Below are 144,179 nucleotides of genomic sequence, written 5' to 3'. Positions count from 1 at the left end.
AGTTACTGCTATGTGTGTCCCGGTGCAAATTTTTACACTCCAGTATAACACATGGCACCTGTTTGTAGTGTGAGAATTTAGTACTAATAAAGATATCGATGGATTTTAAACTAGACTTACGAGCTTTCTCTCCTTCTAGAAAACATTCGAAGATTTCGCCCTGAACAGAGGTCTAGAATTTTCCAAATTGACTTTCGCGAGTCGTAATGCTATATTTCTAAACAATCTACCAGTTGAGTTGTTCAACAACTCTGTTACTCTTTTCGAGGAGGCAAACAACCCTATTAACACTTTCTGTGCCACTCTTTGCGTCCACTCGACTTCTCCTGTTAGTCTGACCTGATACTAAACGTACACGCTTGAATTGAATTCCACTGTGAGTTATGCAAGTGATTTGTAAGCAGCCTGTTTCGCAATCAGCCGAAGTTTCCAGTGACAAAGACTCAAAGCTTGAGATCTGCTTTTCTACACATGAAGTTACATGGTAATTCTTTGTCACATCTCAACTCAGTCTTTATACGACATGATTGACTTCGATGTATACCGTCGTACATTTTCTACATCAGCATCCAGAAGCCAATAATTTTGATCACTCAAAAACATTTTACCTGTTACAGTACGTACGGTAAGTAACAGTTCCACCCACAAATATAAAAAGTAACAACTAATACCACACAGTAAGTAATTAAAGCAAGACATGAACCGTAATGCCCCTTCATACTTCAGAAAGACTTGCACACAGCTGTTCATAAGCATCTGTGGGGTTTCAGAAGACGACTGCGCGAAAACTGCCAGACATTCACAAAAACGACACACATCAGGGGATCGAGCATCTCTTCTGTTTCGAATTGTAATACACACCATGGCGTAGTTGCAATACGGGGAAAGGGCCGGCCAGAGTGGCCATTCCGGCTTTCGCAGTCGCCGCGTAGTCCAGTGAAACTGTCGGGAAAAAAGCCTGTAACTTGCAAAAGGTGGGGTAGTAGATTTTATTTTTTTAACTCGTTCATATTGTTGGAACGGTTAGAAAAAGAAGTTTTTCCAAAAAGAAAATTATCTTGGGAAAACTTTCTGCAGTCAAAAAACGTCGGAAATTTCAGACTTGTTTCAGTTTTTTTCAAAATATCTCAGTTTCATTTGCTCCTATCGCTTTGACGTCTATTTTCTTTTTTAAAGAGAACAAAATTCTCTACAAATTTGATTCTTACCATTTTTTCTACTCCCAGTATCTAAGGCGCTACAGCACGTCAAAAAATACCATTTTTTTTCAAATTTCGAGCAAAGCGGCAAATTACCTAATTTTTGAACACTGTTATTTCAGTTTCTATTTGTGTAGTATAAACATATTACTCATCATGTTATTCATTGGAATTTACCATCTCACTCTGCTGTAGGGCCAGGACAAACAGCATCATATTCAGTAACTACGAACACATTCACGTCGGATTGCGTGATGTTTATTTGTGTTACAATATGTAATACTATTGCATGCAGGTGCCGTTCATGTTCTACAGTTGATTGACGTTAATGATCAGTTATAAGAAAAAGTATGTAGGAATTGTTCTTTAGCGGACAAAAGCGTATTTATTCTTTGGCCTTCGTTCCAGTGGAAGATGTGAAGTCAGGTGGACCGAGTAAATTTTTTGTCATTGATGGAGGGTACCTTATCAACAAAGTGACTTGGACTCGAAATGTTTGCTTCAAGTCAATAGCCCAAAGCTATGTTTCTTACCTGCAACGTCATTTTGGACCTCAGTTTGCTATTGTATTTGCTGGGTATTCATGTGAGGGAGACAAATGTAGCACAAAGAGTGCTGAGAGGATTCATAGGTCCAAAACACATTCTTCGGTTGACGTTGTGGTTGAATCAAAGATGGTGAACTAAGTTCCTCAGGACAAGTTCTTGTACAACGAACGAAACAAGATGCGTTTGATCGCACTTCTTAAAATTGAATTTCTGGAGTGTAGCATTGAATTGCTCCAGGCACAAGAACATGCTGACGTTATGATTGTTAACATCTGCCATTTCAAGAACCAAAGATTTTGGAAGTGTTGTCATTGTAGGAGAAGATGTTGACCTGCTTGTACTCATGTCCGGTTTGGGGCAAGGCATTGGAAACTTATTTTACTTAAAGCCAGGAAGAAGAAATGCAGAAGACAAGTGGTTTTGCACTGCAGCTTACAAGTTTGACAGTGAATATTTTCTGTTCACTTACGCCTTTAGCGGATGTGATACAGAATTCGCTTTTTTTGGTCAAGGAAAAATTAAGTGCTGCCATATTGTTGCGAAAAATGAATACCTAAACTCAGCCCTTTGCACGTTCAATAAACCACATGCTACCCGTGTAGAAATAATAACAGCAGGAGAACAGGTTACTATCGCATTGTATAGTGGAGGTGTCAGAAGTTCCCACACACTAGACCATTTGCGGTACCAGCTATTCGCCAAGTCTTCCACAAAAAGCAAACTGAATCTTGCACGGTTGCCACCTACACTAGATGCTGCACATCATTCGTTGCGGACTAAATAAAAAGCCCAAAGTTGGATGGAAAAATGGAAACCTCCTGAGAAATGGGGCTGGAATCACAGTGACCACGGTCCAATACCCGTAATAATGAGTCAAGATCCAGCACCTGAAGCATTTCTTCACATTGTTTCATGCTCATGCAAGCTGACCTGTGGCGGAGCATGCTCCTGCAGAAAAGCTGGTTTGAAATGTTCTTCAATTTGTAAGAAATGTATTGGGGTCAACTGTGAAAACGTGCCAAAATTTTTATATGAAGACAGTGAAAAAGATGTGATGGAGGATGTTGAGGAAACCGCTGACGAAATCAACGACCCTGAATGCGTAACTCAAGGTATTTCTGGTGACACTGAGGAACTGGCCCATCAAAACGTTGGAAGTGACGCTCATATCTGTCTCAAGTGCGCTAAAGTGCGATATTACAAGTATTGCACACCCAGAACTGTCAACATTTTTTAGTAACTGGCAATGCATTTTAATTGTAATAAAGCTACTTATTTTTAATGTCAACTGCGTGGCTTTTATACACAAGAATAATTACCTACCTAATTAGGTTGCCTATTGCAGCTAATAATAGTTCAGTTTCCTGAGACAAATTATTTTGTGTGCGTGTGTATGTGTATGTGTATGTGTGTGTGTGTCTTAATGATGTATTTTTATATTTATAGTTTTACAAATACCAGGGCAGAGGTGCCCCATAGTGAACTTGAGGAAGTGATGTAAGAACCACAAAGGTTGGGTGCCCAGTAATCCTCATATTGCATACAGAGGATTTGAATACCTGAAAGTGAGGTGGTAAATTCAAACATATAACATTATGTATAATGTATTTATACCACACAAACAGAAACAGAAAAAATAGTGTTCAAAAATAAGGTATCTTGCCACTATGCTCAAAATTTGAAAAATTGGTATTAATTTAGGCGCTGTAGCGCCTTAGATATTGGGAGTAGAAAAAATGGCAGTAATCAAATTTGTAGAGAATTTTGTGCTCTTTAAAAAAGTAACTAGACGTTAAAGCGATAGGAGCAAATTAAACTGAGATATTTTGCAAAAACTGAAAAAAGGCAGAAAATTTTCAAGTTTTTTGACTGCAGACTGCAGAAAGTTTTGTTGGCAAAACTCTGTTTTCTAATCTTTCCAACCATATGAACGAGTTGAAAAAATAAACTCTTCTACCCTACCTTTGCAAGGTATATCTGCAGTTTGACTGGACTAGCGATAGGACATGCTAGCTTGTTGCTCCGCATCGTCGGTGTCCTTGCCAGTGTATACTGTTTGCCGTTGTGTGTTTCTGTGTTCCGAGTGATTCACATGTATTGTACTTTTTTGTGGTCGTCCTTTTCGTCAGCAACTTGCCGATTTTGTACGGGATTCGGGCTTGACCGGATTCCCTACAGCTGCAGCGCCATGTCTACCACCATCCGGAAAAACACCCTGGTTTTTGGCTTTGACAAGGATACCCGCCGAGTTCAACCGACCGCCCTCGAGATTCATGACTGGCTCACCGAGGTAATAGGTATCACTTCTGATTCTGTGCACACCACCCAGCTAGATTATGGTCGTTATTGCGTGTTCGTCAAGTTTCTCAGTCCACTAGCAGTTGATCGACTTCTTGAAAAAATCGGCAAACAAGTCCCATTTGTTCATCGCGACGGCACCACTAGTATGGTTAATGTAACACGTGCCGATACCTCGATTCAGACAGTTCGAGTACTTAACTTGCCCATAGAGACTGAGAATGCTAAAATTAAAGATACACTTTCTAAGTTTGGTGAGGTTAAAGAAATTGTTAACGAAAAGTGGTCGTCTTACTACAAATTACAGTGTTTCAATGGGATTAGATCTGTGGACATGGAAGTAAAAATGAACATTGCTTCTCAAATCACAGTCGATGGTTATAAGACTCACATTATATATTCTGGTCAAGACCACCCTGCCATATCTGTAATGAATTAGGCCATCTTCGCCAGGACTGTCCCCGCCGTGTTTTTGTATTGAAACATAATCTCCAGCCGCGGCGTAGATTAACACTTAACGAGGTAATGGCATTAGATACTTCTGGTTCTTCTGCACACCCTGATGTTGATGGTCCCCAGGCAACTACCTCCGAGACTCCGCCCATAACCGCTGATGCGTTTCCACCACTCGTAGGACGGCAAACTGCTGCACCAGTTTGTCTTGAAAGTGAATCTCAGCAAAAGAAAAGGCCGCTGGAACATAGTGATGAGCATTCAGATGAGGAAGTATCTCACACGACTCCTGCAACCCGGAAACCAAAACCATCAATCGCGGAGGATTTAGAGCTAGATGATGTTATGAGGGTCGACTTTGAAGCCAGTGCGGATGGACTTGAGGGGATGCCGAATTCTGAGACGCCAAGTCATGAACAGGAACCTCCAATTTTGCGTGCCGCGCCCGAAGGACAACAGCCGCTACAACGCGCACACAGTGAGGAAGTGTTGGGTCAACACCGCGATACAGCTGACGCCCGACGACAAGTTTCGGGCGGAAGTACACAAGCGAAAGTGTTTACCAACCTGCCAGCTGCCGGTGGCATTGCTGCGACAATGGCACCACCGCGTCTCAAAGAATCCACAAAAACTCCGGGACCTCAAAACGCCCCACGACGAAGGCTCAATCCCTAGCCAAATCTCTCCGTTCCTCGCAACAAGGGCAATCCCACTTCGTCGCAAGCGGATGCAGCACCCCAAAATATTAGTTATGAAATTGTGAAGGAAGGATTCGGTGATGACAACGGCAAAGAACTCGGCGAAGCCTATCCCCCACAGTAGTAATTCCGTTGGCACAAGGTTAGTTCCGTGCTGTTGCCTAAGGTTGAAAAGCTTCTTCGTGTTTCTTTCTGTCCTCTTATCCGGTTATGGTTCGCAGCTTTCACTGTGTAGTTTTTGCTTCAGCCGGCCTATGATTCACAGTGTATCACTTGTTACGGTTTTTATTTAGAGTCCTGATCCAATAATCCTTTCAATGGCAGCTCACATTATACCTTTTTTAATCTTGCAGCCGGCACTCTTGAGACCAATGCCATCGTTTTCTTATACTTCTACATCTCAATATCTATATGCTACAGGCCTACACTATCACCTCCCTTAATATCAACAGGATTACGTCAGAGTTAAAACTTGCTTTATTAAAACAATTTTTGTTTGATTCTGGTACGGATATTGCCCTTTTACAAGAGGTCGCAACATGGCAAATTAACTTTCCCGGCTATGTTGCAATAATCAATTTCGCTCCCGAATTGAGTTCTCGCACAGCGATTTTAGTCAGGGATGGAATACCTTTAACCGATGTCGAAAAGTTAGACTCTGGACGGGGGATAGGCGTGAATATCATGGGCGTCAGTGTAATCAATCTGTACGCACCATCTAGAAGTGCACGGCGCGCTGACAGATCAAAGTTTTTTAAGGAGGAAATCATTTACTTATTGCGGAGAGACTCTCAAAACTTAATCATTGCAGGCGATTTTAATTGTGTATTGCACCGTAAAGATCAATCCCCCAATTTTAATTATTCCCCTGAATTAAACTTTCTTGTCTCCCAAATGAAATTGAGGGACGCGTGGGAAGTTAAGTATCCCACGCTTGTGAAATACACGCACATTTCGCACAATTCCAGCAGCAGGAGTGATAGAATCTATATGTCGAGTCACATAGTGAGGAATTTCCTGCAAGTGGAAATCACTGCAGTCAGCTTCTCTGATCACTGTAGTGTGAGTGCCTGCATAAACTTAGACCGGCAACCAACTCACTGATTTAGGAAACAGTGGAGCATGAATGTCGGCCTTCTAACAGACGACGAGCTCGAGGCCGAATTAAAAAAAGCTTGGGAATTTTGGTTGCCCCCAGTACACAACTTTTCGAGTGTTTTGGAGTGGTGGACCCACAAGGTGAAGCCCAAATTACGGAAAGTAATTATATCTTATAGTATAGAGAGATCTCGGGCAGTTCACCGTACAATGCAATTTTACTACATGGTTTTACGGGACTTGTATGATCAGGCAGATGGCTCAGACAGGCGATTGTCCGACATCAAGAAAATTAAAGCGACATTATTAAGCGTAAACAGAAAACAACTGGAGGGTCTTAAAATTAAGTCAAAAGCCAGATCTGTCAGCGAGGACGAAACGGCTGTGTTATATCATCTGATTAAACACCGCAAGAACCGACGACGGATATTCATGGACGAACTTAGATTAGAAAATGGTACTGTCCTCACTGTGCAAAACGAGATAATCAGAGAAATCCACAGGTATTACAGTGCCCTGTGTGGGGCAGAAGCAACGCAAGACGACGATTCGGATGATTTATTTGCGTTTACAACCTCCACAATTACGGCCGACGATAACGCCAGCCTATTTTCGGCTTTTAGTCCAGATGACGTCTTTGAAATAATTCGCGGCTCTCCTAGAAGGAAATTGCCGGGCCCTGATGACCTTCTGGTCGAATTCTATCAACGATATTGGAGTATCGTAGGTTATAAGTTGACACAAGCCGTTAACGACGAGCAAAGTTGTGCTTATAGGCGATCAATATTTCAGACTACAGCACAATATAGAGATATCGTCGCTCTGTCGTCTACCGGCACCATTAATTGCGGCCTCCTTTTTGTCGATTTTTATAAAGCATTTGATCGTGTCAGCCATAAATACCTCCTCGAAACGATGCGGAGGATGGGCCTCCGGCAGGACTCCATCGCTGTCGTGCGTAATATGATCACTGGTCTGGCCGCCACGATCTCCGTCAACTGCCAGCTCACAAGACCAGTTACCATCGCATGCGCAATTGGCAATGGGTTCGTCAAAAAGTCACCCTTATAACTAGGACTTCTGAAAACAACATAGACACGAACTTACTGCACAGACCGGATGTCAAATATTTTCCGTCAACTAAAAATAATGCCGTCATGTGGCTGTTGGGCCACTATACAAGTCATGTCTTCAGTTGGCTGACAGGCGACTATTACAGCGAATTTCTGTTACACATGGAAACGGAATATATTAAAATTAGACACTACGCGGATCACCGTTGCAAGTACGGTAATATGGTCCATATTGCATTCAATAGAACAGGTATTGGATAGCTAGTCGAGCTCTAAAACCTTCACCCGTTTATGTATTAACTGAATGAACTGGCTCCAATCCCCTATTAATGCTTTTCCAAAAAAAAAAAAAAAAAAAAAAAAAAAAAAAAAAAAAAAATGTTCCTTTACAATCAATTTGAGTGGTGACGGGTGGCACCGTGGATAGGCCTCGGACTAATTGACCCCTACCTTCCTTGCCGCCACCTGCCTGCCGTGCTCGCAAGTAAAAAAAAAAATAGTCTATTTCAAAAAAAAATAAAAACAAATGAAGTTGGACTGCGGAAAAAAAGAGTGGCCGAGCGGTTCTAGGCGCTACACTCTGGAACCGCGCGACCGCTACGGTCGCAGGTTCGAATCCTGCCTCGGCCATGGATGTGTGTGATGTCCATAGGTTAGTTAGGTTTAAGTAGTTCTAAGTTCTAGGGGACAGATGACCAAAGAAGTTAAGTCCCATAGTGCTCAGAGTCCTTTGAAACGTTTTTTAACTACGGGGCACGCGTGTCAGAACACGTAGGCGAACCATCCGCTCCTTGTTGTCACATTGATTTAGTTCGTGGCTGCAGATTTCCAAAGCGGCTGAGGTGGGCTGCTGTCGTGACTTCCCGAGAAATTTAATCAATTGCACACACGTATTGACAAAAACTTACAAGGGAAACTCTGTATCACAACCCCCTCAGATTTAGTGAGAAAATGACCCACCGAATATCCCGTCAAAAACTGAGCATAGATCAAGCATGAAAACAAGAAGAAGGTGTACTGAACTGTGCAAAAAGAACCACCATAGAAACAGTAAACGGTCCAAGCTCAAGTTGTGCAACGTCAAGCGACTCGTAGGAGCAAAGTCGTTGTGGTTGTGTGCTCACGGTGTTGAGCTACGGAGCGGGAGACCCGTGTTTGACATGCCTTGTGCCTCTCCTTTTTTTTCACAAATTTATGAACTATCCGTGCGGTCATTGATGTGTCTGTTCTCCTTCTGTAGTCTTGGCAATTGTTATACTATACATTGGTTTACGAATATAAGTCATTTGGTAAGGCAATTTCACCGTCGCAAGGAAATGTGATGAATAGTAAGAGCAGGCGAGATGCCTCATAGAACTCTCACAGAAATGAGAACAACGAATAAACGGGTGTGAACTATGTTACAACGAAGGAATTCAATGGAGCGCAAGAAGCATACCATGTGGTTGTTATGTAGAACAAATAGGAGGTACGTACGTCTAGAGGTCCCTTCGTTATACGTCGCTGTTGCAAACTTCACACTACGATACAGACACAAATTTGAATTCAGAAAACATACATGACAATGACCGGACGGACAGTTCATGATTTTAAAAAAAACTGGGAAGCGTGAGATGTCTGAACCCGGATTTCTCCCTTCACACTGCAATACCGTGACCACATGACCACAACACAGTCAATTCAGCCCCCTCGATGCAGCACATGTTGATGGTGGTCCGTTCACTGTTTCTATTTAGCTTCTGTTTTCACAGTTCAGTACACCTTCTTCCTGTTTTCATGCTTGATATGTGTTTCGTTTTTGATGGGCTATCGAATGGGGCATCTTACCACTAAAATTTAAGGGGTTGCGATGGGGAGTTTCGCTTGTTTGAGAGATGTTGTATACACTGATATGTGTTTGTTTGCTTTTAGTCTTGTAGTCTCCGTGCGGCTGTCTTATGAAACCCCGCGAGAGCCTGTGTATTACACTGTGTTAACTTAAAGAGCCTGTCACCTGTGGCAGCACACGTCTCTTGAAACAAAATTTTGTGCTTCTGACAGCCTCAATATACTACTTACATTTCTTTTATTTGTATCTGCCATAGGACGAAACAGCGAACAGCACGACACATTCATTTCGTCCCTGCGTCGAGCTTCCGTGGTTCACACGAAATCACACTTGCGGTCGCAGCCAGGAAACACAGTAGTCCTGACGGGTTTCGGGATGCCAGATAAATTACGCAGCGAATTGCTCCGCGGGTTTATTGTGGGAACAGGATTAATTGCCAGCTCTGCCTCTCCTGCAAATCAAACCAAATAAGCGTCACTAGCCTCGCTTTGATGCACGAGTCGGAGTTAAACTTCTCATTATTCCAATAACGATAATCAAAGCCCTGTAGCAATCCAATTACTTTCAAAAAGATTCTGACAATTGATCACCTTTTCTAGGTCACCAGATCCCATGAATATGTATTGTTTTCTCTCAGTTCTTGCTTCCATTATTAACCTCAACGTCACGACTGCCTCGCTGGTGTCTTTAACTTTCCTAAAGCCAAATTGGTCGTCATCTAACAGATCCTCAGTTTCCTTTCCCATTTTTCTATATATTATTCTTGTCAGCAACTTGGATGCATGAGCTGTTAAGCTCATTATGTGCTAGTTCTGCCCTTGCTATCTTCGGAACTACGTGGATGACATTTTTCCGAAAGTCATAGTCTCTGCGCAACAATTTGAATAGTCGTTTGGTGCCGCGCGGGATTAGCCGAGCGGTCTCAGGCGCTGCACTCATGGACTGAGCGGATGATCCCGGCGGCGGTTAGAGTATTCCCACGGGCATGAGTGTGTGTGTTTGTCCTTAGGATAATTTAGGTTAAGTAGTGTGTAAGCTTAGGGACTGATGACCTTAGCGGTTAAGTCCCATAAGATTTTACACACATTTGAATTTTGAATATTTTGAGTCGTTTGGTTTCCACTCTCCCCCAATGATTGTAGAAATGCCGATGGAATGTTATTTACGACTCCTATTTTATTTGATCTTTCAGATCTCTGTCAAATTCTGTTGTGGTACAAGTCCTTTCAATTGCTGTTCAAAACAGCCATTTTAGTAATAAAATGGTGGAATTTTTTTCTCGATGTTGCTGTAATGTTTTTTGGGTACTGAATCCGAATTTTATGTTTACTGCCCTATAGAAGGCCTACACCACAAAACTGATAACCTGACCTCTTTTTGGTTTATATCTCCAAAACTACACGTTTTCCGGAGATGCCCAGTCTATACAAAATTAAAGTAGACACAATTTCCTACAAAACTCATTACTCAGCTTTGATTTCTGACGAGCAGCATCGGTTCTAGAGTACGCTGAAAGGGAGAGATTTTTGGCCCATCTGTGAAAACGTCAAAAGTGCGCAATCCAACCCCATACAAATCGCAAAATATACATGTTATCAACAAAACCCATTTACCATGTGAAATTACATTAAATTTCCCATAGGAAGCGTCTGCGATATTCAATTTTCTCAAAAAGAGGGAGGGAAGAAATTACGAAAAATTCCTTCGAGATAAACGACGTCTCCCAGCTGTCTATCTTCCATCGGCGCTATATTTTCGGTGTGTTCGCTTAAAAAATGATGTTTTCAAAGAAGAAACCATTAAGAAATTATATTCGTAACATATTAGTTAGATAAGAATGAATAGAAAGCTGAGTATTAAATGAGTATTTAATACACTACCGGCCATTAAAATTGCTACACCAAGAAGAAATGCAGATGACAAACGGGTATTCAGTGGACAAATACATTATACTAAAACTCTCATGTGATTACATTTTCACGCAATTTAGGTGCATAGATCCTGAGAAATCAGTACCCAGATCAACCACCTCTGGCCGTGATAAAGGCCTTGATACGCCTGGGCATTGAGTCAAACAGAGCTTAGATGACATGTACAGGTACAGCTGCCCATGCAGCTTCAACACGATACCACAGTTCATCAAGAGTAGTGACTGGCGTATTGTGACAGGCCAGTTGCTCGGCCGTCATTGACCAGGCGTTTTCAATTTGTGAGAGATCTGGAGAATGTGCTCGCCAGGGCAGCAGTCGAACTTTTTCTGTATCCAGAAAGGCCCGTACATGACCTGCAACATACGGTCGTGCATTATCCTGCTGAAATGTAGGGTTTCGCAGGGATCCAATGAAGGGTAGAGCCACGGGTCGTAACACATCTGAAATGTGACGTCCACTTTTCAAAGTGCCGTCAGTGCGAACAAGACATGACCGAGACGTGTAACCAATGGCACCTCATGCCATCACGTTGACCAATACACGCTTCCAATGTGCGTTCACAACGATGTCGCCAAACACGGATGTGACCATCATGATGCTGTAAACAGAACCTGGATTCATCCGACAAAATGACGTTTTGCCATTCGTGCACCCAAGTTCGTCGTTGAGTACACCATGGCAGGCGCTCCTGATGGGATGCAGCGTCAAGGGTAACCGCAGCCATGGTCTGCGAGATGATAGTCCATGCTGCTGAAAACGTCGTCGAACTGTTCGTGCAGATGGTTGTTGTCTTGCAAACGTCCTCATCTGTTGACTGAGGGATCGAGATGTGGCTGCAAGACCCGTTACAGCCATGTGGATAAGATGCCTGTCATCTCGACTGCTAGTGATACGAGGCCGCTGGGATCCAGCACGGCGTTCCGTATTACCCTCCTGAACCCACAGATTCCATATTCTGCTAACAGTCATTGGATCTCCACCAACGCGAGTAGAAATGTCGCGATACGGTAAAGCGCAATTGCGATAAGCTACAATCCGACCTTTATCAAAGTCGGAAACGTGATGGTACGCATTTCTGCTCCTGACACGAGGCATCACAACAACGTTTCACCAGGCAACGCCGGGCAACTGCTGTTTGTGTATGAGAAATCGGATGGAAACTTTCCTCATGTCAGCACGTTGTAGGTGTCGCCACCGGCGCCAACCTTGTGTGAATGCTCTTAGGAGCTAATCATTTGCATATCACAGCATCTTCTTCCTGTCGGTTAAATTTCGCGTCTGTAGCACGTCATCTTCGTGGTGTAGCAATTTTAATGGCAAGTAGTGTAATATACATGAGTCGTGAAATAAGTGAATGTCGAGCCCAGGATTGGGTCATAACTTTCATTGTATTCTCCATCTGGAGGACAAATAAGGAATTTAATTACAGAATATGGATACAAAAGACCGATACGTCGTACAGTGAACTATCACTGTATGAAGAAATACCTGTACTGATGTCACTTGCGCAGTTTTTTTACTGTTCTCAATTTGGTTGTTGGTGGCCCAGGTAATGTTTCTTGGGCACTAGAAGGTCCAGCTAAAGGGCCTCGCCAACGGAAGGTCCAGGCAAAGCATCAAAAACTGTTGATGGGGCAGGCTGCCTGAACAGTGTGTCGTTGCTGTTCTTCAACTGAAAAGGTTGTAATTGAATGATTAATGTTATTGTAGAGAAATAGTCAACAGTAGATGTTGGAAAATAACCCTTCACATTGCTGGCACAGTTTCGTGCTGAGTAGTCCTGCCCGCCTAAGCAAACACAGACCTTGTCAACCTGTCTCGCGGATGCAAGTGTGGTAACGAAAACCAAGCCATTGTTTTGTAAAATTGGGTGGTTACCACAGTAGTGGGCAATGAGAAATATCCCTCAAGCAGTAGGTATTTCCTTTGAAAGGGCTGAAGAATCAATGACTTTAGTTATGTATGATTTGAGATACAGATTTTTGGAGATGATTTTCGGCAATTTAACCTTGCTTTGGTTTAATAACACGGCCGTAGAGTCACTACCTCATAATGTGAGGAGAAAGAGTATGTGGTTGGCAACACTGTTCTCCCCTACACTTTTCGGATGGCAAAGGTTCTGAAGGACTGTACCTCTCCTTGGCTTGAGGAACTACACATTAGGAGAAGTTTGGAGACTAACCATTATGACCAGGAGGTCAACATCTTCCCACGCAAGTGTGACACTCTTCTGAGTAAAATCTAGGGATTCTGCCGTCTACACTATCAGTGTGTGCATGTCATCAGCTGCCTACTTGGAGGCGATTCCACTTTCATTGCGTTTTATCATCAGCATTGTCATTAGTCTATCTTTGTTTTTCACATTCGATAAATAATTTGCTTGCGAAACTGTTGGTATCATGGTGCTGCTAAATTTTATCTCCACGGACTGCTTTTTGCCAGTCTTCTGTCTGTCCAAGTACCCATTGAACACAGTTACTGCAGTTCGATTTCACCTACTTTGTGCATAATGGATATATGAGTCGCATATTTGTTAGTAAGGCATGTCCGTTCGACCCTGCGAATCTGTGCAACAAACCATCCCTACCGCCCATCAATCACATACTTGGATCCAGTGAAGTGGGCGCGGAAACTGTCAAAAACTGGTTCGCCTCCATTACCACACTGACACCCTCGGCTTCTGAGACACTTCTTCTGGTTACATCTTGCAACTGCAAGGCAGAGTGCCAATGTCTGTGTGGGTGTAGGCGAGCAGGACTGTTCTGCACAGAACTGTCTCAACAATGTGCGAGTCGACGACAATTTTGATATGGAAGACGGAAACGACCTGGACAGGCGCATTACAGTACCACTCACTGAAGCAGCTCAGGTGACCGAAGACATTAATTCAAGTAAAATTTTGCTGCACTCTGCATCTTTACTAATTACTATTTTTCTCTCATAACATTAACTATTCAATTACAACTTGGAGGATTTGGTGATAGATTCAATCATGTTGTAACCTTCCAGTACATTACATCCAACGAAGTGGATTTGACGTCTGATGATTAGGAATTTTGACTAACATTTCGCCAAACCCTGCACCAGCATATCGTTGGGTAACTCCAATAAGGTGGACCTAACAAAGAGTGCTGAAATACTTGTTGTTACAAAAAAGCTGTGGAACGGTGGAGGCATTCGTTTCCCAATGCAACTTGCCATAGTGAAATACAGCTGCACATAACATGTCTGGGGTTCTGTTTCAGGCTCCAATATTGGCGGAGACATATCGACTGACCTAGAGGCGTTGAACAAGGTTTTAGGTACAGAATTTCTGGTAGTTGACAAGAAATTGAAAATAGATATTGCGTAAATAATACTGAAACGGATTAGAGGATTGCACAGACCCAAACCTCTTTCAGAAATGGGTGTGGCGTTGTTAGGAAGGGTAACTTGAAAATGTCAGACAACCAGATTTCCCAAGCAGCACTGCTGGAATCTGTTTCGTCATGATGACCGGAGTGGGGTAATCTGATGCGACGTGGTGGAGTGTAGGTAAAGCATTGGTGTTAATGAAATGGGCCATTTGGTAATCAAAATATTGCAGTAAGTGCTAATACATGATTATGAAAAGGATTGCATTTTCTTCATCCAGTTCTTGCTTAACTTATCCTTAGGGTTAGCTGAGATATACGAGGCTCATTCGGAAAGTAAAGAACGTTTTGTTTTGACACGTGACCCCGTCCCCCTCCACCACCACAGACCGGTCACAGGTCTTGGTATTCATTCGCTTCAGTTTAATGGCAGCTTTGATTCAATACGGTTTCTTACTGCTTAGCTGTGCGACTTTAAAATGTGTGGCAAAATCGACGATCCCACCAAGTGTTAGATGCGTAGTTTATATCCACTTTTTAAACACGCAAAAGTCCGACCCATCGAAATTTGTAGACAGATAAACGAGGTTTACGTTAATGTGATGAACGAAGCGTCAGCTCGGAAGTGATGTGTGATGTTTAATGGCGGATGGAAGATTGATCACGACAAAGATCGCCCGGACCGGTCCTCAGTGGTGACTGACGACACAAAGCAAGAACTGAAACAAAAATCCAATTTGACTCGGTGCCCCATTGTAGACTCTTAACTAAGGTACGAGCATATGGGATTGGTTCCAAATATGTGAGTGGGTCGAAGACTTCTTAAGTAATAGAACACAGTACGTTGTCCTCGATGGTGAGTGTTCATCGGAGGTGAGGGTGTCATCTGCAGTGCCCCAGGGAAGTGTGGTAGGTCCGCTGTTGCTTTCTATCTACATAAATGATATTTTGGATAAGGTGGATAGCAATGTGCGGCTGTTTGCTGATGATGCTGTGGTGTACGGGTAGGTGTCGTCGTTGAGGGTACAAGATAACTTGGACAGGATTTGTGATTGGTGTAAAGAATGGCAGCTAACTCTTAATATAGATAAATGTAAATTAATGCAGATGAACAGGAAAAAGAATTACGTAATGTTTTAATACTCCATTAGTAGTGTAGCGTGTCGATTAAATATTTGGGCGTAACATTGCAGAGCGATATGAAGTGGGACAACCATGTAATGGCAGTTGTGGGGAAGGCGGATAGTCGTCACAGTTCATTGGTAGAATTTTGGGAAGATGTGGTTCATCTGTAAAGGAGATCGCTTATAAAACACTAATACGACCTATTCATGAGTACTGCTGGAGCGTTTGGGATCCCTATCACGTCGGATTGAGGGAGGACATAGAAGCAGTTCAGAGGCAGGCTGCTAGATTTGTTACTGGTAGGTTTGACCATCACTCGAGTGTTACGGAAATGCTTCAGGAACTCGGGTGGGAGTCTCTGGAGAGAAGGAGGCGTTCTTTTCGTGAATCGCTACTGAGGAAATTTAGAGAACCAGCGTTTGAGGCTGACTGCAGTACACTTTTACTGCCGCCAATTTATATTTCGCGGAAAGACCACAAAGATAAGATAAGAGACATTAGGGCTCGTACAGAGGCGTATAGGCAGTCATTTTTCCTTCGTTCTGTTTAGGAGTGGAACAGGGAGAGAAGATGCTAGTTGTGCTACGAAGTACCCTCCGCCACGCACCGTATGGTGGATTGCGAAGTATGTATATAGATGCAGATGTAGAAGATAGGCGTTTCACAATTAGTAAACTGCACCCATTCTTTTCAGACATTTCAAGAACTATGTTGTAAGAGACTGTTAGTGTCGATCTGGACTGTAAAAAAATGCTAAATGGATTCCTCGAATTTCGTCAGACGAACACAAAACCACACCAATGGCAGCTGTATTGTCATTTATTAGTCGCTATGAAAGGGTTGGTGATGAAAGTTTCAATCGCACTGTCACTGGTGATGAGACTAGGACATAACATTTCACAGCAGAAACAAAGCGCCAATCAAAGGAATGGCGTCATTCGCAGTCCCCAGCGAAACCGAAAAAAATCAATAGGAATTTTTAGCCCTAGGATGTTTATGGCTACGGTGTTTTGGGACCGTAGGGATGTCATGCTTGTCGACTGCATGCCTATAGGTGAGACCATAAATGTAGTGGCCTATTGTGAGACGCTTTAAGGATTTGTTTGCGTCCTTAAAAACAAGCTGTGCTGAATTCTAACTAGTGGGGTCATCCTCTTCACGCTAATGCAGGTCTGCATGTAGCGGGAGTGACACAGGACTTGCTTGAGCGCTTTCAGCGGGAAATGTTTCAACATCCGCCATACAATCTGGACTTAGCCCCAAGTGATTATCACTTCTTCCCCAAATTGAAAGATTTTTTGAGTGGACAACACTACGGAATGATGACGAACTTAAGGAAGCTGTTAATTACTACTTCAACAACATGACGGCAAGTGAGTATGCAGAGGGTATACAAAAAAATGTTCAAGTGTGTGTGAAATCTTATGGGACTTAACTTCTAAGGTCATCAGTCCCTAAGCTTACACGCTACTTAACCTAAATCATCCTAAGGACAAACACACACATTCATGCACGAGGGAGGACTCGAACTTCCGCCGGGACCAGCCGCACAGTCCATGACTGCAGCGCCCTAGACCGCACGGGTAATCCCGCTCGGCAGGGTATACAAAAGCTGGTAAAATGATACGGCAAGTGCCTACATTCGAACGGTGACTACATAAAAAACTAGCTGAGGTATCAGATTGTATGTAAAATACAGTTTGTTGAATTATAAAAATAAAAATTTCTGTAGAAAAAAAACGTTTTTTACCTTCCGAATGTCCCTCGTACATCCCCAACTGCTTACGGAGCGAGACGTTTGGTGCATGGCTTCATCATGTCCCAGCTGTGGAAAGCTGATTTTTGTCTGTTGAGGATCCCCTTCATATTCCTGTATCAGTTGTTGCGTGAGACAAGACATACTTCGCCATTAAAGATGACGCTGATGTCGTCTGCATATTCCAGACTTCCTTGTTTATGTCCGACTAACGTTATGTCGTCGATAGTGGCCAACGCATATAACGTCGCCGATAGAAGGCATCCTTGTCTTAGAATTCGATGGGAGGTAATGAGAGATGTGTGAAACTGACGGACTCTGAGTCATCCCATTACAGTCTGAACGAATTTGAGCTCAGAGTCGTGGATCAGTAGGCACTGTCTCAGATAGGAATACGCAATGTGATAATAGCCATTTTTAAACTAAAAATGCGAAGAGCAACGAAGTATTCGCATGGTGCGCTATAGATACCACGTCTCTGTACAGTGGAAAAATCTTCCAGTTATCTACCCTGTAACGCACTAGCTTGGTGCTCACCCAGTATTAGGAGGGGGACGATACGCATTCGTGCATTACGTTCACGGTATGCAGCTTGGAGTCAGCGTTAATGCACAGGATGCGTCGATAATTCTGTAACACTCACGGTTTCACTTGCTTGGCTGTAAGAATGGTTATTCCCTAGGTGGAAGTCTCAGGTAATGGTATATCATTTAAAGCTTCATTAGAGATCAACAGGAGGTGTGGTACAGTAAGTGCTAAAACCTGTTATAATGACTCATGGGCTGTAAACAGACAGTCGTGCATGATGCTAGAGAAAGTGACATGCGCAGTGATCTGGGAAATGAAGTGGTAGTACTTCAAATCTACTACTCCGGCTGCATCTGCGTGTGAGCGTATACCGTATCGAGATGGCTAACCGTGGTAGCTGTGGGTCACAGCCTATGACATAGGACATAGCCTATGACATAGTAATAGGTTCAATTGGCGCCACAGAACCTCAACTGTCTGCTCGTAATTTCGGCGCAATAATTAAAGTTACTATTTTGACCCCGTTGTTCGACCACGCAATTCAAATCGCCCACTATAATAGTATGCGTTCCAAAATTTGTAACAAGTTAGGTTGACTGTACTTTAAAGGATTTATTTCTCTCGCCCGAGACTGGCAGTAAAACTTGTACACCAAAGAGTTATACCTGTACCGGATGGGGGGAAACCTGTATGTGTGCATGCCATACCTCGCCTGAGCAGGACCGCTGTACCGGCTTCCGGTCCAGTGTTGTTAACTGAGGCTCGCCCCTGATGCTTGTAACATCATGAGAGCACATTTCCTGCGGAAAGGCGACATAGATGTCCGCTTTCCGTAAATTTTTCCATATTTCAAGTTTTTTGGTGGTACTACTCGATCATGATATTATTGCACTTGGCCTCCCATGGCCTTTATCGGAAACATGCGGCGACGTTACAGTAATGAAGTACAATGGTGATGAAGGAAAACCCGTAGCACTTTGAATGCTTTCAGGGCACTTCAGCATATACTGTCAAGTGGTTCAGGGTGCCCTCGTGAAATGTCACGATGAAAACTCACCATAAGCTGACCAACGCCCTCACTTCCAGGTGTGATAATACTGTGGTCGACTAATGGAAGATATCTTGTATACATTTATAGCAGATGAACGGCATGGCTGCGTATTCCTGATTGCCTACTAAGAAGGCATGTCTTCTGACAAGAGAACATTTGGAACATACTGCAAGTCCAGGTCTTAAATTTTTTTTCCGTTTGTGATTTACCTAGCGAATGAATTTTCACAGGTGCACTTGCCTTTGTATCGGTTTTAACTGACATCGGAAGGTATTCAGTTTGTTGTTTACTTTATTTCCTATTTTTTGTGGTTTTTCTTTCCCGTTGTTTAGAAGCAACCTCTTTTCGTGAAGTGGGGGCTCGTTTAGCTCTCTACTGTCTCTGATGTCAATGCGGTTGAGAGAAAGGCGTACCTTTGTACCGATTATCTTCGATTTTCAGTTTCCGTGGTTGTCGGAAATTTATCATCAGTCGGTGATCCAGTAGCATAATGTCATTCTCGCGAAAGGAGTTTTCTTCCGTTCTTTTCTGAGATCCTCTAAACGGTGATTGTGGCTGCAGTTGGGACGAAGGTTGTCGTGTCAGTGGTTCGTTCGTCTGTGCATTAAGTGGTTCGACTGTGGTCATCATGATTTGTCCCAAAATTTTCTTCGTTAGGGTATCGATGTGTTTGGTCTGTGGTCTGCTCTTCTAATGTGTTGCCAGCCGATTGTATTAGCTGGACGGAACTGGCAGCCACGGCAGCATTTGAGGTTCCGTTGTCGTTTCGAGGGTGTCTTCCGTGCTTCTGACTGTTGGTAATTGAAAGGATCTCCGAATGCAAGTACACTGTGATCGTAAGTGAGCAACCTGTCCACATGTTGCACACGTTTCTGGCTGCTGACCTTCGCATATGGTCAATGTCCGAAAACCTTTCATATGATTGTAAGACGAGGCCCTTTCCTTTCTAAATCAATGCGCACCGCTGGGACATGGTTACAAACATTTAAGTGGGTATTCTTGTCCATTCCTATTCTTTTATTTTGAAACCTCTGCCATAAGCTGGCAATACGGACTGAATATGTTCGTCTCGAGTTTCATAAAGAACATTATGAACCCTAAGGATGCATAATCCCATTCCAGCCAGTGATATTAATACCTTGATGATTTCGACTGAGTGGTCACAAATTCATCCTCTTCTTTACTCTTGCCCTTGAGTCGTTGGCATGTAAGTTTTGATTTTAACAAAAACTGCGTTCTGAAATAAATCAAATTGAAATCCATTTATATGTTCTGGAGGTAAACCTAGTTTCACAATAATCCAGTCATTAATCTCGGCTATCCGCAGTTTGGCGCAATTATATGATAAGCTAAATCAGACTGTATTCTTCCAAAGTTCTCCCATGTTCTCTAGACAGCATGCTCCGCAGTCGCTTACAGTTGCTGCCATCGAATGATTTAGCTGCAATACTCTCCTGTGGTGTATTCATCACGCCCGACCGCCATTGTGCAGCTAGGACACAAAGACAGTACGTCCTTGCTCGACTACCGCTACAGACAGACTGGCGTCCTGATGACGTTTCATGGCAACACTATTGAACCTAGTTATAGCAAGAAAAGTATCACATAATCGTGACTCTGGGAAAAATGGCCATTCAAACTGTCTTTTTATTTTTTTAATGACCTTGCGATAGGATTCCACTTCCTTACATACTGAATGACTCTTGAATTGGCCTTACATGTGAAACGTGTCTCGGTTAACATCTCTCTCTCTCTCTCTCTCTCAGTGGTTTCATGTTTCGCTTTGTGCATTCTGTGCTGCTCTTTCCTGAAAAGATTTCCTATAATTTTGTGTTCCAAATGGGATTTCTACCATCTGTAATTATTTTGTTTGATATATGTTCTTGTAGAGCTTCACTGGTTCATCAATATATTCAGTACCTGAACGACATAATTCTAACAAAAGCGTATACAAGATTGGAGCATTGTGGAGAGGAGGCCTCATGTTATTTTCACATTGGATAATGAAGTACTTTTCAAATTTCACAACAAATGTATTAGTGTGCAGAACAAATGTATTCGCGACTGCAAATATGATTAGACTTCAGCTACACAATTGATTGGTGACATATGAAAATTTGTGCCATTTCAGCATATGCTACACATTTTCGATTGGCAACTAATTTGGTGATCTGGCAGGCCAGGGCAAAAGGCTGACATCCTGTGACACCAGGAAGGCACTTGTTCCTGCAGCAACATGTGGTCATGCATTGTCTTTCTGAAAAATGGCGCCTGGGGTGTTATGCCGAAAGTATACGGCTACAGGTTACACTGAACACAATGTCCTAGACACGCACCAACTGCAATTTGTGTTGTACCCAATAGCATCCCACACCATAATGTCTTGAGTTGGCTCTTTATGTTTTGTGCAAATGCCGTCAATGTGATGCCGCTCCCCCTGTCCAAAATACGGCCATCATTTTCAAACAAACAGAAACTGGATTCGTCCGAAAACACTGTCTAATGCTAGTCGTGTCGTCGGTGATGTCTTTCCATAAACCACCACCGTCTAGCATGTTTCTGCACATTCGTCGAAGTTAGATGGAGAAGTAGATGAACGCGCACGTAACACACCCCTGATGGTGTACGATGTGTTGCACTGTTCCACTGCTGTGCCAGAGCCGAAGAGGAGGCAGATCTGTCGTGCTATGCCATTCGGATGTGGTGTCGATCTTCTCGGAGGGTGGTCTGGGTGGTGCAGCCTGACCTATCTCGTCCTTTTCTATGGCCTCCCATGAACCATTCTGCACATAAACGTTGCACTGCCGAAACAATTCGCCCTACACGAGCAGCAGTTTCCCGATTGGGTGCATGACATTCTCCCACGCCAATAATGCGCCCACTAACTCGACGGTACGGTTCGCGCATACGTCTGCGAGACAACCTGCACGTCTGCTCAAGTCATGCTGATCCATTACCTTCAGTTTATAGCCCCAACGAGAGCCGCAGGCACATTTTACCGGTACGTGTCGTTGCGCCGTGATAGTCATGTTGATCGTGAACACGCGGGCCGACATTGTTGAAATGCTAATCATATCTGCAGAACATACTAATGTTCACGTCCTGTGAATATGAGCGTCCTATCTCCAGTCGTTCAAGGTGTTCTGTTTTTTTCTGAAAATGAGTGTACTTCTACACTACTGGCCATTAACATTGCTACACCACGAAGATGAAGTCCTACAGACACGAAATTTAAACGACAGGAAGAAGATGCTGTTATACACAAATGATTAGCTTTTCAGAGCATTCACACAAGGATGGCGCCGGTGGCGACACCTACAACGTGCTGACACGAGGAACGTTTCCAACCGATTTCTCATACACAAACAGCAGTTGACCGGCGTTGACTGGTGAAACGTTGTTGTGATGCCTAGTGTGAAGAGGAGAAATGCGTACCATCACGTTTCCGACTTTGATAAAGGGCGGATTGTAGCCTAACGCGATTGCGGTTTATCGTATCGCGACATTGCTCCTCGCGTTGGTCGAGATCCAATGACTGTTAGCAGAGTATTGAATCGATGGGTTCAGGAGGGTAATACGGAACGCCGTGCTGGATCCCAACGGCCTCGTATCACTAGCAGTCGAGATGACAGGCATCTTATCCGCATGGCTGCAACGGATAGTACAGCCACGTCTCGATCCCTGAGTCAACCGATGGGGACGTTTGCAAGACAACAACAATCTTCACGAACAGTTCGACGATGTTTGCAGCAGCATGGACTATCAGCTCGGAGATCATGGCTGCGGTTACCCTTGACGCCGCATCACAGACAGGAGCGCTGCGATGGTGTCCTCAAAGACGCACCTGGGTGCACGAATGACAAAACGTAATTTTTTTGGATGAATCCAGGTTCTGTTTACAGCATCATGATGGTCGCATCCGTGTTTGGCGACATCGCGGTGAACGGACATTGGGAGTGTGTATTCGTCATCGCCATACTGGCGTATCACCTGGCGTGATTGTATGGGGTGCTATTGGTTACACGCCTCAATCACTTCTTGTTCGCATTGACGGCACTTTGAACAGAGGACGTTACATTTCAGATGTTTTACGACCCGTGGCTCTACCCTTCATTCGATCCCTGAGCAACCCTACATTTCAGCAGGATAGTGCACCACCGCATGTTGCAGGTTCTGTACGGTCCTTCCTGGATACAGAAAATGTTCGGCTGCTGCCCTGGCCAGCACATTCTCCAGATCTCTTATCAATTGCAAAAGGCCGACCAATGGTAGCCGAGCAACTGGCGCATCACAAAATGCCAGTCACTACTCTTGATGAGCTATGGTATCGTGTTGAAGCTGCGTGGGGAGCTGTACCTGTACACGCCGTCCAAGCTCTGTTTCACTCAATGCCCAAACTGCGTGAAAATGTAATCACATGTCAGTTCAAGTATAATATATCTGTCCAATGAACATCCGTTGATCATCTGCATTTCTTCTTGGTGTAGCAATTTTTATGGCCAGTAGTGTAATTGCGAATACCGTTGCAGTGTCTGGTCCTTCATACATACATGCATGTCTCAAGGAAATGATACAGTACACAGTAAAATACAGACACTGCAGAATAGGGTGTGGGTACATTTGCTACTAGTCGATATTCATTACATCATCTCGATCTGTTGAAATTGATAGCGAATTGATTCGTCTGTCTGTCTGACGAAGCAAGATGTGAGGTCTATTAGCGAAAGGATGGAGGTGGGGATGGAGGGCGGCAGCTGCCCTCACCTGCACCTTGACCTTAGCTCATGCCTGGGAAATGAGGCGACGTTCCGATGGTTATCGTTACTGGACGTAGAGGTGCTCAGCCTTCCATTTAGTTTCGCAGCCCTTTGCGTAATGAATGGCTTGTTGGTTGATCGGGGGTTAAGGGAATAAACACCGATATCATCAGTCTTCTATTATGGAGTTCTTGTTGCTGTAATTACATCGTGATCACGGTGAACATGTGAACCATCTCAAAGTGGCTGCGTTTGTTGATCGTCAAGAAATCCAGTAAGATCGCACTAACAGTACTATTGCCCAATATTTACTCTAAATGGCTGTCAGATAATCCTGCGAGTTGGGAAGATACATTATATTGAATTGGAGTTTTTTAAGGTGATTATTAACTTCTATGGGCAAGTTTTATGATCTGCAGAAGTAATGTAACTTTGAATAACTGCGAAGCGACGTAGCAGCACCTTCTAATACGTGATTGGGCTAATAACATTTAGGGATAAACCCTCTTCATTGGAGTTTCGATGAGAAAACGCTACACTCTCGATTGAAAGTTATCATAGATCGAGAAAAAACCGCCACTTTCGCTATGATTCCGCTCAATTAATACTAATCGAAGGCTAAAAATTATTATAAAACAAGGAGAAAATATTAGGGTTGAACATGTGGTTGGTCAAGAATGGGTGAGGAATTAGGCCATTCTCTTTCCCAAGGAAACATCCGAGCATTGCCTTGAGCTATTTAAGGAAACCACGGAAAAAATTACATATGGATGCGTGTACGGGGATTTTAGGCACTGTTTCTCCCTAAAGCAGATCCAGTACCGTAACTTCTGCGGCGCCAACTCGATAAAACGATTATAGATGCTACAAAGTGATGTTTAAAGTCTTCATTGTACAATACATGGTGGCGGTATCAGGCCTGACTGTGCTAGTAGAGACTTGTTAGGCCCGTCTTACTTTTGTTTAGTACAGTAACGGAATTCGGAAACGTTTTACACAATGGCACCACCTGATGAGGATTCACAAGAGCAGTAGAACCACCTGATTGCACGAGCAAGGGACAAGCGCATGATGGTATCCCTGCCGAGTCCTAGTGCATGCGCTATACTCTTCCAGCATCCTCGTGTTACGGTGGTGCGATATTTTGACCGAACCACTGCAAGAAGAGGTCGGAATACCAGTCGGCCAAACCAACGTAGGAGCTCCTCATTATGCATTGTACAACCGGCAGCGCCATCATTCGTGCGCTTGTATTGGGAGACATGCACTGTATCCATACAGACGCTCACGCCATTCTGCACCAGTGGACAATGACGAAACGAGCCAAGCTATGCTATTAACTGACAATTTGAGGGGCTTTTCTGGAATTGCTTGACCTGTGAGTAGTGATGTCACGTAATTTTCACCATGGATAGGAACTGTGAAGGACCCAACGTCATACAGATACGTCAGTCATGCCCTATGTCATCAAATCTCAACACATCAATGCCCCAAGACAAAGCTAATCATATATGTACTTTTTATGGATTGTACTGCAATAACATACGTTTGAGTGATTGCATGTATAAGGGGCAGCCACATGAAACCCGAATGGACAGTGAAAGGGTTCCATTCAAAAGTAACCACAGCAGCATTAAGAACTTGTATATTCCAATGAAACAACTTCCCAGTACCTCTGAGTTATTTGACATGGGAGGAAGGACATGGGAGGCAGATCTAAGCTAGGCAGAGTATTTCATGTGGAGCGCGGTATCGTCCCAGTTGATAAGCGAGATATCCTTCCTCACTCAGGTGGCGGCAGGCTGACTGGGTATTCACCTAGTTGGGGTTGGCCGTTCTAATCCTATTACACAATGGCTCGCCGGCCACATGAGGTGGATAACGTTGTCGGATGGTCATCACTTCAAATGGTTCAAATGGCTCTTAGCACTATGGGACTTAACATCTGTGGTCATCAGTCCCCTAGAACTTAGAACTACTTAAACCTAACTAACCTAAAGACATGACACACATCCATGCCCGAGGCAGGGTTCAAACCTGCGACCGTAGCGGTCACGTGGTTCCAGACTGAAGTGCCTAGAACCGCACGGCCACACCGGCCGGCGGTTCAACATCGCGGATGACTTGACGACGGAAAATTCAGAAGATTAGCAATATGTCACATCAAAGCAATCGTAAAATTCCTTCTTCTGTGGAGCATCTTTAAAAGCTTCAGCGTGCCCTCTTCTGTACTTCCAAAGAAATGTGTTTTCCTATCTCTCTCTCCCTCTCTCTCTCTCTCTCTCCTATCTCTTTCCCCCTCTCCCTCTCTCTTTTCTTTTTTCCAAAAGTAATACGAGGTCTGTTCAAAAAATTCCGGAACTTCGTCCACAAAACTTTTATACCTTTTACTTGCGTCTACGTCGAAATACTGACCTCCACAGTTGATGCACCGCTCCCAACACCGTTTCTACTTCCAGAAGCAGTCTTGGTACGCCTCTTGCTGGATCGCGCGAAACGCTGTCTGCGAATTTTCTTTAATCTTGCCTATTTTTTCAAACCTTCGTCCTTTCACTGGGGTTTCCAACTTTGTAAATAACAAAAATCTTCAGAGACCAGGTGTGGAGAGTACGGAGGATGAGGCAGCTCAGTGATTTCGTTTATTGTGCAATGGTCACGCACCAAAAGGGATGAATCTACGGATGCGTTATCATGATGGAAGAGTCATGAATTGTGTCGTCATATTTCAGGCCGATCCTTCTCATATCTTCCCGCAGGCGTCGCAACACGTCCCGATAGCAACACTGATTAATAGTTTGTCCCTGTGGCACGAATTCAGGATGAACTAATCCTTTCAGTCAAAGAAAACTGTCAGCATGGCCTTGACATTTGACCTGACACGACGAGCTATTTTTGATCTTGGAGAACCTTTCCCGACCCATTGTGAGGATTGAACCTTGGTCTCATCACCAGTTATGATTCTCCTAAGGAACATCTCATTCTCATTTGCGCGATCCGAAACCTCTTCAGAGATTGCGAGGCCAAGGTCTTACTGGTCTGATCTCATGAGCCGTGGGACGAACTTGGCGGCAATATGATGCGTTCCAAGATGCTGTGTCAGAACCTCATGACATGGTCCAACTGAAATGTTACATTCTTACGCAATCTCTCTGAGGGTCAGTCTCCAATTGGCAAGCACAGTTTCGTTGACGTTCCTGACATGAGCGCCGTCGGTAGACGTCGAAGGGCGTCCTGAACGAGGGATATATTTAACTTCCGTCCGTCTATTTTCACGCCGTATGAACCATTCGTAACACCGAGTACGGTTCAAGCACTCATCACCATAGCCTCGTCATTTGGTGTGTCTCTGTAAAGGGTTTCTTGAGTTTCACTCAAAATTTGACGCAGGCGCGTTGCTTCTCTAACTCTGTCATCTCGAAATTCGCAAACTTTGCAACACAACGTACTACTCAATACAGCAATTAACGATAACTAACAGACATATAACAATCAAACTTCCGGCAGTTACGCATTAAACACTGGAGTGTGCAGGGATGCCAACCACATTTCGCTCCAACAAACCATTGGCACAGAATTACGAATGTTCCAGAATTTTTTGAACAGACCTCGCATGTAATTCATTGACGATCAAAGAGTTAAAACTTTATACCTTCTCATACCGCCACCCCCCAATAAACCATGGATCTTGCCGTTGGTGGGGAGGCTTGCGTGCCTCAGCGATACAGATAGCCGTACGGCTGAAAGCAAGGGGAAACTACGGCGTAATTTTTCCCGAGGGCATGCAGCTTTACTGTATGATTAAATGATGATGGCGTCCTCTTGGGTAGAATATTCCGGAGATGAAATAGTCCCCCATTCGGATCTCCGGGCGGGGAATACTCAAGAGGATGTCGTCATCAGGAGAAAGAAAACTGGCGTTCTACGGATCGGAGCGTGGAATGTCAGATCCCTTAATCGGGCAGGTAGGATAGAAAATTTAAAAAGGGAAATGAATAGGTTAAAGTAAGACATAGTGGGAATTAGTGGAGTTCGGTGGCAGGAGGAACAAGACTTCTGGTCAGGTGACTACAGGGTTATAAACACAAAATCAAATGGGGGTAATGCAGGAGTAGGTTTAATAATGAATAGGAAAATAGGAATGCGGGTAAGCTACTACAAACAGCATAGTGAACGCATTATTGTGGCCAAGATAGATACGAAGTCCACACCTACTGCAGTAGTACAAGTTTATATGCCAACTAGCTCTGCAGATGACGAAGAAATTGAAGAAATGTATGATGAAATAAAAGAAATTAATCAGATAGTGAAGGGAGACGAAAATTTAATAGTCATGGGTGACTGGAATTCGAGTATAGGAAAAGGGAGAGAAGAAAACGTAGTAGGTGAATATGGATTGGGACTAAGAAATGAAAGAGGAAGCCGCCTGGTAGAATTTTGCACAGAGCACAACTTAATCATAGCTAACACTTGGTTTAAGAATCATGAAAGAAGGTTGTATACATGGAAGAACCCAGGAGATACTAAAAGGTATCAGATAGATTATACAATGGTAAGACAGAGATTTAAGAACCAGGTTTTAAATTGTAAGACATTTCCAGGGGCAGATGTAGACTCTGACCACAATCTATTGGTTATGACCTGTAGATTAAAACTGAAGAAACTGCAAAAAGGTGGGAATTTAAGGAGATGGGACCTGGATAAACTGACTAAACCAGAGGTTGTACAGAGTTTCAGGGAGAGCATAAGGGAACAATTGACAGGAATGAGGCAAGGAAATACAGTAGAAGAAGAATGGGTAGCTTCACTTCACAAAATGAGCTCTAACATGGAAATTAAGCATTTCCGGACACATGTCCACATAACATCTTTTCTTTATTTGTGTGTGAGGAATGTTTCCTGAAAGTTTGGCCGTACCTTTTTGTAACACCCTGTATATGGTTAAGTACGTTGCAATGGTGCCGCTGCTGAAAGCTGTACAGAGATTGATTCCAAGAGGCATCATCCGTCACGACGAGTGTTTTGTTTCTCTCGATCGACGAATGCAGGAGACTGGTTCATTGAAAAGATGAAACGAGGGACCTGGGAACATGAGGACCACTCGCACACCCGAATCTGTAGAGGAGGTGCTGGAAAGTGTTGCAGCGAACCTCACTACAAGAACTGGTCGTATTGCACGTGAAATGGGCGCTGCCCAGACTAGCATATGGCGAGTACTCCACGAAAAACTATTACACCCATATCACTCGCAACAAGTCCATGTCTGATTGACTCTGGGCCAAGAGTCGCGTTGTGTCAGTTCTTGCTCCTAAAATTGCTTGATCGACCAGATTTCCTCCGACTCGTGGTGTTTACTGACGAGGCCTCCTTTGTTCGTGATGATATGTCGAACAGCAGGAACAGCCATGTGTGGGATGAGGAAAACCCCAACGCTGTAATGGAATCACACAATCAAGTACGTTTTGTTGTGGCGATCTGGGCCGACATTGTAGACGACAATATCACTGGACCATATCTTCTGCTTAGCCTTCTGAATGGATTTGAGGTTCGTGGAAAGTGTTCCACCTGAGTTGTTTTAGAACGTACCCTTGGCTGTTCGTGAGAGGGTGTGGGTACAACATGACGATGCACCGCCTCACTTTAGTATGGGTGTCCGCAACCATCTCAGTGCTGTATTTCCTGCTCGCTAGATTGGAAGGGGAGGTCCTATTCCTTGACCTGCAAGGTCAGGTGACCTGAATCCTCTTGATTATTTCCTATGGGGATATCTAAAGTCACTTTTGTATGAGACCCCAGTCGATACGGAGATGGAATTAGCTGTCAAAATTGTAGCCGCCTGTATTGTGATTCGAAACACAACAGGTGTATTTGTCAGAGTGCGTCAGAATCTTATTTGCCAATGTCATGCTTGCATTGAGCATGATGGCAGTCAGTTTCAGCACATTTTGTAAGATACAGAAAAGATGGTACGTTCACTGTGTCAGTGATGGCATTTGCAGTTAATTGTAACTAATGTAAATAAAAAAGTGTTCAGTAATGTGATTTTATTCCTATTATCTCCTTAAGCTTGCTTCTCCGACTCATGGTTCCCTGCCTCGAATTGTTCAGTGGAGCGTACTCTATGTCCTGTTAAATTTTTGCACGCTCTTAGGGAAGCACCCTATATATTATTGTGTGTTAATCACTTGGTGTGCAATATTTCAGCGTCAATTCATCAGTTGAGTTTCAGTGATGTTAAGGTTTTATTTCTCTTTTCTCCTTAATTCATCTAAAAACAAACTTGTGATTGTCTTGGTGTACTGTATTGTAGTGAATTGTATTAGTGTATTGCAACGTCTATGTACTGTGGCATTGTCCGCAGCTCGTGGTCGTGCGGTAGCGTTCTCGCTTCCCGCGCACGGGTTGCCGGGTTTGATTCCCGGCGGGGTCAGGGATTTTCTCTGCCTCGTGATGACTGGGTGTTGTGTGATGTCCTTAGGTTAGTTAGGTTTAAGTAGTTCTAAGCTTTCGGGGACTTATAACCATCGATGTTACGTCCCATAGTGCTCAGAGCCATTTGAACCATTTGTACTGTGGTATTCAAGGTAATTTCAGTGTTAGTACAATCACAGAAAGTTTTATCCTATTGAAATTGTTCTCTCAAAATTATCGAGTAGAGTTATTTAGTGAACTCAGTAAATGCAGGGAACATTAGTATCAGCATGCGTAATACAAAATTACGTACTGGAGTTGTACTTGCAATTGTAGATAACGTACGCCGCTGATGTACTGAACTGGTTTTACGGTGAAGTTTGCCCAGCTGTACTGGCGATCGTATTATTCCAAAATTACTCAAGTTTATTTCAAGCATCAGCGTAATATTTATTTCTGCGAAAGGTCAGTGGCGAAGTTCATTCTTTTTTCTTTTATAATTTCTTGTAAAAAATATTCCTGTAGTTCAGTGAATTGTCATTGCCATCAGCGGCAGTCAGAGATATACATTTCCCCATTGCTGTTCGGCAGTGTTCTCAACAGATATCCTTGCTGTCCGAGAGTTTACGGTACGTGATTACACGCTGAAAAGGTTTAACGGATTGTAGTGTGGGGATTAGAATGGACCTTAGCTCCATGTAATTTTCTGAATGTTAGAATTTTGCTTCCCCACACCCCGTTTAGATCCGTCTGATAAGCAAAAGAGGCTGAGAAAAATTCCACCTCAGTATAACAAATTGTAGGTGACATCAAACGCCTTGAAGTTGAAACATTTTTACAGTCTGCAGCAACAATCTTTAAAACAAATTCTTTTCCAGTTCCGTCTTTTGTGAGAATGTTACTGTAGTACTGAATGAGTTTGACATCTCTTTCTTCAACGTCATGCACAACAACCATCTTCTCAAGTTTTTGTATTGCATCTTTCTAACGGGAATCATCTTTCTGTGTTATAAGGTCGTTGTGGAGAAAACCGGTACTGACAGGAAACCTCGAGGAGAGAGTTTTCGTAACAGGTGTTACGAAAGACGAAAAGTTAAAAAAGAAAGATCATTTTTGTGTATAATGTACTTTTCAACATCACTTTTTTCTTCTTCCTCTTCTTCACCTTTTCCTAATAGCAAGATAGACTGAACTATATTTGCTTTTACCTCTGTTGGGACATTGTCAACGAACAAAGCTAAAGCGACAGTTTCAGGAGCTAAGTACCAGAATTTTTTTTGATAGCCTTACTGATTACTGAATCAGTATCCTCATAATTTGTCTGTTGACTCATGAATAGAAAATGTTGACAGAAACCGGGCTCGAACATACATGCATAAAAAAACTACATATTCTTGTTTAATGAGTTCTTCTCTATATCAGATAAGTGAAACTAATCTTGAAATAAGTATAACTTTAATACATATTATGGTCTTCACCATCCGCTTAGAATTTGCTACAGGTCCTGGGACGCCCTTTTGGCGATGAAGTGTTGAAAATTTCTTATTATCTTCATTTTTCATCTGTCCCAAAGCAAAACGAGCTGTTTCAAAGAGATCATCCATGTTTTCCACAAAAACATTTTTTTTTTCTTTTCCTACCCTTCAGTTCATCTTGCAGACTGAGTAACATTTCAATGCAGCGGTCCGTTGTTCTATAGAAATTAGTGCTTTTTGCCAAAGATATGGAGCCTTCCTGAAACGCCAGTACTGCACTTCACTGCGTTCTGAGATTTACAACTCTTATATTGCATCAGAAAACACTTAAAACTTGCTTCACTGAAGGTAGATTAGATTCATTGATTTGATTGGAAATAGAACCACCAAGAGACACATTGAAGTTTCTTCTTACTATCAGAAATGAAGAACGCGAAGAACTTCATGCCACGTTCGTCTTGGAAGAAGTCAATATTCAGCAGCAGTGCAAACAGTTCTGCAACAGTAATTTAAAAATCAATGTTGTTTTCTCCATTATATTGCTCAAAAAGCTTCTTGTTGCACTTTAAATTTTGTGAAACAAGATAAATATATTACAAAAATATGGTGACTTCTCCATGAAAAGCAACTGACCAGAGTGACCACCATCCCAGAATGGGTGCTATTTCGCCAGATATTGTGTGAATGCGAAGTCACATGATCTAAACAACTCATAAAACCTTAGTTACGAAGAACTGAAGATAAGTTTTGCTAATACTGTAGCAGTTAACTCTCACAGTATTTGATAGGAAATATTTCTCTCTTACCTTACATTACCCATAAAGCATACACCAATAATAACGCACCAATGCAACGATCACCACAAAACTCATTGACAATGTCACAGTGGTCTCTATGGTTTAAGTGTTTGCCCCTAGGGTGCACCACACTCCAAATCAATAAAAGGAAGAGGCTAATTTTACCCCAACCTGGCTATCACAGCCGTCTATACTTACATGGTTAATGTTTAACTATTACTAAAATTATTATATGCGATTTCAGTCTTTCTCGGCGTATCCCACAGATGAATTCTTCTTGAGTTATCAGTCGAGTGGTGGCGTCGTCTTGCCGCAACGTTTCAATGAATTTCGTTCCCATCATCTTCTGGCCACCACTCGGCTGATAACCCGAGAAGAATTCATCAGCAAAATTATTATATTTATTATCTATTGCAATATAACTATAAGTCTTAAAACAGGGTTATTAAAAATAAGTACTTTTAACAGTAAGACTTTATGTAATAATAATGAGAAATTGCGTAACAATATTCACACAGCAAAAATTAGAAAGTTCACGGTCAATGATGGTCGTCTTTTAGTTGTCCGATTGAGCAAAAATTTTGCATATATCGTGTTTTTTATTGATTAGAACAAAATAGGGCAGTGGGAGCTAAATTTTTAGGAAGCTGCAAAAGGGAACATTTGTACTGGTTCATTCGTAATACGGTGCGTAAGTCACACGTCAATCTGACACGCGGCAGCAACCTGAAAGATCACGCTATGAAGACGTTAATAATTCACTGTGGTACGCAGGAACACAAAAGTCCTCCAATATCTGGAAATGGAAGGGAAGATAGTGGCCATAATCAGCCTGAGATTCGATTGACTGAGTATCGCTTGAGATGTCTGCAGCAATGTGTGTGGAGTACCGAGCCTCTTCCAATCTTTCCTTCAATGCCCTGCAGGTTCGCCCCTTGGGAATTTCCACTATTCCGCTTGTTAGGAGAGCGACGTGCCGCATTTGTACACACAGGGGCAATAACTTCGTGCAGCAGGTGGGAGACATGGGCGGACATCATGAATACAAGATGAGTGAGTGTGCAGGCCATTGTCGTTTGAATAACTCTTAAGGCGCTCACCCAAGGGAACGTAGTCTGAAGTCTGCTCCCCCTTTGCAAACTTAGCTTGTTTCGCAGATGAAAAGCGCAATTAATTCGTTGTATATATTTCGTCATAACTCAGTTTTACACTTACTTCGACTTACGCCCTCGCTCAATTGTACAACAAAATGCAACGCGCACAGCATCTTGTTCCTTCTTCACTCCTTTGTCACACACGGCGGAGTCGTTACAAGAAGGTGGGTATCAGCTTTCGTCGGCAAAGCATGGTTTCAAATCTTCTCGTTGACATGTCGTGGGGTCACGTCCCACATCTATCTCTTACGGGTACGGCAGGAGATTGGAGATTCATAAACAGCCAATTGTCTGGAAGTGTCTCAATGCAAGCAGGCCCAAATGCTATGGTACAAATGCTCTACTCTACCCTGTAAATCCACCATAAAAGTAATCATCCCTGTGTCAGCTTGGTGTGCGGACATTTGCCACGGCGGACATTTGGCACGATTTTACCTGCTCCGAAGGGTTGGGTCTCTTGTCTCCCCCTCCTCCTCCTCTCTCGCCGCCCGACCAGAATCTCTATGCACTTTTTCACCACATTTCTAGAGAGAGTTTCGTTGTGGAAACAATTATATGCATCTCGCATTGAAATCCGCACCAAATTTCTAGCCACAGCAAAACATCGCCAATCTTGGAGATTTTGCGCTCTTCTAAAATATACGTGCCTTTTTCGGTGCTCCTGCAGCAGCTTTCTTGGTTCAAATGGCTCTGAGCACTATGGGACTTAACATCTGTGGTCATCAGTCCCCTAGAACGTAGAACTGCGAGGTGCATTCAAGTTCTAAGACCTCCGATTTTTTTTCTAATTAACTACTTACCCGAAATCGATGAAACTGGCGTTACTTCTCGACGTAATCGCCCTGCAGACGTACACATTTTTCACAACGCTGACGCCATGATTCCATGGCAGCGGCGAAGGCACCTTTAGGAGTCTGTTTTGACCACTGGAAAATCGCTGAGGCAATAGCAGCATGGCTGGTGAATGTGCGGCCACGGAGAGTGTCTTTCATTGTTGAAAAAAACCAAAAGTCACTAGGAGCCAAGTCAGGTGAGTAGGAAGCATGAGGAATCACTTCAAAGTTGTTATCACCAAGAAACTATTGCGTAACGTTAGCTCGATGTGCGGGTGCATTGTCTTGGTGAAATAGCACACGCGCAGCCCTTCCCGGACGTTTTTGTTGCAGTGCAGGAAGGAATCTGTTCTTCAAAACATTTTCGTAGGATGCACCTGTTACCGTAGGGCCCTTTGGAACACAATGGGTAGGGATTACGCCCTCGCTGTCCCAGAACATGGACACCATCATTTTTTCAGCACTGGCGGTTACCCGAAATTTTTTTGGTGGCGGTGAATCTGTGTGCTTCCATTGAGCTGACTGGCGCTTTGTTTCTGGATTGAAAATGGCATCCACATCTCATCCATAGTCACAACCGACGAAAAGGAAGTCCCATTAATGCTGTCGTAGCGCATCAACATTGCTTGGCAACATGCCACACGGGCAGCCGTGTGGTCGTCCGTCAGCATTCGTAGCACCCACCTTGATGACACTTTTCACATTTTCAGGTCGTCATGCAGGATTGTGTGCACAGAACCCACAGAAATGCCAACTCTAGAGGCGATCTGTTCAACAGTCACTCGGTGATCCCCCAAAACAATTCTCTCCACTTTCTCGATCATGTCGTTAGACCGGCTTGTGTGAGCCCAAGGTTGTTTCGGTTCGTTGCCACACGATGTTCTGTCTTCATTAAACTGTCGCACCCACGAACGCACTTTCGACACATCCATAACTCCATCACCACATGTCTCCTTCAACTGTCGATGAATTTCAATTGGTTTCACACCACTCAAATTCAGAAAACAAATGATTGCACGCTGTTCAAGTAAGGAAAACGTCGCCATTTTAAGTATTTAAACAGTTCTCATTCTCGCCGCTGGCGGTAAAATTCCATCTGCCGTACTGTGCTGCCATCTCTGGGACGTATTGACAATGAACGCGGCCTCATTTTAAAACAATGCGCATGTTTCTATCTCTTTCCAGTCCGGAGAAAAAGAAATTGGAGGCCTTAGAACTTGAATGCACTTTGCACTTAAACCTAACTAACCTAAGGACATCACACATATCCATGCCCGAGGCAGGATTCGAACCTGCGACGGTAGCGGTCGCGCCGTTCCAGACTGAAGCGCCTAGAACCGCTCGGCCACACCGGTCGGCTAGCAGCTTTCTGTCGTGTTTTGTGTACCATGGGGGATCATTTCTGTCTGACATTAATTTATTTGGTATGAATTTTTCGAGTGCTGTTGATACTATTTCTTTGAACTTAGGCCACGTATGGTCTTCACTTACATAGTTTTGTTTTTATAAATATATATATTTCGCGTTTAGTTTTGGTGAATTTGTTTGTTACGGAATTGAGCTTCGCCACGACTGTGTGTTCACTAATTCCTGTACCCGTCGTGATGATCGGGATTATTTGTGGCTAACAGGTCAAGTGTGTTTTTGTAAGCATTTACAATTTGAATGGCCTCATGAACTAATTGCTCAAAATAATTTTATAGAAAGCATTTAGAACAATTATGGAAGTTGTTTTCTATCTACAGAAGGGCCTGAAAATGTGTTTTTGTCAACATAAAGAAGCTAGATTGAAGTCGTTGCCAACTATAATTGTATGACTAGGGTACCTATTTGCAATGAGACTCGAGTTTTCTTTGAAATATTCAGCAACTGTTTCATCTGAGACCGGGGGTCGGTAAAAGGAGCCAGTTATTAATTTATTCCGGTTGTCGAATATAACCTCTTTCCATACTGAATCACAGGAACTGCCTGCTTCAATGTCGCTTGTGAGCTGCAGCACACACTACACTATTTTTCCTTCAGTTGTGCTTCTTGTCTCTGTTGTAGTGGAGATCATTACTATTATGGCTTTTCCCTCCAAAACTTAGGATGCTTTCTCTGTGACCCTGTAAATATCAGAGCTAAACAATGTAGAACAACAACGTACGTTACAAGCATAGCATTCTGTATTACTTCATTTCCTTATTTCTAACATTTTAAAATTGTACGTCGACTTTAGATGACATGTCAACTATAGACGTTCTTATCTCTGTTTATGAACGTACTTTCTATCATGTTTTGAACACTGTCCCGCGACACTTTATTAACTAATGTTTCACCGGAAGGGAATCATATTTTAGAGATTAAATTAATATGGAGTATGTCGTCCATCTTTTCATTCATTCACATACCCATTTCTTCTTTCCTCATTGTCTTTTGGGCATGCAGTTGTAGTAATTAAAGTAGGCACAAATGCAGCGATCAAAAAGAAATTATTAGCGTGCATTCGCATTCTCTTTACATCGTTCCTTTCTTGTTGCTCCCATGGCGATGGACTGTTTCTATCGCAATCAGTAAGCGTGAAAGGAAGCTACCGTACAGACAGAGGGATCTATATTTATACTTGGCAGAGCTAATTGCATTCTGACATAATCGTCGGAATTGCTTTCGTTCCCCAAAAGATATAAATACACTCCTGGAAATTGAAATAAGAACACCGTGAACTCATTGTCCCAGGAAGGGGGAACTTTATTGACACATTCCTGGGGTCAGATACATCACATGATCACACTGACAGAACCACAGGCACATAGACACAGGCAACAGAGCATGCACAATGTCGGCACTAGTACAGTGTATATCCACCTATCGCAGCAATGCAGGCTGCTATTCTCCCATGGAGACGATCGTAGAGATGCTGGATGTAGTCCTGTGGAACGGCTTGCCATGCCATTTCCACCTGGCGCCTCAGTTGGACCAGCGTTCGTGCTGGACGTGCAGACCGCGTGAGACGACGCTTCATCCAGTCCCAAACATGCTCAATGGGGGACAGATCCGGAGATCTTGCTGGCCAGGGTAGTTGTCTTACACCTTCTAGAGCACGTTGGATGGCACGGGATACATGCGGACGTGCATTGTCCTGTTGGAACAGCAAGTTCCCTTGCCGGTCTAGGAATGGTAGAACGATGGGTTCGATGACGGTTTGGATGTACCGTGCACTATTCAGTGTCCCCTCGACGATCACCAGAGGTGTACGGCCAGTGTAGGAGATCGCTCCCCACACCATGATGCCGGGTGTTGGCCCTGTGTGCCTCGGTCGTATGCAGTCCTGATTGTGGCGCTCACCTGCACGGCGCCAAACACGCATACGACCATCATTGGCACCAAGGCAGAAGCGACCCTCATCGCTGAAGACGACACGTCTCCATTCGTCCCTCCATTCACGCCTGTCGCGACACCACTGGAGGCGGGCTGCACGATGTTGGGGCGTGAGCGGAAGACGGCCTAACGGTGTGCGGGACCGTAGCCCAGCTTCATGGAGACGGTTGCGAATGGTCCTCGCCGATAGCCCAGGAGCAACAGTGTCCCTAATTTGCTGGGAAGTGGCGGTGCGGTCCCCTACGGCACTGCGTAGGATCCTACGGTCTTGGCGTGCATCCGTGCGTCGCTGCGGTCCGGTCCCAGGTCGACGGGCACGTGCACCTTCCGCCGACCACTGGCGACAACATCGATGTACTGTGGAGACCTCACGCCCCACGTGTTGAGCAATTCGGCGGTACGTCCACCCGACCTCCCACATGCCCACTATCCGCCCTCGCTCAAAGTCCGTCAACTGCACATACGGTTCACGTCCACGCTGTCGCGGCATGCTACCAGTGTTAAAGACTGCGATGGAGCTCCGTATGCCACGGCAAACTGGCTGACACTGACGGCGGCGGTGCACAAATGCTGCGCAGCTAGCGCCATTCGACTGCCAACACCGCGGTTCCTGGTGTGTCCGCTGTGCCGTGCGTGTGATCATTGCTTGTACAGCCCTCTCGCAGTGTCCGGAGCAAGTATGGTGGGTCTGACACACCGGTGTCAATGTGTTCTTTTTTCCATTTCCAGGAGTGTATTTCGATTTCGGAAAGAACCTCTGTATATCGTCAAGATGTCGAAGAAGAAGGTCCCTTACGTACTGGTTGTATCGAGTAAGATGTGGAGACAGCGGTTTGAAAGCGGACAGAAGAAGTACGAGGAAGGGCGTCCCTTACCAGAGGGATCGCTACCTGGCGAAGGGGCAAGTGTGGCAAATGTCCGGCGTGGCAAATGTCCAGCATTCGTCCACTTGAGGGAAGCAACAGATCTCTCTTCTAATCCAGACACACATTTACACTTACAAAACCCTGTCTCAGTCTCAGAGGAATACGTATTGTATTTACAAATATAATTGCAGTATTTCAAGCAACTTGCGACGGTGAATTGATAAATTTTATAAGAAGAGCGATAAACAAAATGTTTACTAAAGTTTTATTGCTTAACATAATCAGCAACGTGTTGAGCGCGTTAGGCGGAGTGCGATGGTACTGCCGTCTTTTCCTGAAAATAAAATTTGTTCCCACCTCTGGGTAAGCTCATTCTCAAGACAGATAACCTCTTCAACTCATAACTGTTTATTCTGATGTTAGGAAGACAGAAGAGTCACGTCGGGCTAATCTGAAGAACTGGGTCTACAAGGAACTTTTTTGGGGCGTTTCTTAAGCATTTTTGCGCTGCAATGGCTGATATGTGATTGTCGGAAGCGTCATGTTGATGATCGCTATTTTTTACCAAAATCTTCGTCACATCTGCTTAAGTTATGTAATCAGCCACACTGCCTACTAAAACATTTACTGTTTTACTCATTGGGTTTTTGGTTCAATTTCACTGTATTGACAAGAGGTTTGTCAGTAGAAAGTACCGATATTCACTTTTCGTTGGAAATCATATAATAGCATTGGAAACTTCCACGTCATATTATGGTGTCGGAAACAACAATGATTACAAACATGTTTTTGAAATATATTTCCTTGAGCGCTTTGGGCATTTTGTCAATAAACATAGTGTCCCTCGCATACTAATAAATATCATCATCATCATTATCTTTATATACATGTAGCTATCACAGGTCTTGAGGCCCACGCACAGCCGTAACAAGTTGTTTCGTTTCGGTCTAGACTTCCTTCCCTCTTTGAGTAAGATGATATGTCCACCTTAATTAGGTACATTCTATTCTCGCTCACCTTGCCACGGGGTCTTGGTCAACCAACAAGACGTGTTCTCCCTGGGATTCCCACCAGCACAGCTCTGGAAACCATATCTTGAGACATCCACGACGCACGACCAGCTCACTGGATCCTGTTGCTGTTCTCGATGCTCATAATCCCCGTCCGCCCATCATAGAATACGCTTCATTGTTCTTCCGTTGTCACCATTTGTGTGCGTCCTCAAAAGGCCCCAGGATCGTACTCATCACTCTTCTTTCGAAGGTGTCAAGTTCACTTCTGTGCGCCTCATTTGCTCTCCATGATACCGAGCCATAGTTTACAACTGTATCAATGATGGTATTCCTTATCCTTGCGGTGTACGGCCAAGCTTTGGGTTGCTGAAGATACATTCTTATTCACGCTTGATTTTTCTCAAGAGAATGAATCTGTCTCCAAAAGACTGCCACAATTATCTTAAAAACGACTAAAGTATATACATATTATACTGACATCATCCCGCTCGCTGGTCACTGTGTAAGCTGCTTCGTCAATTTCTGGAAATTTCCTGGTCACTTACGAACTCAAACAGCTTGTAATACCAACATTTTGGTGTGCAGACTTCATCTGCATATGGGCCTTTTTCAGTTGACACCTTAGCCTTCTGTAGTTGCTCTTAAAGTTATTGGTTTTCCTTACGAGTGTCGATTTCAAGAATCCCTGTTCCTTTCCATATCTTCCACGAATCTGGTACATGTAGCGTTCCACCTCACTCGATTCTAGTACTCACAAGGGAACCTCCCCATCGCACCCCCCTCAGATTTAGTTATAATTTGGCACAGTGGATAGGCATTGAAAAACTAAACATAGATCAATCGAGAAAACAGGAAGAAGTTGTGTGGAACTATGAAAAAATAAGCGAAATATACAAACTGAGTAGTCCATGGGCAACATAGGCAACATCAAGAATGACATTGGCATAGGAGCGGCCCGGTCCCGTGTTTAGCGTGAGCAGCTGCGGAACAAGAGGTCCTTGGTTCAAGTCTTCCCTCCAGTAAAAAGCTTAAATTTTTATTTGCAGGCAATTATCAGAGTTCAGGCACTCACACATAATCAATTTCGCTCTCCAAAATTCCAGGACATGTTCAGATTTGCTTGGACATATGCAGGATTTGACGGTCTACACACGGCAAAATTTGAAAACGTTAAAAATATATGTTTTGACAGAGCAGAGAGAAAACTGTGCGACCGTGAAACTGTTGCATTCATTTGTTCCAGTTTATGTGACACACTTTTATGTTTTCATCACTTTTTTGGGAGTGATTATCACATCCACAAGATGGGAAGGTAGAAGAATCTTTTTACCCACTCGGCAAGTGTGCAAGTTAGGTGGGTCGACAACATATTCCTGTCATGTGACGCACATGCCGTCACCAGTGTCGTATAGAATATACCAGACGTGTTTTCCTGGATCAAATGTTTTCGGTTCCCATTGGAGAGGCACGTCCTCTCGTCTACTAATCGCACGGTTTTGCGGTGCGGTCGCAAAACACAGATACTAAACTTATTACAGTGAACAGAGGCGTCAATGAACGAACGGACAGATCATAACTTTCAAAAATAAAGTAAGTAAACTGTTCGCTCGAGGGTAGACTTCAACCAAGGACCTCTCGCTCCGCAGCTGCTCACGCTAACCACGGGACCAAGGCGCCCCTGTGCCCACATCATTCTTAATGTTGCCTATGTTGCCCGTGGACTACTCAGTTTGTGTATTTTGCTTATTTTTTCATAGTTCCACACAACTTCTTCCTGTTTCTTGACTGATCTGTGTTCAGTTTTTGAAGGCCTATCCACTGTACCAAATTATAACTAAATCTGAGGGGGGTGCGATGGGGAGGTTCCTTTGTCAGGGAACATCACATTCCAGTGGCAGCTTTCGCTTTGATAGCGGCTGATAAACTCTTCGAAACAGTGATTTTCCTTGTCCGTGACTATTGCTACATGAAATACACCGATTCAGTACCAGACTCGTACAGAGAGTCGTCAGCCGGCCTGTCGGCTCGCCTGCACACTCCTCACTTAAGCCGGAAGGACGAACGATATCCTTTGGATCTCCAGCCGCCAGATCAGTCGGACTGCACAGGCCAGACGGAACCTGAAATGCGGCCGCCGGGCTACCAGCGGACTGATGAGGCCTTCCGGAACGTGTTGGGAACTTTAAACCGCAGAAAATGGCAACAGTTATGTATGTACAGTGCTACATTTGTTGTTGATGGCCCCGTTAAATGTGGTGTCGCCTGCCCGGCAGGTGGTACCGGAGCGTGGAGGGCCGCAGCCAGCCGGTTTCCTTGGAGGGCGGCAGCCGCATCCGGCAGGTAGGCGGCAGCCTGTACGTGGGCGGCGCGCTGCTGCGAGACTCGGGCCGCTACGTCTGCGTAGTCAACAACTCGGTGGGGGCCGAGCGCGCCTCCACCTCGCTGCTCGTCACCAGTGAGTACCGCCAGTCGGCCATTTAACACTTTCAGGTTCACTCTCAGCATGGTCGCCAATTCGAGGGTAACTGTGGTCTGTTTTCAATTAACTGCTCAACCAAAATAATCCGGATTACATGTAATTAAGAGGGGTAAGACGTCAAACGAGCCGACTTGGAGCAGGAGAGGCACCACACGACATTTTAATTCCCACTGTCTATAATTTTACAAATAAATTCATAAAATTTTGAAAGCATGATCAGGAAGGATCTACATCTACATCTACATTTATACTCAGCAAGCCACCCAACGGTGTGTGGCGGAGGGCACTTTACGTGCCACTGTCATTACCTCCCTTTTCTGTTCCAGTCGCGAATGGTTCGCGGGAAGAAAGACTATATGAAAGCCTCCGTGCACGCTCGAATCTCTCTAATTTTACATTCGTGATCTCCTCGGGAGGTATAAGTAGGGGGAAGCAATAAATTCGATATCTCATCCAGAAACGCTCTCTGGCGAGCAAGCTAAACCGCCATGCAGAGCGCCTCTCTTGCAGAGTCTGCCATTTGAGTTTGCTAAAGATCTCCGTAACGCTATCACGGTTACCAAATAACCCTGTGACGAAGAGTACCGCCTTCTTTGGATCTTCTCTATCTCCTCCGTCAACCCGATCTGGTACGGATCCCACACTGATGAGCAATACTCAAGTATACGTCGAACGAGTGTTCTGTAAGCCACCTCCTTTGTTGATGGACTACATTTTCTAACGATTCTCCCAATGAATCTCAACCTGGTACCCGCCTTACCAACAATTAATTTTGTATGATCATTTCACTTCAAATCGTTCCGCACGCATACTCCGATATATTTTACAGAAGTAACTGCTACCAGTGTTTGTTCCGCTATCATATAATCATACAATAAAGGATCATTCTTTCTATGTATTCGCAATACATTACATTTGTCTAAGTTAAGGGTCAGTTGCCACTCCCTGCACCAAGTGCCTATCCACTGCAGATCTTCCTGCATTTCGCAACAATTTTCTAATGCTGCAACTTCTCTGTATACTACAGTATCATCCGCGAAAAGCCGCGTGGAACTTCCGACACTATCTACTAGGCCATTTATATATATTGTGAAAAGCAATGGTCCCATAATACTCCCCTGTGGCAAGGATTCAGGATTCGTACTCATAGTAGTGGAAGCTCAAAATGGTAACAAAGTACATTGTTTTACATGCGAAATTTTATCATTTTTTCACTTACTACTGGCTCCATTTGCTGCTGTATGTACACTTTTCTTCCTAAGTAAGAGAGATTCTTCGATGAATTTTTCCCAGCATACAAACTATAGTTACATGTGAATGAAACTCTAGAGTTTATTTAATTTATGAAAAAATGAATGAACTGTTACATTTTTAACTTCTTGTTTAGAAAAAACTCAAATTTTATAGTTAATTATCTCAATTTTTACCATAGTTTTTAATAGATTTGGAAAATCCTAGAGTTTCGTACACCTGTAAGTACTGCTTGTATGGTGTGCAAAACTCATCGAAGAATCTCTCTTACTTAGGAAGAAAAGTGTACCTACAGAAACAAATGCACCCAGTAGTAATTGAAAAAATGATGCAATTTCACATGTAAAAAAAAGATGTTTTGTTACTTTTTTGAACTTCCACTGCTATGAGTGTCAGTCCTAAATCCTTCCTGGTCATGCTGACAAAGTTTTATGAATTTATTTGGAAAAGTATAGACAGTAGAAATTAAAATGTCCTGTGGTGCCTCTCCTGCTCCAAGTCGGCCCGTTTGACGTCCTACCCCCCCCCCCCCCCCCCCTTTAATATGTCTGTTCATCCAGCAAGCCCTAGAAAAAAACCTGTCTGATTATAAGTTACATGTCGACAGTAACTAACCCTCATAAACGCAACGCCAAACAGATCCATTTTTGTCAGACAGCATTATTTATTCTGTACTGCAATGGGAATAAATGGAAATACGGAGGTGCAAAGGTTATGAAACTGTGAGTGTAACTGAATTCGTCTAATAGACGATACTCTGTGCGACTAATATGTTTATGCAGTTTCTATAAGCTGAAACAACTCTGAAAGTCACTCTCAACACAAAAGAGAGAAGTTTCTTCTGAGCTTTCGGTGAAACATGATTCGCACTGTGTGCTGTCAGTAAAGCTGCATTACCTGGCTGCCTGTTGTACGAGTACTTGACCAGAAATGCAGAAAAATCACGTAATATAATACTCGTAGTGTAGTAATATGTGCCAGATATTTATGATATCTGATGCTGTTACACAGGGGATTTAATAATTATGTGGTTTGCTGCAGATCGTTAGTTTACATAATCGCGCGGTTGAAAAAAGAAAAAAAAAAAAACAAGGAAGATTTGAAAAGCAACTGGCACGTCGACATCAGATATTAATAAATTACTGTAACAGAAAACTACTGCTTTTATACACTTTGCAGACCTGTAAACCTTCTCAATCGACATCAAAATTCAAATATTATACAGTAGAGATACGGAATATAAAAAATAATGTATGTGCACTGATATGGAAAACTTGTGAAACGTCCCCTTAGAAAAATTTATGAATTACTGTGCTGATAAACCTCTTATGTTATTTGATTTTCAAACAGCTGAGCAAAACTGAACGTACTCAGACATTTCTCTCTTTACGTATTCTGATCATCACTACAGGTGGTGGTGGTTAGTGTTTAACGTCCCGTCGACAATGAGGTCATTAGAGACGGAGCGCAAGCTCGGGTTAGGGAAGGATTGGGAAGGAAAACGGCTATGCCCTTTCACAGGAACCATCCCGGCATTTGCCTGAAACGATTTAGGGAAATCACGGAAAACCTAAATCAGGATGTCCGGAGACGGGATTGAACCGTCATCCTCCCGAATGCGAGTCCAGTGTGCTAACCACTGCGCCACCTCGCTCGGTGATCGTCACTAAACTGACACACAATATTTTTAGCGCAACGGAATCTGAATTCTAAAAATCCCTAAAAAAATGGCCCTGACTAACAATAACCTATACTTTTCATAAGTCACTTACCTCACAAAAATCGGCATAGCTCGAACTACTGCAATACAGCGAGCGCCAATACTGCCAGCTAAATAAAATATTCTAACTACTCAAGTCACTAAATAGGGATAGTTAGCAAATGAAAGATTTTGATAAAGAACAAACAATGTGTTTACCTTAACAGTGTTCAAAAGTCATTATATATATATCAGTTCATGACATCCAGTCTTACAAATTTACTGTCTCTGATAGACACACTTCCAGATCATCCGCTCTCAAAACTCCGCCATCTCTCTCCCCACATCCGCCACTGCTGGCGGCTCACCTCCAACTGCGCAACGCTACGCGCTGTTAACAGCCAACTGCCCAACACTACAATAGCAAATTCCACCCATGCAAACCAGCCACAGAATGCACACAGCACCGTCAGTGATTTTCATATCCAGTGCTACGTGGGGTTACCAACATGAAAACCTAAACAGCCTACTTACAAACTTAAGGACGATAGTAACTTTCGCATGATGTGTTACTGCCATGTGATATAGCTCGAAGAAACGTGGACCCTACATAGAAACAACTGCTACAGTAAAGTAGGGAAGGTAACTGAAAGGAATACGCAACGAGACGAGCAAAAATGACACTTTTATTCGAAGATAATATTACACTTAAGTCACCTCGATTTATGAACGTTCCTTGGGAATTATAAAAGGTGCGACATAGTACTTAATAGCATTCTCTGCAACGTATTCCCACCCTGGCCACAAGGTTGCTAAGGAGTTCTTCTGGTAGTGCGTTCCATACCTCCGCCAGAGCGGCTGCCATTCTGGATGGTCGATGGTGCATGTGAACGTGCTTCAGTGGTTCTCCCTACTGCATCCTACACGCCCTCGTTGTAATTTACGTTGGGGGGAAGGGTGGGCCAGTTCATTCGACGAATACCCTCTCGTTCCAAAAGCTGTCATGAAGTCAGGACCGAACGCACTCCTGAATAGTCGCACAGAGGGAAGGAGTACAGTGTCACATAACGTTGACCAGTGAGTGAACCGTGTTCAAAGATTTTGAGATCAGTACGCTCGTGCAACATTTTGCTTGCCCATACTGTAACACCTAGACCACCACCACGATAATGTTTAACAATGATGGACGTACCCTCATATGACGAATAGGAGAAAACGTAACGCACCCACGAACACTGTCGAAAATTATCGTTTTGATGTTCCTTATGTTATGATACGGGAAGGGTGTTTGCCTGTCTAAGGCACAAAGGGTGTGCTAACCTCAGAATCTTTGAAAACGCTACACACACCAGTCAAAGTTGTTGTCACACTGTCCTATTTTCCAATGTGCATCTTTTAACGGGTGCATTCGTCCAGTCACTCCACTTTTATGGATGACAGTGCATTACTGCATCAAACAGTCCAGGTAGAGGAGCTCTTGGAATGAGAGGATTTTCGCTGAAAGTGCTGGCCTGCCCATTCCCCGACTTAAATCCCATTGAACGTGTGCATATGCGTGGGGGACACGTACTGCAGTACATCCACACTCACCAACGATCATCCAACAGCTTCCAGTCTCACTGGCGGAGGAATGGAACGCCCTGCCACAAGAACTCCTTTTTTACTATTTTTTATCAGTCTTCTGACTGCTTTGATGCGGACCGCCACGAATTCTTCTCCTACAACAACCTCTTCACCTCAGAGTAGCACTTGTAACCTACATTCTCAATTATTTGTTGGATGTATTCCAGCCTCAGTCTTCTTCTACTTCTTTTTTCCTCTACAGTTCCTTCTAGTACCATGGAAGTTATTCTGTGATGTCTTAATGTATATCCTGTCATCCTGTACCTTCTTCTTGTCAGTGTTACTGTTGTAACTGCGACCATGACAGTCATGGGGTAGCAATGACAGAAAGCGCGGTGGGATCCGCAGAGGGGCCTGCGAACAACAACACAACGGAAGAGGACGGACACGACCAACGAAGGACAGAACGAATACAACAAGACTGAACAACAGAGTCACAAGGAAACAAACACATCCACTCGTACACGAACAAGGAAGTAGGCTGTCTAGCGCAAAGTGAGGTGAAAACCGACGTAAGCGAGATTAGACTGACTGGCTGAGCTTTTTTTTTTTTTTCTTTATTGTTATATTCAACACCTTGTACAAAGGTGGGCTGTCAGCAGCATAATACGCTGCTTTTCAGCCGAGAGTGATACAACATAAAACATAATGGAGGTACAGATGATACAAGACAAATGGCGGGTAAAAAACTATAGACACTGAAAAACAATATACACGAAGCCATTCACGATGGACAAGAAAAAACACTAAAACCTGTTGATACGGCGCACATAACACGGACGACTGCGATAGCACATGTGAACACTGGTGGCGTGACGGCGAAAGAACACTAAACACAAAACGAAGGCACACACACGAGACACAGATGGCGATGATCTCCGGCGCACAAATGTCCACTGAGAGTATACGAGTCTGGGGACCTGCCAAGAGAGGAGGTGAGGGGTGGGAGATGGAGAGGGGAGAGCAGAGATGCCAAGGGCAGGGGAGATAGGGGGAGGATGGAAGGGAGGAAAGGGGAGGGGAAGCCTGGGGCGAAGAGGGGTGGAGGAGGAGGGGGGATTGGCCGGGGGGAAGGAGAGAGAAGGGAGGGAGGGTGCACAAAGGAAAAAACACAGGGAGTTGGAGGGGAGGATCAAAGTTCCTAGGAGGGGTAGACGGAGGGGAGGAGGGCATCATCGGGGAGAAGCCACCTTGGGAGGAGGGTGGAGAGATGGAGACCGGGTGGGACGTGGGAATACAGGCATGGCAGCAGGCGCAGTTGGGAGAGGATGGGGGAGACAAGCAGGTGAGGAGGATCGAGTTTACAGGAGGTGTAGAGGATCCGTATCCGACTGGCTGAGCGAGAGGCCGGAGCTTAAGTACGCTATCGGGGGGGCCGCTATTAGCCGCTGGGACCACGTCTTCCACTGTGGCGCCCCCACACTAAAAGCGGGCCAGGAGGCGCGCACCGCCACAGCTTACGGCGCGATGGTGCAGAGACCTCTATGGGTCTTTGACGTCCATAACGTCTGGCACAGATTCAAATTCCGCAGCGCGCGGTACCAGAGTTGCTCCGTTCCTCGCCTATTCTGTGAGGAACCACTTCACTACATACCTTACCAGTCCAACTACTTTTCAACTTTCTTTCGTACCACCACATCTCACATACTTCGATTCTTTTCTGTTGTGGTTTTCCCACAGTCCTTGTTTCACTACCGTGCAATGCTGTCCTCCAAGAGCACATTCTCAGAAATTTCTTCTTCGGATTGAGACCTATGCTTGATACTAGTAGGTTCCTCTTGACCATGAATGCAATTTTTGCCAGTGCTCGTCTGCTTTTCATGTTGTACCCACTCCGTCTGTCATAGGTTATTTTGCTGCCTAGGTAGCATAATTCCTTAAATGTATCTTCTTCGTGGTCAGCAATCCTGCTGTTACATTTCTCCCTGTTCTCATTCCTGTTACTTCTCATTAATTTCGTCTTTCTGCGGTTTACTCCTAATCAGTGTTAGCCGAGAGGAATGGCAACATCTAATTGAAAGTTTAGACATGAAACATTCTAGCCTGATTGCCTGGAAGACAATTAAGAAGCTAAATAATGACCCTAAGCAGCAAACGGAAGCACCAAGAGTAACAGCCAACCAAACAGCGCACCAACTCGTTCTTAATGGGAAAACGAAGACTCCAGCAAAAACCATCCCAATAAGAAGTGACGAAAGTGACGCGAACTACTACAGCCGTCCATTTACCATCGAAGAGCTAGAGTCCGCACTTAAATCTCTGAAACCTGGCAAAGCAGCAGGGCTAGATGACCTTAGGAATGAACAGATCCTTAAATTTGGCGAGTACACGAAAAACTGGTTGCTCCTACTTTTCAGTACCTGTATCCGGCTAAGCAACATCCCGAAAATCTGGAGAAAGGGCAAGGTCATAGTCATTCCAAAACCCGGAAAACATTGGACGAGGCAAAAAATTTCAGACCGGTAACATTACTTTGCTGCTTGTACCAGGTGTTCGAGTGCATGCTGCTTAATCGACTTGTGCCTAATACTGATCATCAGATAATTCCGGAACAGGCGGGGTTTCGCCCTGGGAAAACTTGCACTGGACAGGTCTTGAATCTTACCCAGTTCATAGAGCATGGGTACGAGAACCGTCTAATTACTGGAGCCGTACTTGTCGACACCTCATCCGCATTCGACACTGTAAATCACAAACTGCTGCTCACTAAAATATACGCTATGACTAACGGTTTCGGGCTGATACAAATTATATCAACTCTTCTCAGCAACAGATGGTTCATCGTAAACCTAGGAGGGAAGCGAAGCCGATGGCGTATCCAGAGAAATGGTCTACCCCAAGGCAGTGTCCTCGCACCCACTCTTTTCAACATATATGTGAATGATCAACCAGTTGCACAAGGGACTAGGAGCTTTGCTTACGCGGACGATCTTGTAATAGCCGTGCAGAGTCGGAACTTTAACGACATAGAAATTAGCCTTACGAATGCCCTCAACGGTCTAACGCCATACTACGAAGCCTACTGCCTACGCCCGAACGCAGCAAAACCATTATCCTGCCTATTCCATCTTCGAAACCGAGACGCCAAACATACCCTAAACATCACGTGGAACAACCAACGGATCGCGTTCAGCAGCACTCCTTGTTATTTAGGCGTCACCCTTGATAGCACACTTACTTACAGGCATCATCTAGACAAGGTCAGGGGCAAACTATCAACAAGAAACAACCTCCTGAGTAAGCTCACCTCCACAAAATGGGGTGCCGACCCACATACTTAACGTACGTCGGCACTTGCACTCTGCTACTCGATTGCTCAATACGCTGCCCCAGTTTGGGAAAGATCAGAGCATGCGAAACGAGTGGATCCTCTGCTGAACGATGCCTGTCGCGTAATCACGGGATGCCGAAGACCCACCCCAGTTAACGAACTTTATTTGCTTAGTGGTGTAGCTCCACCCAACATCAGACGAGCTACAGCAAGCGAAGCAGAGCGCCTCAAGCAGCTGCGCGACCAGCGCCATCCTCTCTTCGGACAAAACTCTCCACACACAGTTTAAAATGAAGACAGAGTTTCCTCACCTCAGTTCAACCGCTAGAAACCTCAAAACAAAAGGCCAAATTGTCAAAATGGCAAGCAACACTGCCTACGGGAGACCAGGCACCTCTAATCTTACCCAACGAACAATGGGCCTCTGGAAATGAACTAAAATGGCCATTATGGAGAACCCTCAACCGCCTACGAACTGGGGTGGGCAGATGCAACGTAAAAATGTGTAAATCGGGTCACCGAGACGCGACGGACACGTGCCAGTGCGGACAGACCCAAACAATGGACCACCTCCTGGAGTGCAGCAACATGGGGGAAGTGTGCAGGAAAGAAGATCTGGCAAACGCTACGGCAGTGGCAGTTAAATGCGCTGAATTTTGGCGGGGCGTGATATGAGATATATACTATGTTTGTCTTTATATTGTAATGTGACTCCCCATTTTGGGTTTGTTTTATTTGTACATATGTTTATTATACACTCCTGGAAATTGAAATAAGAACACCGTGAATTCATTGTCCCAGGAAGGGGAAACTTTATTGACACATTCCTGGGGTCAGATACATCACATGATCACACTGACAGAACCACAGGCACATAGACACAGGCAACAGAGCATGCACAATGTCGGCACTAGTACAGTGTATATCCAACCTTCGCAGCAATTCAGGCTGCTATTCTCCCATGGAGACGATCGTAGAGATGCTGGATGAAGTCCTGTGGAACGGCTTGCCATGGCATTTCCACCTGGCGCCTCAGTTGGACCAGCGTTCGTGCTGGACGTGCAGACCGCGTGAGACGACGCTTCATCCAGTCCCAAACATGCTCAATGGGGGACAGATCCGGAGATCTTACTGGCCAGGGTATTTGACTTACACCTTCTAGAGTACGTTGGGTGTCACGGGATACATGCGGACGTGCATTGTCCTGTTGGAACAGCAAGTTCCCTTGCCGGTCTAGGAATGGTAGAACGATGGGTTCGATGACGGTTTGGATGTACCGTGCACTATTCAGTGTCCCCTCGACGATCACCAGAGGTGTACGGCCAGTGTAGGAGATCGCTCCCCACACCATGATGCCGGGTGTTGGCCCTGTGTGCCTCGGTCGTATGCAGTCCTGATTGTGGCGCTCACCTGCACGGCGCCAAACACGCATACGACCATCATTGGCACCAAGGCAGAAGCGACTCTCATCGCTGAAGACGACACGTCTCCATTCGTCCCTCCATTCACGCCTGTCGCGACACCACTGGAGGCGGGCTGCACGATGTTGGGGCGTGAGCGGAAGACGGCCTAACGGAGTGCGGGACCGTAGCCCAACTTCATGGTGACGGTTGCGAATGGTCCTCGCCGATATCCCAGGAGCAACAGTGTCCCTAATTTGCTGGGAAGTGTCGGTGCGGTCCCCTACGGCACTGCGTAGGATCCTACGGTCTTGGCGTGCATCCGTGCGTCGCTGCGGTCCGGTCCCAGGTCAACGGGCACGTGCTCCTTCCGCCGACCACTGGTGACAACATCGATGTACTGTGGAGACCTCACGCCCCACGTGTTGAGCAATTCGGCGGTACGTCCACCCGGCCTCCCGCATGCCCACTATACTCCCTCGCTCAAAGTCCGTCAACTGCACATACGGTTCACGTCCACGTTGTCGCGGCATGCTACCAGTGTTAAAGACCGCGATGGAGCTCCGTATGCCACGGCAAACTGGCTGACACTGACGGCGGCGGTGCACAAATGCTGCGCAGCTAGCGCCATTCGACGGCCAACACCGCGGTTCCTGGTGTGTCCGCTGTGCCGTGCGTGTGATCATTGCTTGTACAGCCCTCTCGCAGTGTCCGGGGCAAGTATGGTGGGTCTGACACACCGGTGTCAATGTGTTCTTTTTTCCATTTCCAGGAGTGTATTTGTATTTGTGTGTATATGTAATATGTGGGTTGTCTATGGCTTGGACACGATTAATTAAAATAAAGTGTTATGTACTCATTAGATTGTTCATTCCATTCACCAGGTCCCTGAAATTCTTCACTTTCAATGAGGATAGCAATGCCATCATTCCGCAGAATCGGTGAGGAAAGGAGTATTTGGGATGCACTGACAAGAAGAGACAGGATGACAGGACATCTGTTAAGACATCACGGAATTACTTTAGTAGTACCAGAGGAAGCTGTAGAGGACAGAACATGTAGTACAAGTCCTCCTCTCATAAATAGGAAGTGAACTTAACAGTGGAATTCCCACTGGACTTTTAATATTACCACCCTTGCTTTTCATTTCAGTAAATGCTGTTTTGATTTTCTATATGCTGAGTGAGCCCTTCCGACAATATTTGTTTTTCGAGTTATTCACAGTTTTCGTGCAGCCATTTCGCCTTAGCTTTCCTACACTTCCAATTTATTTCATTCCTAAGTGACTCGTATTACTGTATTCTTGAATTTCCCTGAACGTTTTTGTACTTCCCTCTTTCATCGATCAACTGAAGTATTTCTTCTATTATCCATGGTCTCTTTTCAGTTACCTTCTTTGTACCTATTTTTTCTTTCCAACATCTGTGATTGCTCTTTTCAGACATGTCGATTCTGCTTCAACTGAACTACCTATTGAACTATTAATTATCGCAGTATCTGTAGCCTCAGAGAACTTCAAGCGTATCTCTTCATTCCTTACTACTTCAGTATCCCACTTCTTTATGCACTGATTCTTCCTGATTAGCATCTTAAATTTCAGGCTAACATTCATTATAAGTATTGTCAGCTGAGTCTATAATAGCTCCTGGGTACGCCTTACAATCCATTATCTGATTTCGGAGTCTCTCCGTGACCATGATGTAATCCAACTGAAATCTTCCCGTATATCCCGGCCTTCGCCAAGTATACCTCAACTCTTGTGATTCTTGGAAAGAGTATTCGCTGTTACTAGCTGAAATTTATTGCAGAACCCAATTATTCTTTCTCCTTTCTCATTCTTAGTGCCAAGCCTATATTCTACAGTAATCCTTTCATCCACTCCTTCCCCCACAACCACATTCCAATTATCCACGACTATTAGATTGTCATCTACCTTTAGGAACTGAATTACCCGTTCAATATCCTTATACACTTTCTCGATCTCTCCATCTTCTGATTGCGGCGTCTTCATGTGTATCTGGACTAGCGTTATCAGTGTTGGTTGCTGTCGATTCTGACGAGAATAAGTCTGTCACTGTACGGCGCACAGCAACTCACTCTCTGCCCTACTTCCCTATTCATAACGAATCCTACTCCCGTTATATCATTTTCTACTACTGTAGATATTACCATACTCATCTGACCAGAAATCATTGTCTTCTCTCCATCTCACTTCAGTGAACCCCACTATATCTAGACGGGTCCTTAGTATTACCCTTTTCAGACTTTCTAGCTTCCCTACAACGTTCAGACTTCTGACACTCCACCGCCCGGCTCGTAGAATGTTATTCTTACGTTGATTATTCAGTTTTATTTCATCATGATCACCTTGTCCTTGGCTCTGCCCTCCCGAAGATTCGAATGAGGGACTACTCCGGAATCTTTTGCCAATGTACAGCTCATCATGACACTTTTCCAAGTAGGGGCCACTTGTCCTTTGGACACGAATACAGTGGTTTCCATTGCCTTCTGCATTCTAATTCCGTCGATCACTTCTGACTTTTCCGCCTTTTAGGGGTAGTTCCTCACCCCAAGAGCAAGAACATCTTTCCGTTCCTCCGCCGTCTTTGTCAAGGCTGTTGGCAGAACGAGAGTGACTTCTCGGGCCGGAAGTCTTCGGCATCGATGTGATAAGCATGGGAGCACGTTGAAGAGCATGCACTGCTGCCCTCGGTGATCACACACCTTATGAAGGACCTTGTCCCACCCCTTGTAATATCGAGGGCGATTATGACTTCAGTGTGATTATTATCTTTGAATAAAAGTATCATTTATTTTCGTATATCTTTGAAATTTGTGGTAACAGTGATAACTGCAAGTGTGCAATGCAGTTGTTGATGTGAAGCATTCTATCTGTGCCTCCGGTTTAATTTTATCTGATAATGTTTTTTGTCAAAACGCTGCATAAGAAATACATTGCGAGCTAGACAAATGCCGTCTGTAAGTGATGATAATAATCGGCGATCCCTAAAAGGATCTCCTGTCTGACGTAGTGAACTAATAAACACTTCCTTTGTGATTATTTTTGCGTACCAGTCTCTTCCTTTGAAGTACTGCAACACATTCTAGATGTACACTGTAAGATGGAATTTCATTATGAGCCCCATGTCGGAAGATAATATATTCAGTTCAACATTTTGTTAAGCTCAGTCTGGAAGTTAATTAACTGGCGATGAATGTGTCACAACCCTCTTGTGGATACGTCACAAAACTGAGAAGACCTCAGTCGTTGTACTATTTCGCTTGAATTTATGACTTAACTTTAAGACACCGATAACAGCTTAACGAAATTTTCGGTCTGCTCAGTGCCATTCTTCTGAGGAAACAGGACATGTAATACTCTCACGGATCCCTCGATTTTTTCTCTCCCCTCTTGATACTTGTTGCAGGTGAATAATAGATGACTTGTACTGCTACCGCCTCTTTACTCCAGTCACGGAACAAAGTTTCCAGATAAAAGTACCAGTGAGATGGACTACTCCTATATCCAAATCTCGGCATGGTTTATATTGTAACACTGTAACTAAAGCATTGGTGGACTCGAAGGGAGGCCAATTGCATTCCGAAGCAAATAGACTACTGGCCTGAAGGCTTTCAATTTTTACAGACAGAGAATAAGACGGAACACCTGCAGGGGGGAAGCAGGCATAAAGGTAGACATGATATTTTATGTAGTTGTACTCTTGTACAGCCAACCACAAATTGAATTACAGGTTCGTCTCTTATGACGAGACGATCGAAACACTCCAGAAGATTCGCGTCGTAGAGCACTGAAGCTGGAGAGACAGACGTAAACGAAAACTATGTTACGTGTGCCCACAGCGGGATTGTATGCCGCCTAGTGATGTTAACCATACCGATCAACTTTACAAAATCAAACAGTCATTGTGCACTCAGTGCCATCTTATATACGTTAAGTTTGTTCAGTAAATAAATCTTGAATTTTTCTTAACGAAGGTACTGTATCACCATGTTCAACATCCACAGTATACGATAACGCACGAGGAAAAGCGACGACAGTTTGTACCACGTAGATGCCAGCGATCTTGATTTATCATTTTCTGAGCAGAAGGTACTCCGTGGAAGTACTGGAAGTAGTACCATCACTGATCTCTCGTTAGTGGATATTAAGTCCATTCAGTCTCTTGAAAAACCGTGAGTTAGACTTAATAACGAATTACATTCACACACCCTTTTCTCAAGGACACAGATTATCTATTTACACCCGAAGACAAATAAAAACGACGAACCTTGAAGGAGTAATTCGAATGGGATAGAAATCGGTAGATGTGATGTACATGCGTAGACAAAAACAGTCCCACAACAATTTGATGATTTATTCAACAAGAGGAATTTCAGAAATTGAGCAACTCAGTAACGCGTTAGTCCATGTCTGGCCCTTATACAAGCAGTTATTCGGCTTGACATTGATTGATACAATTGTTGGATGTCATCCTGAGGGATATCGTGCCAAATTCTGTACAACTGCTGACTTAGATCATCAAACTCCCGAGATGGTTGAAGGGCCCTGTCTATAATGCTCCCAACTGTTCTCAATTAGAGATTGATCCTGCGACCTTGCTGACCAAGGTAGAGTCTGCCAAGCAGGAAGACAAGCAATATAAACTCTCGCCATGTGCGGACTACCGCTGTGCTCTAAGGGTGCCGCGGATGACACTAAAATGGGTTCCGCTGTGAAAAGATGTGGCAGCCCAGAACCAACACTGCAGACTGTATGGCCATATGGCGAGCGAGCGTCACGCTGGTACGCCACCACAGGCTGGGGCTCTCCAGACATGTCATCGGGGATCAGTTCCATGCAGTACTCAACACTGAAGACAACTGTACTACAGTCTATGGGATTTCAGGCTGGAGACGTGTCTGGAGATTCCCTGGACGGCGTTGGGATGCCAACCTGACTGTCGCTTCCCGTAAGGCCCGAGAACCAGGAGTGACGATCTGGTGTGCCATTTTCTTGAATAGCAGGACCCTTTCGGTTGTCATCCACGACATCCTTACAGTACATTGGTACCCCGACGGTATTCTACGCCTCATTGTGTTGCCCTTCATGGTAGGCCATCCTGGGCTTACATTTGACCAAGATAATGCCCGCCCACATACGGCGAGAGCTTCTACTGCTTGTCTTCGTGCTTGTCAAACCCTACTTTGCATAGAAAGGATCTCTCTCCAAGTGAGAACTTTTGGAGCATTATGGACAGCACCCTCCAATCAGCTTGGATCTCTGACAGTCCAACGCTCTAATTGGACAGAATTTGGCAAAATATCTCTCTGGAGGACATAAAACAATACTATTAACCAATACCAAGCCGAATAACTGGGTCCACAAGATTCAGAGGTGGAGTAACGCGTTATGGAGTTGCTCATTTTCTGAAACTCTTTCTCTTGAGTCAATCATATAATTTTCCTGAAATTGTAGCAATATGGTTGTCTGTATATATATATATATATATATATATATATATATATATATATATATATATATATATATCACCTCTACCAATTTCCGTCCCATGGGATAATTCCTTCGTGGTGCGTCTTTTTTTAGTGTGTATTTATTCCGTGATAATTACAAGAGATACCACAAAAATGGTTCAAATGGCCCTGAGCACTATGGGACTTAACTTCTGAGGTCATCAGTCCCCTAGAACTTAGAACTACTTAAACCTAACTAACCTAAGGACATCACACACATCCGTGCCCGAGGCAGGACTCGAACCTGCGACCGCAGCGGTCGCGCGGTTCCAGACTGTAGAGCCTAGAACCGCTCGGCCACCCCGGCCGGCAGAGATACCACAATTTTTTTTTTTTTAAAGCAAGTTTCAGCAAAGAAGACATCGGTGTTCCTAACATGCAGGTGATCATCGCCTCGTTCATTGATTGACGCCTAACCCGAAACATCCATACATGTAATATAATTCGCGCGATCAAATGGAAAGGTCTGACATAAATCATAGGAATCAGTCAGACCTCTAGGTCCCTAAGAGTTTCTGTCCGGTATGATGCGTCCGTTCACATACAAACTCAGATTTACTGGAAGATGCCTAAAGCCATGCTGACACGGGAAATAAAAGCGCTGGTGGGCGAGGGGACAGTCGAGTTTTGTGACCTCTCAACGTGGGATTTCACGTTTCACAGCATTCGGAAGAGTAAAAGACTGAATAAGACAAGTAGGATTTTTACCTCTTGGAGAGAAACATAGCCAATGAGAGGCAAGATTGCGTTCTAGTCGTATATCACCAGCAGCAGCTTGGAGTCGACGCATTGGATTTGGTCGTTTGCAGTTGAAGCCGATATTTGGCGGATTTTATATCATAACTTAATTCTTATGAGTATATTCTGTTACCAAGCACCAGCACAGAGAGTATCTCTCGAAAACGTGACGTTCTTGGTACCATTTGTCGCAATAAAATAACAGGAAACGTTATACTGGCGGTTAAAAATTCATCGTATTTGGTCTTTTTTCTTATTATAACTTGCTCCTTACGGGGGTATGCCAATTCAAAGCACCAGTGCATTCAGGATTTTTGGGAAACAGTTCGTCCTTATTACGATTTGTTATAATTAATTACTAGTTAATAATATATCAGCAGTTAAAGCCTTCAGGATGTCGTCACATTGAAGACAAATACATTCGACGCCCATGTACACTCTTGGGTAAAGGATGGAGGTGCACTTATGTGAAGTCGATTGTATCTGGTTTGTGCCCTACTATCCCCAATCTTTTTTTAAGTCACCTTCACATTTTCGAAAAGATTATGACTTTTCTTAATAATTTGATAGAAAAATGTAATGTAATGTTATATTCGATGTTATGTATATATAAGGGCTCCCTCCAACATCTCTCACTCTCTCGTGGGAGTGAGTCTGTTCGTTTTTGTGAACGTGCGAGGAAAAGTTGATTAAATTGCAGGATTGCTTTCTACGTCAGTGCTTGATTCAATAGCAGTTCAGTAATTTAACGCCAATATTGCAGTAAATGAATGACTTTTTTGGCTTTAGCTACAAGAGAGTTTCCACTCGTTATAGTTGGATATTCTACAATGCCTTATTGAAACTACCTTGCATTTCACAGGTTCTAAAAATTCTGCTAGTGAACCGAAGCAGCAGCCAGGAGTGAGGGACCTTAGGATTATACTAAAAGTGAGAATAAGAAAAATTATTCCATTTTCCGTATAAGAATATTGTAAATTTGTATCCTACTATTTGTAATATACGTTTTAAAAGATCATGTCGTACCTAACTGGACATGGAACTTCCGTTATCGTGTTCACGGATATTGAACTTTTCATTTGTGTATACCACACACAGAACAATATAACTAGCATTTGCGCAATGGAGAAAATAAGCTTTTTAATAGCGATGACGTAGAAATTTTACACGTATCAATGTTCGTAAAGACGCAGTGTGAGTTGCGAGACAGATGCAACCGAAAACTGCCCCTGGGAAACGCAGCAGTCGCAAGCATGTTACATGCGTGCATCACGACAGAAACCATGTCTGGGGTGTTTCGCGTTGGAAAAAGCGTCCCATATGAGGATGGCTCAAGAAGGTACGTTTCGCGCACGAGAGAGGGCGCTTTAATATATATATATATATATATATATATATATATATATATATATATATATATACTGATCGACAGATTTTTTTAGTCCTGGGAGTTGGTGTGGGACGCTTACCACACTCAATTAACGGAAAAGGTAGGAAAGATCTAAACACGGGCTGCAATATTCCTCTCGATTTTCTTTAATCAGCGTGAAAGTGTAACAGAAATACTTAACGAAATGCAGTGTGCGGCGTCATCAGAAAAATATTAAAAATATTGTTCACCGTGGCTGGATTTACTCCATCAGTTCCGAGAGTGCACGTTCCTTTTAACCATGAAACATATTATTTGTTCCAACACACATCTCGCGAGGCGACAACGACGATAAAATTATGAAAATTCGCGTTCATGCAGAAGGCGAAGGATACGATTTCTTCACACATCCCAACTGCAAACAGATTATAAAGGGGAGATAATGATATTGTCACACTATGGATCCTCGACCATACACTATTTGATTACGTTTGGAGTGCACATGTAGACCTCGGAGCATATACAGTACATTTAGCTTACGAAGTATGGGCTATAGCTGCTGAAACAGCTTTTGATTCATGTATATTCCTGTTGTGTGACAGAAAAGAGCAAACATCGATAAAGAAGGTATACCTCCAGAAACAACTGAAAAAATGTCACCATTCTTTTCGTATTTCTACTTTCCAAAGACGATGTCATCTTGTCTCAAGTAGATTCCTATCGCGTGGGGTGGTGCAATGATCATGCGCTGGACTAATGTTTGGGTGCATGACAGTGCAGCTCCCCATCCAGTCATCCAGACTTTTCAGTGATTTTCCTAGACTGCTGAAGGTTCATTCAGAGGTGGTTTCTGTGAAAGGACGAGGGTAGTTTCCTTCCCATCCTTCCTTGTGTTTTATCCCTAAGGACCTTGGGATGTTGAACCCCAATCATTCTTACTTTCGAGTGCGTTCTTTGACCTTCTGCAGAGGAATGGATTACTTTGAGATGAGACGGACGCCTGTATATGTTTCAGCGCCGCTGTCAGCGTACATGGTTCCACAGCAGCAGACTGTGGATGTGGGGCGGTCTGCACAGCTAAACTGCTCCACTGAGGGCTACCCCCAGCTGGCCGTCTCCTGGCTCAAGGATGGTCAGCCACTGCACACCTCCAGCAGGGTCAAGCTCGTCTCGCCGCAGGTAAGTGCTCACGTGTCACCGCACCGCGCCACTTCAAACTGTTAAAGGCTTGACAAATGCACCACTTGTTGTCAAGAGGTTACGGCATGCATCATTGGTCCACAGCTACTAATGCTGTCTTCATATAATGGGGTGACTGCGTTTCGTTGTCAACTTCAAATTAATTTAGCAGAAAATTTCTGGATGAATAAAACTGGCACTCTACTGGGTGTGTTGAGTGTCTAAATATATTTCGTCATAACTCCAAAGCTCGGTACGACATAAAGAATAAAAAGAAACAATACTTTCGAGATGGAAGGTATATTATTGTGGAAGGAGATGGAGGCTTTAGTGGTCTGGTTTCTGGAGCTGGAAGTAGTGCAGAACCGCTGTTGTCTATTGCTTTTCCCCATTCTCTACGCATCACAGCTGGCATATGTCAACACTGTTTTGCTCAGGCAGCAATTGTAGTTGCTCAAGGGTCCCACATGCATGCATTGCTCATAGTGCGAGCTGCTGTCCTCTAATGGCTGGTTGCCATCCTCTAACCATCTGGCATGGGTGTTATAATATGTAGTGACTTCCTTCATATTGCACTTAACCATACCTCACCTCTTTGCAAGTACACAAGCCTCGCTGGATTTTATCTCCCTGCTGCCCACTTTCTGGTATTTGGCCATTGACGATTTTTTCTGCTAACTGACTCGAATGTATCGCCTGTGTTCCCAGATGTACATTGCTACTGGCCTCTCGGTTTCGCCAATGTATAGGTCTCCACACTTACATTCGCTTTGTACCCGAGCCTGTGTGTGGATCATGTTTCTTGTCCCTTTCTTTCTCTCTCTCTCTCTGTTCAGTTAGTCTATTCCGACTCCAGAGGACCCTATTATGAAGCAAACCACACCTGTAGTAGGTAGTGGGTACTGGCGTAATTATGATATCAAACTGATATGTAAATTAATTAAACGGATCAATTAATTACCACCCAACATGGCCCACTACCACCCCCAGATTACATCATGTGTTTTTCTCAGCCTGTAAGTGGGTCCAGGGCTCTCCGCACTCCCACCCCTCTCCCTCCCAACTACCCTACCCTCCCCCTCCCGCCCCCCACCTAACCTAGTGCCGGAAATTTCCTATTCTGGCGGAACTTTTGAATTTCGAATTTCGGGGAGAATTTCGATTCTTTGTGTGGATTTCTTTGTCCCAGAGCTGTCCTGACTTTCCACCCCCTCCCCCCACCCCCCTCAACCCAGGAATTTAGTGGGGTGTGGTCAAAATGGTGGTATCCTTTCCAGCACTCAAACCCCGGTCCTCCTGGGTGGAAAGCCCAAGTGCACCCTCCTAAAAAATTATACTACCAGAGGCACTTCCAATTTGGAGGAAATTAAAAATGGGAGTGCACTTTCTGGGACTCAAACCCTAGTCCTTTTAGACTGAAAGCCCCTCAAAACAAGGAAAGTGGCCAGATGCAAAAGAGGTAAGTTCGGTTATTGTACTTTATTTTCTTTGGGAAGCTGAAGATCGGTCCTAATTACGTAATTAATCATAAAGATCGCTCCTAATGAGGCAAGTATATGCATAGCGCCATACAAAGACTACCTAAAATCGCAATACAGCTGAAAAATTGACCATTCCATACAACTGATGGTCCTGTTGCGAAAAAGTATCACAATACCACTTGCAACTAGTAACAGACACAATCAAACTCTACCATTTATCTACAAGCTCGCGAGAAAACGGCTGGAGTGTAAGGATTATCTTTATTCTTTTTGGCAGGAAGTATGTTCAACTGATGAGATGCCGATGTTAGATAGAGAGGAGCTTAGTAAGAGTATTACCTGTAAGCCTACAGCTGCGGACAGTATCTATCCTTGTTTGACATCAGAGTTTGCTATAGACGCCTGTTCGACGGTCACCCTGCAGCCCAGGTAATTGAGGCCAATACACACTACCACAACTGATGGAAAATGCATCACTGTTCTAATTACACATTCACATTGTCATGAAGAAAAAACCAGCACTCATGATGAATGAGTCACAGCGCACCTCATGTACTCGGGAAAATCGTTGTCCCAAAAGGCTGCAGAAGCAGTGGTAGTTGAACGTGCATTCTCCTCGAAGTACACTCACAAACTGGCCAAATTCGAGGCCGTCTTACCTCCCCTAATCTCTCGCCTCCCTCCTCGTTATTTCGAAACCGTCTCCAGAGTAAAGTAAAAGCAAGAATTTAAACTCTGAATAAAAAAAAGTCTCTGTTACGGAATTTCTTTCAGCTTGACGGACAAATTACATGACCTGAGAGCGTCTGTTGTGTTCAAATCAGTGTGTGTAAATAATCTGTCATGCACTTGTGTACTACAACCATTCCAGACACATAACATTACAGAGGACAATCTTTCGTGCCATAGGCTCACATGTTGGAAAAAACACAACCATTTTACGTTGAACAACAACTTTCTACAATTCAAGAAGATGTTGCTGTTTTGTACACTATGGAAAGTCCTGTTTTACCAATGTGAACCTACACTGAAAAGCCAAAGAAACTTTGCACCTGCCTTATATTGTATAGGGGCCCCACCAGCATGCAGAAGTGCTGCAACACAACGTGGCATGGACTTGACCAATGTCCGAAATAGTGCTGGAGGGAACTCACACCATGAATTCTGCAGGATTGTCCAGAAATACGTAAGAGTACGAGGGGGTATAGATCTCTTCTGAACAGCACGTTGCAAGGCATTCCAGATATGCTCAATAATGTTCATGTCTGGTGACTTTGGTGGCGAGCAGATGTGTTTACACTCAGAAGAGTGTTTCTGGAGCCACTCTGTAGCTATTCTGGACGTGTGGGGTATCGCATTGTCCTGCTGGAATTGCCCAAGTCCGTCGGAATGCACAGTATATATGAATGGATGCAGCTGATCAGACAGGATGTTTACGTACGTGTTACCTGTCAGAGTCGTATCTAGATGTATCAGGGGTCCTTTATCACTCCAACTGTACATGCCTCAGACCATAACAGAGCCTCCACCAGCTTGAACAGTCCATGGATTCATGAGGTTATTTCCATCCACTCGATACAACTTGAAACAAGATTCGTCCAACCAGGCAACATGCTTCCAGTCATCAACAGTCCAGTATTGGTGTTGCAGCCCCGGGTGAGGTGTAAAGCTTTGTATCATACAGTCATCAAGGGTATACAAGTAGGCCTTCAGCTCCGAAAACTCATATTGATGATGTCTCATTTTTTTGATTTGCACACTGACACTTGTTGATGGCCCAGCACTGAAATCTGCAGCAAATTGTGGAGGGTCTCACGTCTGTCACATTGAATGGTTCTCCTCAGTCGTCGTTGGTCCCATTCTTGTAGGATGTTTTTCTGGCCGCAGTGATGTCAGAGATATGGTGTTTTACCAGATTCCTGATTTCACGGTACACTCATGAAATGGTCGTATGGGAAAATCCCCACTTCATCACTACTTCAGAGATGCTGATTCACGTCGCTCGTGTGCCGACTATAACACCATGTTCAGACTCACTTAAATCTTGATAACCTGCCGTTGTACCAGCAGTAAACGATCTAACAACTGCGCAGACACTTGTTGTCTTATATTGGCTTTCCCACCACAGTTCCACATTCTGCCTGTTTACTTATCTTTGTATTTGAATTCATATACCTATACCAGTTGCTTTGGCGCTTCAGTGTATATGACACCTGTGTTTATGAAACGAATCTTGAGAGCCTGTCTTGTAATAGAACTTCCATTAAGATTTGATCACATCTCTCTGTCTTCTGTTACATCGAAACCAGTTACCACCTACGTCCTTATATTTGACGTTTTTGCTCCATAACTCCCCTCTAGCATCATGTCTGTAAAGTTTCTAATCATACAGCAGATTCTTGGGTTCTAGTTTTGTAAGCAATTTGATTATCACGAGCTTTTTCACAAAATATAGTCCTATCTCAGGAAAAAAAAGACTCTCATTTCCAGCTCCCACAACGAGCAATAATTCGAGTGGTGTCTAGTTTATAATTAGATGCTATGAAGTATGAAATAACCCAGGTAACACCTGTTTTTTAAACGCGCAATCGTGACATCAATAATAAAAACAATCATGATTCCACAAGAATAGGTAAAGCCAGATTGTATTAGTTTTATGAACAAAATCATATAGTAGTTTTGAGAGAAGTGTCTGCGTCCATACTTTAACCGGTTATACCACTCATTGTAATAGAACCTCCTATAAGATTTTACTGCATCCCTCTCTTCCAAATACCGAATAAACACATCGTGTCTGCATGCTGACATCGAGCATATTACATGTGTCACGTATTAGTCAAGGGGAATGCAACACCTCTGTGTTTTATTTCTACGACCTGTGTGTTGTGGAAGCTGCATAGCTTACACCATGCAGCGTTCAGTTTTCTGTAAGAGCCAAACGATCGAAACGTTAATATCGGTTTAGCACCTGACACAGACCTTGAAGCCATGCTAGAAAAAAAGTAGTACGGCGGTGTCAAAACTGTAGTACACTGCTTGGCTGTGTTACGCCCAAAGAAAACAATGTATTAAATTGCTTATGGAGGAACAATACAGGAAATCTCTTTTTTTTTATTGATAGTCTGTTGGATATGGTCTTCCTCCAGTATAGTCGATAAAACTTCACACAGATCATTGCATGTGACTTCAAGCGCTGGCCACGTGTTCCTGTGAAGTGATACACTATGTATGCAATATGCTCAATGTCAACACGCAGATGTTATTTCTTTTCTGGTGTATCATATGGGAGAGATGCGGTAAAATCTTACAGGAAGTTCTATTACCAGGAGTGGTACAACTAGTTAAAGTTTGGATGCAGATAGTTCTCTCAAACCGATACCGATTTTTCTCGTAAACCTAATAGGAATCGATTGTATCTGTTCTCATGGAGTCATCCCTTTTTTAATTATTATCATCACAATTATATGTTTAAACAACAGGTGCTACCTGCTTTATTTCATACTTCATAACCTCTAAATACAGACACCACTTGAATTATAGCTCGTTGTGGAACCTAGAAACGTCATTTTTTTTTTTAACGAAGCGTGTGACTAGACTATGCGAAACAGGCTGGGATGACTAAATTGCTTACAAAAGTAGGACGTGAGAGAATCTGGTGAATGATCAGAAACTTCACAGGCGTTTCAGTGGATGGGACAAAAATGTCAAATATAAGCACACAGACGGTAATTGGTTTAAATTCTCGCTTTTTCTTTACTCCTATGATGGTTCATGACGAGGACATTCTGAAGTGATCGATAGTTTTCGCAGCAAAATAGTATAAGTTTTTCCCCAATTTTACACAGGTTGGACACGTCCAGGTCGAATTGTATCCTGCAGTCAAACTTAAAAACTATACCGATTTTGCTCATAAAACTAAAAGGAAATGGGCTGTGTCTGTTTTCGTGGAAAGAGAACATTTATTACTGTCGCAATTCTGTTCTCCTTTCAAATAGGCGCTCGATTGTAAGAGGTGCATTAACGTTAAATGCAGTTGTTCTCCATTGTAGGGCTGTGCTGACGTCCCACCCCACCCCCAACCTGGGAATTTGGTGGGGGTGGTCAAAATGGAGGTATCCTTTCCAGCACTCAAACCCTGGAGCGGCAGTGTGGGAGACAGTCCAATGTGTGTGAGGCCTCCCGAAACAGTTGCAGTTGTGGAGCAGTGCTACTAAGTTTCTTTTCGTGTTGGTGATGGACTGTGACTGCAAGGCAGACTGGGTGTGGCCAGAATCCACGGGGGTATGGCGGAAGGCTGGGTGCAGACAGTGACCGCGAGGAAACGGCTGTTGGATGTAGAAAAACCGTGAGGCGTTTGGCGGTAGCAGTTGAGCATTTGAAAAAGCCTGTGTCCCCCACCCCATAAGTGGATGGAGGGAGAGAGGGAGGGGAGGATAAGGGAATGTAAGAGGGCCATGATTTACGGCACTTTGTGATTGTCCATTGAGGAGAACGCTCGTTCGACTGCCGCCCCCTCTGCAATCTTTTGAGACGACTATTTTCCCCAGTACACTTGTTGGGTTATGACCTGTACATTTCGAGTGCTGATTTTTTTCATGACAATTTCTATGTGTAATTAGAACAGTGATGCGTTTTCCATTAAATAAAAATGGCTCTGAGCAATATGGGACTCAACATCTGAGGTCATCAGTCCCCTAGAACTTAGAACTACTTAAACCCAACTAAGCTAAGGACATCATACACATCCATGCCGAGGTAGGATTCGAACCTGCGACCGTAGAGGTCGCGCGGTTCCAGACTGAAGCGCCTAGAACCGCTCGGCCACACCGGCCGGCCGCATTTTCTATCAGTTGTGGTAGTGTGTATTGGTCTCCATTGTCTGGGCTGACGTCAAACAGAGATACTATATACTTACATGTAATGCACTTATTAAACTCCACTCTGTCTAGCACCAGCATCTTGTCAGTTGAACATACTTACTGCCAAAAAGAATAAAAAGAATAAATTTAGTACAGTTCATCCCAGCCTTTCCTTGCCAGCTTGTAGGTGACGGATTGAGTTTGAGTGTGTCTGTCATTAATTTTGAATGGTATTGAGAAATTTGTTCCCAGCAGGATAACACCAGTTGTATGGCATCCTCAATTTTTGAGCTGTATTGCGATTATAGGCGTTCCTTATGTGGTGCCATGAATATAGTTACGCTACTAGGACAGATCTTTGTGATTAATAACGTAATTAGGACCGATTCCTAACGAAAATAAAGCACGCTAACCTATACTCCCTCTCCTGCATCTGGCCAGTTTCCAAGTGTTGGGACAGCACTTGGGTTTTCTGTCCAGAAGGACCAGGGTTCAAGTTCCAGAAAGCGCACCACCATTTTTAATTTTTCGCCAATTCCAGGTACCTCTGGTGGTATAATTTTGTCATGGGGTGCACTGGGGCTTTCCATCCAGGAGGACCAGGGTTTGAGTGCTGGAAAGGATAACTCCATTTTGACCACCCCCACCAAATTCCCAGGTTGGGGGTTGGGTGGGACGTCAGCACAGCCCTGGGCCAAAGAAATTCCCACCAAAATTCGAAATTCCCACCAATAGGGTAGGTGGGAGGAGGGAGGGACGGTTGGGGAGGGGTAGGTGCTGGGACATACGTGCAGGCTGAGAAAACACATGATGTCATCTTTGGGTGGGGGTAATCATTTGATCAATTTAATTCATTTGCGTATCAGTTTGATATCAAAACTTCGCCAGCACCATCATTACCCTACTACTCTAGCCAGTTTCTTCTGTCTTGCACTTTGTCACATGTACTTTTCAGGTAGGTCCTCATTACTTGTTTGAAACCATTGATCCACGTCATCCTTTGTTGTCTTCGTCTCCTTGTGCATTCGACCTTTCCCAGTATTAAGGTATTCTTCAGTGGATCATGATTTCTCATAATGTGCCCATAGTAGTTCAGTTTTCTGAAAGTACCAGACCTTCCAAGCAGTAATTTTGTTTTATCTGCTCTAATACTGACCTAGTCATTCTCTCTACGGTCCATGGACTGTAAGCAATTTGGGTTCAGCATCAGAATTGAATTATGTTTATTCTATGCCGTTCAGTATTTCCTATTTCTTATGGTTCAGGTCTCACATCTGTACTTTACAAATGGAAAGACCATACCAGTTGCTGAAAGGATCTGTGTTGTTAATTTCTCTACTCCTTAAAACTGGCTGCTGTTTGTGCATGTCGCACCTAAATGTGGGCATGGCTCTCCTTATCAGTTTGGGGTTATAGCCACTGGCCAGCTTTTTTTTTAAGCTGAAGTGTTATGTCGTGAGCTTCTCTTAAATGTACTGTCATGCCCATTTGAAAAGTCATAACGGAATCTAAGTGCACCCTCGACGAATCAGTGTACCTTGCGGTGTGTAGCGGAGGTTAGTTTGTGCATCACTGTCACTTCCCCTCTTTCCTGTTCCAGTCTTGGGTAGTTAGCGGGAAGAACGGTTGCCGGTAAGCCTCCGTCTGGGCTCGAATGGCTCTAATTTTATCTTCATGATATTTTCGCGAGGTATACGTAGGAGAAAGCAGTATAGTTGTTGATTCTTACTGGAACGTATGCCCTTGGAGCTGTAACGTGAAAGCACCCCGTGTTACAGAACACGTCTCTTACAACTGCTGCTACTGGAGGTCACTGAACATCCGTGACTCTTTCGTGATTACGAAATGAACCAGTAACGAAATGCGCTGGTCTTCTTTGGATCTTCGCTATTTTCTCTATCAGTCCTACCTGGTATGGATCCCACACTGACGAGAAATATGCAAGTACTGGCCGAACGAGTATTTTGTATGCTACTTTCTACGTTGTTGGACTAAATTTCCCGAGGATTCTTCCAATGAATCTCAGTTAATTTTATGTGGTTCTTCCATTTCAAACAGCTGTACACACATATTCCTAGATATTTTACGGAAGTAACAGCCACGAGTGATTGTTCCGCAATTGTGTTCCGAAACAGTTTCGGAAAAAGAAGTTTAGTATTTCGACCTTTGCTGTGTCGTCCTCCGTTTCACTGTCATGGTCGTCACAGAGTATCTGAACAGTTGGCTTCGATGTGTGTATATGCAATACGTTACATTTGTTTATGTTGATAGTCAATTGCAACGCCCAGCAGCTAGCATCGATCCTGTGCAGGTGTTCCTGCATTTGGCTACAATTTTGTAAAGTCACGACTTCTCTGTATACGAGAGCATCATCGGGGACAAGCCTCGTGGAACTTCCAACACTATTTTTTTAAATCTCATTTTGTTAGTTTATCTGCTCGGGTTGGACATTGCAAGACACCCTCTTAAGTTCGTCGTTGATCCATTAACTCAGTTTTTCTATTACAGAGGGCAGCTAACCCTCTGACCCAACACGCTGAGTTACCGTGCCGGCATCAACTGAGCTACCCAAACACGACTCACGCCCCGTCCTCACAGCTTTAATTCCGCCAGTACATCGTCTCCTACCTTCCAAACTTCACAGAAGCTCTCCTGCGAAACATAGAGAACTAGTACTCCTGCAAGAAAGGATATTGCGGAGACAGGGCTCCCCCAGGCTGTGGCTAAGCCATGTCTCCGCAATATCCGTTCTTCCAGGTGTGCTAGTTCTGCAAGTTTCGCAGGAGAGCTTCTGTGAAGTTTGGAAGGTAGGAGACGATGTACTGGCGGAATTAAAGCTGTGAGGATGGGGCGTGAGTCGTGCTTGGGTAGCTCAGTTGGTAGACCACTTACCCGCGAAAGGCAAATGTCCCGAGTTCGAGTCTCGGTCCGGCACACAGTTTTAATCTGCCAGGAAGTTTCGTATCAGCGCATACTCCGCTGTAGAGTGAAAATTTCATTCTATGTTGTACTCTGCTTGCTACAAACTCTTCAATCCAGTCACACAGTTGGGTTGACATTCCTTACGCTCATATTTTGTTACAAAGCGGATGTGCGGAACTGTATCGAATGTCTTTCAGAAGTCAAGGAACACGGCATTTACTCGGGCGCCTGTACCTACTGCTTTGTGGGTCTAGGGGACTAACAGAACGAACTGGGATTCACATGATCGTTGCTATTGCCCATGTTGGTTCCAACAGAGGAGATTTTCGGCGTCCTCAAATTTCCTAATACGCAAGCATGTTCCAAAATTCTACAACTTACCGACGTCAGAGATACGGGACTCTGGTTTTGTGCGTCTGTTCGGCAACCCTTCTGGAAAGCGGGAATGACCTCTGATTTTTTTTCTAATCCTCAGGAAGAATTAAATCGTCCAAAGGCCTGGGTAAACTGCTGCTGGGACAGGGGCAAATTCTTTAGCATGCTCTCTATAGTATCGTACTGATATTCCGTCATGTCCAGTTGCCTTCCGTCTTTCCCATGGTCACTTACTTCCATACGAACCATTTTGTCGTTCATGCAGCGATTTAGGAGGGGAACTTACGGTGCGATCTTCATCTGTGAAACAGTTTCGGAAAAAGACGTTTAGTATTTCGACCTTTGCTGTGTCGTCCTCCGTTTTACTGCCATGATCGTCACAGAGTATCTGAACAGTTGGCTTCGATCCGTATACTGATTTAACATAACACTAAAACTTCTTAGGATTTTCTGTCACGTCAGTACATAGAGTTTGGCTTCTTGATAAAGGAGGGCCAGATTGAAGACGAGGGCTAAGTAGAGAGTAGCCATTCGCTAACAGATTGGAAATTTAAAGCTCTGAGAGCGCGAGCGAAAGGACGCCACGTGTTCCTGGATCCACACTGGTGCAGACGACCAGGAGAAAGCATCTAATGCCTCACATTTCATGTCGTAGGAAGTCCTACACAGAAGTTCGTAAGAATCTATATTCCAACGCTAAGCTACTCACATGGCGTTTTTGTAGATGCACGTATGGCTGAGTCGCTTTTTTCTGATTTACACCTAGTTCAACTGTTTCTACAAATTTCAAAGTATCTAACGTTAAGAAGTAAATAGTTTGCATTAAGTTCTTTTTCGCGCTGAAGAAAACTTAGTTGGGTACTCACAGAATGTAAAAGGAGCCTTTTACTGAAGAATATGTAAGACAAATAAGAACGTCTGAATATTGTAAGCCACAAAAATATTACGGGAAGCACCTGATGTGATCAGTTATGGGAGGAGGAAGACAATTTCGTTATCCGTAACAACATTGGAACCTTATTTCTGACACAAATAAAGCACATTTGCTAATAAACAGTAGCAGATGAATTCCAGTGTAGTTCGTTTCTCGCCCTCGGAACACTGCGCAACGAGATTACAGGTTTCAAGTGTGCATTGGTATGCAGACGAACTTCCAATTTCCTCTGTGGGGGATCCTGACGCCGGTGAGTCGTGGACATGTGGTTATGACCCTAAAAGAAAGCAGCAGTTGTCGCAGTGAAGGACAGCGCCCTGTAAGTGCCTGAGCGTCTTGTGTGTAAATAGTAACAGTACCAGTGCCAACAAAATAGTGCTTAAGCTATTTTACTACATTTCTAGAGTTGTTTATGGTGGCTCTGTTCCACCTGCCCAAATTGACATGGAAAAGTTGTACTGAGGCTCTGTCAGGAAACTGAGGTAGAAATGGAGCGCAAACTGCCCGGGAGCCGGAAAAACCGCTCGCTTCATCACTACAACGCGCCAGCGTATGCCTTGCCCACTGTTAAGGAATAGAACAGCCGCTGACCTATCTAGACCTAGCCCCTTGCAATATCTCTCTCTTCCTTGCAATGAAATCTTAGTTCACAAGGCTGGTCGAATAGACTGTAACACACTGCACAGAGGGTACTTCAAAGTACTTTCAAGAATTTAAAAATCGCTGAAATTAAATAATGTTCGGTAATATTTCTTTGAAAACAGATATTACCACCTTTTAGCTCTCTCCACAGTTATACGATAGAAATGCACTAATTTTGTGTGTAGCTTCGATGACTTTTCCCGCTTTTACATTAATTACTTTATTTCAGTTTATATATCATTTGCCCTGCATGCTCAGTTTCTGCTGAAGCACTTTTAGTGAACCGTTGCGGAAGATAACAAATTTAATTTCTTTTCGTGAAAATCGATATAGTATTATCTTCCCTTGCGACACGGATCCGTACAGATGTACACGGTAAAACAAGGGAAAGCCTAGAATTAGCGTTGATCTAGCAGTGGATGTCGAATCGCTAATTATGGTGGAGATGCCCTGTGATTCTCTGGCATAGTTTCTTACGGATACGCACACCGCAGAGGAAAATTGCGGCGTAATTGTTTAGTGAGATATCTTTTGCTCGCTGCGCCAATGCTATCGATTCATTCCCACCAGAAAGACCGGCGTCTGGCACGCGAAGCTATTTATCTCGGTAAGTAGTCGGAGTATAACCTGTGTTTCTTTACCCTATAATTTTTGGCGTTCATCACCTTACACAGAAAGTGATATATGAGTACAGGTTTCAAATTTCACCTCGTTATTTCTTCTTGGAAATGAGGACAAACAGTCTTCCAATCGTATTCTGAACGTGAAACGCCGATGACGAATCAAAAGTATGGCTGTATCACAGCTATACATCGTATCCGATCTATATCTTCCGAAGGCTGATCCATGTCCTCAGACAGCTCAGCTGTGTCGAAAGACAGGGACTAAGTTCTAGCATCCGTCTGCTGCAAAGTTACCGCAAGCACTTCCAACGATAGTTAACTGTTTGCAAGCAAACTAACTGAGACAAGGAACGTAGTTCGGAAACATCTAAGTTTTTAACATTATTTTTGAAGGTACCGGAACGTCTAAAGATGTGGAAGAAAATGAAATCATAACTCTAGACGTCATTTTGATGACTTTTTATTACTGGAGCACTGTTTCAACGGCAACGGCTTGACATTCACCAGTTAAGCACTGGAGCAGAAAACTCATCTTTTCAGGAGGGACCGTATGACCGGTCAAAATCTCCTCGTATCTGTCTGAAAATGTCTGAAGCCACTGAAATGGAAAGCACGAGGTTTTCCACAGCCTCTACAGGCTTGCGGTACACCCAATTCTTCACGTGACCCTTCAGAAACTAGTCCACTAGTACCGAGTCAACAAGTCTACCTCTCACGATCCATCGCGCACTATATTTTGTATCCTAGTACTCTTGAACCTGAAGCAAAACACTGTTGAGCAAAACACTACTGTTCTTACTAGGTTATGCAGATGTTCAACGTTATGTAAATACTAGAACCATAGTTACACCGCAACTGTGCGGTGCCACAACCCATTATTTTTTTGTCAAGACTGTTTCAACCTTACGCCATTCCCCAGTGCTACATGGAAAACCATAGTGTGTCATAATAAAACAGTGCAACGCTGCTATGAATGCGTAACAGTCAATTGCGCCTTGCATCTCTGAGCTCGAATGCTGCTACATGGTAAACAGCTTCACGCCTTAAGCTATAATACAGGGTATTTTTCTATATGTGCCGGTATTTCATGATGAAATCATGTTGCTAAAATTTATGGGAGATACTAACAATGTACATATCTACTTTGAAAGGGGTGAGGCCAAAACAAGTAATGGTGCTATGGTGAAACCATGGTTTAATCGTTTACGGAGTAACTAACGATAGCAGGAGCAACGTCACGCTGGAATTATAGGCTTACATGTGTATGATATATGACATTCTCTGTCAATTTTAGACACATATGACGGAAAATAATGAACAATTTGTCTACGATCAGTCTCTCTGGAGGTGAGCACGAACTAATTGAACTGTTCTGTAGAATTCCTGTCGTAATGTTCACGCCAAACTCTTGCTAGTCGATGGTTCGGTGAACAATCCCAACCCATCCTAACGTTTGCGCAACAGTAAATTAAACAAATTTATGTTTGAAAAAAAATATTGTCGTTGCAGATGATGTAGTTGTTCTACGTGCTAGATGTGTAATTAGTTCTCATGTAGCACATTCTAAACCATCTTTCACGCTCAGAAAACGCTCGCGTATTCTGTACAGAGCCTCCCTCAACCCACTAGAGAACTTCCTGATCTAAATGTGAAGCACTTACTGTTCGTCTCCGTGCAATCGATTGATTGATAAGGGAAGATTTTATCGTAATCGCCTGTCAGTTACGCCAATGTTGGATGACACAGACCAGTCCTATCCAGAACATCTCGTCACAAATACCACTGGACTCACGTGAACAGCTTAGTGCGATACCATAGACAAGTGCGCACTTCTGCCATTTCATGCCCAGTAAACCGCTTGGAAATGACGACAGAATAGTTTTACCAGCTCCTAAGATGATGATCTGTTCAGTACTTGAAATGTAAACAGGAAACGACCAAAGCAGTCGGTAGAGAGTCCTGAGAATTAAGTGCATTTCTGTAACCCACATGTTGACATGTCCTCTTTCAGATGTTGCTAACTTCGAAGATGTTCGTGCCATAGAAACGTAGTTAAAATATTTCCGTACCTAACACTATTTATTTTTAATGCATTGCCTTAATCGAGTTTCATCGACGCGCAGGTCGCCGAAGTGGCGTCAACTCGAAAGACCTGCACCAGGCGAACGGTCTACCCGACGAGAGGCCCTAGCCACACGACATTTCATTTTTCAATGGAGTTTCGAAGAGCCGGAGCAAGGCGAAGTGAGAAGTCGAATTTTTGGTCCGATCTCCGCGGAGTGCCGAGAAAACCGAAACGGCACTTGACAGCCTACCTCAGGTCCCGCATAGCAACCAAAATCCTTAATGTACGCTGCCGCGAAGAAAGAGAAAACCGACTGAGAAAGTTACCTCTGTCCACGCTCGGTCATGCAGCCACAACAGTGCAAGGCTGATGTGAAGTTGCAGCCTAGAAGAGCCACATAAGTAAAACCGAAATTGAACAGAGAGTACAATGTTTGTTGACAGATTAACTGCTTGACCTCCAAAATTTACTGTACGTGTTCTCTGTTTGAAGATGTTTTTGACACAGGCTGTAGTAGGATCTTATCGTATGCCTGCGAACTGCTAGCACCAATGTATTACCTACCGGAAATTCTACTAAAAGAACACTACAAAGACTTAAATTTGACAGTGAACAATAATTGTGTAGTAAATAATAAATCTCGTGAGTTTTGGAAGTGAATTTCAACACTTAAAAACCGTAACAATCTGCTTTCAGTATAGTTTCACAGTGTCCAGACAAGTCTTAACTCAAACCCTTTTGTCCAGAGTGGCGAGTTACCAGTATTTCCGTACATAGTACTAAGCCTACTAAGCCAGAATCATTTTCCCTCTTTTCTATTCAGTTACCAGATAGTCGGCAGTACGACAGGCTGTCGGTACCCCTCCGTATGAGCCTGAAGGTCTCTAATTTTCTCACTGAAATCATTAGACGATATGTATGTTGCACGAAGTAGCACATTCCTTGCCTCATTCTGGAACGTGAGCGCCCAGAACTTTTAAGTAGCGGTCTAAGGCGCTGCAGTCATGGACTGTGCCGTTGGTCCCGGCGGAAGTTCGGGTCCTCCCTCGGGCATGGGTGTGTGTGTTTGTTCTTAGGATAATTTAGGTTAAATAGTGTGTAAGCTTAGGGACTGATGACCTTAGCAGTTGAGCCCCATAAGATTTCACACACATCTGAACATCTGAACTTTTAAGTATCTCAGATATGCACAACGTCTTCCTTGTAACATTTCCAATAGTAGTTTGTGGAAAATTTCTGTGACATTCTGACGCTATGAAACAAACCCATGACGAATCGTGTACCTCTTGTTGGAGTCGAATCTATTTTTGCTGTTAACTAAATTTGGTAAAGGTTCCAAACTGATGAACAGTGCTAAGCAATCTGCTCTAAAGACGTTTTTGTAAGAGATCTAACTCATGGCCCACAAATTATAACCGTCTGCTAAATATCCTGTTGGCCCACCTTTGATAAGAAATACAGATGTAGATTCCAGGAGTCCTTGGCGGACATAATGAATTTTCACTCTACAGTCACTGCGTAGGGGCTTGTTTGCAAGTAAATTTTCACTCTGCAGCGGAGTGTGCGCTGATTTAAAACTTCCTGGTAGATCAAGACTTGTATGTTGGACCGGGACTCAAACCTAGCACCTTTCGCGTTCGTGGGCAAGTGCTATCCCGACTGAGCTATCCAACAACTACTGATGATTCACCTTCACAGCCGAATTTCCATAAAAACCTCTCAGATTCGAATCCCAGTCCACCAGCCAGTTTCAATCTGCCAGAAAGTTTCAGGCCTTGGTAGGTTTCCATTTGTATGTGGCACCAGCTGTCTCGTCCGCCCCCTTAGCTGTGTGGTCTGTAGGTCTGACTGCCATGCAGTGAACCTGGGTTCGATTTCTCGCCGGGTCGTAGATTTTCTCCTGACAGGGACTCGGTGTTGTGTTGTCCTCATCATCATTGACACGCAGGTAGCGCTAAGTGGCATCAACTTAAAACACCTGCAAGTCGGGGTCCGAACTACTCCATGTGATGAATCACGGCCATCTATGCCATGCGATCATTTCATTTCACCAGATGCCTCTATACTCGTCATTTAATTCAAAAATGGTTCAAATGGCTCTGAGCAATATGGGACTTAACATCTGAGGTCACCAGTCCCCTAGAACTTAGAACTAATTAAACCTAACTAACCTATGGACATCACACACATCCGTGCCCAAGGCAGGATTCGAACCTGCGACCGTAGCGGTCGCGCGGTTCCAGACTGAAGCGCCCAGAACCGCTCTGCCGGTCATGTAGTTCCCACAAATCATGGGCCGATGGTTTGTGGGTGCAGAGCTGTCTCCCAATAGGTCAGAGATGTTTTTCATTGGATTGAGGTCAGATGATATGAACTTGAGTTCACTACCATGCTGCTCAAACCACTGTATGCGATTCTGGATTTGTGACTTGGACAATTATCGTGCTGGAAGATACCATTGCCATCAGGGAGACACCATGCTTGAAAGGATGCAGATAGTCTGCAGTGATATTTTACGTAGTCCACAGCTGTGATGATGCCTTCGATTACTGCCACATGGAAGCCGAGGTGATATTTCCCCATAACGTAATAATTCCTCAGCCAGAATGTGTCCGTGGTCCAGTTAATGTTTCGAGAAGTCGTTTGCCTGTATAATACCGTATCTCGACACGATCGTCGACCTGGTGTACTAAGATATGTTATTCACCCGACAAGATGACATGTTTCAATTGATCCACACACCAATCTCGATCATATCGTTCCTAATAATCCTATAATTTACGATGTAGTTGGGTCAAAGTGGGAACAAGACAAATAGGGGACGTCGTCCACGAAGATCCATGTTAAGCAATGATTGCTGAGTGGTGTGCTCCGAAACACTTTTTCCTGCACCAGTATTTTACTCTGTCATCAAATTTGCCACAGAATACAGCCTATCCTACTTTACGGAGGCGATGCGCCTCGGACCCCCACGTTACGTGATCAGACGTGAACGTCCAACATCTTGTCACCTACTAATGGTTTCACCACCCCTCAACCACTTTCCACAGATGCTTACGACAGTAGAATATGAACTACTGACCAATTTTGCTGTTTGCGTGATGTTCGTTCCCAGGTACCAGACCAAAAAAAGCTTCCTTTCCCAGAGCCACTTATGTCGATGGATTTTTCCCATTTGTGACCCCCATCGCCTCTCGAATGATTCCCCATTCGTCACTACTCAGCTTGTATACCTTCTTTATTGCATCACATAGCCGCAGTGTCACGAGGCGGCATTAAACCTCGCAGTGCGCAGTGGTCTTGATTGTATGTATTGTATTGTATGTTAACCGGGGACCTAGAAACGACAGAGAGGCTCCGTTCCCGCCGCAGCTGCAATGGTCCACAACCCCACGATGACTACCGCAGTCCACTTCACCTCTCTGCCGCCCCACACCGACCCTAGGGTTATTGTGCGGTTCGGCCCCCGGTGGACCCCCCCAAGAAACGTCTCACACCAGACGAGTGTAACCCCTATGTTTGCGTGGTAGAGTAATGGTGGTGTACGCGTACGTGGAGAACTTGTTTGCGTAACAATCGCCGACATAGTGTAATTGAGGCGGAATAAGGGGAACCACCCCGCATTCGCCGAGGCAGATGGAAAACCGCCTAAAAACCATCCACAGATTGGCCGGTGCACCGGGCCTCGAAACAAATCCGCCGGCCGGATACTTTGGCTGATCAGAATTAGTCTCCATTAAGATTCCTTCGATAAGTCTGATTTTGATATTTGCCTTCCTTTCAGGTAGATTTATGGGATCGTTGCACCTTACATAATTCTGGACTGAAACTGATAGCCGATCATCTAATGATATCGGGTACTTTTTTTTGTAGTTGCGCATATTTCATTAAATTTGCTTATGTTCAGGGTAGCTGACAATTTTCACATCCGGCTCTGATAATCTTTTTGGGTTTGCACGCTTTTACAGACATGATGACTGCTAGAAAATTCAAATCTTTCGATATGTAAAACTGTGGCTGTCTATGTAAAATTCTGATACTTCTTTTGAAGATGATACATTGTTATACCTGTACTACTGTAAATGTGTCCTGCTGTTTTCAGACTCTCCGAATAGAACACGTGGAGAGGTCAGACCGAGGGATGTACCAGTGCGTGGTGTCCAACAACGAGGAGACGGCCCAGGGCACTGCAGAGATAATGTTGGGAGGTGAGGCCTTCCAGGCAGCACCGACTGCTCTGTACTACCACTGCGAGCTCTTGTCTCACTGGTATCCTTGCAACACCGTCAGTCTCTAACCGGTATTCTGCAACATGGCAATGTCTTGTATTATAACAACAGGTTCAAAGCTGCAGTATCTTGCTGAATTAAATTTTTCATCTGGGCCGGGTTGGTGTAGCAGACATGAAAGAGTGACGTTTGAAAAAGCAGAGGAGAGGTACTGGTGCATTAAAGCTTTGATCGAAGGACAGAAAGACGGCAGAGTGTCAATGTCCCTTCCACAGTACAGTCCTTGGAAGTGTAAGAGTACCTCGGATTCAACAATAAAGAAGGAAATTCGCCGTAGCTCTGTGTAAGGATCCATCATAGCATATGCTACGTTTTACTGAAAGACACTACAGGAAATCTGATTTACGACTGCCAAAATCATTTTTATTCTATTTTAGGCATTAGAGTCACTAACTGCCCAAGTTTTCAACTTAATTTTATCCATATATGTCTTGTTTGTTCCGTGACTGTATTACTTTCGTAAAATAAATAAACCGACCCCCACAAACTGGTTAGCAGTGATAGCCAATTTACAACCACCAAACATCAGACGCAAAGCTGTAATAGAAAAGGAATGGAAGAAAATATTAAAGCAATGCAGTCTCCCAACTCATAATCATTTACAGACTAAGGGCCGACTGAAGTCGACGACACCTCATTGGAAAGTTATCCGAAGGTTAGATGTTCTAAAGGAAGAAAGTGGTTGGCACTGCCGAAAAAAACACCACGCAAAATGTATCCCTTATTGCTCACGTGACCAAACAAGTTCATCCGGAAGAGGCTAAACAGAATTAAAACTGGAACGGGTCCCTATAAAAGCTTAATGATAAAGTGGGATCTTGCGAATGAAGTTTCTGTGAGTGCAGTGAATTTCACACTACAGATCATATTTCGAATTGCGTGGTATGTTTTCAAAGGTGGAGAGATTAAAGAGATCCACAGTGTCCCTGAGGAAGCCCTCCAATGGCTGCGTAATGTTCAGTGTGCTAGATGTATAGTGTTTATCTTATCTCATTAATGCATTTAAGTTCTTTCTTAAATAATTCTTTTCGATTTATGAGGTTTAGTGCTTTTTCAGTTAGGATGTTCGGTTTGTAGCGTGTATAGTGTTGTTTCCTTTTCTCATTTAATATCTGGTTTATTACGATTCGTGTCTTTTTTGTGGTGTGTTATTCTGATGTATTTTTTCTTCCTGATGCATTATAGTCTTTGCCATGTTGAACGAATATACAGGGTGGTCCATTGATAGTAACCGGGCCAAATATCTCACCAAATAAGCATAAAATGAAAAAACTACAAAGAACGAAATTCGTCTACCTTGAAGGGGGAAACCAGATGGCGCTATGGTTCGTCCACTAGATGGCGCTAGCATAGGTCAAACGGATATTAACTGCGTTTTTTTTTTAAAGAGTAACCCCCCATTTTTATTGCACATTTGTGTAGTACGTAAGGAAATATGAATGTTTTAGTTAGACCACTTTTTTCGCTTTGTGATAGATGGCACTGTAATAGTCACAAACGTATAAGTACGTGGTATCACATAACATTTTCCCAGGGCGGACGGTATTTGCTTCGTCATACATTATCCGTGTTAGAATGGACCGTTTACCAACTGCGGAAAAGGTCGATATCGTGTTGATGTATGGCTATTGTGATCAAAATGCCCAACGGGCGTGCGCTATGTATGCTGCTCGGTATCCTGGACGACATCATCCAAGTGTCCGGACCGTTCGCCGAATAGTTACGTTATTTAAGGAAACAGGAAGTGTTCAGCCACATGTGAAATGCCAACCACGATCTGCCACAAATAATGATGCCTAAGTAGGTGTTTTAGCTCCTGTCGTGGCTAATCCACACATCGGCAGCAGACAAATTGCACCCGTACCATATGTCTATGCACCAGGAATTGCATGGCGGTGACTTTGAACGTCGTGTAAGTTCTGCCACTGGGCACAAGAGAAATTACGGAACGATGACAGATTTTTTGCACGCGTTCTATTTAGCGACGAAGCATCAGTCACCAACAGCGGTAACGTAAACCGGCTTAATATGCACTATTGGGCAACGGAAAATCCACGATGGCTGCGACAAGTGGAACATCAGCGACCTTGGCGGGTTAATGTATGATGCGGCATTATGGGAGGAAGGATAATTGGCCCCCATTTTATCGGTGGCAATCTAAATGTTGCAATGTATGCTGATTTCCTACGAATTTTCTACCGATGTTACTACAAGATGTTTCACTACATGACAGAATGTCGTTGTACTTCTAACATGATAGATGTCCGGAACATAGCTCGCGAGCGGTTGAAGCGGTAGTGAATAGCGTATTTCATGGCGGGGGGGGACAGAGAAGGAGCATTGATTAGTGAATCAAGGCAAAGGAAATGGGTCGAAACTCTGGAAAGAATGGATATGACCCACAGTAGCAAAGTCGCTTGGAACTTAATAAAAAAACTTAATTGTGACATTGGGACAGCTAAACAATGCTCTTCAGTAACACCCAATCCAATTGCCCATCAGCTCCTACTAAATGGAAAACCCAACAAGAAATGCCAGAAAAAAAAATCAGCAGAATTCAGAGTCAAGAGTCAAGCATCTTCGAAATACCATTTACCATGACAGATCGTAATCATGGAATGAACTCAATGAAAAACTTGAAAGCAGCGGGAGTCGACGATATATGCGTGGAACAGATCAAACAGCTCGGACCTAGTGCCAACCAATGGATCCTGCAGCTCTTTAATCATTGCTTAAAAAAGTGTAAGATCCCAAAGATGTGGAGGAAATCAAAGGTAGTGGCGCTACTAGACCCTGGGAAAAACGCAGGTCAACCGAAGAACTACCGCCCAATAGCACTCCTGTGTCATCTGCACAAACTGTACGAACGAATAATCCTAAACCGCGTAGCAAATATCGCAGACCAAAAGCTCATTCCCCAACAGGCTGGATTCAGACCCGGGAAATCATGAACCAGTCAAATACTAGTACTCACAGAACACATAGAGGAAGGGCTTGAAAACAAACAAATAACAGGTGTAGCATTGGTGGACTTAAGTTCTGCATACGACACCGTCAACCATAAAAAGCTCATGGAAAAACTGTACTGTACATTTAAGGATCAGCAATTCACAAAAATCATTGAATCTCTGCTGCAAAATAGACAGTTCTATGTAATGCTGGAAGGGAAAAAAAAGCCGATGGCGTCGACAAAAGAACTGTCTCGCCCAGGGCAGTGTGCTGCCCCCCTACTATTTAACCTATACACCAATGATCAAGCAACACCGGAACGTACTACCCATTTCCTGTATGCTGATGATCTGGCCATTACAGCGCAAGGAAATAGCTTCGAGGAAGTAGAAGGGAAATTAGAAAGCTCGCTACATGTAATGTCTGAATATTATAAAGAGAACTCCCTCAAACCAAATCCATCTAAGACACAGGTTAGTGCTTTCCACCTCCGCACAAAACAGGCAAACAGGAAGCTGAAGGTCACCTGGAATGGCAACAAATTGGACCATACGGACAAACCAACATACCTTGGTGTCGTGTTGGATAGATCACGGACGTACGGATATCACTCTGAAAAAACCTGCAAAATGTTGCTACCAGGAACAATATTTTAAGAAAACTGACGAATAGTAAATGGGGAGCTAGTCCGACTGTATTACGAACAACTGCTCAAGCACTTTGCTTCTCCACGGCAGAATATGCATGTCCTGTATGGTCTCGATCCACACATGCCAGAAATCTCACTACAGTCCTTAATGAAACATGCAGGCTAACAACAGGATGCATGAAACCTACTCCACTTGGGAAAATATACAAAGCAGCTGGATTCTCATCTCCTGAATCCCGAATAAATGCGCACGAACATACAGAAAAATTTAAACAGGCTTTCGACGAGCGCTACCCGCTGCATGGTTTTTCTTGTGGACGTAGCAGACTTAAATCTCGCAAAACATTTCTCACTAGCGAATTGAACGAGCCTCCGAAGGACTACCTTGCCTCACGAGAAATACCCAGCGGCAGTACATCAAGCTGGAAGATTTGGAGAACACTGAACCGCATCAGAACAGGCGTAGCACCAGTTAAAGCAAACCTAGTCAAATGGGGCTTCAACGACGAAGGAGACAAAAAATGCGACTCTGGTGAAGTACAGGATATGGAACACCTTCTACAGTGCTCCATCTGCCCTACAAGTTGTACCATTGACGAACTATGGCTTGAGAAGAGAGAAACATTGGAATTGGCCCGACATTGGGCTAAAAGGCTTTGAAACAAATCTCCGGACACGAAAAAGTAAAGTAAGTTCATGACAGGTTGACTCGTCGTCGAAGCACCATATCATGGCCCGCGCGTTCACCGGATCTGACGTCCTCGGATTTCTTTCTGTGGGGAAAGTTGAAAGATATTTGCTATCGTGATCCACCGACAACGCCTGACAACATGCGTTAGCGCATTGTCAATGCATGTGCGAACATTACGGAAGGCGAACTACTGCTCTTGAGAAGAATGTCGTTACACGTATTGCCAAATACATTGAGGGTGACGGACCTCATTTTGAGCATTTATTGCATTAATATGGTATTTACAGGTAATCACGCTGTAACAGCATATGTTCTCAGAAATGATAAGTTCACAAAGGTGCATGTATCACATTGGAACAACCGAAATAAAATGTTCAAACTTACCTACGTCTGTAACATATGTTGTGAGTATTACAGAGCCATCTATCACAAAGCGAAAAAAGTGGTCCAACTAAAACATTCATAATTCTTTACGTAGTACACGAATGTGTAATAAAAATGTGGGTTCCTATTTTAAAAAAACGCAGTTGATATCCATTTGACCTATGGCAGCGCCATCTAACGGGTCAACCATAGCGCCATCTGGTTTCCCTCTTCAAGCTAGACAAGTTTCGTTCTTTGAAGTTTTTTCGTTTGACGCTTATTTCGTGAGATATTTGGCGCAGTCACGATCAATGGACCAACCTGTATATAGAGTGATGGTGGTGTTAGTGCAAATATCTCTATTGATGACTAAGGACAGTGTACTGAACAACATTACATCAATATTTACTTCGTCTGCAGACTAATAACTATAGCTATTACGAAGTAGTATTTGTTAGGTCGGTTAGTGATATGACCAGACGAAACTACAATCGTCCGTTATAACTGTAGTTTCTTTGATCGGTGTGGCAGACGGTGGAGTATAACTACAACATATGACATATTAGTTCAATTTACTACAAGAATGTTAGAGATTTGCATATCTTTGTACACTCTATTGCCACAAGAATGTGCCTATTATTTACGACTATCTGTCAATACTAAATAATCACTTCATGGAAACTTCTACTAACTCTTCTCTTGAATTATGAAGATCACAAAATTCTGAAAAATAGTTGTTCATTCTAACATACAAGTAACACATGTGGCTAACTAGGCAATGTAGTGTGCTAACCAGAGGTCACGAACTGGGCTGAGATTTCCTCTACCCGGCTGAGCTGGGAGAAAGGTGTGGCTGCTCCAGTACCTCGCATTCGTCGTTACAGTATGCAGCGAGACATCGCTATCTTCCGTGGTATCAATGTGGAGTGTCGACTTTGTTACGGTACCACGACCATTGGACGGTACCACAGTCAGACCTCCAAACATGGGTGGCTCAAACAAGCCATTAGCGGTTATCTTTCACTGGGCAAGAAAGTCAGTCTTGAAGTGTGGACGCAAGCAGAAAGTTTGTACTGACAGGCGTAGTTCGTGGTACACTTACAACTATGAAGAAAACATCAGGTAGTAAATTATGTGATGTGTTTGTAGAAAAGCCGTCAGACACACAGAGAAAAACACTGATTTACTGATGTTTGTATATATTAAGGTACAAATTTCTGCACTATCTCTACGTATACCCCTAAGAATACATATATACACTGAAGAGCCAAAGAAACTGGTACACCTGCCTAATACCGCGTAGGGCCCCTGCGATCAAGCAGAAGTGCCGCAACACGGCGTGGCATGGACTCGACTAATGTGTGAAGTAGTGCTGGAGGGAACTGACACCATGAAACTTGCAGGGCTACCTATAAATCCGCAAGAGTACGACGGGGTGGAGAACTCCTCTGAATAGCACGTTGCAAGGCATCCCAAATATGCTCAATAATGTTAATGTCTGGGGATTTTGGACGTGTGGGTGGTCGCATTGTCCTGCAGGAGTTGCCCTAGTCCGTCGGAACGCTCAATGGACGTGAATGGATGCAGGTGATCAGACAGGATGCTTACGTACGTGTCACCTATCAGAGTCGTACCCAGACGTATCAGGGGCCCCATATCACTCCAACTGCACGCGCCCCACACCATTACAGAGCTTCCACTGTCTTGAACAGTCCTTTGCTGACATGCTGACATTCAGGGTCTATAGATTCACGAGGTTGTCTCCATACCCGTACACGCCCATCCGCTCGATACAGTTTGAAACGAGACTCGTCCGACCAGACAACATGTTTGCAGTCGGCAACAGTCCAATGTCGGTGTTGACGGGCCCAGGCGAGGAGTAAAGCTTTGTGGCGAGCTGTCATCAAGGGCACACGAGTGGTCCTTGGGCTCCGAAAGCCCATATCGACGATGTTTCGCTGAATGGTTCACACGCTGCCGCTTGTTGATGGCCCAGCATTGAAATGTGCAGAAATTTGCGGAAGGGTTGCACTTCTGTCACGTTGAACGATTCTCTCCAGGTGTCATTGGTCCCGTTCTTGCAGGATCTTTTTCCGGCCGCAGTGATGTCGGAGATTTGCTGTTTTACCGGATTCCTAATATTCACGGTACACCTGTGGAATGATCGTACGGGAAAATTCCCACTTCATCGCTACCTCGGAGATGCTATGTCCCATCGCTCGTGCGCCGACTATAATAACACGATCAACCTTACTTAAATATTGATAACCTGCCGGAAGCAGTGACCGATTTAACAACTGCGTCAGACACTTGTCTTCTAGAGGCGTTGCCGAACGCAGAGCCGTATTCTGCCGGTTTACACATGTCTGTATTTGAATACCCATGCCTATACCAGTTTCTTTGGCGCTCCAGTGTATACTCGAGCTGTGTTCCTTCCCTTGTTAGGTAGAAGCTTGGGGAACATGACTCACAATTACGTACTTGTCTGTTTATGACTGAGTCGTTAATAGAAATGCCTTACCTCAGAATTACTTACTTGTCTGTTTATGACTGACAAGCGGAGGCCGCCAATTGTGAAATTCAGATTCGATTCATACTGTGCATAATAAAAGCTCATGGCCAGAGGTGTAATGTGGCAAAGCACCAAGATGCACTTCTCAGCCGTTATCGAGAAAATCGACAGTTAAAAGAAACCGTTGCGGTGAAATACTATCTACGATTAATAGCTTCCTGCAGCGTCGTGGCGCAGCAGCAAGCGCTCGGGTGCGAAATCCGAAGGTCGAAGGATCGAATCTCGCGCCATGAAACTTTTTTTTTAGTATTTGTTTTTTGTAATTCATATATATAAAATTCCCGGCAATCAGTAGTAACAATTATGCATATAATAAGTTGTTGAAAGTCGTTCGTCGCGTAAAAACTGGCGACATCGAACATGATTATGTTTTCCGCAAACAAAGTTGTATTCCACATGTGCTATTAATTGTCTTCATAATCTTTACCACGTATAGTTAACGGAAGACGTAGAAACGATATTCCGAAACGAATTAGAATAGAGACTCCACTATATATATATATATATATATATATATATATATATATATATATATATATATATATATATATTGGAATTACAAAAAACAAATACTAAAAAAAAGGCTGCATAGCGCGAGATTCGATCCGGACACCTTCGGATTACGAACGCGAGCGTTTTCCGCAGCTACGACGTTGTAGAAAATTAGAAAATTAGTAATCGTAGAGAGTATTTCACCGCAACGGTTTCTTTTAACTGTCGATTTTCTCGACAACGGCTGAGAAGTGCATCTTGGTGCTTTGCCACATTACACCTCTGGCCATGAGCTTTTATTACGCGCACTATGAATCGAATCTGAATTTCATAATTAGCGGCCTCCCCTTGTGAGTGGTTAACACAAGTGCCTTACCTACTGATGCACTTTCTATCCTGTACGACAGAAACAATTTTGAAACTTTTGCTGTAAACAATAATAACTTGGTTCACTTGGAAGGAATTTCGTAGATACGAGTACCCGCACCGACGGAGGCTGCCAGCAGTGAGTGTAGCGTTTGCCCGCAGACTCGTCGCCGGTGCTGGTGTCTGCGTTCAGCAGTGCGACGCTGCAGCCCGGAGACACTTGGTCAGCCCAGTGCGAGGCCGCCGGCTCCCCGCTGCCCTCTGTATCTTGGCTGCTGGACGGACAGTCGCTGCATTCCTCCGCCGTGCCAGGGGAGCGCCGGGTGGAGGTGAGCCCCATCCCGCTTGTGGCGGCAGTAATAGTACTAGTAGTAATAGTATACTGACTGCTTCCAGTGGTCGGGAATGGTGTTGCGCCGCGCGGGATTAGCCGAGCGGTCTGAGGCGCTGCAGTCATGGACTGTGTGGCTGGTCCTGTTGGAGTAGTAATAGTATACTGACTGCTTCCAGTGGTCGGAATGGTGTTGCGCCGCGCGGGATTAGCCAAGCGGCCTAGGGCGCTGCAGTCATGGACTGTGCGGCTGGTCTTGGCGGAATAGTAATAGTATACTGACTGCTTCCAGTGGTCGGGAATGGTGTTGCGCCGTGCGGGATTAGCCAAGCAGCCTAGGGCGCTGCAGTCATGACCTGTGCGGCTGGTCCTGGCGGAGTAGTAACAGTATACTGACTGCTTCCAGTGGTCGGGAATGGTGTTGCGCCGCGCGGGATAAGCCGAGCGGCCTAGGCGCTGCAGTCATGGACTGTGCGGCTGGTCCTGGCAGAGTAGTAATAGTATACTGACTGCTTTAAGTGTTCGGGAATAGTGTTGCGCCGTGCAGGATTAACCGAGCAGTCTGAGGCGCTGCAGTCATGGACTGTGTGGCTGGTCCCGGCGGAGTGGTAATAGTATACTGACTGCTTCAAGTGGTTGGGAATGGTGTTGCGCCGCGCGGGATTTGCCGAGTGGCCTAGGGCGCTGCAGTCATGGACTGTGCGGCTGGTCCTGGCGGAGTAGTAATAGTATACTGACTGCTTCCAGTGGTCGAGAATGGTGTTGCGCCGCGCGGGATTAGCCGAGCAGTCTGAGGCGCTGCGGTCATGGACTGTGCAGCTGGTACCGGCGGAGTAGTAACAGTATACTGACTGCTTCCAGTGGTCGGGAATGGTGTTGCACTTCGCATGGTTAACTGAGCGGCGTGAGGCGCTGCAGTCATGGACTGTACGGCTGGTCCCAGCGGTGTAGTAATAGTATACTGACTGCTTGCACTGGTCGTGAATGGTGTTGCGACACGCGGTATCCGAGTGGCCTGAGTCGCTACAGTCATGAACTGTGCAGCTGATCCCGGCGGAGTAGTAATAGTATACTGACTGCTTCCAGTGGTTGGGAATGGTGTTGCCTCGAGCGGGATTAGCAGAGCGGCCTGAGGCGCTGCAGTCATGAACTGTGTGGCTGGTCCCGGGAGAGGTTCGAGTCCTCCCTCGGGCATGGGTGTGTGCGTTTGTCCTTAGGATAATGTTGGTTAAGTGGTGTGTAAGCTTAGGGACTGATGAGCTTAGCGGGCAAGTCCCATAAGATTTCACACACATTTGAACATTTCAATGGTGTTGCCAGCCTCTACACAACATGCCACGTGCTCATGAAATCGATAGTTCGACGTGCACAATAAAGGTAGTCACTGATGTAAATCACTTTCGACCCTTGCCAATCAACTCAACGAAACAGCAATCAGTTTTAATCATATATGGTTGTAGTACTTTTATTCATCCGTGGAAAATGTTTCTAATGGTACTGGGCATGTCATCTGCCTCACTAAATGTCTAAGGCGGTCACCTATTCCCATTTTTCAGGTTGTTTGTCTGAAGGAATACAGGGGCAACAAAAATGTTTTTCGGTATTTCATACAATTATTGACTTACGCAATATACCTATGAAGATTCCAGCACACTTCGTTTACATTTGTGACATCACACGACCGAGTCATTGATGTAGTGGCATCACCACTCTTATCAGTGTTTCATCCTCATCAGTGTCTAGTGACACCCCTTCCCCTCCCTCCTATTTCGAACCAGTCATAGCGAAGTATTAAAAAATAAAACAGCCAATAAAAAATCCAAGATGGCAGGAATAGCCTAATTAGCCTAGTGGGAAATTTAAACACCCTCGCCAGCTGGGGTGGCCGAGCGGTTCTATGCGCTGCAGTCTGGAACTACGCGACCGCTACGGTCGCAGGTTCGAATCCTGCCTCGGACATGGATGTGTGTGATGTCCTCAGGTTAGTTAGGTTTAAGTAGTTCTAAGTTCTAGGGGACTGATGACCTCAGAAGTTAAGTCCCATGGTGGTCAGAGCAATTTGAACCATTTAAAACACCCTCCCCTTCCCTCCCCCAATAATCAGGTAATAACAAATCCAAGAGACAACTAGCTCTATCGTGCTTTATGCTCCACCACTTCCTGCTCTTCTTCTGTCAGTTACAACCAAGGATTAAAATGATGTGTAAAAATGGTGTCAAGTTAGATGATTTCCTTAAGATTTACGCAAAATTTCTTACATATATGTCTCTTTGGTAACCATTATGTACGCAAAATTGTATACACATGCATCCTGGGTGGTTACAAGTAAAGTGCAGCTAATCGCGGACGTTCAGTGTGCGATGTAATTATTGTCCCCCAGCAAAACTTGGTAGATATCCTGATATGTTGATGCTGAATAGATTTACACTGAAAAAACAATCCCATTGTGGGCACCAGGTGCAATTCTGGGGCTGTACACTGTATGACATCCACACTGTCATAAGGCAAGTCACAACGTGAGTGAACATTATGGCTACCGAGAAGAGAGACTGTGTGCTTTTAGTGAAACAGTCTTATGCGAATGTGCAACAATTACAGTGCTGCATGTAGTTTCATGTCTACATACCTAGATGCATGCTTCGGCTAATTAGTGTACTGGATATTCTGCAGAAGATTTGTGTGAGCCTTGGCCTAGGCAGGTTACATAGTCGGTGCGCACCGGTAACTATCCCAAGAATCTCAGGCGGGAAATAATAAATTGCATCCGTACAAAAGACAGCATTCTCAGGTGTTCCTGTGGGAGCGCTATACGGTTGCTTCAGCCAAAGTTTTTCTCCGTCTTCTTTGTGGGCAGAATGGCGTCAGTCAGACACGAAAATATGCAAAACAACAAAATTCTACTCACACTGTGTGGGAAAACACCACACTGGATAACTGAAAAATATCTACTAGGTGAGAAGTTGGAGCTTTGATTCTAAAAATGTGTGTTCTTTTGAGGGATAATTTCCGGAACGCAGTGGGGAGCGATCCGTTACTCGGATTCAGCCGGTGTGAGTCAGATGTACGACCGAAAGGTAGGTAGCTTGAGTGGCACAGTGACTGGGAGTGAAAATGAATGAACAGCGTAGCACTAATCTTAAAGACTTCACAACAGTCGGTCGGTTGATCCAGCACGTGGGTGACAAAGAATGCCCTGCCACACGTTTGGCGCCAAAGTTTGGTCGAGAGTGGAATCCGCCATGACGCCACAGCAGGTGGTCCAGCACATGTGCTCGCCACAACGTCCCTCGCTAAGTTAATTGATCATCCGACTCTCATTATTAAATTCACATTCTCCGCTTACCTAATCCAAGATTGTCGCGAAAACACACGCCCGTACACCTTAGCCATCGCGCGCGCCTAGCTTAATACCCCCACAAGTGAATGTAACAAAGCTCGCATGACTACTTAATTAAATTGATCAATTAATTAACCTCTCTAATGCGGAAAACTGCCACGCCCACGTGGACTTGGAATGAAATAGTAAAATTTCTACCAACTACCACGTCCCCTTACCAGCCCATGACCATTGGCTAACATGTACTAATGTGTACTGCCGTTTACTAACGCGTACTAACTTACATTAGCCACGTGGAATTAGCCGAGCGGTCTAGGGCGCTGCAATCATGGACCGTGCGGCTGGTCCCTGCAGAGGTTAGAGTCCTCCCTCGGGCGTGGGTGTGTGTGTTTGTCCTTAGGATAATTTAGGTTAAGTTGTGTGTAAGCTTAGGGACTGATGACCTTAGCAGTTAAGTCCCATTAGATTTCACACACATTTGAACATTTTTTTAACCTACATTAACCTATAGCACATTTTGTCTATACAAATAAGCCAAGTTTGAATTCTGATGGTCAGTTCGTGTTTCGCTACCAACACAATAAAATTGTGGCAAACAAAGCCACTAACCTAAGTCATATGTCATGACTCAAAATCGTCAGCTTTGCCTCTCTCATGCACCACGAGCGCGAGAACACCCACGTCACAGCCTGGACCTTAAATTCACGTCGGACATACTCCTCTGTAACCACACGGTCTAGGACATAGCCAGAGCACACCCCCAGTGCCTAAGCTAAGAACATTGCTCGCCCCACCTGTAGTTAACCGCTGAGAGACGGAGATATGCTGCAATCCCAACCCTCCCGCGCTCGTAGCCACGTGCCTCCGCAAATCGATCTGACAAAACCTCCAAGTAGAAAATATAAGAACCAACTCGAACTCTCACATATTCTGTATCTTAATGTACATTGTATTTAGGCATCGAGCATATTTATCACTCTTATGCAAAAAACACTCGCCTTGATGTACCTGGGGTCATGTTGCACAGTCAGCAGACACGCAAACAGCTCCCAATTTCAGTGCACAATATCAAAGTGCTCCTATATAATGCAGTACAAATAACTGTAAACACACTCAGTACTCATAATCTGTCCAAATAACGCATAGCAAAATAACTGAACAGACACGCGCAATCAACTTGTCCCACACTAAGTCACACGCCTGACAGCTCTCAATTCACTCAACGGTCTCTGTTCGACCCCTCAAACATGACTTGATGACAGCCGCATTCACACCTAACACCGGAAAAATTCATATCACCTAGACGCCGAACACGACTATCCAAGCCAGGCCACATGCGTCGTCTGTCACCCTCCTAACTCAGTGTGGTCCTACACACAGGTTAAGGCCGCATTCCATTGCTTGTCGGACCATTTGGACACATCTCAAACTTCACGTCTGTTGTCAGAATAGCCGAGAGCGTGTTCACACACAGTGTCCGCACACATCCAAGCACTCCCCTCCCCTCACAATCTAAAATGATCATCTGACTATGTAAAAAAAATAAAGAGCCTAGACAACCTCTCCGAAATTGTGTAGTGTCCCCTGAAACAGTTAACACTCGCTTTCGTGTTTTCTCAGCTTATGTGTAAATTCAAATTCTTATCCTAACAGGACTTGTTCACGAAAATAATACTATATGCGCTTCTAACCTCCTACCCTTCCAGCTCTCAACATACGCTAATGTTCTCAACCCTCCTATATCCCTGCACAACCTATTAATCATTCTTATTCCTCCTTATCGAATTTACAGGCCTAATCTCCTAAGGCCCCCTTATCGAAGTACGATACTGGTTTTCTTTCTGAGGCTTTATGTGCTTAGTTTTACAGAGATCGCTAAATTACCTCCACAGTCCCCTCAATCTACACACATACCCACACACACACACACATACACACACACACACACACACACACACACACACATGGTCATCCTCTCTACTCCCTCCATAACATAAGCAATAGAAACTTTACAATCCAATATATACAAAGCCTACACAATGTGAGCCACAGTAACTTTACAATACCGACTACATGCCCCAATGCTCTCCATTCCTAAGGAAGCACTGTGAACCTGCTCTTTCTTTCTACACACGTGACACTCAGCGGTAATCAGCCCTTCTACATCAATGGACACAAGTCCCTCTCAGAGCAGTTCCACAAATTCGGCGATCGCTTCCCCTCAACACAAATGCATTACTGTCTCTTCTTCCTTGCCTGCTCGCTTTTTCTACAAACATCTCCAGACTCATAGACTACAAGAACACACTAATTTTTTTCGAAGTACAGCATCCTGTAAACCACTGAGTAACTAGAAACAAAAAGACCAAAAAATGATATTCTCACTCACGAATACCGAAGTCTTTGATGTCGTTATACTTACAATTAAATGTTACGATCACGGTCTCAATTGATTGGCATTCGACAATGAGTTAAGTATCGGAAATACACTCTCTTGGCCGCTGTTACTCTGGAAATATCTCTAACGTCCTTACGACTTCCTCTCTACTCTTTACATAACATTAACAATAGTAACTTTACAATGCTGTATACACAAACGCTACACAATGTAAACCACAGTAACTTTACAATGCAGTATATACACATTTGACACAAAAGAGTGCACTTATCCAGTATATCTCTACAGCATGCGAAAAAAATATCCTATTCCTACAGCGTCTATATACTGCAATGCTCTCCAATCCACGGAAAGCACCGTCAACCTGCCCTTTCTCTCTACAGACGCGACACTCAGAGCTAATCTTCCCTCTTACATCGCTGCCCGAGGCGGCCGAGAGGTTCTAGGTGCTTCTGTCCAGAACCGCGCGACTGCTACGGTCGCAGGTTCGAATCCTGCCTGGGGCATGGATGTGTGTGATGTCCTTAGGTTAGTTAGGTTCAAGTAGTTCTAAGTTCTAGGGGACTGATGACCTCAGATGTTAAGTCCCATAGTGCTCAGAGCCATTTGAACCATTTGAACCTCTTACATCAGTGGACTTACGTCACCCTCAGAACTCTTTTTACAAATTCGGTATCGTCTCCCCTCAGCACAAACGCCTTACTGTCTCTCCTTCCTTGTCTGTTCGCTTTTCTACAAACATCCCCAGACTCATAGACTGCAAGAACACATGTACTTTCTCCATAATATTACACCATTTTAGCTCCACTTCTCAATATCAGGCACTAGGCTATACCCTACCGATCACTAGTTCATCATAATTCCCAAGATACAGACTTCAAAATAATTCTCTACAAACCCCAAACTTTATCAATGTGCAGCATGCTGTAAACCACTGACTAAATAGAAACAAACATATGGAAAATGATATTTCCACTCTCGAACGCTGTTCTCAGTCAGATGACATATTCGAGATCTTCGCTATAATTTACATATCAACCAAGGTCTTCCCAAGGTCTAGAGAACAGACAAGCATGTATCCAACACACCACAATCGATTTTCACTCAGCTAAATAAAGGCAGCAAGTGTGTAGAAGTAGTCAACCGAACAATCTACATCCCATCGAATAACACTCCAACCCAAATCGATCACCTTCTCAAATTCTGACTTAATCACCAAAGCCGCCAAACACCTACTATTACTTCTCTATTCGGTTGTCTAGAGGACAGCAAAGTTAACCCTTACAGATCGCTACACTCCAACAGGTCTCTGCATTCTGACAGCTGCTCCAGTTATTTATTATTATTTATTATCATTTATTATAATTTATTATTTATTATTATTATTTATATCATGCATGTGTGTTCACCACGAGGTCCGGAGTCCAACTGGGTTAGTACACATCGCCACCAGCAGAGGACGTCATTCAAGATGTTTGATTTTGGTGGGAAGTTTGAATTTTGGCGGAAGATCACGCAATTTGTTTACCTAACAAAATGGCTCCACATTCAGCTCCTATCACGACCACCAGAGCACTCTGTTATAATGTCAGTTGATTACGCAATTACCGTAATTCAAGATGGCTCCACCCAGTGTGAAATGTGTCACCTTTCCCGAACCTGCATGCTACAGTAAAATTCCAACTTGACTTTAGTCACACCCTACACATCGTTGAGCTGACCCATTTCCAGATCTTTGCGCATCTGATTTCTGCAATTTAAGTCAGAGAAAGACATATCCATTACCTTCTGCAACCTGTCTAGAAACAGAACGACCTCAGTTACAGCAACATGACCTTGTTTTGACCATTCGCCGGAAATGCGGGCAATGTTGTACATCCCAAACTAGATACAAGTGCAACAGATCCTCAACGTCGTATCATCTTTATTCTCTACCATCAAACAGTGAAAAAGAAATTACCAACTATAAAAGCTCATCCTATTTACAAATCACGAAGGCACCAATGCGATCCACCCCCAGCGCGGACAAATGGAATTCACAATACTCTCCTGGAATAACTCAGTGCGGCCATCCAAGAATCCCTAACAGCTCACCAAGTCTAACACCTGAAAATGCAGCTGCCTATGTGGGCAAGATCATATTAAATATACAGACACTACAGAGACCACTTTAATGTTTGATCACCCATACTCTAAGCGAAAGAGAAGCTACCTCCGACCCTTGATCAAACACTGTTTTCTAACACTCTTTGGCACACTGCCGTACATTTCGTCTTTCTGCCGCGACTTCGAGGTCTGTGTGTGATTCAAAACAGACATTAACATGGACTGATGCATGGCCTCTCACAGGAGACTATAGATTGCACATTGTAAATCATATTCTTATGGTCGATAGCGTAACACTGAATGATTTTAAATACAGGACAGCTACAACACGAGGAAACTAGAAGAGCCTGGTGGCGTTGTGGCGACTTTCCAAACTACCCCCCGAAAGTGATTTATGGCCTCTACGTTTAAACTCAGATGTCACAGTGACCGAATAGTTGATAACTCTGACTTCCATTTCTAGTGATTCCTCATTCTGTACACAAGTACGGGATCACCAGTTTCAGTGTTAGCAACCCCAGCAGATGCAGTCCATCACCCAAAATTTGTTCCCCAACTCAAACAAGCATTGTCACTCAATCATTATGTGGTACCCAATGCACAGATGGGATGGGGAAGACACCGCCAATCTACGATAATATTACCCATCACAGCTGATACCACGAAACATTTTACAGGAAATCCAACACTGGCCAATCATGAGACAGCATGTTTTCCTAATTTCAGTATCATAGCTATATCATAACTCCTCTACTTTGCAAGTATAATTGTGAGCATTGATAGATGACTGCTCTGTATGTCCATTCACAATCAATTCTCGTACATATAAAAACGGTCACAGTATACCAGACAACGCTATACATTTTTCTCAGACCTTGCGCATAGTACTCGATCAATCTCTCTGCGTATGTTGGTCACAGAGCAATCTTGCCATCTTACGTTATACAATTTCGGAGAGGTTGACTGGGCTCTTATTTTTTTACATAGTCAGATGATCGTTTTAGATTGTGAGGGGAGGGCAGCGCTGGGATGTGTGTGGATGGTGTGTGTGAACTCACTCTCGGCTTAGGTACTTGGGGTGTGCTCTAGCCATGTCCTAGACCGTGTGGATTGAACAACAAAATTCGGGTCATAGTTTAGCTAAAATATTTATAGAGGAATATGTCTGACGCGAGTATAAAGGTCCAGGCTGTGACGTGGGCATTCTCGCGCTTGCGGTGCATGAGAGAGGCAAAGCCGACGATTTTGAGTCATGGCAGGTGACTTAGGTTAGTGGCTTTGTTTGCCACTATTTTCTTGTTTTGGTAGACAAACACGAACTGACCATCAGAATTCAGACTTCGCTTATTTGTCTAAACAACATGTGACATAATTTAATGTAGGTTAGTACGCGTTAGTAAACAGCAGTACACATTAGTACATGTTACCCAACGAACATGGGTTGGTAAGGGACGTGGTGGTCGGTAGAGACTTTAACTATTTCATTCCAAGTCCAGGTGGGCGTGGCACTGGCGAAAATTGATTCCAAGTCTAGCTGGATGTGGCAGTTTTCCGCATCAGAGAAGTTAATTAATTGATCAATTTAATTAAGTAGGCATGGTAACTTTGTTACATTCACTTGCGGAGGTACTAAGCTAGGCGTGCGTGATTGCTCACGTGTACGGGCATATGTTTTCGCGATGATCTTGGATTATATCAGTGGAGAATGTGGATTGAATACTGAGAGTCGGATGATCGATTAACTTAGCGAGGGACGTTGTGGCGAACACATGTGCTGGACCACCTGTTGTGATGTGATGGCGGATTCCACTCTCGACCAAACTTTGGCGCCAAACGTGCGACAGGGCGTTCATTGTCACCCACGTGCTGGATCAACCGACCGACTGTTGTGAAGTCGGCGTCGACAGGTTCCAACCTGTCCAACGAACAGCTTTGGCGCCAACTGCTTAGTGGGGGCGGACTCCACTGTCCACGAAAACATGTTTACATCGCTGGACCAGCGTATGCCTGTGAAGCGAGTCGGCACCAGTACGCTGTGACGTGTGTGTCCGATGGACCAGCAGTGTGTGTGGATCACACCTGACGGCCGTCACGTGAGGTGATCACTCGCTTGCCAGTGGCACGTTGACCGGCGCGGGTCGGCTGCGGCCATATGAACTAATTCAGTTGTACTGGGGGCCACGTAGCGACTGGACTGCAATCTCTAAGATGTGTACTACCTCTGTTGGAGAACAAGTGATGACTGTACTCCTTGAAATAAAGAATTAACAGGAGGTGATTTACGTTACTAAAAATGCATTTTATTATTATTTGACGCGATTTTCATAGTTTATGAGTGAAACAATAAGTGACCACGAAAAATTCAAACTTCGTAGGATGAGGTGGACTTAGGTTAGTGCCCATGGCTCAGTCGGTCTTTTTAACCATAGGTGTGACAGATTATCATATTTGAATTTGTGACAAATTTTTTTATTATGAATGTAAGGGAATTGGCTTTCTCGCTGAAAAATCTGCCGTCTTGAATAAATAATAATAAATGATAATAAATGTTAGTAAATAATAGTAAATGATAATAATAATAAACAGTAGCACAGTTTTCCAGACATTATGGCATGTTAATTTGAACATGGCGCGATTTTCTATGTTAGTGGAGGTAGGCCAATAATAATAATGAATAATGATAAATGACAATAAATAATAATAAATGATAATTAATAATAATAAATTATAATTAATAATAATCAATAATAGTGAATAATAATAAACACACAGACAGTTTTGCAATGATTATAATGCTGGAATCTGAATTTAGCACGATTTTCTAGTAGAGGTAGGCCAATAATAATAAATATTAATAAATAATAATAAACGACAAGTAATGACAATAAATAATAATAATAATAATAATAATAAATGATAATGAATAATAATAAATAATAATAGAGATAAGTATGGTTTTGCAGGCATTATACTGTTGGAATTTGAATATGGCACCAACTTCTTCTGGAGGGTTAGGTTAGTGGACATAGCCCAATTGGCCAAATTTCCCGCCATTTTTCTGGAGATTTAGGTTTGTGGACATACTTCAATTGACCCTTTTTCTTGTCAAAATTCACATATCCGCGCCATTTTTTTCTATGTGTTAGGTTAGTGGATGTAGCTCAGTTGACCTATTTTCCCGTTAAAATCCGCCATCTTGGATGACGTCATGCGCTGTTACCAAGACTACACGCCGCCATCATGGATGACGTCATCACCGCCATCTTGAATAAATTTGGCAACAATGGAATATGGGGTGACACACAGGTTGTTTCACTACTCGGGCTACATCTAGGATGTGTAACCAGAGGGAAATTACTGCAACATAGTCGAAACAACCTTGGCAACATGTGGACTGGCGTTATCCTACAACAGAATGATGCTGTCCGTCAGCATTCCTTAGCGTTTAGACTTGATGGCGGAATTGAAATTTTACAAAGTGACTACGTACTTCTGTGCGTTAATTGCGACGCTGTGTTCCAGAAAGTGATTGAGCAGCGGGTCCTTACAGTCAAAGAAAACGGTCATCATGAGTTTTCTGCTGCTGATGTGCACGGGTCTGGAATATTTCAGTGGTGGTGATCCATGTACTTCCATGGTTGGCTCCGACGAAACTCTCTGGCTTAAAATGATGACACAATGTTTCATCTCCAGCAACAATATAGAATAGGATCATCGTGAAGCATCAGTTATGTCAAGATTGTTTTCATCTTCTTTTCCTCCCTCAGGCTGTGTGGAACCCACCTTATGTATATTTTCCGGAACTTAAGAAACACTTTAATGATGGCGTGAGCTGTACCGTGACAGCCGAATCTCTTCCACCATTTGCCATCGCTCATTTCTTATGGTAGCATCAACCCCAGGCAGCAATGAGCGAAGGGGTAATGACATGATGAGCCTCTCGTGGCCAACATCTGTCTTTCAGTGACACTCGACCTTCTCGAAATTCCACGCAAACACCCGCGCACGTGACATCATGTTCGCCATACACGGCGGACATTCTGGCACGAATTTCACTTCCTGGCACTCCTTCCGCAGTCAAAAACGGCACTGCCGCTCGCTGTTTCTCTTTCCCTGTCTCCATAGAGAAGACGGACGCACACACGACTGAGTGACCTCACGCGTCGAGCACGTCTGACAGTCAAATGGCACTAACCTAAATTATCCTAAGGACAAACACACACACCCACTCTCGAGGGAGGGCTCGAACCCCCTCCGGAACCAGCCGCAAAATGGATCCTATGTAGCGCACTCACTTCCGGTCTCACGCCCGCGAGAATGAAATAGTAAACCGCTCGAGACAGGAGGAGGAGAAGATTAGTGTTTAACGTCCCGTCGACAACGAGCTCACTAGAGACGGAGCGCAAGCTCGGGTTAGGGAAGGACGGGGAAGGAAATCGGCCGTGCCCTTTCAATGGAACCATCCCGGCATTTGCCTGAAAGGATTTAGGGAAATCACGGAAAACCTAAATCAGAATGGCCGGAGACGGGATTGAACCGTCGTCCTCCCGAATGCGAGTCCAGTGTGCTAACCACTGTGCCACCTCGCTCGGTCGCTCGAGACATCGAAAGGAAAGTTTGGCAAATGATAGCACACAAGGAGGAGAGTATTTTGCCAATTCGTGACGGCCACTGCGGCCGAGGGGTTCTAGGCCCTTCAGTCCGGAACCGCGCTGCTGCTACGGTCGCAGGTTCGAATCCTGCCTCGAGCATGGCTGTGTTTGATGTCCTTAGGTTAATTAGGTTTAAGTAGTTCTCAGTCTAGGGGTCTGATGACCTCAGATGCTAGGTCCCATAGTGCTTAGAGCCATTTGAACCAATTTTTGGCCAATTCGTAAACACAAGGAACTTTCTTATTTACGGCGATATATCGGTACTTATACTTCCCTTTTTATTTTTTTCACTCCAGTGACTAATTTTTTAAGAGTTATCGACAGTTAGCGAAACAAGATTTTTTCTAGTATCAAAATAAACATGAAATTTCTTCTCTTATGTTACTGCAAACTGACACTACGAGGTTTCTCGTAAGCTCTTGAGCTCTGTCATTGCCGGTTACTTGTTTAATGAGGTACTCTGTTTCAGAATTCTGTCGCAATGAGTGTGTGCAAATTTTGCCGTGTTTGGGCAAAGGAAGAAAAATTAAATCTGCCAACAAGACAGATGTGGCCGTTATACATAAATGGTGATGCTTCTTCGAATAGGAAAAGGTTAACAACTCATACAAAAATAAATTGGCAATTCTGTAGGAATTTTGGTTGAATCCCCGTAACCCATCGTATTTATAGCAGTGAGCGACTGGAATGGAAACTTACCAAAGGATTTTATTCCTTCTCTTGATCTGAGCGGTATTAAAATAATGATCAGCGTTCCTTCAGGCGAAATGATGGGCATATGCCAGATGCTGGTTACTCACTTCTGGCTTGACAAACTGGCAATGTGTGAACGCGAATAAAATATTTGTTAGTGAGAAAAATAAACATTTGATCTGTCGCACAAAACAATAGTCAGTGTAGTGTCAGCAACGGAGGATAATGCGCGCGACAGGAATGCAGAAGCTAGCTATGTGTGCCTTGTGAACTAGACTTCGAAAAACACTGTCATGAAAGTAGATCTGCCTTTGTTAGCAGTACATTTCAACAAATAAAATAGATCTAATCACCACACTCTTTTAAGATATTCCTACTTTCGTAATATGTTGTTGTTGTTGTTGTCGTCTTCAGTCCACAGACTGGTTTGATGCAGCTCTCCATGCTACTCTATCCTGTGCAAGCTTCTTCATCTCCCAGTACGTACTGCAACCTACATCCTTCAGCATCTGTTCAGTGTATTCACCTCTTGGTCACCATCTACGATTTTTACCCTCCACGCTGCCTTCCAATACTAAATTGGTGATCCCTTGATGCCTCAGAATATGCCCTACCAACCGATCCCTTCTTCTAGTCAAGTTGTGCCACAAATTTCTCTTCTCTCCAATTCTATTCAATACCTTCTCATTAGTTATGTGATCTACCCATCTAATCTTCAGCATTCTTCTGTAGCACCACATATCGAAATATTCTATTCTCTTCTTGTCCGAACTATTTATCATCCATGTTTCACTTCCATACATGGCTACACTCCATACAAATACTTTCAGAAACGACTTCCTGACAATTAAATCTATACTCGATGTTAACAAATTTCTCTTCTTCAGAAACGCTTTCCTTGCCATTGCCAGTCTACATTTTATATCCTCTCTACTCCGACCATCATCAGTTATTTTGCTCCCCAAATAGCAAAACTCATTTACTACTTTAAGCGTCTCATTTCCGAATCTAATTCCCGCAGCATCACCTGATGTAATTCGACTTGTTGAAGTTTATCTTATACCCTCCTTTTAAGACCATTCCCAGTCTGTTCAGCTGCTCTTCCAGGTCCTTTGCTGTCTATGACAGAATTACAATGTCATCGGCGAACCTCAAAGTTTTAATTTCTTCTCCATGGATTTTAATTCCTACTCCGAATTTTTATTTTGTTTCCTTTACTGCTTCCTCAACATACAGATTGAATAACGTCGGGGAGAGGTTACAACCCTGTCTCACTCGCTTCCTAACCACTGCTTCCCTTTCGTGTTCCTCGACTCTTCTAACTGCCATCTGGTTTCTTTACAAATTGTAAATAGCCTTTCGCCCCTTGTATCAGAATTTGAAAGAGAGTATTCCAGTCAGCATTGCCAAAAACTTTCTCTAAGTATACGAATGCTAGAAACGTAGGTTTGCCTTTCCTTAATCTATTTTCTAAGATAAGTCGTAGGTTCAGTAATGCCTCTCCTGTTCCAACATGTCCACGCAATCCAAACTGATCTTCCCCGAGGTCGGCTTCTAACAGTTTTTCCATTCGCCTGTAAAGAATTCGTGTTAGTATTTTGCAGCAGTGGCTTATTAAACTGATAGTTGGGTAATTTTCACATCTGTCAGCTTTTACTTTCTTTGGTAATGGAATTATCATATTCTTCATGAAGTCTGAGGATACTTCGCCTGTCTCATACATCTGGCTCACCAGATGGTAGAGTTTTGTCAGGACTGGTTTTCCCAAGGCTGTCAGTAGTTCTAATAGAATGTTGTCTACTCCCGGGGCCTTGTTTCGCCTCAGTTCTTTAAGTGCTCTGTCCAACTCTTCACGCAGTATCATATCTCCCATTTCATCTTCATCTACATCCTCTTCCATTTCCGTAATATTGTCCTCAAGTACATTGCCCTTGTATAGACTCTCTATATACTCCCTCCACCTTTCTGCTTTCCCTTCGTTGCTTAGAACTGGGTTTCCATATGAACTCTTCATATTCGTAAAAGTGGTTCTCTTTACTCCAAAGGTCTCTTTAATTTTCCTGTAGGCAGTATCTATATTACCCCTAGTGAGATAAGCCTCTGAATCCTTATATTTGTCCTGTAGCCATCCCTGCTTAGACATTTTGCACTTCCTATCGACCTCATTTTTGAGACGTTTGTATTCCTTTTTACATGCTTCATTTACTGCATTTTTATATTTTCACCTTTCGTCAATTAAATTCAATATATCTTCTGTTACCCGTGGATTTCTATTAGCCCTCGTCATTTTCCTACTTGATCCACTGCTAACTTCACTATTTCGTCTCTCAAAGTTACCCATCCTTCTTCTACTGTATTTCTTTCCCCCATTCTTGTCAGTCATTCCCTAATACTCTCCCTGAAGCTCTCTACAACCTCTGATTCTTTCAGTTTATGATGGTACCATCTCGTCAAATTCCCACCTTCTAGCAGTTTCTTCAGTTTTAATCTACAGTTCATAACCAATAGATTGTGGTCAGAGTCCACAACTGCCCCTGGAAAAGTCTTACAATTTAAAACTTGGTTCCTAAATCTCTGTCTTACCATTATAGAATCTATCTGACATCTGTCAGTATCTCCAGGCTTCTTCCATGTATACAACCGTCTTTTATGATTTTTAAACCAAGTATTAGCTATGATTTAGTTATGCTCTGTGCTCTGTTTACCTATTACGTTTCCTTCTTTCCCTTTTCCTACTATGGAATTACAGTCACCCATGACTATTAAAATTTCGTCTCCCTTCACTATCTAAATAATTTCTTTTATCTCATCATACATTTCATCAATCTCTTCGTCATCTGCAGAGCTAGTTGGCATATAAACTTGTACTACTGTGGTAGGCATGGGCTTCGTATCTATCTTGGCCACAATAATGCGTTCACTGTGCTGTTTGTCCTCCCCCCATGAACCATGGACCTTGCCGTCGGTGGGGAGGCTTGCGTGCCTCAGTGATAGACTTAGCCGTACCGTAGGTGCAACCACAACGGAGGGGTATCTGTTGAGAGGCCAGGCAAACGTGTGGTTCCTGAAGAGGGGCAGTAGCCTTTTCAGTAGTTGCAGGGGACACAGTCTGGATGATTTACTAATCTGGCCTTGTAAAACTAACCAAACCAGCCTTGCTGTGCTGGTACTGCAAACGGCTGAAAGCAAGTGGAAACTACGGCCGTAATTTTTCCCGAGGGCACGCAGCTTTACTGTATGGTTAAATGATGATGGCGTCCTCTTGGGTAAAATATTCCGGAGGTAAAATAGTCCCCCATTCGGATCTCCGGGCGGGGACTACTCAGAAGGACGTCGTTATCAGGAGAAAGAAGCCTGGCGTTCTACGGATCGGAGCGTGGAATGTCAGATCCCTTAATCGGGCAGGTAGGTTAGAAAATTTAAAAATGGAAATGGATGGGTTAAAGGTAGATATAGTGGGAATTAGTGAAGTTCGGTGGCAGGAGGAAGAAGACTTTTGGTCAGGTGAATACAGGGTTATAAATACAAAATCAAATAGGGGTAATGCAGGAGTAGGTTTAATAATGGATAAAAAAATAGGAGTGCGGGTAAGCTACTATAAACAGCATAGTGAATGCATTATTGTGGCCAAGATAGACACGAAGCCCACGCCTACCACAGTAGTACAAGTTTATATGCCAACTAGCTCTGCAGATGACGAAGAAATTGAAGAAATGTATGATGAAATAAAAGAAATTATTCAGGTAGTGAAGGGAGACGAAAATTTAATAGTCGTGGGTGACTGGAATTCCATAGTAGGAAAAGGGAGAGAAGGAAACGTAGTAGGAAAATATGGATTGGGGGGAAGAAATGAAAGAAGAACCCGCCTGGTAGAATTTTGCACAGAGCACAACTTAATCATAGCTAATACTTGGTTCAAGAATCATACAAGAAGGTTGTATACATGGAAGAAGCCTAGACATACTAGAAGGTATCAGATAGATTATATAATGGTAAGACAGAGATTTAGGAACAAGGTTTTAAATTGTAAGACATTTCCAGGGGCAGATGTGGACTCTGACCACAATCTATTGGTTATGAACTGTAGATTAAAACTGAAGAAACTGCTAGAAGGTGGGAATTTAAGGAGATGGGACCTGGATAAACTGACTAAACCAGACGTTGTACAGAGTTTCGAGGAGAGCATAAGGGAACAATTGACAGGAATGGGGGAAAAAATACAGTAGAAAAAGATTGGGTAGCTTTGAGGGATGAAGTAGAGAAGGCAGCAGAGGATAAAGTAGGTAAAAAGACGAGGGCTGCTAGAAATCCTTGGGTAACAGAAGAGATAATGAATTTAATTTATGAAACGAGAAAATGCAAAAATGCAGTAAATGAAGCAGGCAAAAAAGAATACAGACGTCTCAAAAATGAGATCGACAGGAAGTGCAAAATGGATAAGAAGGGATGGCTAGAAGACAAATGTAAGGATGTAGAGGCTTATCTCACTAGGGGTAAGATAGATACTGCCTACAGGAAAATTAAAGAGACCTTTGGAGTAAAGAGAACCACTTGTATGAATATGAAGACCTCAGATGGAAACCCAGTTCTAAGCAAAGAAGGGAAAGCAGAAAGGTGGAAGGAGTATATAGAGAGTCTATACAAGGCCAATGTACTTGAGGACAATATTATGGAAATGGAAGAGGATGTAGATGAATATGAAATGGGAGATATGATACTGCGTAAAGAGTTTGACAGAGCACTGAAAGAACTGAGGCGAAACAAGGCCCCGGGAGTAGACAACATTCTATTAGAAATACTGATAGCCTTGGGAAAGCTAGTCCTGACAAAACTCTACCATCTGGTGAGCAAGATATATGAGACAGGGGAATTACCCTCAGACTTCAAGAAGAATATAAAAATTGCATTGCCAAAGAAAGCAGAAGCTGACAGATGTGGAAATTACCGAACTATCTTTTTAATAAACCACTGCTGCATGAAAATCAACAAAAGCAAAACGAGGATATGGAATGTAGTCGAATTAAGTCGGGTGATGCTGAGGGAATTAGATTAGGAAATGAGACACTTAAAGTAGTGAAGGAGTTTTGCTATTTGGGGAGCAAAATAACTGATGATGGTCGGAGTAGAGAGGATATAAAATGTAGACTGGCAATGGCAAGGAAAGCGTTTCTGAAGAAGAGAAATTTGTTAACATCGAGTATAGATTTAAGTGTCAGGAAGTCGTTTCTGAAAGTATTTGTATGGAGTGTAGCCATGTATGGAAGTGAAACATGGACGATAAATAGTTTGGACAAGAAGAGAATAGAAGCTTTTGAAATGTGGTGCTACAGAAGAATGCTGAAGATTAGATGGGTAGATCACATAACTAACGAGGAGGTATTGAATAGAATTGGAGAGAAGAGAAATTTGTGGCACAACTTGACTAGGAGAAGTGATCGGTTGGTAGGACATGTTCTGAGGCATCAAGGGATCACCAATTTAGTATTGGAAGGCAGCGTGGAGGGTAAAAAGCGTAGAGGGAGTCCAAGAGATGAGTACACTAAGCAGATTCAGAAGGATGTAGGTTGAGTAGTTACTGGGAGATGAAGAAGCTTGCACAGGGTAGAGTAGCACGGAGAGCTGTATCAAACCAGTCTCAGGACTCATGACCACTACAACAACAACAACATGCTGTTTGTAGTAAATTACCCGCATTCCTATTTTCCTATTCATTATTAAACCTACTCCTACATTACCCCTATTTGATTTTGTATTTATAACCCCGTATTCACCTGACCAAAAGTCTTGTACCTCCTGCCACCGAACTTCACTAATTCCCACTATATCTACCTTTAACCTATCCATTTGGGGTCACATCTTGGCTTACGATCCAGCATATATATAAATTTATTACTTGACATATGGTGAGCATCCACGTTAAACAATCTATTCCATTCGTCTTATCACTCTCCACGAAAAAATTACTATTTCCCTGGTTCCCAGTACTTCCATACCAACTCTTTCTTGTGTTCCTCATACCGTTACAGCCGACCGGAGTGTCCGAGCGGTCCTAGGTGCTTCAGTCTGGAACCGCGCGACCGCTACGGTCGCAGGTTCAAATCCTGCTCCGGGCATGGATTTGTGTGATGTCCTTAGGTTAGTTAGGTTTAAGTAGTTCTAATTCTATGGGACTGATGATCTCAGATGTTAAGTCCCATAATGCTCAGAGCCATTTGAACCATTTTCAGCCATACCGTTACATCCTCATCACCATGTACAAGAATTTTCCTGCTCCAAGAACACACTTTATTCAACACGTAAACGCCACAACAGATATTCGGATTTAGGTTATGTCATGTTCGATGAGCCTGCTATCATTGGCGATGGTGTGGCGCGACGAATGGCGAAATTCTGTATGACCGTCTGAAGTGTCGGAACATCAATGCTGTCGATGACCTCCTGAGAGGCTGTTTTCAGCTCAGAAATGGTTTTGTGGTTATTGCTATACACGTTGTCTTTAATATAGCCCAACACAAATGAGTCGCATATGTTCAGAACAGAAGAATATGGCAGCCAACTTAAGGCCCATGCCAGTAGTCTCTGGGTAACACAGAGCCTGTTCCCAGAGTGCTCCTCCAGGACATCAAACACTCTCCTGTGGTACGCATTTCTCCTCCTTGCACGAGGCATTTCAACAACGTTTCACCAGGCAGCGCCGGTCTACTGCTGTTTGTTTATGAGAAATCGGTTAAAAGCTTTCCTCATACCAGCACATGTCGCAACCGGCGCCAACCTTGTGTGAATGCTCTGAAAAGCTAATCATTTCCATATCACAGCATCTTCTTCCTGTCGGTTAAATTTCGCGTTTGTAGTACGTCATCTTCGTGGTGTAGCAATTGTAATGGCCAGTAGTGTATGTATGCGTAATGTTGCAAAGCGATATGAACTGATACGAACATGTAAGGACGGTAATGAGGAAGGCAAATAATAGACTTCGGTTAATTCTGGAGAAGTGTAGATCATCTATGATGGAGGTCGCGTACAGAACATATGTGCGACACATTCTAGAGTACTAGACGAATGCTTGGGATCCCCATCAGGACAGATGTGGGGAATCTATTGAAGCAATTCATAGATGTGCTGCTACATACGGTACGTTACCGCTATGTTCGATCAACACGGAAGATTATAGAGATGCTTTGGGAACGCAAATGGGAATCCATGGATGTAAGAAGACGTTCTTTTTGCCAAAAACAGTTGAGAAATTTTAGGGAACTGGCATTTGTAACAGCATGCAGAATGATTCTACTGCAACCTACGTATATTTTGATAAGCATTCCGGTCAGCAGATTCGCAATGCTTTTCAGCCAGCAAGCATTAGAAGTGAAGAGTAGTCAGAAGAAACGGCCAACTATACTAGGGTGGCACTGCTGCCGTATGCTGTTGTGTCCTTCAAGACTGGCAGGCTCTGTAAGAAACACCCAAAAAAATGTGTCCTTTGTCCTTCAGCGCGAGTGCAAAGATGCTGGCTTCCGTAGAAGACGACTTAAGGTTTGCGAAGAAGGAATATACGAGATCCCGTGTCAGTGTCAAAAATCATATGTTGGCCTGATGTGTTGCACTGTTAAAGACAGATGCGATGGACACATGTGACTTACAATAGTAGGTCAGCCAGAAAAATCTGCTGTTGCTGGACAAAAAATAGTTCAAATGGCTCTGAGCACTATGGGACTTAACATCTATGGACATCAGCCCCTATAACTGAGAAATACTTAATCCCAACTAACCTAAGGTCATCACAAAACTCCCACGAGTTGCGGACGTTGCTGGACACTGTTTCGATTTAGGACAAAGCATGAAGTAAAGGGAGATCAAAATCCTCTCGTGTTCCTGTACGCACTGGGACGCCATCATTAAAGAAGTAGTGGACGTAATCACATTTAAGGACTTAATTAACAGAGGGACGTACTTTCATCTCAGAAAAATATGGAAATCAGCAATGGCGGCACTAAGAAATTGTCGGGCGCAGACGAAAGAATTCAGCGAAATAATGCCATTAGAGAATCAAAATCAGAACACCTAAGTAAGGCACACCACCTTGCCCGCACGCATTCGCTGGGGCCCGTGGCTTGGGAAATTGGAAACTTGTGGTAAGTTCCTATGGGAACAAACTGCTAAAATCATCGGTCCCTAGGCTTACACACTACTTAATCTAACTTGCGCTAACGACACCACACACAGCCATGCCCGAGGGAGGACTCGAACTGTGGTAAGGCGCCTAATACCGCACGGCTACCGTGCGCGGCCTGTGGCTTGGGACCGAACTTTACTCTGCCGCACATGCATTCGTTGCTTCCTTCTCTGACTGCGGTCTCTGGATGTCAGCGTCCCCTGTGATGACGTTATAAATTCATATCTTGACGCTAGTGTTTTCCTAGCAAATTGGTGTCTAAATTGGCGAGCTGCAACTGCTAACTACGGCCGCACATTAAGATAGCGAGCAACTGCCTCGTAGAAATACTGTGCAGTTTGGACAATATGATCCGACGCTGCACCTGACAATCTATCAAGCAATTACTGTGTTGTTCTAGTTAAAAATGTTCAAATGTGTGTGAATTCCTAAGGGAACAAACTGCTGAGGTCATTAGTCACTAGACTTACACAGTACCTTAAACTAACTAACGCTATGGACAACACACACACCCATGCACGAGGGAGGACTCGAACCTCCGGCGGAAGGGGACGCGCAATTCGTGACGTTGCGTCTCTAACCATGCGGCCATTCCCCGCGGCTGTTCTAGTTATAGGGGATTCTCGTCCTCCATAAATATTTAGTAAATAATAGAAAAACATGGCTATGAATTACTGCGTAATACAGATATAAATCCACGAAGATCTCGTCAGAATCTTCAGAGCAAGTCCAGAACTCAGACAGTGATATAATTCCCAACTCTTAAAGATGTGATGTAACGTGAATGTGACAGAGGAAAGGAATGTCTGTCATGAGGTAAGTCCGGCTTATATGCTTTGCCAGGCGACAGCCACTACCCAACAAGTGGAACAGCTGGATGGTAAATGATCATACAATGTAGGCTTTCACAGCTGCTATTGTCTTCACTTAAAACTTCCGGACTGATAGGCCGTGGTCGATGTATAAAATTCTGCACTGACGATACGTCTCCTACTGCGGGAGACATCCTCCCAGGTAAAGTGGCGAACTGCAAAGAGAACTCGAGGAAGCGCTGATTATATGGGCTGTGCAGAAGGCGCCACTGTCAATCACGTGGCGTCGGCTATGAGTCTGTCTCTGGTAATGCCAACATTCTCGATTGAAAGTAATCGATCGTCACGTTTCCGGTGCAACGCTGACATCCAAATTTTATCCAGTTTAACACCTTCCTCTTTCCTGTTAAGATTATTACGGTGTTATTAATCTCGATGACCTTTCTATACATGCGCGCATAATAATGCAATCTTTCAGATATGGTACTCGTCTCGCTGAACTTTATTTCATGATTACCTTCCTCGTAAACAAGTTCTGCTACGTCCGATTTATCCGTGTGACCCAGGCGGCAATTCCTCCTGTATTCAAAAGGCGGGTGTTCACACTTCTCTTTGTGGTAACGATTTAAACCTGTCCACAACTACAAGGAATTTTATATATCCCTGGTGTAGCCAAAGGATGTCGTGCATCTTTTGCCGATCTTAAATGTACTCTTATTTTCTGGTGGGTCTGAAAATAGTTTCCACCCTATACTTGCTTAACACTTTCCCAATGCAGTCTGTGACCTTACTAATGAACTGAAGGAAAACCTTGCCGTTGAGCGGCTGTTGTTCGTCGTTGCTCCTGATTCTGTGCCTAGAGCGAAGTGCTCGATCTATCTCCTTACCAGAATAGTCATTCTTCACGAAAGTCGACCGTAGATGTTCAATCTCATCTTTTAAATAAACAGGTTCACAAATTTGGTACGCCTTGTCTGCCAAGGTTTTTATTACACTTCTCTTTTGTCTAGGGTTATGGTTTGAATCTTTATGGAAATAACGATCAGTATGTGTGGCCTTTCCATACACCTTATGGCCCAACGTTCCGTTCCGTCGTTTAATTACAGACACAGCCAGAAAATTAAATTGCCCATCAGTCTCCGTCTCTATAGTAATATGTATTTTGGGATTAATGCTGTTTAGATGCATCAGGAAGACATCCAACTCCCCTGTTCCATGTGTCCGTACTACGAACGTGTCATCGACACAGCGATACCATCTGGCTGGTCTCTTACTGGCAGTCGCCAACGCCCGTTGTTCAAACGTCTCCACAAACAAGTTAGCCACAGCAGGACTAAGAGAACTGCCCGTAGCCACCCCGTCAATCTGTTCATAAAAGTCACTATTGTATTGAAAGTAGGTTGTGGCGAGGCAGATAAAAACATTATTGTTCTTACTGCAGATACGGATAATGTCACAGTCATATTGAAGAGTGAGGACTAACATGGAAAGATCAATAATATTTGGTTCCCCGTCAATTACAAAAAAACTTCGAAAGGATTGACTGATGAAAGCTTCTTTGTAAAACGGAAGCGTATCCACCTAGACTTTATGGATTATCCAAAGTGCATTAACCTGAGGCTCCGTTGAGGTCAATTGCCAGTACTATAGGCGGCCAGCCCACGAGTTGGCTAGACACCTTGCTTCATTGCTACAACCTTATGTTGGTAGTACTGGCAGTCATATTAAAAATTCAAATCATTTCATTCACAAGTTAAAGGAAATGAAGGTGGCCCCGGATGATATCCTCGTCAGTTTTGATATTGTGTCGCTATTTACCACGATTCCGGTAAGCGAAGCTGTTTCATGCATAGCGGATATTTTTCCTACAGATATTGTGGCATTATTCCGACACTGCCTCACCATAGCCTACTTTCAATACAATAGTGACTTTTATGAACAGATCGACGGGGTGGCTACGGGCAGTTCTCTTAGTCCTGCTGTGGCTAACTTGTTTCTGGAGACGTTTGAACAACGGGAGTTACAGACTGCCAGTAAGAGACGAGCCATATGGTATCGCTATGTCGATGACACGTTCGTAGTACGGACACACGGAACAGGGGAGTTGGATGTCTTCCTGATGCAACTAAACAGCATTAATCCGAAAATACAATTTATTATGGAGATAGAGAGTAATGGGCAATTGAATTTTCTGTCTGTGTCTGTGATTGAACGACGAAACGGAACGTTGGGCAGTAAGGTGTATAGAAAGGCTACACATACTGATCGTTATTTCCATAAAGATTCAACCCATCACCCTAGACAAAAGAGAGGTGTAATAAAAACCTTGGCAGACAGGGCGTACCAAATTTGTAAACCTGTTTATTTAAAAGATGAAATTGAACATCTACGGTCGACTTTCGTGAAGAATGACTATTCTGGTAAGGAGATAGATCGAGCACTTCGCTCTAGGCACAGACTCAGGAGCAACGACGAACAACAGCCGCCCAACGGCAAGGTATTCCTTCCGTTCATTTGTAAGGTCAGAGATTGCATTGGGAAAATGTTAAGCAGGTATAGGGTGGAAACTATTTTCAGACCCACCAGCAAAATAAAAGAACATTTAAGATCGGCAAAAGATGCACGACATCCTTTGGCTACACCAGGGGTATATAAAATTCCTTGTAGTTGTGGACAGGTTTATACCGGTACCACAAAGAGAAGCGTGAATACCCGTCTGGTTGAACACAGGAGAAATTGTCGCCTAGGTCACACGGATAAATCGGCCGTAGCAGAACTTGTTTACGAGGAAGGTAATCATGAAACAAAATTCAGCGAGACGAGCACCATACCTGAAAGATTGCATTATTATGCTCGCATGTATAGAGAGGCTATCGAGATTGATAAACACCGTAATAATCTTAACAGGAAAGAGGAAGGTGTTGAACAGGATAAAATTTGGATGTCTGCGTTGCACTGGAAACGTGACGATCGATTACTTTCAATCGAGAATGTTGGCATTACCAGAGACAGACTCATAGCCGACGCCACGTGTTTGACAGTGGCGCATTCTGCATGGCCTGTACAGGGTATTACAAAAAGATACGGCCAAACTTTCAGGAAACATTCCTCACACACAAAGAAAGAAAATATGTTATGTGGATATGTGTCCGGAAACGCTTATTTTCCATGTTAGAGATCATTTTATTACTTCTCTTCAAATCACATTAATCATGGAATGGAAACACACAACAACAGAACGTACCAGCGTGACTTCAAACACTTTGTTACAAAAAATGTTCAAAATGTCCTCCGTTAGCGAGGATACATGCATCCACCCTCTGTAGCATGGAATCCCTGATGCACTGATGCAGCCCTGCAGAATAGCGTATTGTATCACAGCCGTTCACAATACGAGCACGAAGAGTCTCTACAATTGGTACCGGGGTTGCGTAGAGAAGAGCTTTCAAATGCCCCCATAAATGAAACTCAAGAGGGTTGAGGTCAGGAGAGCGTGGAGGCCATGGACTTGGGCCGCCTCTATTAATACATCGGCACAGAATCTGTTGTTGAGAAGCGTACGAACACTCGACTGAAATGTGCAGGAGCTCCATTTTGCATGAACCACATGTTGTGTCGTACTTGTAATGTCACATGTTCTAGCAGCACAGGAAGAGCATCCCGTATGAAATCATGATAACTTGCTCCACTGAGCGTAGGTGGAAGAACATGGGCCCAATCAAGACATCACCAACAATGCCTGCCCAAATGTTCTCAGAAAATCTGTGTTGATGACGTGATTGCACAACTGCGTGCGGATTCTCGTCAGCCCACACATGTTGATTGTGAAAATTTACAATTTGATCACGTTGGAATGAAGCCTCATCCGTAAATAGAACATTTGCACAGGAATGAGGATTGTCACATTGTTGGATGAACCATTCGCAGAAGTGTACCCGCGGAGGCCAATCAGCTGCTGATAGTGCCTGCACACGCTGTACATGGTACGGAAACAACTGGTTCTCCCGCAGTACTCTCCATACAGTGACGTGGTCAACGTTGCCTTGTTCAGCAGCAACTTCTCTGACGCTGACAGGGTTATCGCCAATTGCATGAAGAATTGCCTCGTCCATTGTAGGTGTCATCGTAGTTCTAGGTCCTCCCCAGTCGCGAGTCATGGGCTGGAATGTTCCGTGCTTCGTAAGACGCCGATCAATTGTTTCGAACGTCTTCCTGTCGGGACACATTCGTTCTGGAAATCTGACTCGATACAAACGTACCGCGCCACGGCTATTGGCCCGCGCTAATCCATACACCAAACGGGCATCTGCCAACTCCGCATTTGTAAACATTGCACTGACTGCAAAACCACGTTCGTGATGAACACTAACCTGTTGATGCTACGTACTGATGTGCTTGATGCTAGTACTGTAGGGCAATGAGTCGCATGTCAACACAAGCACAGAAGTCAATATTACCTTCCTCCAATTCGGCCAACTGGCGGTGATTCGAGGAAGTACAGCACATACTAACGAAACTAAAATGAACCCTAACATAGAAATTAAACGTTTCTGGACACATGACCACATAACATCTCTTCTTTATTTGTGTGTGAGGCATGTTTCCTGAAAGTTTGGCCGTACCTTTTTGTAACACCCTGTATAATCAGCGCTTCGTCGAGTTGTCTTTGCAGTTCGCCACTTTACCTGGAAGGATGTCTCCCGCAGTCGGATTCGAAACGTCAGGGGAGAATTTTATACATCGATCACGACCTATCAGCCGGAAAGTTTTAAGCGAAGGTGAATGATAAACTTTTCCCTTGTCAAAGGAGTCAGCTCAGGTCATGAAAATCTCCAGAGTCCGACTACGACGCTATGTTACCCCAGGCACCGCCTCATTAGAACAGTGAACTTTATGTACTAATACAGAGTTTCTTTTGTTCAGATATTCCAAAACGGATTTAACTGATAAATAACTACCATTCGTAGGTGATGCGTCATGTTGCCCTACTGGAACTCGAAGCCTGGCTACTCTGTGAACGCAGGTGACGGTGCAGGCCGGCGGCGTTTCGGTGACGGGGCGGCTGTCGCTGTCTGGACTGCGGACGACGGACGCGGGGGTGTACGAGTGCGTGGCCAGCAACGCGGTGGGGGAGGCGCGCCACGCCGCCCCTCTGCACGTGCTGGGCCCGCCCCACGTGAGGCCCATGCGCGACGCGAGGCTGGTCGCCAGGGAGGACGCCACCTTCCACTGCCGCGTCACCGGCTACCCCATCAGCGAGGTCCACTGGGAGAGGGAAGGTAAGCTGTCTGCTGGTCACAGCTGACCCTATGGAGCGAGCGAAGAATGACTCCTTACATGCCTCTGTGCATTTTTTAATTACACGTCTGAGCTTGACCCTTAACATAGACAAATGTAATGTATTGCGAATACATAGAAAGAAGGATCCTTTATTGTACGATTATATGATGATGAACAAACACTGGTAGCAGTTACTTCTGTAAAATAACTGGGAGTATGCATGCGGAAAGATTTGAAGTGGAATGATCATATAAAATTAATTGTTGGTAAGGCGGGTACTAGGTTGAGATTCATTGGGAGAGTCCTTAGAAAATGTAGTCCATCAACAAAGGAGGTGGCTTACAAAACACTCGTTCGACCTATACTTGAGTATTGCTCATCAGTGTGGCATCCGTACCAGGTCGGGTTGACAGACGAGATAGAGAAGATCAAAAGAAGAGCGAGGCGTTTCGTCGCAGGGTTATTTGGTAAGCGTGATAGCCATACGGAGATGTTTAGCAAACTCAAGTGGCGAACTCTGCAAGAGAGGCGCTATGCACCGCGGTGTAGCTTGCTGTCCAGGTTTCGAGAGGGTGCGTTTCTGGATGAGATATCGAATATATTGCTTCCCCCTACTTATACCTTCCGAGGAGATCACGAATGTAAAATTAGAGAGGAGGCTTTCCGGCAGTCGTTCTGAAAGAATTTCACCTACTCAAGACGTTTCAACATAGTCTTTTAGCTAATATATTGGCATACTCTGAAAGGAATCTTATTGGTATACAATAGTAGTTGTTCAAACTTCCTATCACCCCATCCTGCATTGTTGCCTTATGTACACAATATGGAATGGCGATATCACCCCACTCTGTATGGTTGCCATATTTATTATCCCCCCTAAACGTATCGTTCCACTAAGTGGTTTATGATCCCCTGGGGTTAATCCACCCTTTTGAGAAACCCCACACGCTTCCACCTCCCCAGCTGCCCCCTTCCACCACCCACCCTCTTCACTCCCACTCGCCAATACAAGCACACTTTTGAAACCAAATTGTTGACTAATTAATTAGATCGCTAAATTAATTACCCCTTCTGCGAAATCCACCACCCTCATCTCACATCCCCCAGTCCTCCTCCGTCCTCCAACTGGAAACTGGCTGGGAAAGGACTCAGCCTATGCCAGAGAGGAAGAATCTCATGATACAAAATTGAAGTCAGTGTCAATTACGTGGCAAAGGCTTTACTCTTTATTGATAAAATTCAATTGTCAGGGGTTGAATCACTTTATTTGGCGGGAAAAGCTCACATTCGGCAACTAAATGTCCTAATTACATAATTACACCGCTTCAGACTGGAGGTGTAGTCTTGTCAGAAAATATTTTCGTATGAGTGCTAACTTCACATGCAGGAATCGACTGAGCTAGTGCATAATGCCACCACCAGAGGATGTCCTACCCACACTGCACCCCTCGCTCCCTCCCCCCCACCGAGCGAGGTGGCGCAGTGGTTAGTACACTGGACTCGCATTCGGGAGGACGACGGTTCAATCCCGTCTCTGGCCATTCTGATTTAGGTTTTCCGTGATTTCCCTAAATCGTTTCAGGCAAATGCCGGGATGGTTCCTTTGAAAGGGCACGGCCGATTTCCTTCCCAATCCTTCCCTAACCCGAGCTTCCGCTCCGTCTCTAATGACCTCGCTGTCGACGGACGCTCTTCTTTGGATCTTCTCTATCTCCTCCGTCAACCCGATCTGGTACAGATCCCACAGTGATGATCAATACTCAAGTATAGGTCGAACGAGTGTTTTGTAAGCCACCTCCTTTGTTGATGGACTACATTTTCTAAGGTGCTCCCAATGAATCTCAACCTGGTACCCACCTTACCAACAATTAATTTTATATGATCATTCCACTTCAAATCGTTCCGCACGCCTACTCTCAGATATTTTACAGAAGTAACTGCTACCAGTGTTTGTTCCGCTATCATATAATCATACAATAAAGGATCCTTCTTTCTATGTATTCGCAATACATTACATTTGTCTATGTTAAGGGTCAGTTGCCACTCCCTGCACCAAGTGCCTATCCGCTGCAGATTTTCCTGCATTTCGCTACAATTTTCTAATGCTCTGTATACTACAGCATCATCCGCGAAAAGCCGCATGGAACTTCCGTCACTATCTACTAGGTCGTTTATATATATATTTTGAAAAGCAATGGTCCCATAACACTCCCCTGTGGCACACCAGAGGTTACTTTAACGTCTGTAGACGTCTCTCCATTGATAACAACATGCTGTGTTCCGTTTGCTAAAAACTCTTCAATTCAGCCACACAGCTGGTCTGATATTCCGTAGGCTCTTACTTTGTTTATCGGGCGACAGTGCGGAACTGTATCGAACGCCTTCCGGGAGTCAAGAAAAATAGCATCTACCTGGGAGCCTGTATCTAATATTTTCTGGGTCTCATCAACAAATAAAGCGAGTTGGGTCTCACACGATCGCTGTTTCCGGAATCCATGTTGATTCCTACAGAGTAGATTGTGGGTTTCCAAAAACGACAAGTTACTCGAGCAAAAAACATGTTCTAAGATTCTACAATAGATCGACGTAGAGATATAGGTCTATAGTTTCGCGCATCTGCTCGACAACCCTTCTTGAAGACTGAGACTACCTGTGCTCTTTTCCAATCATTTGGAACCTTCCGTTCCTCTAGAGACATGCGGTACACTGCTGTTAGAAGGGGGGCAAGTTCTTTCGCGTACTCTATGTAGAATCGAATTGGTATCCCGTCAGGTCCAGTGGACTTTCCTCTGTTGAGTGATTCCAGTTGCTTTTCTATTCCTTGGACACTTATTTCGATGTCAGCCATTTTTTCGTTTGTGCTAGGATTATAGAAGAAACTGCAGTGCGGTCTTTCTCTGTGAAACAGCTTTGGAAAAACGTGTTAAGTATTTCAGCTTTACGCGTGTCACCCTCTGTTTCAATGCCATCATCATCCCAGAGTGTCTGGATATGCTGTTTCGAGCCACTTACTGATTTAACGTAAGACCAGAACTTCCTAGGATTTTCTGTCAAGTCGGTACATCGAATTTTACTTTCGAATTCACTGAACGCTTGACGCATAGCCATCCTTACGCTAACTTTGACATCGTTTAGCTTCTGTTTGTCTGAGAGGTTTTGGCTGCGTTTAAACTTGGAGTGAAGCTCTCTTTGCTTTCGCAGTAGTTTCCTAACTTTGTTGTTGTACCACGGTGGGTTTTCCCCGTCCCTCACAGTTTTACTCGGCACATACCTGTCTAAAGTGCATTTAAGATAGCCTTGAACTTTTTCCATAAACACTCCACATCGTCAGTGTCGGAACAGAAATTTTCGTTTTGATCTGTTAGGTAGTCTGAACTCTGCCTTCCATTACTCTTGCTAAACAGACAAACCTTCCTCCCTTTTTTTTATATTCCTATTAACTTCCATATTCAGGGATGCTGCAACGGCCTTATGATCACTGATTCCTTGTTCTGCACATACAGAGTCGAAAAGTTCGCGTCAGGTTGTCATTAGTAGGTCCAAGATGTTATCACCACGAGTCGGTTCTCTGTTTAATTGCTCGAAGTAATTTTCGGATAGTGCACTCAGTAGAATGTCACTCGATGCTCTGTCCCTACCACCCGTCCTAAACATCTGAGTGTCCCAGTCTGGTAAATTGAAATCTCCACCTAAGACTATAACATGCTGAGAAAATTTATGTGAAATGTATTCCATATTTTCTCTCAGTTGTTCTGCCACTAATGCTGCTGAGTCGGGAGGTCGGTAAAGGGAGCCAATTATTAACCTAGCTCGGTTGTTGAGTGCAACCTCCACCCATAATAATTCACAGGAACTATCCACTTCTACTTCACTACAGGATAAACTACTACTAACAGCGACGAACACTCCACCACCGGTTGCATGCAATCTATCCTTTCTAAACACCGTCTGTACCTTTGTAAAAATTTCGACAGAATTTATCTCTGGCTTCAGCCAGGTTTCTGTACCTATAACGATTTCAGCTTCGGTGCTTTCTGTCAGCGCTATAAGTTCCGGTACTTTACCAACGCAGCTTCGACAGTTTACAATTACAATACCAATTGCTGCTTGGTCCCCGCATGTCCTGACTTTGCGCCGCACCCGTTGAGGCTGTTGCGCTTTCTGTACTTGTACGAGGCCATCTAACCTAAAAAACCGCCCAGCCCACGCCACACAAACCCTGCTACCCGTGTAGCCGCTTGTTGCGTGAAGTGGACTCCTGACCTATCCAGTGGAACCCGAAACCCCTCCACCTTACTATGGCGCAAGTCGAGGAATCTGCAACCCACACGGTCGCAGAACCGTCTCAGCCTCTGATTCAGACCCTCCATTCGACTCTGTACCAAAAGTCCGCAGTCAGTCCTGTCAACGATGCTGCAGATGGTGAGCTCTGCTTTCATCCCACTAGCGAGACTGGAAGTCTTCACCAAATCAGATAGCCGCCGGAAGCCAGAGAGGATTTCCTCCGATCCATAGCGACACACATCATAGGTGCCGACATGAGCGACCACCTGCAGATGGGTGCACCCTGTACCCTTCATGGCATCCGGAAGGACCCTTTCCACATCTGGAATGACTCCCCCCGGTATGCACAACGAGTGCACATTGGTTTTCTTCCCCTCTCTTGGTGCCATATCCCTAAGGGGCCCCATTACGCGCCTGACGTTGGAGGTCCCAACTACCAGTAAGCCCACCCTCTGTAACCACCCTGATCTTGCAGACTGAGGGGCAACCTCTGAAACAGGATAAGCAGCCATGTCAAGTCAAAGATCAGTATCAGCCTGAGACAGAGCCTGAAACTGGTTCGTCAGACAAACTGGAGAGGCCTTCTGTTGAACCCTCTGGAATGTCTCTCGCCCCCTGCCACACCTTGAGACGACCTCCCACTCCACCACAGGTGAGGGATCAGCCTCAATGTGGGCAGTATCCCGGGCCGCCACAGTCGTAGTCCGATCGGGGGATGCTTGGGACGAGCTGGCCGTTCCCGACAAACCCCCATCCGGACCCCCACAGTGATGCCCATTGGCAACAGCCTCAAGCTGTGTGACCGAAGCCAACACTGCCTGAAGCTGGGAGCGAAGGGATGCCAACTCAGCCTGCATCCGAACACAGCAGTTGCAGTCCCTATCCATGCTAAAAACTGTTATGCAAAGAACGTCTGAGCTAATCTACAAAGAGCGCAAACAAATCAATACAAAATTTAAGCGGTTGTTAAAATATAAGATTGCCTAGTAAATGCAGTAATGCTGCTACTTGCGCACTGCTAACACTGCTCGGCGGCGGAAGGAGACTACGCGATTTTACACTATTCAAGTACTAAAACGCGATGCTACAACTTTCAAATACTATAATATGCCCCAAATTTATGAATTAAACAATGCAAGTTTCAAAAACATGCAAGGAAATTAAGAATCAACTATGTAACAAATGAGTGAGCTAAGAGTATACGACTTGCTGCTGCAGCTGCTTATCCAACGGCGGCATAGCGTTAAATACATCTGAGATCTTCTATGCACAAATATTTAAGAACACAAGCGCTTTCCTCAACGGCAAAGTTCACACTAAGCGTATCAGGCGAAAAACTCCAACCGATCTTGAAAGCGAAGAGCGAGCTGTCCGCCGATGCCCGGGAGCAGGGGTTGCACCATCCGCCACCGGCAGGACATCGCGCTGTCTCGCCAGCGCCGGTGAAGAGAACATCCATAACGTATCAGCTGTGCCAACAGGTGCGCGCCCATCACCCCACATCCTCATACCCGCCATACCAAACGTTCAGAGGTCAGAGAGAGAACCGAGCGAGGTGGCGCAGTGATTAGCACACTGGACTCGCATTCGGGAGGACGACGGTTCAATTCCGCGTCCGGCCATCCTGATTTAGGTTTTCCGTGATTTACCTAGATCACTTTACTGTCACCTAGCAGTCAAACGATCAATTTACATGGGTGGAATAATCGTCCAGCGCAAACACCAATCATTTTCAATCTTCTCGCACAACAGACACCTCCGCTTCTGTGACCACTCACGTAGCACACTGGTAACTTCCCCAGACCCTTTTGCCACGGGCAACAGCAGACAGGTCGACGCATCCTTTGTACCTAAACTCCTAACACAGGCTGAGCGAATCCCTGACTTCTGATCGCTGACTCCACGTGACCACTCCTGACGCGGCACACTGTGAGTCAAACAGCAGCGGCTTAGATGTATCCAGTAGTTCTAACCAGTTCCACCCTGACATAGACCCCCCACCCCAGATTAAAAAATCCACTTTACCCAATCCGAGACAGCGATTTTGTTGACCATTTGTCTGGAATTTCTCATGCAAAACGTTGTTTTCTCCATTTTATACAAGTTATTTACGAGGACATAAGAAATCCGGGCACACACGCGTTTTCACGTCTCTAAAGTATCATTAACTGTTATAAAAATCCTATAATAGCATTGCATAGACTATATTTCCTCTAAGTATTTTCTCATCAGGTGAAAAAAAAATGTCTGTTACTCAAGCATCACAGAACCACAATGTAAAACTCATTTTTGGCTCCTGACGGAGTGCCGAGGTCTACCTCTGTCACAGGATGCCTCCTCACTTTCAAACTCCCTTAAAGTAAGTAAATGCTTCATCACATACGAAGTCTCTTAGGACAACAGCACAGAGAAGTTGTAAATATGAGGTTTATACTATGTATTACTTCATAAATTCGGTAACACATCTGAATTTACTTCCATTGTTGTTCTACCTGTGTAGGTACTCCGTCTTCAGGTGACGAGTGGCCTACCGGGACCATCCGACCACCGTGTCATCCTCAGAGGAGGATGTGGATAGGAGGGGTGTGTGGTCACCACACCGTTCTCCCGATCGTTATAGTGATATTCTTGTCCGAAGCCGCTACTACAATGTCGAGTAGCTCCTCAATTGGCATCACGAGGCTGAGTGCACCCCGAAAAATGGCAACAGCGCATGGTGGACTGGATGGTCACCCATCCAAGTGCCGACCGTGCCCGACAGCGCTTAACTTCGGTGATCTCACGGGAACCGGCGCATCCACTGCGGCAAGGCCGTTCGATGTCCGCCTGTGTAGGAGGGAGAGCGAAATTCCGTTAAAAGATAACGCAGCAACAAAAACACTCTAACCCACTAATCATTTCCGTGGTACCCTAACCGTCACTTCCACTCGCCAGGCGACACACTGATATCAAATTGATAAGCTACTTAATTAAATTGATCATGAGAGTCAATTTGCATGGCGAGTAATCTTTTTTTTCCAGCAGTCGGATTACACTCACCGAGTAGCTCAAATGAGAGTCCCTGGAGGGAACATGATGTCCATTTCGAGGAAAACTACTTAGAACAGAAAATGGAAGATGACTGCAGTAGGATTCTACCGCCGGCAACGTACATTTCTTGTGAGGACCGCACTATTGAAAACATGATCGTGACAACTACACTACTGGCCATTAAAATTGCTACACCACGAAGATGTCGTGCTACAGACGCGAAATTTAACCGACAGGAAGAAGATGCTGTGATATGCAAATGATAAGCTTTTCAGAGAATTCACACAAGGTCGGCGCCGGTGGCGACACCTACAACGTGCTGACATGAGGAAAGTTTCCAACCTCATAAAGAAACAGCAGTTGACCGGCGTTGCCTGGTCTCTGTGCATCTTGTAACTGTTCTTCAGTCTCTGTCCCCCTTTCCCTGCAGCTTTGTCCTTATGATTGTTCAATTTAAATCGGAAGAGAGTGGAAGTCAGAGAGTGCTATATTACCACCTTCTGCATCCCTTGGAGAAACAGGTGAGCTGAGTTAATGCGACAGGACTGTGTATTGACCACTCAGTGGACTTGGGAACATGTTTTTGTAGCTCCGCCAACCGTGTACAATGTGTATGGGTAGCGCCAATCGAAGCTATCTCCTGCAACATGAGGTAGTAGAAAAGACAGTACAAGCAGTTACAGTAGTGTTTCTTATTGGGGAAATTAGGAAGACTTCACATCACAGAAGAAATGGAAAAGGACAACGATTTTGGTACTGCACTGCAGTGCAGAACACTGAGACATCTGCTACCCCATCACTGTGGAAGCTGCCATTAAAAGCAGAGGTCATCACCTTCAGACGGCTGTTTGGAAACTCTCCACAATGCTGCAAACTCTTCCAGTGTTCATATGTGGCGATGTTGATCCTGGGACATAGTCCCAGGATATTATATGGATCTTTCCTCAGTGGCACTCACGAGACAGTGTGATGTCGCTGCCAGTGGCAGACGGCGCGATTATAGCTCCCAGCAATTGGCGGAAGGTGCACTCTTCGCAGTCGCTAATTTATGTGACCAGTTGGATTTGTTTCACCTGATAAGTTTAGTGGAAACGCTGCGGTGGAAGAGGGTGCTTGTGTCCTCAAACGGCGGGGCATACAAGACCTCGGACATATTTAGTGCTACGATCTCTTTGTGGCGGAAAATTAAATACTTGATTTACATAATTTTTGTGTGTGATACTCAAAATGTTGAAAACATGTCTTATTACGACGAACGGTCACCATAAGGGGGAGGTGAGTGTTTTAAGTGATCTATTTGACTCCCGTAAATTGTTAAACATTTAATTTGATACGGTCATGCAAAATAGACTATTTCACTTTATTTTTGACATCGAAATTGTATCAGCCCTCCCTTTGTCTCTATCGTTAGGCACTAGGAACACAGCATTCTTAGGAGAGATGAAAATCTCCATCTGCCTGTTTGGAAACTATGGTTCATGCACACACGAAGAGGAAGTAGGATCTTAAGGGAGACAGAGACAGGAAGTGAGTCTGGTATTTCCTGATCAACAGAATGCCACCACTTCATGCTTTGTTTGGGAATTTTTTTGGAAATTTGTGGTAAGGTCTTATGGGACCAATCTGCTGATATCATCGGTCCCTAATTCTACACGGTACTTAATCTAACTTAAACTAACTTACGCTAAGGACAACACACACATCCATGCCACAGGGAGGACTCGAACCTCCGACGTGGGGAGCCGCGCTGACCGTGACAAGACGCCTGAGACTGCACGGCTACCCCAAGCGGCCTTTGTTTGGGGCCACGAGATCAAAGGATGTCAACATCCGGTCCGTGGTCGGCGGTGTTTAGTATTGTGATATGTAATTAGGACCTTGGGAGGTTTTTGACCTATATAGCATTGTCCGGACGGCAGACATGTGTGGGAGATCCCCCAACGGTGGCTACTATACCACCCTTCATTCCATTCTTCAGTGCCTATGGTTATTACGTCCTGGGAAGTGGGGATGGGGGGTGTGGACGTCAGCTCTGCCCAAGTAGGGAGAACTATGTCTCCTGCAAATTGATTAAATAAGGAATATGAATTTCATGGCATGTGATGCTTCCTCTCCAGCACAGAGTGTCTTTTTACCACCAATTTCTTCTAGGAGTGTGGGGAGGGAGAGTGCATTGGGTGGGGAGGGGGTGGGACATCCTCTGGTGGTGGCATTGTGCACTAGCTCTGTCGATCCCTGCATGTCAAGTTAGCACTCATACGAAAATATTTTCAAACAAGGCAACACCTCCAGTCTGAAGCGGTGTAATTATGTAATTAGGACATTTAGTTGCCTAATGTGAGTTTTTCCCGCCAAATAATGATATTCAACCCCTGAAAATTGAATTTTATAAATAAAGAGTAAATCCTTTGCCACGTAATTGACACTGACTTCAATTTTGCATCATGAGATTCTTCCTCTCTGGCACAGGCTGAGTCCTTTTCCAACCAGTTTCCAGTTGGAGGACGGAGGAGGACCGGGGGATGTGAGATGAGGGCTGGTGGATTTACTAGAGGGGGATAGTTAATTTACCGATTTAATTAATTAGTCAGTCAATTTGGTATCAAAAGTGTGCTTGTATTGGCGAGTGGGAGTGAAGAGGGGTGGGTGGTGGATACGGGTAGAGAGAGAGAGAGAGTGTTGGAAGGGTGTTGTGTTTCTCAGAAGAATGCATTATCCCCAGAGGATCTTACACCACTTATCAGAACAATAGGTTTAGGAGGGATTATAAATTTGGTAACCATACAGACTGGGGTGATACCACCTTTCCGTCTCGAATAAATTTGGCAACAATGCAGAGTGGGGTGATACCACCTTTCCATCTCGAATAAATTTGGCAACAATGCAGAGTGGGGTGATACCACCTTTCCATCTCGAATAAATTTGGCAACAATGCAGAGTGGGGTGACACCGCCTTTCCATCTCGAATAAATTTGGCAACAATGCAGAGTGGGGTGATACCACCTTTCCATCTCGAATAAATTTGGCAACAATGCAGAGTGGGGTGATACCACCTTTCCATCTCGAATAAATTTGGCAACAATGCAGAGTGGGGTGACACCGCCTTTCCATCTCGAATAAATTTGGCAACAATGCAGAGTGGGGTGATACCACCTTTCCATCTCGAATAAATTTGGCAACAATGCAGAGTGGGGTGATACCACCTTTCCATCTCGAATAAATTTGGCAACAATGCAGAGTGGGGTGACACCGCCTTTCCATCTCGAATAAATTTGGCAACAATCCAGAGTGGGGTGATTGATGTTTCCCCCATAACTTACAATCTGGATCGGCGGGCTTGTCTTAATTGATTTGGGTTCCTTTGCTACATGTGCACATTTATTTCTAAGTTACATTGGCAAAACCGTAGTTACTAACTCGGCTTCAGTGCCACTGTCATTGACAATATTACAATTGCTATCGAACAGTTAAGGAGCTAGTGTACTTTACGTAAGACCAGAACGTCTTTCGATTTTCTAAGAAATGTGAGTCAGAGTTTCATTGTAGGAACTATTAAAACCATTTTTATTTCAGTCATGCATATTGCTAGAGCCTTGCATTTCTCGTCTAGCCACTCCTGCTTTGCTAGATTATACCTCCTGTCAATCTCATTTATTACACATCTATATTGTTTACCTGCTTCACTCGCGCATTTTTCTATTTCTTCCTTTTGTGATATACATTCAACGCCTGTGTGTTATGCAAGGATTCATACTGGTCCATGTCTTTCTCCGTACTTGATCATCTGTTGCCTTCACCATTTTATCTCTCAAGCTTCCCATTCGCTTCCGTTGTGTTCCAAAACCCAATTTCAGTCAATCACTGTGTAATTTTCCATTTGAAACTCTCACTAATTCTGGTTCTTTTAGTTCCAACCATTCATTTTTTTAGTTTCAATCTGCGATTCACAACCAGTACATTGTATTCTACCCTGTAAATGGTGTGCAATATAGAATAAAATCTTGCTTCGAGGTCACAGTCTTGCAAGTATGGAATCTGTTGCCATCTTCTGGTATTTCCAAGTCTCTTCCATTTACACAACTTCCTTTCACCATTTTTAGACCACACATTAGTAATGACTGAATTGTGCTTGGTGCAAAATTCTACCAGGTGGCTTCCCTTTTAGTTTTCTTCCCTACTCCATGTTTACTGTTTTTCCTTCTCCACCTTTTCCTACTACCTGTTTCACAATTAAATTTTCATCTCCCTCGACTGTTTGAATAATTTCTTATTTGTTTACGTACTGATTTGGAAAAAGTCATGGGATACCTCCTCATATAGCGTCGATCCTACCTTTGTCAGGCATAATGCAGCAACCCGACATGGGATGAACTCCAAAAGTCGATGGAAGTCTTCTGCAGAAATATTGAGCCACACTGCCTCTATAGCTGTCTGTAATAATTGTGTTGCTGGTGCAAGGTTGGGTGCACAAACTGACCTCTCTATTATGTCCCGTAAAAGTTAAACGGGATTCATGTTGGGAGATCTGAGTGGCCAAACCATTCACTCGAACTGTCCAGAAGGTTTTTAAAACCAATCACGATCAACTGTGGTTCTGGGCGGACAAATCGTTCACTCGAACTGTCCAGAATGTTCTTCAAATCAATCATGAATAACTGTGGCCCAGTGGCGTGGCGGATTGTCATCCATAAATATTCCATCGTTGCTTGGAGACATGAGGTCCATGAATGACTGCAAATGATCTTCCAATAGCCGAACATCCAGTGAACCCAGTCCATTTCATGCAAGCACAGCCCTCTCCATGATGGTGCCACCACAAACTTATACAGTGTCTTGTTCACAACTTGGCTTCATGGCTTCATGGGGTCTGCACCACACTCGAACCCTACATCAGCTCTTACCAACTGAAATCGTGTCTCATTTTACCATTCCACGGTTTTCCAGTCGTCCAGTGTCCAGTCTATATGGTCACGAGCCCAGGTGAGGCGCTGCAGGCGATGTGCTGTTACCAGAGACACTTGCATCTGTAGTTTGTTGCCACAGCCCATTAACGTCAAATTTCGCCTCACTCTCCTAGCAGATATGTTCGTCACACATACCACATTCATTTCTGCGTTTATTTCACGCCGTGTTCCTTGTCTGTTAGTACTCACAACTCTACACAAACGCCGATGTTCTCACTCGCTCAATGAAGAACGGTGGACTGCATTGTATTAGGTGATAGTGGTATTTTCGGTACTCGCTTGACTCTGCAGATCTTAGAATAGTAAATTCCCGAAATTGGATGTCCCATGCGTCTCGTTCCAACTACCATACCACATTCAGAGTTTGTTAATTCCCACCGTTCAGCCATAATCATGTCGGAAACCTTTTCAGGTGAATCAGCTGAGTACAACTGGCAGCTCCGCCAATGCACTGCCTTTTCTTACCTTGTGTCCGCGATACTAATGCCATCTTTATATGTGCTTATCACTATCCCACGACTTTTGCCACTTCAGTGCATGTGAAGCACAATGTACGTTTATATATGTACAGGGTGGTCCATTGATTATGACCGGGCTAAATATCTGACGAAATAAGTGTCAAACGAAAAAAACTACATAGAACGAAACTTGTTCAGCTTGAAGGAGAAACCAGATGGCGCTATGGTTGGCCAGCTAGATGGCGCTGCCATAGGTCAAACGGATATCAACTGCGTTTTTTAAAACAGGAACCCACATTTTTATTACATATTCGTGTAGTACGTAAATAAATATGAATGTTTTAGTTGGACCACTTTTTTCGCTTTGTGGTAGATGGTGCTATAATAGTCACAAACGTATAAATGGTATCACGTAACATTCTATCACAAAGCGATAGATGGTGCTATAATAGTCATAAACGTATAAGTACGTGGTATCACGTAACATTCTGTCAGTGCGGATGGTATTTGCTTCGTGATACATTACCCGTATTTCTTTCTAATTTTTTCGTTTGATGCTTATTTCGAGAGATATTTGACCCGGTCACTATCAATGGACCATTATATATATATATATATATATATATATATATATATATATATATATATATATATATATATGTGTGTGTGTGTGTGTGTGTGTTTGTTTGTGTGTGTGTGTGTGTGTGTGTGTGTGTGTGTGTGTGTGTCCAGGATCTCAGCTGAATTTGACACACACCTAGCAAACTTTACGAGCATTATCAGTGTGGGTTTTATAACCTCATAGCTCCAATAGGAGCGAAAATATGGGTAAAAAAGTGCCGTGTAGGCTGCCTTGCCCGAGAGTTGTGTTGTATGGGAAAATTATCAGTCTGTCTTATTAACCTGGTTTGGATTCCGTCCTACACATTGGAGGCAAGAAACGGTTTCCTAGCCCCTGAGGCATCGGATAATATGTTAGGTGCTGACAGCAGCTTGTCAATGTCAGTATCTAGCTGTTTCACCACTCGCGGATGTAGACAAAGAGTGACGCAGTATTTGACGGCCTTTCAGGCGCCCAGAGGCGCTAGCGAAACATGATTAACACATTAAACATTCATTGGTCAGAGATTCACAACTCTCTTGATTCTCTGGCCGCATTAAGGAGCAGATCCGGTATGGCGCGCAGCACGTCATGGCGAGTCGACACCAGACAGCTGCTGACATCGTTAGGAAACGGTTCACCAGGACACGCATGATTATATCGCAGGAGAGACATCACCAGTTCTGCAGTAAGTGTGCCAAGTGGTGCGGAGTCAGAGGGCAGTTCTCACTATAGAGTGGCATGCGGCAACGCCAGCAGCGAGCCTATTCCGCGGTAACGCGGCGGTTCGAGGAATTGGCGTCCCCAACTGGAAGTAGCAGTAAATAGCGGTAGCTTATGAGGACAATTTGTAAATTTGTCTAAAGGTCTTATGGGACCATACTTCTGAGGTCATCGGTCCCTAAGCTTACACACTACTTAATCTAACATAAATTAACATACGCTAAGGACCACACACACACACACACACACACACACACACACACACACACACACACACACATGCCGAGGGAGGACTCGAATCTCCGACGGGGTGAGCCGCGCGGACCGTGACAAGTTGTCCTAGACCGCGCGGCTAGAGAATGAGGAACCGCCATTGAAGTATGGGGTGGGACCCACTGAAAACGGCAGTGTATTTGATTACCTATTCCGTGAACCTACACGAAAGAGAAACTGAGTTGGGTGAAGACGTACCAATTTTTTACTTGCTTTACGATATATTCTTTCAAATATTTAATTATTCGTGCTTTCTTATTCAGATTTGATGAATTAGGGTTCGTCACTGTTCTCTGTTTCATTATGTGGCCCACAACATTTAGAAAACCCATCGGTCCACAGCAAAAATTGTTGTGGCTCTCACAACAGCATTTGGGTCAATCCATATGAAGTAGTCCAGTGATGGTTGCTTGACCATTTTTAAATATTTAATTTTTTTTACATGCGATTGCTCTATATTTGAGAAGATCAAAGCATGTTTTAAAAATAATTTATCTTGACCTCTACTGGATGACGGCCATTTTCATTTCTAGGTGCGTGACGATTTTACAGTCTGGAGACATTAGCAAAAATATGAATATCTCTGCACTGGGTTAAGTTAAAACATTGCAATTGACATGATTGTTTTTAAAAAAGTGTCCTCTACAACATTGTCTATTACGCAAAATACCCTACATTCAAAAATAACCAGTCATTTATCTCCAAAATTTGGTATCCAAATTTTCAAAAATCCACTTTTCAGGCCCAAAAATAACAAAAAAGGAGTCATCTATGAGAGTCTATTTTTTCCTGTAGCTAGATATCATACACTACTAGCCGCATATACAGCAAGAGCACTTACAAACGCCTCCTTAATTTTTTATGAATTTTTGAAATTTGAAAATTTCCGTTTTCTGTAAAGTTTGGGGTTACTTATATCAGGTGGAACTGAATATAAAAATATGATTTTTGCACAGTATGTACACCGATATGATAGCAACGTACTGTAAAAATTTCAACTTTATTATCTGACTTTGAACAAAGATATGAGTTTTTGAAAATGAGGAAGTAATTCACATTACTCTACAACTGATTTATGGCTGTTGCCTATTTAAATGGTTTATTGTTTCACTGAAATAAAATTTAATTGTGACATATGTAGTTAACACTATCACCCAATATTCATTTAGTTTATTTATTTTTAATAATGCAAATATTCCCCCCCATGAACCATGGACCTTCCCGTTGGTGGGGAGGCTTGCGTGCCTCAGTGATACAGATAGCCGTACCGTAGGTGCAACCACAACGGAGGGGTATCTGTTGAGAGGCCAGACAAACGTGTGGTTCCTGAAGAGGGGCAGCAGCCTTTTCAGTAGTTGCAGGGGCAACAGTCTGGATGATTGACTGATCTGGCCTTGTAACACTAACCAAAACGGCCTTGCTGTGCTGGTACTGCGAACGGCTGAAAGCAATGGGAAACTACGGCCGTAATTTTTCCCGAGGGCATGCAGCTTTACTGTATGACTAAATGATGATGGCGTCCTCTTGGGTAAAATATTCCGGAGGTAAAATAGTCCCCCATTCGGATCACCGGGCGGGGACTACTCAAGAGGATGTCGTTATCAGGAGAAAGAAAACTGGCGTTCTACGGATCGGAGCGTGGAATGTCAGATCCCTTAATCGGGCAGGTAGGTTAGAAACTTTAAAAAGGGAATTGGATAGGTTAAAGGTAGATATAGTGGGAATTAGTGAAGTTCGGTGGCAGGAGAAACAAGACTTCTGGTCAGGTGACTACAGGGCTATAAACACAAAATCAAATAGGGGTAATGCAGGAGTAGGTTTAATAATGAATAGGAAAATAGGAATCAGGGTAAGCTACTACAAACAGCATAATGAAAGCATTATTGTGGCCAAGATAGATACGAAGCCCACACCTACTACAGTAGTACAAGTTTATATGCCAACTAGCTCTGCAGATAAGGAAGACATTGAAGAAATATATGATCAAATAAAAGAAATTATTCAGATAGTGAAGGGAGATGTAAATTTAATAGTCATGGGTGACTGGAATTCGGTAGTAGGAAAAGAGAGAGAAGTAAACGTAGTAGGTGAATATGGACTGGGGCAAAGAAATGAAAGAGGAAGCCGCCTGGTAGAATTTTGCACAGAGCACAACTTAATCATAGGTAACACTTGGTTCAAGAATCATAAAAGAAGGCTGTATACATGGAAGAAGCCTAGAAGCCTGGAGATACTAAAAAGTATCAGATAGATTATATAATGGTAAGACAGAGATTTAGGAACCAGGTTTTAAATTGTAAGACATTTCCAGGGGCAGATGTGGACTCTGACCACAATCTGTTGGTTATGACCTGTAGATTAAAACTGAAGAAACTGCAAAAAAAATGGGAATTTAAGGAGATGGGACATGGATAAACTAAAAGAACCAGAGGTTGAACACAGTTTCAGGGAGAGCATAAGGGAGCAATTGACAGGAATGGGGGAAAGAAATACAGTAGAAGAAGAATGGGTAGCTTTGAGGGATGAAGTAGTGAAGGCAGCAGAGGATCAAGTAGGTAAAAAGACGAGGGCTAGATGAAATCCTTGGGTAACAGAAGAAATATTGAATTCAATTGATGAAAGGAGAAAATATAAAAATACAGTAAATGAAGCAGGCAAAAAGGAATACAGACGTCTCAAAAATGAGATCGACAGGAAGTGCAAAATGGCTAAGAAGGGATGGCTAGAAGACAAATGTAAGGATGTAGAGGCTTATCTCACTAGGGGTAAGATAGATACTGCCTACAGGAAAATTAAAGAGACCTTTGGAGATAAGAGAACCACTTGTATGAACATCAAGAGCTCAGATGGAAACCCAGTTCTATGCAAAGAAGGGAAAGCAGGAAGGTGGAAGGAGTATATAGAGGGTCTATACAAGGGTGATGTACTTGAGGACAATATTATGGAAAAGGAAGATGATGTAGATGAAGATAAAGTGGGAGATACGATACTGCGTGTAGAGTTTGACAGAGAACTGAAAGACCTGAGTCGAAACAAGGCCCCCGGAGTAGACAACATTCCATTGGAACTACTGACAGCCTTGGGAGAGCCAGTCCTGACAAAACTCTACCATCTGGTGAGCAAGGTGTATGAGACAGGCTAAATGCCCTCAGACTTCTAGAAGAGTATAATAATTCCAATCCCAAAGAAATCAGGTGTTGACAGATGTGAAAATTACCGAACTACCAGTTTAATAAGTCACAGCTGCAAAATACTAACGCGAATTCTTTACAGACGAATGGAAAAACTAGTAGAAGCCGACCTCGGGCATGATCAGTTTGGATTCCATAGAAATGTTGGTACACGTGAGGCAATATTGACCCTACCACTTATCTTAGAAGCTAGATTAAGGAGGGGCAAACCTACGTTTCTAGCATTTGTAGACTTAGAGAAAGCTTTTGACAATGTTGACTGGAATACTCTCTTTCAAATTCTGAAGGTGGCAGGGGTAAAACATAGGGAGCGAAAGGCTATGTACAGTTTGTACAGAAACCAGATGGCAGTTATAAGAGTCGAGGGACATGAAAGGCAAGCAGTGGTTGTGAAGGGAGTGAGACAGGGTTGTAGTCTCTCCCCGATGTTATTCAATGTGTATATTCAGCAAGCATTAAAGGATACAAAAGAAAAATTTGGAGTAGGTATTAAAATCCATGGAGAAGAAATAAAAACTTTGAGGTTCGCCGATGACATCGTAATTCTGTCAGAGACAGCAAAGGACTTGGAAGAGCAGTTGAATGGAATGGATGGTGTCTTGAAAGGAGGATATAAGATGAACATCAACAAAAGTAAAGCGAGGATAATGGAATGTAGTCGAATCAAGTCGGGTGATGCTGAGGGAATTAGATTAGGAAATGAGACACTTAAAGTAGTAAAGGAGTTTTGCTATTTGGGGAGCAAAATAACTGATGATGGTCGAAGTAGAGAGGATATAAAATGTAGACTGGCAATGGCAAGGAAAGCGTTTCTGAAGAAGAGAAATTTGTTAACATCGAGTATAGATTTAAGTGTCAGGAAATCATTTCTGAAAGTATTTGTATGGAGTGTAGCCATGTATGGAAGTGAAACATGGACGATAAATAGTTTGGACAAGAATAGAATAGAAGCTTTCGAAATGTGGTGCTACAGAAGAATGCTGAAGATTAGATGGGTAGATAACATAACTAATGAGGAAATATTGAATAGGATTGGGGAAAAGAGAAGTTTGTGGCACAACTTGACCAGAAGAAGGGATCGGTTGGTAGGACATGTTCTGAGGCATCAAGGGATCACCAATTTAGTATTGGAGGGCTGCGTAGAGGATAAAAATCGTAGAGGGAGACCAAGAGATGACTACACCAAGCAGATTCAGAAGGATGTGGGTTGCAGTGGGTTCTGGGAGATGAAGAGGCTTTCGCGGAATAGGGTAGCATGGAGAGCTGCATCAAGCCAGTCTCAGGACTGAAGACCACAACAACAACAACATTGCAATTATTAAACAATAGGAGCTTTCGCTTTTGTTCTAAGGTAATAAAAATGCCCATTTACATTTAGGTTTATTGCCAATAAAGAAGTACATTATTGCTGGGTGTGGCATTGTAGAAGTACATTATTTCTTGGTGTGGCATTGTTGTAATCATCCTGTTCTGAAACCGCTATTAGAGTGGATGTACATACTTCAGCAAGAGTGTATAATGTGTTATGTGCTTTGGTCTGTGTGTAATTTGTAATTAATTCTAAGAGATTATCTGGAATGCAATAACATGAATGAACACTGCTCTGTTGCACAGATAGCAAGTGAAGTGTGTTAGAAAACAGTTTATGGCTCAGGTTCAAAAACCGAAAATTGTCAATGACTTTGACAAACTTTGTTTAAATTCGAGTAAGTTCTCCTGTAACATTAGTGTGTGAGTACCATGAGAAGAAATATATACTGAAGTACAACCACCTTTTTGGAAGAAAGTTCTGTGATCCACATAAAGTTCATAAAAAACCTATTACTAAAGGTTTGAGGGAAATAAAACTTGAACATTTGTCCTTGTTCTGTGAGAGCGGAAATCTTCCCAAGTGAAACGGAAATTCCCTGTGCCCAAATAGTTACTCAAAAATATTTGTTGTGTGATCCAGAACCAGAATAATGTAACCTTGTTAATGACATTAATATTCCTAATGAGGAAGCTGTTAGCATATTGGATTTGGCTTGTTCTAAGTTAGATGTATCTCCTGCTACGAAAATAATAAAATTAGGTAGCAGAAAAAGAAAAACAGCTATTGAAAATAAGGTACATCAAATTTCAGACAAAATTAGAAAAGATTTGGAATCATGCTTTAGTAATACAAGTACCAACATTATTTCTAAAGAAGAAAAATTTAAAAATTAAATGTTCAGTGACATCTAAAGAAGAAAAAGTTAAAATTTTAACTCTCTTCCCACACTCAGAATCAAGAGAAAAAATAGTTAATGAATTAAACGTTTCTCATCGTTTGGTTTAACTAACCCAAAAATTAGTAAAAAGCAAGGTATTCTTCCAGTTTTAGCAAAGAAGAAAGGAGTAGGTATAAGTGAAGAAACAATTAGAAAGATCCAGAAGTTTCTTGAAGATGGTGAAAATAGTAGAATGTGCCCAGGTTCCAAAGATAGCAAAAGAGTTGTTATAACTGGAGTTAAAGTAACAAAGCAGAAACGACTAGTGCTGTCAAATTTAAATGAACTTTATGCAGCTTTCAAAAATTCTCATTCTGAACGCAAAACTGGAAGGTCAAAATTTTGTGTCCTCAGCCCTAAGCGATGTATTTTGGTTGGATCCTCAGGGACACACTCTGTATGTGTTTGCTTATATTATCAAAATGTCAAAATGATGATTACAGGTGCTAAACTCAGTGATCTTAACTATAAAGAGTTTCTAGATTTAGTGGTCTGTGACACTAACAGTTATGACTGAATGATGAGTTTGTGTAATAAATGCCCTGGTAAGGAAACCGTTATTGAATTGTTTCACGAATATGATGAGGAAATGCCAGACAGTATTACCTTCAAACAGTGGGACACAAGTCTCATGGCAGAAATGATAACAGTGGTTAAATCTCAGGAAGAGTACTTGGAATCTTTAATTGATAACTTACAAAAACTCAAAAGTTCCCACTATGTTTCTAAAATCCAAAGTAAGTTTTTGAAGGCAAAAAAGCACAACTTCATGAAACTGAATGCATAGTGCTAGTTGATTTTGCAGAAAATTTTACATTTGTGATTCAGGATGCAACACAAGGGTACCACAGGGTCAATGACCAGCCAACAGTGCATCCCTTTTACTCTACTTTAAAAATGAAAAATATGAAGGGTGCAGTTCTTCAATTTGCATTCTAAGCAACTACTAGCAGCACAACACTTTGGCTGTAGAACAAAACGTGAAGTAAGTAAATCCAGCCTACAAAGACCAACCACAGACCAAATTCTCACAGTACATGACACGTTTGTTTTTTGCAATGATAATATTACAGGCATTAACTATTTTCTGATCAAGAGAGAAGAAAGTGGTTCTGCATATGATATCAACACTTCAGACGAGATTTGAAAACTGTATAGTAATAAAAGGAGCAAGGCATTTCCACAAATTCTTTGGCATTGCAGGAAACTTAGTTCGATGCTACGTAACAAAACCGAAATCTGTGAGGATCATTGCTTTAGTAAAATTTCATCTCTGTCTTTAACGTTGAATGGCAAAGTGGCATGTGTGTCTGATGGATAGTGATGGCCTGCAGAAGTTGAAAGAATAAGTTTGGTAAACAATGATGTATTTGTGCATTTTTACCACCCTGCTGGCCGAAGAACATCATTCAATAAATACACTCCTGGAAATTGAAATAAGAACACCGTGAATTCATTGTCCCAGGAAGGGAAAACTTTATTGACACATTTATGGGGTCAGATACATCACATGATCACACTGACAGAACCACAGGCACATAGACACAGGCAACAGAGCATGCACAATGTCGGCACTAGTACAGTGCATATCCACCTTTCGCAGCAATGCAGGCTGCTATTCTCCCATGGAGACGATCGTAGAGATGCTGGATGTAGTCATGTGGAACGGCTTGCCATGCCATTTCCACCTGGCGCCTCAGTTGGACCAGCGTTCGTGCTGGACGTGCAGACCGCGTGAGACGACGCTTCATCCAGTCCCAAACATGCTCAATGGGGGACAGATCCGGAGATCTTGCTGGCCAGGGTGGTTGACTTACACCTTCTAGAGCACGTTGGGTGGCTCAGGATACATGTGGACGTGCATTGTCCTGTTAGAACAGCAAGTTCCCTTGCCGGTCTAAGAATGGTAGAACGATGGGTTCGATGACGGTTTGGATGTACCGTGCACTATTCAGTGTCCCCTCGATGATCACCAAAGGTGTACAGCCAGTGTAGGAGATCGCTCCCCACACCATGATGCCGGGTGTTGGCCCTGTGTGCCTCGGTCGTATGCAGTCCTGATTGTGGCGCTCACCTGCACGGCGCCCAACACGCATACGACCATCATTGGCACCAAGGCAGAAGCGACTCTCATCGCTGAAGACGACACATCTCCATTCGTCCCTCCATTCACGCCTGTCGCGACACCACTGGAGGCGGGCTACACGATGTTGGGGCGTGAGCGGAAGACGGCCTAACGGTGTGCGGGACCGTAGACCAGCTTCATGGAGACGGTTGCGAATGGTCCTCGCCGATACCCCAGGAGCAACAGTGTCCCTAATTTGCTGGGAAGTGGCGGTGCGGTCCCCTACGGCATTGCGTAGGATCCTACGGTCTTGGCGTGCATCTGTGCGTCACTGCGGTCCGGTCCCAAGTCGACGGGCACGTGCACCTTCCGCCGACCACTGGCGACAACATCGATGTACTGTGGAGACCTCACGCCCCACGTGTTGAGCAATTCGGCGGTACGTCCACCCGGCCTTCCGCATGCCCACTATACGCCCTTGCTCAAAATCCGTCAACTGCACATACTGTTCACGTCCACGCTGTCGCGGCATGCTACCAGTGTTAAAGACTGCGATGGAGCTCCGTATGCCACGGCAAACTGGCTGACACTGACGGCGGCGGTGCACAAATGCTGCGCAGCTAGCGCCATTCGACCGCCAACACCGCGGTTCCTGGTGTGTCCGCTGTGCCGTGCGTGTGATCATTGCTTGTAAAGCCCTCTCGCAGTTTCCGGAGCAAGTATGGTGGGTCTGACACACCGGTGTCAATGTGTTCTTTTTTCCATTTCCAGGAGTGTATACTAGTGACAAAATTTGGATACCAATGAAAAATGTTTTAAGGAAACTTAAACTGGGAGGTCTTATTCTATGTCACAGAAGCTGTCTGGAGAAGTAAGTGTTCTTAACATTCACCGCCAGGTTTAGGAACAGTCACATCTCGAAGGATGTTAATTGAAAATATGTATATTATGTATGTCAAAATAATATAAATGTTAATTTCAATTATGTTTCCACTTTTTGCCTATAATTCATTACCTTACTTAAATAATAATTCATTATATCCCGCCAATATCACACATGAATAGGAAACAGCCATAAGACCAGTTGTAGAGTAATGTGAATTATTTCCTCATTTTCAAAAACTCGTATCTTTGTTCACAGTCAGATTATCAATGTTGAAATTTTTGCAGTACGTTGCTATCATATAGGTGTACAAACTGTGCAAACATTTTTTATATTCAGTACCACATGACATAACTAACTCCAAACATAACAAAAACTAAAAATTTTCAAATTTCAATAATTCATAAGACATCAAGGAAACATTTGAACATTTGTAAGTGTTCTTTCTCTATATGGAGCTAGTAGTGTATGATATCTAACTATAGGAAAAAATAGACACTCTTAAATCACTCCTTATTTGTTATTTTTGGGCCTAAAATGCGGATTTTTGAAAATTTGTTATACCAAACTTTGAAGGTCATTTTGACTGGTTATTTTTGATTTTAGGGTATTGTGTGTAATAGACAATGTTGTAGAGGACACTTTTCTAAAAACAATCACGTTAATTGCGATGTTGTAACTTAACCCAGTGTAGAGATATTCATATTTTTGCTAACGTCTCTAAAGTGAAACATTGTCGCTCGCTTACAAACGAAAATGGCTGCCATGCAGTAAAGGTGAAAGGTAATTTTTTTTACAAAACTGTTTTGAACTTCTCAGTTATAGGGTTATCACATATAAAAAAAATAAAACAGCTGTTGAAACAACCTCGAATTTTCCTCTCATCCATTGTTGTTTTCCGATTAAGCATAGAAGAAAAGGCTGTGGGGTAGAAGGAATATGCAGAGGTAAGGGGAGGAGGGACTACACAGATTAACATGAGAAAAATGTTAGATTCCTGTGAAATGACCGAATACCTGTGGCAATACTAATCCTACCACTTAGTTTAGTAGATAGACTGAAGAAAGGCAAACTTGGATATAGCATTTGTAGATTTAGAGAAAATTTTTGACAGTCTTGACTGAACTACACCCCTTTGATGCTCTGGAGGTATCAAGGATAAAACACAGGGACTCAAGACGATTTAAAACTCGTACAGAAAGTAGACTGCAATTGTAAGTCTTCAAAGAATTGGAAGAGATGGAGTAGTTGAGAACACAGAAGTAGAGAAGGTATAAAATGCAGACTGGCAACAGCAAGAAAGCGTTTCTGAAAAGGAAAAATTTGTTGACATCGAATATAAATTTAGCTGCTGGGAAGTATGTTATGAAGGTATTTGGGTGGAGTTTAGCCTTCTGTATAAGTGAAACTTGGATGATAAACAGTTCTGCCCAGAAGACAATGCATACTTTCGAAATGTGGTGCTAAAGAAGAATGCTTAAGATCAGACGTGTAGATCGTATACCTAATGCAGAGGTACTGAATAAATCTGAGGAGAAAAGGAAACAATGGCACAACTTGCCTAAAGGAACGGATCTGTTGACAGGACACATTCCGAAGCATTAGGGAATCGAGTAAGCACATTCGAATGGCTGTAGGATGGAGTAGTTATGTAGAGATGAAAAGCCTTACACAGGATAGACTAGTGTGGAGAGCTGCATCGACACAGTCTTCAGGCTGATGATCGCAACTAACAAGCAGTGAGACGAATTGCATTTCTTCTTAATGCAACCCAGCAGCAACTAGAAACACCTTTGACTAGCTAGGTCAGCTGCGTATTTATTTCCAGAATATTTGTTTAATATAGCCTCTAGCACATACCACTTGTGATGTATTTGTGTATACATCTCTATTACTCCGTGCAAACAGCCTTTTATTAGAAAAAGTTTGCAATTTGAATGCAGTGCTCTTATGACGACTGTTAGCAAATGATGAGGTTGAATCACTGTTTGGCTACTCTGAAATTTGTGGTATTTTCCGTAAGACATGTATTTCTTCTTGAACCAGTAACCAATGACTGGTCATGTATTGCGAATAACTTTCCAATGCACTTGCAGTTCTCAAACGGTTTAGAAGGCATCGATGGCAAATATATTGTAAAGCAGTTCTGCATATGCTGCCATAAGTTTTTTGTGCAGGGGACATTTTTACACTGACTTCCCTTAACATGTGATCACTCTTAGGTCTATCAAAGGACGTACTTACGTAGTATGAAACTATCTTCAATGTCAGTTTGTGTCGGGGGAAACTTGTTGATTAACAAAATAAATACATCTTTTTGGCAACCAAATACCGAGTCGGCCGGTCTGAGTGGCCGTGCGGTTCTAGGCGCTGCAGTCTGGAGCCGAGCGACCGCTACGGTCCCAGGTTCGAATCCTGCCTCGGGCATGCATGTGTGTGATGTCCTTAGATTAGTTAGGTTTAATTAGTTCTAAGTTCTGGGCGACTGATGACCTCAGTAGTTAAGTCGCATAGTGCTCAGAGCCATTTTTTTGAAATACGAAGTCGACCACTGTATCACAACACCTAAAGTGGTAACTCTGCAGCTAATAATTATGACTAGTTCTTCATAAGTATTTGCAAGGCGGGGCTCGGTGAGAATGTTCATCTAGTATGATATATTGTCCTCCAGAACTTATTGATACTGAAGACGATGCACAGAACATTATACTTGGTACTTTATGCCAATGTGTGTTTCAAATACACTCCTGGAAATGGAAAAAAGAACACATTGACATCGGTGTGTCAGACCCACCATACTTGCTCCGGACACTGCGAGAGGGCTGTACAAGCAATGATCACACGCACGGCACAGCGGACACACCAGGAACCGCGGTGTAGGCCGTCGAATGGCGCTAGCTGCGCAGCATTTGTGCACCGCCGCCGTCAGTGTCAGCCAGTTTGCCGTGGCATGCGGAGCTCCATCGCAGTCTTTAACACTGGTAGCATGCCGCGACAGCGTGGACGTGAACCGTATGTGCAGTTGACGGACTTTGAGCGAGGGCGTATAGTGGGCATGCGGGAGGCCGGGTGGACGTACCGCCGAATTGCTCAACACGTGGGGCATGAGGTCTCCACAGTACATCGATGTTGTCGCCAGTGGTCGGCGAAAGGTGCACGTGCCCGTCGACCTTGGACCGGACCGCAGCGATGCACGGATGCACGCCAAGACCGTAGGATCCTACGCAGTGCCGTAGGGGACCGCACCGCCACTTCCCAGCAACTTAGGGACACTGTTGCTCCAGGGGTATCGGCGAGGACCATTCGCAACCGTCTCCATGAAGCTGGGCTACGGTCCGTCACACCGTTAGGCCGTCTTCCGCTCACGCCCCAACATCGTGCAGCCCGCCTCCAGTGGTGTCGCGACAGGCGTGAATGGAGGGAAGTATGGAGACCGAGGCACACAGGGCCAACACCCGGCATCATGGTGTGGGGAGCGATCTCCTACACTGGCCGTACACCTCTGGTGATCGTCGAGGGGACACTGAATAGTGCACGGTACATCCAAACCGTCATCGAACCCATCGTTCTACCATTCCTAGACCGGCAAGGGAACTTGCTGTTCCAACAGGACAATGCACGTCCGCATGTATCCCGTGCCACCCAACGTGCTCTAGAAGGTGTAAGTCAACTACCCTGGCCAGCAAGATCTCCGGATCTGTCCCCCATTGAGCATGTTTGGGACTGGATGAAGCATCGTCTCACACGGTCTGCACGTCCAGCACGAACGCTGGTCCAACTGAGGAGCCAGGTGGAAATGGCATGGCAAGCCGTTCCAAAGGACTACATCCAGCATCTCTACGATCGTCTCCATGGGAGAATAGCAGCCTGCATTGCTGCGAAAGGTGGATATACACTGTACTAGTGCCGACATTGTGCATGCTCTGTTGCCTGTGTCTATGTGCCTGTGGTTCTTTCAGTGTGATCATGTGATGTATCTGACCCCAGGAATGTGTCAATAAAGTTTCCCCTTCCTGGGACAATGAATTTACGGTGTTCTTGTTTCAGTTTCCAGGAGTGTACATATTTGTCGACACTGCTTCAATATTTCATCATTATAAATATGTAGCGTAATCAAATTCCTCATATAGCATCAGCTTATTGATCATAAACATACCTCAACAGCATAATACACATCGTCGTCGTAAAAATAATATCATAACACCTCAGTCAAATCTCAAAAACCTCGTAGGTTTCTGCAATAATGTCAAAGCCTAAAAAAATTCTCTGCTCATTTCAATAGTGTCTTCCACCTCCAACGTACTTTAAAAATCATGACCCCATACCAAATGCGACATTCAAAGCTCTCATAGTATCACAATGGTGCCGAAAAAATATGAACAGTTCACACAGCGCAGACAAAATACAATTTCATAAGTGTGAAATTATCCAAATGTGTAATTGCGTAAACACATGTCACTCACATAGTAAAAAAAATTATTTCTCTGTTAAATAATCAGAGAGTTGTGTAATTATGTGTTAGAGAATATGGTTCCAATGCATAAAGTTGTATAAACAAATACCATATTAGCTAGGGCTCCTTGTGCTTGCCACACACATGGTACACAAAGTAAGCGTATACACCCCTGAGGATTAATGTAATTATAACCTCAGGTGTTACAGATTACAGCAATGGAACGAAATGTATCACGGAAAACCTTTGTATCATTGTAATTCAAAACTCTTTAAAAATAAATGTTTTAAGTACAAAATTAATCACTCAAATGCGTGTCCTGTAGCGCTAAATGTGCGTCTTGCTGTAAGATAATTCTGTGGAATTGTCGTAGTTATCGTCCTCTGTAAGCAAAGCTCTGCTGAAGTCAATGTACTCACCTCATAAACAAAAGTGAAATGCTTTGCGTATAGATATCGCAGTTATTACGCTTATTGCCGTGATGAAGGAAGTACTGAGCTGTAACGTATTGTTGTGCTACAAAAGGGCTGTCTCATTGTAGCTGTACCACAAAATTTGCTCCTGAAACATGTTTTACTTTCCAGAAGAATTCAGAAAAACTGTGCAGATATAAAACAGATACAGCGCAAAAGCAGTAATATAAATTGTGTCACTCATTAGTAGCGTCGTGATATAATCGTGTAGCTGTCAAATAAACTAACCACTGTGTCATCTGGTATCTCTCAGAAAGTACTTTAAATCCAGAATGTATTTTCAAGTAAACCAAAATGTTGCATTAAAATCTCATTAGCAGTACCGGTACATGTTCTAATTATGTGAGCCTTACAGTCGTTACATAATCGTGCAGCTAACAAGCACGAATGTACACACACAATAACACTGTGTCGTTTGTTCACTATAACAATGCTCTCGTAAATACTGTCTAAATATGTTTCCTAGGTTCTAGACTGGATAGTTAATTTTAAAACATAGTGGCATGTTAACAGTTTCTAAGTGTGACAAAGAGTACTAGTAACGTGAAGTGAAAAATTTTATAGCAAAGATTAAGTTAAAAAGCAGATTATCATTAATAAACAGTTTTACATGTGAAATGTGGTGCAATCTTTTACCCTCTCTAGTGCGCAGAGTTTCAACTTTAAAGCCACTATCATGTTGTATACTTCGGTAAGGAATGCTAAAATTTTTCTCAAGGTTAACGTCTATGTTATTTTTCTCTGAGCCAGCCGGCGCCCATGGCTGCCAGCGGTGCGAATCATTGTCTGTCTCTTTGGGGCGCGCGTCGTTATTGGGATTCGGAGGTCTAACTTCTACAAATTCACCTTGCCGAGAGGGTCCTGCCCTGTTTGAATCCCGCCAGTTCTGATGAAATTCAGGTCTGTCGTTACGATTATACCGTCTGTCGTCATGTCGGTAGATTCCATAGTTTCTTTCTTGTCTGTCACGTGGTGGAGAATTTCTCCCTGAATCGTAACTGCGCGCTGAACTGTTGCGTCTGAAGTTATTCTGTCTCCCTTGTTAATAATTGTTTTGGTACCCATATTGTCTGCTTCTATGGTTATCTCCGTAATATTCATTACTACGGAAGTGCGATCTTTCTCTGCAATTCTTACTACTGTGCCAACGGTTGTCATACGGGTGGTGTCTGTTTTGGTCACGATCTACGTTGTAAGAATAGCCTTGTCGTGTCCAATTATTTCTTTCATCGCGGAACTGTGACGGATGTGACCTGCAATTGTTGTGTTTCTGTTTTCGAGTCCCGCGATGGTCAGTGTCGATTTCCAATTCTTGTAACAGTCCCTGAAAAGCTTGAATGTCGTCTTCGCAACGTCCTGCCAAAATAATATGTCGTAAATGTTCAGGCAATTTGATTGAGCAAATGCGGATGACTTCTGAGGGCCTGTATGGGTTTGACAGGTACTGATTCTTGTGCAACATGTCTTCAAAATATTTCTCAAGACTGGAAAATTCAGATTGTTCGAAATGTTTCATCATTGTGATGCTATGTTTTACTCGGTCTTGTGTAGCTTCAGACCAATATGCATGATAAAATTCTCCTTCACTGTGACAATCGTGAATGACCGATCGCATTCTTACAGCTGGTTCATTCTCTAAATAGCCACACGTAAATTCTAATCTGTGCTCTAATGACCAGCTGGGAGGAAAACAATGAGACAATTGATGAAGCCACGCTTGTGGATGAATGTCGTTGCCGGAATTCTTAAATGTTCTGAATTTACGTGTAGTAATAAACAGCTTATAGTCAAAATCATCATGTCGGCGAGTCGCGTGTCGGTCATTGTTACGTCGTTTCGGCGGTTCTATCTCAAAATTCGGTGCACCTTGCCAATTTCTTTCATAATTTCCGAAATGCCCTTTGTTATTATTTTGTGGCTTTTCCGTATTTCTATGTCCCTCTTACCATACTGGAGCGCGAGTGTCCACTGAAATATGTAATTCTTGTATTACCTGCGTCAACTGATCTTGTACTTCCCGGATTTCTCTTTTGTACTGTGTATTGATTTGATTTTGATTTTGTTTCAATTTTCTAATTTGTTCATACTCTTCTGTGTCAGTGAAGGCTACGGGTCTTGTGTCATTCAGATCATCATCTACGTTTGTAGCTAAGTTAGTGAACTGATCCGAAAGTTCGGCTACTATCTCCGATAGTGAACAGATTTCCTCAGTGTGTTTTTCTGAACCAAGTTTCAGAGTGTCCATTTGTGTTGAAATCGTATCTACTGTGTCCTTTAAGTTTTCCTGAGTTTTTGCAAGTTGCGTTACCGAATCGGTACATGCAACTGAATCAATTTTAAC

General features: G+C 43.7%; 1 protein-coding gene across 1 annotated transcript; it reads left to right on the top strand.

Annotated features, from left to right (window-relative positions):
• The first annotated feature begins 41,565 nt into the window (after nucleotides 1-41,565).
• Nucleotides 41,566-114,216, top strand: LOC126297912 (Down syndrome cell adhesion molecule-like protein Dscam2). The gene is made up of 6 exons (XM_049989220.1): nucleotides 41,566-41,771; nucleotides 41,873-42,054; nucleotides 59,977-60,140; nucleotides 78,144-78,249; nucleotides 86,575-86,741; nucleotides 113,935-114,216. The coding sequence occupies exons 1-6, from the start codon at nucleotides 41,566-41,568 to the stop codon at nucleotides 114,214-114,216; spliced, it is 1,107 nt and encodes a 368-aa protein (XP_049845177.1).
• The last annotated feature ends 29,963 nt before the right edge of the window (nucleotides 114,217-144,179 follow it).

This window comes from Schistocerca gregaria, chromosome X (assembly GCF_023897955.1).
Source record: "Schistocerca gregaria isolate iqSchGreg1 chromosome X, iqSchGreg1.2, whole genome shotgun sequence".
NCBI lineage: Eukaryota > Metazoa > Arthropoda > Insecta > Orthoptera > Acrididae > Schistocerca > Schistocerca gregaria.
The sequence above is the reverse complement of the archived record's forward strand: the minus strand, read 5'-3'. Positions and strand labels throughout refer to the sequence as shown.

Bases quoted from the DNA above. Each gene is read 5' to 3' on its own strand.
- LOC126297912 (XM_049989220.1), top strand. From the start codon at position 41,566: ATGAAATACACCGATTCAGTACCAGACTCGTACAGAGAGTCGTCAGCC. The intron at 41,772-41,872 runs GTTGGGAACTTT...CCTGCCCGGCAG, and splicing joins GATGAGGCCTTCCGGAACGT to GTGGTACCGGAGCGTGGAGG. The intron at 86,742-113,934 runs GTGAGCCCCATC...CTGTGAACGCAG, and splicing joins CAGGGGAGCGCCGGGTGGAG to GTGACGGTGCAGGCCGGCGG.